Here is a 132,598-nt window from a genome sequence, read left to right as displayed (position 1 = left end):
GTGAGTTCAATCCTCCAGTCTGGTTATACTCCTGCCTTGCTGTTGGTGATTCCAGCCAACCAGTTCAGCCTTGCCATTGCCTTGCCGCTGTGCAAGCCAGTTGCAGTCCAGCTGTTTCAACCATCCTGCCACTGGTGACTCAGTCTCTCAGTCCGGCCTAGCTCCCTGTCCGGTCTCAAACAACGCCAGTCCTTGACTCCAGCCACACTGACTGAATTCCTGCTCACACACTTCAGCCATTGCAGTTGCGCATTAATTTGTGATAAATAAAACCCGTTAATACCTCTTCCATATTCAGTCTAGTTGGTCAGAACAGCGGCTTGGAAAGTGATGAAGTCCCCACCTCCTGGCTGGCTCTTACCAGTCGAACGCGAAATGCTGTTTGCGATCTTCTGGCTGCAAGCAGCCATCCGGAGGACAAATGGGGTGATTCCAGGTATTCCCCTTGATCCAGAGAACGTTTCTGGGCTTCAGGAGAACCTGCCTGAACCTGAAAAAGTTACCGTGTTGTCAGCTCCGCCCACTGAACCCACGGACACAGCTGTTCAGTCTGCCATTCCCACTGGAAGCCCCCCTACCAGTATACCAACTAGTTTGTCCTCAGTATATTTTTAGAACAAAGTAGATGTAGTTGTAGTAGTAGATGAAATAGTGTAGTTAAAAGATAATATTGCCAAGTTTTTCAGTCAAAAAGGACAGCATTCTTAGTTAGAAACTCCAAACTAATTGCATCATTCCTGTATTGTTAGTTTCCCTAATTAGTGTGGAAGTGAATTCTACAGAAAAAGAACTAAGTGGTAACTATGGGGTTCTTCCTCATGGCTGAATTAAAGTCCCATCCACCAGTGGTTGAGCTGGTACAAAACTATATTGATATAAAATTTGCTATCACTGCTTGTGATCCTGCCAAGGACATGATGCTAAAAGACAGTGCTGTTCTTTATGGTGGGCAGAGCATGTTAAGGACAAGGATTGGAGGGTTCCCTGACATTCCTTCCCTCTGTTCCCACCTAACATCACCAGCTGGCAGAAAAACATGCACCAGTCACACTAATGTTGGATGATGATGGGGAGGAGGTGAGTTTTGACAGATGGCAAGATAAACAAGTTTGGTTTTGCATAAGTGTTTCATGTGCGTCAGCTCAAACAACAGTTATCTGATGCAGGGAGAGTTGCCTCATGAAAGCAGACAAACAGCTGTCTGTCTCCCACTTTACTATGCAGCCCCTCTCACTCCCACTCCTAGTCAGCTGTTGTTCTTGCTGATTGAGGTCTTCAAGCCAGGAGTTGCACCATAAACTTGGCAGGTATGAGGGGAGAACTCACTGCCTGAAGCAGAATGGGCCTGGTAGACAGTTTCTGGGGATTGGGAGAGAAATGGGCATCCCTGCCAGTGGCCATTAGGCACTGGACTGAACACAACTGCCAGGAGTGTTCTGATCATGTCAGCAACAGAAGAGTTGATGAAGCATGCCAGGTTACACCTACATTATATCTGGATAAGAGATATTTAAAGCTTCTTTAAAACTGGAACAATAAGAATGACTTAAATTTATCTCTGGAATGGGCTGGGAACCAGAATGTCCTCATGAAAACCTAGAACAAAAAAGAGGTCGCAGGGGCATGTTTGTGCTAGGCTTAAGTGCAAGTGAGAATAGCTGGAAGTGCTATTGATTGACTCAATTTTGATTGAGTCACTAACTACAAAGCAGATGTAGAATTACAAGGCACTCATCACAAACTAGTCCTGGAGGGGAAAGAGTTGGTAAGCAACTTCATAACAGGAACCATATTTGCTTCATTTCTCTGTTGCAGTGAGAGGGAGCTTCTTACATTAATGGCTGCTGAATGAACCAAAATGTGCGAAACTGATTTTTCTTCTATCATTTGTTGGGAGAGGAGGAAGTGAATGCACCCACTGAGGTTTTGCCTGTACAGCATTTGTTGAGTAAAAAGATGCTAATACTGCTGTTTCCGGCATTTGTCCAGCCCCATTCCCAGAAAGGCAGCATGATGTCGTGCAGCCAGGCAAAGCGAGAAACACTAGGTAGATACTGTACCTTTTTTTGCTGGAAGGTAGAACAAACTATGTCACTAACACCATGCTCCTTAACCACAGATTTGTTCAGTTAAGATTGTCTCTAGCCTGAAATGGTTGAAAGTTGTTCCAGGTTTTGCATTAATTCTTTAGCGCTAAAGAGCCACTAAATCTTCCGGCTCCTGACTCTGCTGTTTTCCCCTGCAAAATTCCTGCTGGGCATGGAGAAAGAATAGATTTATGGGGGGGGGGGGGGGGGTTTCTGCCTCTCTAGCTGCAGACAACAACACATTAATCCTCTCCTGTGGATAAACAACAGTCAGAGAAAAGCAATCACTTTGGTGTTTTAAAATTTGAATTTTAAAATATCTTAAAAATATTGATATTTTGCCAGAGAGTGTGCACTGGGATGACACAAAATCCTCTGTCCTGAGTCTCCCACATTCTCTCCATGAAACAGAAGAATCTTGATAACGCTCCCATTCACCTTGAAGAATAGGGAGGTTCATGAAGAGCTGATACAGGTACTGGCTTGAGGCAATAGAGCTGTGATGCCTGGAATCTGCCCATAGCTTATGGGATCCATGGCCATGGGATCCAAAAGCAAGCAAGCAAACAAGTTCTCCATTTTAATGGTCTGGGGAAAAGTGTCTTGAGGCCCACTGCATTTTCTGTGCAGACTTGCGCATATCCTTGACCCTTACTTAAATTGTTAGGGTCATGTCTTATTTCCTACACAACTCCTATCGTTTGAGCAGTTTGAAGAACCCAGTTGCAAATATTGGCTACAATTGGAAGAAAGCAAGTAGCGTAGGCCCTCATTATCACCACTAGGGGTCTCTCTTACACCAAAGAGAATGGATAGATTAGGCATCTTGAGAGGTTGAAAAAAACTGTAGGTTGAGGCTGTGGGTGTATGTTTACAAGTCAGCTGGTTCCCTCCAACTTCAGTGGCATCCCAAATCAAGTGGCTGAAACAGGATCTTCACTTTGCTCCTCAGTCATGCTGGAGCCATGAGGTATCACAGTCAGCTGGAACTGAGGCCTTTTTTGCACAGTAAACTGGGGCTTAACTTTTATTTATATAAATGTTCCCTATACTCCTGGTGGAAATATGAATCTTGCCAGGGCTTCGTTTGACTGAAAACTACAGATATTGAACTTCTGTTTGGGAGGTCTTCAAAGAACTAAAAAATCAGGGAGGGGACAGAATTAATTGGTGAGTCAGTGTTGCTTTGTGATAATTAACACATACTTTGCATCAAACTCCAACCCTTAAGTCTCCCAAGCTGTACCTTGTAGCTCTCAGCCCTTGCCCTCTGTACCTGCTAAGTTTATTCAGGAGATCTAATGCTTTTTGCCAGGAGTGTGGTCTTGGGTGAACTGAAGTGCGTGGGGTGTGAAATTACGTTGCTAGTCCTACTTTCTCCTTTCCATGGACATTCTGATGGAGAATAGAATGTTCCCAAGCATGCAATTAAAATGGAAATAGAGAAAGGGGTATGGTGTTCTAACCCTTAAAAACATACTCCAATTGTGCATCTACTAAAGTTGGTTTAAAATAACTAAGTTGTAAGTAACAACTAATCTGCTAACTGTATGCTTTCAGTCCCTTTTTATGTCTGGTATTTTGTTCAGATATAATATTCCCTGAATAGGTCTCCTTTTCCTTAATCCTTTGAGCCATCCAGCACTTTTATTTATAAGAAGGGAAATAAATCACAGGCCTCTTTCCTGAAAATAGACTTTTATGGCTTTTGATGGGTTGGGTTTATGCTGTCCGTAGATGGTGAGGAGTGATGACATTAACCTTGCTTGCAGAATTGAGAGAGGGACCAAGCTAAGGAGGGTCCTTTGGGGCCAGAAACACCAGCCCCCAGCAGCATTTCCCTTTCTTTGGAAATCGGTATGGCAAGCATCCCAGGTTGGAGGCATGTGAAGGAATGCCGCTTTTGAGTATCTTGTCTGATTTATGTTTTCTTTTCTTTAGATTTGAAACATTAAGTGGTCTGAGTTTGGTTTTCTTTGCAGATGCTTTTTTTAAATGCTTCTTAAGACCTCATTTTTTCTTTTATCTTTCTTGGAGCAGTTAGGAATGGAAAGCAAGAAAATCACTGCTTTCATGCAGCTTTTTTCTGTCCTTAAAGAAAAAAGCTGTTGCTTATGAACATATAAGTTGCCACAGGACTATTTTTCTACTTTTACTACAATTGCATATTATGGCTATCTGGAAAAAATGTATTTCCATGTAGGCATTTCTTCCTCTGTTGGAGACAGTGCTGCCATTTGTTGTACATTATAGCAGAGAAATGGGAGTGTAGCTTGATTGAGATGCTGGAGATGGTGTGGAGGATTCAGCCATTCCAGCTCAGTTTCCACTTTAGTCATAAACCCACAAGTGTACTTGAGAAGTTGCCCCAAGACACTATCATTTAGGCCTTTATCTTCCATCTGTAAAATAGGTATCCTGACATTCAGTCTCCTGGGATTTAACATAAGCTGTGTTTACTTCTGTTACAGAAGGGGACAACCATCTTCCACAGATCTGGATGCCACTTAGAATTCCTGCAAGGTTTTGACAATATGATTGCAAAAAACAAAACAAACCCAAATTCCTACCTTTTTGAGAGTGGAAACACTAAAACTAGTGTAAGCTCTAACATACATATGCACATACATACTTACATTTTAAAACAGTTTTAAAAAAACCCAAAGAAAAACTCTATCTCCTTCTTCCCCCCCTCCAAAAAAAGAAAGGCAAAAAATGTAAACTCCTGGCCAATCTTGACTACTTATAGTCATCTACTTTATTGTTGTGTCTGCTGTGATCCATACACCCATACTGCTCCAGCATCAAAAGGTTGCCTAGTCCTGTTCTTCAGCATGTACTGACAGCCCCCTCTTTAAGTCTATCATTTTTCTGTTCTCCCTTAAACCTGGAGCTCCCCACTTTGGAGTCCTCCAAATATGGAGTAAAAGTCTTGTGATTTATTTATTTATTTATTATTACATTTATATAGCCACCCATCTCTGTACAAGACTCTAGGCAGCTCAGAAACAATTAAAACCAGTATAAAAACAGCACAATGTGATGATGGCAGCTGTAACCCAGCACCTCTTCAGGGTGCCCGATTTGGGAAGGCTGATAGATATAGGCAAAAGGAAAGATTCCTTCAAGTCTGTCTGTTCGTTTGTTTATTTATCATATTTCTTTGCTGCCCATCTCGTATTGCAACGACTCTGGACAGTCATTAAGCTAAGTTTGACTCCTCCTGAGGACTACATGGACACATCTATATTTTCTTGCCATTGCCGCCTTCCAGAATGTTTTTTATTATACTTTTCACTTTATTCTATAACTCTGGACCTTCCCGGATCCCGTAGTAACTGGATGCAAGCTAGCTAAGCCTTTTTGGAATCAGCCATACTCAGCTAGGTGCTGCTGGCTCTGATTTAGCCCAAACCAGCAGAATCTATGCACCTGAGGGAGTGGCTAGCACACCTGGAACAATGAGGTTTCCCGTTCAATCCCACCCCACTCTACAATGGGAAAACCAAACAATTCAAGGTGTGACATGCCTCCTGGACTGTGAATCCTGACTTACGGGGGAAGAAATGGAATGGAGTATTCTGCAAAAAGGCAGGGCTGTCTTGGGAAGAACGAGCAGGGTTTTGTTGCTGCACAAGAGGGAGCATCGTTCAGTAGCAGAATATTTGCTTTGCATGCTGAAGGTCCTGGGTTCAACATCCTCATCTTAAAAAGAACAGGCAGCAATTGACAGAAAAGGCCTCAGCAAGAGCTGATGGAGTGCTGGTATCTGGCTGAGTAGGAAAGACTGGGTCAGATGGACCTCCGAGTAGTTTGTCTTTAGTGCACCAAGCTAAAGAGGAGGAAACTCTGCAATTCAACACTGCAGCATCAGGCCAGAATATAAGACTAGCATAATGCTGGAGCCAAGCTTTCAGATCCTTCAGCATCCTGCCATCAAGTTGGCCACAAATATTCTAAAGCTGGGCATTTCAAGTAATTTAACATTCTCAGCACCAACAGGGTCTTAGCAAACATCAGGTTAAGGCTAGTTCCTGGAATTTATGCCAGAATTAGGCTTTGGCTCTCTTTAACAGTAGTATTGAAGGAAGAATTTCAGCAAATACAACTTCTTCTGCCGGCAGCTTCGGGGTTGGGAGAAAGTCCATTCCATCCATTCTGTTCCTTCTGTACTAAAATTGATAACCAGCAGATAATGAGTTGTAAATGTCTGCAGTCTGCTAAAGGCTGTAAAGAAGAAATGTCTTATCCCTCCATTTCCTCAAATCTGGTTGAAGTTCTCCAGCTGTTTGGAAAAATCAGAGTGCATTGGCTGGGGAAGTTCAGGGGTTGTGTGTGTCCATGCATTAGAGAAAAAAACCACACCAATATGAGAGCAGTCCTGTCTAGCTGGTGGCACCAGGTTATAAGAATAAGAGCTCAGGCCTAACATGGTGGAACACCCTTATCAGTGTGAAATGCAGCTGAAAAGGCAGGCAAGAAGTACTGCTTTCTCAGCCAACTGCTATGCTTGCCAGAAGGAACGATGCCCAAAGAAGGGAAGTTCTGACTACAGATCTTTACTCTCTGGAATACTCCTGAGATTCTGCCCTGCATACCAGCATCCATCATGAGCCAATCTGAAGAAGTACACAACCAGCCAAGGAATCCCAGGAGATAAAAACCTTAAACTTATCCTGTCTTTCCAAAGTCCAACAGCTGTACCTCACACCTTAAATTAGTCTGTAGTGCCTGTCTGATTGAGTAGAACTACAGTTCCCAAACTGCCAGCCAACATGATGGGATAATGAGAATTGGAATCCAGCACATCTGGAATTACCAAGTTGAGGGAAAGGGCTTTAAATAAGATTGCATTTAATTCCACTGCTGTTAATAGAATTTGGTTACCTAATTAACTAGGGCTGGATAAAATGATATACCTTATGCAAATTGCTTTATTATTTTCCACCCATTTACTTATGTCTCTTTTACAGGGTTTCCTTTGATATCTCCTCTTACTTACTATGTGGAGATCTCTGCATGTGGTGCATACTATGGGCCAGTTCTTCAGAATCTGTTTCTAGGGCCAGAGCCCCTAGAAAACCTGAAATTGTCATTGAATAGGCCAGGTTATCTGTGGGACTGCCTCTCCCTAAGAGTATCTGCCCATCCCACCAGATTGGATAAAGTGGGCATGCTCCATGTCCCTTCCCTCAAATGGTGCCATCTAGTGAGACCTAAGAGAGCCAGTTTGGTGTAGTGGTTAAGGCATCAGTCTAGCAATTGGGAGACCTTGCATCGTAGTCCTGCCATAGGCACAAAGCCAGCTGGGTGACCTTGGGCCAGTCACTCTCTCCAGCCCTAGGAAGGAGTCTGGCAAACCACTTCTGAAAAAAAAAAACTTGCCGAGAAAACTGCAAGGACTTGTCCAGGCAGTCTCTGAGAATCAGACATGATTGAATGGATTAAAAAAAAAACATGTGAGGCCTAAGAAATGTGCCTTTTCTGTAGTGACTCCTGCCCTATGGAACACCCTCCCCCTTGAGATCTGGCACATGCCCCCCACCCCCCTTAGCTTCCCAGAAAGCTGTTAAGAGCTGGCAATGGAGTTAGAACAGGAGCCATGCCCCAAAGGCCATACTAACACTGCTGGTGCTAATCTGGCCAGCCAGGGCCTATTTGTACATTCTGGGCAGTGGGCAGCAGAGGGCTTGGAAAACACTGTCTCCAGCCGATTCTCCCCCATTTTTTTTTCAGTGCCAAAAACAGACTTTCCCCTGTTTTATCCACTCTGTGATGGCTTTTTACTTCCTCTGTGTGCCTGAGAGTCTGACAGCTTGTTCCCTGCCAACTGGGTGGAACCCGTTTGCCACACACATCCTGGTCCATGTCACATTGCTTGAGGCTTTGAAGGTGTGTGTGTGGGTGTGCATGTTTGTTCCTAACAATTTCCCTGTTGTCTTATCACAGTGGCTAATCATATGGTATTCACAAATGAAAGTTGGCAATGCTCACATTTGGCTAGAAGCCACACTGACCATCCTGAATCACCACCAGTGATTCTCCCCAGTGTGAATCCAATACCTTAACCACTATACCATGCTGGCTCTCAACTCATTGTTTATGAACAGTAAAACTATCAATGGTTACTTATGATAGTTGTATGTTACCATCCAACTAGCAACTCTGCCTTCTGGATGAGGTGACCATTTACTTTTTGCCTCTTCCGAATGTAAATCAATGCTTTACCTTAGATTTCAAAGCTGAGATTCTGTGAGCCCCACTAGTAGACCAGACGAGGAAATCAATCAACTCCACAGGAAGGCTAATACTACTGTACTTTTATTGAGATTGGCTATAATGACAGAATCTTGCAAGTCTGATTGTGTTGTCCCTCCTCCTCCTCCTTATACTTCAGTGAATCAGACACTGGTCTGCCTGAGCCATTTCCTAAATGTTATCTCATGGCTCTAGATTTTCAAAATGCTTTGGCCTGTTTTGCCTAGGTAATGGTTCCAGCACATCTCTATCATCTTCCTTATTCTCTACAGATTCTTCTTATTGCCTTGGGCAAAGAGTTTATGAGAAAGGGATGAGCTTTCAGCATGCAGCAATTTAGCTCAAATGGTTATGTATAGTTAAATGATAATCTTGCCTCTCTTCTCATCAAAGCAGTCCCTGCCATTTGGGGGCCTGAAGTCTAATGTAAAAACGATCACCCCACATCTAATTTACACTCTCATTTAAAAGGATCCCATGAACTGCACAAGCATGTTGATAGAATGCTCTTATTCATTTAGATCAGCCTATGTCAACCTTTTGACCCTGGAGGAACACTTGAAATATTTTTCAGGCCTAGGGGAACCCCTGCACATTCAGGCTCAAATATAGGCCAAAGTTACAAAATTATTATATTCGTTTCATGGGTAGGCCTGTATATAGGCATTAACAGCGTTCTAAAACTAAAAATAAAGAATGAAACTTACCTCTTTAATGTGAAGTTGCCCAAATTTAAAATAATTTTTTAAATAAATCATGATCTCTTAGGCAACCCTGGTTCTGCCGCCTTGCCTGGGATGGGAGGGGCAACAGCTCTTCCTAGGAGTGACTGGTGATGTAGAGTTCTCCCAACCAAATGGAAATTTCCCACTTGGATTCCATATTTATATTTATTTATTATTTTAGTATTGTAGGTGTTGATTCGGTGATTTTATGATGTTGAGGTTTTAAGGAGAATTTTATTGTAAACCGCCCAGAGTCCCCCTTTTGGGAGATGGGCGGTAATAGAAATGTGAATAATAAATAAATAAAAATAAACCCCTAGTGACCTCTCGTGGAACCCTAGAGTTCCAAGGAATGGAATTCGGTTCCTACAAATCCAATATGGCACCCAATTTTGCACCATTTCTCTCCTACCCACCCTGGTCACATGCAGCATTTTAACCGAATCTGTAGAGAATAAGGAAGATGATAGAGATGTGCTGGAACCATTACCTAGGCAAAACAGGCCAAAGCATTTTGAATGCTGGTTGAGAAATCCTGGTTTAGATGGTGTGTGGCTACCATTTGGGGTTTGGCAAAATGCGAAGCCTGGTTAAAATGCTGCATGTGACCAGGGTGGGTAGGAGAGAGATGGTGCAAAATTGGGTGCCATATTGGATTTGTAGGAACCGAATTTTGTTACTTGAGCTAATTGTTAGTGGAAGGAACCACCCAAATTAATCTTCAGAAGCAAAACCTGTTTCATAGCCAGGTTGGAATGACTGACAAACGTCCTGGATTTTACAATGTCAGCACCTGCTCATTCGAGCATTCACACACACACAGCCAAGAAACTGGATTTCTTTGAACTGTTTTAATGAAGCGTAATGAACGGTACAGAAGGCAAGCTGCGAATAAAGACTTCCCGCCAAAACCTAATTTAAACTACATTCCCTTAGCTAGTCCCCTTTCCCATGAAGCGTGTCCCTCCCCCTCCCATCCAGATGGCATTCCTGTCGTGTCTCAACCTCGCGTCCTTGATGTGCTCCATAGCCAAAACAACCCACTCCAACTTCACACCCCGCTCCCATCCGGCAACCTTAGAGAATGACATGATGGGAGATGCCCTGATGAGGGTTTCTGTGAAACCTTTGATCGCGGAATCCGACATACTCTTTATGTCCTGGTTGCTCCCTAACTGCAAATAAATGCACGTAAGTGCAACTGGGAGAAATTCATAGTTCCAATTTCTAAAGCAGCAACCTGCACCAGATCTATAAAATATATTTGTAGTAAATAGAGACTCTCCATGAATCTTGTAGCTTGAATTCACCTGCATGCACAGAAAAGTTGTCCAGTGTGTGAAGAATGGAAACCAGCTAGGTACACACTGGAGTGGTGTGAAGAATGGAAACCTTTTGAGGTTTTTCTGCCAAGTGAAGGCCTCCTTACTTTTGGCACACAGGACTGCTAGCCTCAAGGAATCATGGGTAGCCACAGTTCAGCATCTCCTTGGCCACCTAATTAGCCAAGTTAGGAGGAGGTAAGTGATCTCACATCATCCTGCTTCTCTCACTGCACCATACTTAGGCAGCATCAAAAAATTCTGCATCCCAAAGCATAGCTTGTCTTTGGACATTGGCTGGAACACCTGAGGATTGGATGTTTGTTCCAAAAGTCCTTCCACTCTATCTGCACATTTGTATGGACAGCAACAGTAACAGATTTCTTGTACACTTTGCAGAGCTACTTCAGAACTTGGAGAAATATACAATGGGGTGGATAAGTAAGCTTGCCATTTAGACAGGCCTGATAGCTGCCCTGAAGTCACAACTTCCAAATAGCTTAGATATGTTGACATCTTACCTTGTGGGATGTTGCTCATTTGATGTCGCTGGGTAAGCACTGAGCCCCATCCACTTACTTTGGGAAAATGAAATTTAGCCTGAAGCTCTCGAGAGTTCAGGAGTTTGGCTACACCCTTTCTAGCACTACTTTTTGCAGCCATAAGTGCTCTAAAACTTGCTTTTCTAAAGATGGACATGGTCTTAAGAAACTGCATTCTCTGTCAAGTACTACATTCCGGACATTTTAGACTCCTCCACAGAATTGCAGTCTATCCACATAACCTTACAGAGGCTCCTGCAGCCAGTTAATTGGTGCAGCTCTACCTGGGGGCCTGTTTTTTTTTTTTTTTTTTAAAGGGTTGTTTTTCAGAGAGGATTGCCTCATCTAATTGCAACCCTAACTCTAGCAAACTTTCTCATGTAAGGACCCAAGGAATGCCAAATACATTTTCCAGAGGAAATACTAGGAACAATGGACAATTAGCCACGTTTGTCCAAGCAAGCGTCCTTGTCCATTCATACTGTAGAGTTTAGGAAGCTCTCTGTCGTCCCTGTAGACATCAGTTCTCAGGCCCACTAGGCAGCAAGAAAAAAAAGAGGAGGAGGGGGGAGAACAGTCACTGCTTGCCAAGAACTAAGAGGGGCATCCCATCTTTACTGTATAAAGGGTACAAATACAATAGGACACCACTGTGTGTGTTGCCTGGACAACAAAGTTAAAGGTAAATCATTTTCTTCCGGGATAGGTGGGGTTAAGTTTACACATGATTCTGCATTTAACCATTACCACCTCTAGTAGGGTCAAATATCCTCTAGTTGTTTTTCTGCTATTTTGTAGGTCCAAATGAATGGGGAAAAAAACAAGCCAACGTGTTTTGTATTGTCTTCTTTTGTCTGCTAGGCAGAGTTTATTTTTTAGATTTATATCCCTCCTTTTTTGTTCAGAAGCTCAAGAAGGCATACATAGTTCTTCCTCCTCCCATTTTTTTTTCTGTTCAATCACCCTGTGAGGTGGGTTGAGCTGGTCCAAAGTCATCCAGTCAGCTTCTGTGCCTGAGCAGGGACTAGAATCTTGGTCTGCCCGGTGTGAATCCAACACCTTAACCACTATACCATGCTGGCTCTCAACTCATTGTTTATGAAGAGTAAAACTATCAATGGCTACTTATCATGGTTGTATATTGCCTCTGGTATCATAGGCTCATTGCCTGTGAAAGCCAGTTGCTAGGAAACAAAAGCAGAGATTGCTGTGCATTTGTGTCCTGAATATGGACTTCCCACTGGCATCTGGTTAATTGCTCTGGGAAATAAATCCTGCATTTGTTAGGTTCTTTGTCTGATCCAGTGTGGTTTTTCTTACCTTAATAGCCAGCTCTTTAGACTTAATACATTCCAGACATCTTCCCAGAACAAAGCCCAAGACAACTTGGGGCTTCCCATATTCGACAAACTTCTACTACAACATTTTCTTTGTAAGGTCAATTAAAGGTGTCTCACCTGGTAGATGTTTTAATGGGCAAATGTGATTGAAGGAATTCAACTCATTCTGACAGAACAATCCTAAGAATTTGAGAGTTGAGCCAGTTCCTACTGTTTGCTCAAGGTAAGCAACTCTCAATTTTCAGCTTATATGATTGTATTTGCTTCAGAATGAAGCAATTATGATTCCTAGTAATCTCTGAGCTTGGTCAGAACAGTAATGGCTGAGGAAGTTTCTCTGATATAGTCTGTCCACCAGCTTTCCCCTGTAGCAGTGGAGCTACTGAGGGATGGTGGATGGTTACAAAATTCAGCTGAACTGAACAAGAAGGAATAGCAGTTTCCATGAACTAAGTGGGACATCACTGGACATAACCCAGAATCCCAACAAACAATGGCTAAATAGGGCACCGAATACTAAAAGGGGAAAAACCAGACAAAGACCACCAACAGGCATTTGAAGCAGAACTTTTATTCCCTTCCCTTGACAAAGAAAGGGACTGGCAGTTGTGCACAACGATGACTTAAGTCTTGGAAGGACTAAACAAGGCTATAAACTGGCAAAGCGAGGAGCAGCTCCTGCCACTGGTTATTGATTACCCACAGAGCTTCCATCTCAAGCCATAAAAGGGAAAGGACAAAGAGACGGAAGAAACAGGCCGTCTGCACTTCCAGGGAGGGCAGTGGGTTTCTCAAGCAGTGGATGGCAACGATACGCACCAGCAGTATCCGTGTGCTGTATTTTGTTGATGGGGGAGAGGGCCTCTCTGGCGAACCCGGGGGGGAGGGCACAGGTTCAGTTCATGGGCATGAAGCTGGCATGCTGGTGAGAAAATCAATCAATCAATCTAGCCTCCCACCCAGGAAGGAAAGCCACAGACAAAACTGGTTGGAAATAATTACTGCTGCATGTAAACAGATCCACAGGAGTCTCTTCCTTCCGAGGGCAACCCACCCACCCTCATCCCTCCCACCCCATCAGCCAGCCTCTGTGGCACCACCCCTGCCAACTAGTAGGTAAGAGGCCGTAGCATTACAAAGGGGGCTCAGGAGAGCAGTGTTGCACTCAGGCAGGGGAGGAGCATTAAGGCACGGAGATGTGGAAGGGGCTGCCAGGGATGTGCTCATCTCCCCATTTCACCACCAGGATGTAGTCTCCTCTGTCCTTCAACAGGTAGGTGACGTTGTACAGCCGGTTGCCCAAGTGCTTCACCACAATCTCCTCACAGGGCGTCTTGGGGCCATGTACGCCCACCAGCAGCATGTTGTTCCCTGGAGAGAGAGGAGGAGAGAGTGAGCAGTCATCAGCACAGGTCACTAGCAATGGCTGGGCCGAATGGATTACCCACTTAAATTAGAACAAGCTGAAAACAATTGGCCTTGTGGATCTCCCTGGCTGGATTCACACGCTATGAATAAACTATGTCCCACATAGACCATGGTCTACAAGTCACAGTAACTAGGTTCACACAAACCACTAAGCCAAAACCAAACCAATCACATAATGGCCTAGTGTAATGATCAAGCCCACTGACCTCATTCCTTCCATCTCTTCCTCACTGTATGTCAGCTAGAAAAACCCTTCCCCATGTCAAACAACTCCCTTTCCTGCTCCCAAGAACTCTCCTTTCAAATCTCCCAGCTGCGATACACCTGGGAGCTATTTTTTCCACTGCCATTATCTCGCCTCCTTCTGCTCCATCAATAGCTGCAACATAATCTCACTTGGATTGTCAATGTCTGACCCTCACTTTTTAGCACATCAAAATGCATCCTACATGGGGTTTACCCAGAGACAGGTGCCTCTGTTCACAGTTAAATGCATATGGTGAAATAGCCCTGCTAGCTTTGTTTGATGGCTGCACCCTGGGGTCTCATACTGCTTTCCCAACCATCCAGTTAAATCACCTGATTGGCTTTTCCAATCATAAAGTAGGGAAACCAATAATCAGCCTTAATATGGGGAACACTATATCCTTGCAAGCAGTGAGAGGCCAGGTTTTCATATTCTCCTGTATTCCAACTCCTGCAAGTAGAAATGAAGAAACTGCTCCCCTGTCTAGATGCTGAAATGATAAATATACCCTCTTGGGCTCATTCTGCTGCCATATTCAGACCATGTCTATCTAGTTGGTGAAGCTGGGAATTGATGAGAAGAGATTATGTGAACTAGTTAAGTTCAGACAGCAGCATCAGGACACAGGTGAGAGAAAAGAACTAGGAAATAGTTTAGCAGATGAGTTTGAGAGGCAATAGGAGAGAAGCTGAGCCCTGCGGGATTAGATCCAACATCTAACTAGTTCAATAGTTAACCTTTGCCACAAGTACTGTCTTACTATCCCCACACTGGTTTCCCCCATTAAAATGCTCAATTTAAATATAGCTTTAGTTTTGATTAGTGTTTCTACAGAAGGTTCCTTGACAAGAGACCGTGCTTCATCTTTTGCTGTTAAGAAGCAGCATGTTAATTTGGGGCATAACAAATGAAGAATTGAGGATGGACACAAGTTTTTCCAATCCTTCCCTCCCTTCAAGATCCTGAATCCCAAAGCCCATTTTGGAGTGATGGCAAGTGTTCTTGTGTCTGTATTTGGGCTGGGTCTGGTAGCTAGAATCATTCTTGCTATTTGATCCTACAAAGGCGGAATCATCAAGCATGTTATATAGATTTTCATCCATCGTTACTCTGACTGAAGGTCTGAGGGAGGATGTTGCCAGCCATGCATTTAGATCAGTGTTTCTCAACCTTAGCAACTTTAAGATGGGTGGACTTCAACTCCCAAAGTTCCCCAGCCCACATGCTGGCTGGGGAATTCTGGGAATTGAAGTCCACCCATCTTTAAAGCTGCCAAGGTTGAGAAACCCTGATTTAGGTACTTCAGATTAATTGGCACCCTTGAACAGATCAATCCAAATAGCCACTTGTTCTTCTCATCCTAGTCACTGCTCAACTGGGCTCTCAAAAGCTAATCATACAGAGTACTAAAACTTTGGGTGTGGATTTCTAAACCAAACAAGGCATTAAGTAACAGTGTATCTCACTGGAGCTATGGGATTTTCTATCCAGCCTCTGCACTCTACAGAGTCATTTATACCCACCTGCTTTGCTGCAATCGACTGTGAAAGAATTCTTTTGCCCTAGAAAACCCTTGTTGAGGCCCAGTCCCTTGGCAACCACTTTGCTGGCATCTGAGGCAAACTTGGGTGCTGCTCCATCAGGTTTGGCTACTCCATCCATGAAGACTGAGGAAGTCTCATGGAGGCTGTGGCTGGGAACAAGGCGGGCCCCTGCCAGAATGAAGAGAAAAAGTTAACCTTGGTGTTTAGAGCATATGCAGTTGTATCAAGGCAATATGCCATTTGTTTTCCATCACCACTTAGATGAAAGCTCCAGTCTTTAGACAAATGCAAGGACATGCTACTACCATTGTATTTCTAGAAAAGATCTACAGCTTCCCCAACCTGTGCCCCTCCAGATGGTTTGGGCTTCCTCTAGAGATTATGGGAATTCAATTCAACTGAAGAGGGGAAAAGTCACAAAATATTGACCTAGGATTAGTATTAAAAAGAATCTCTAAGCAGACCACAATCTCATAGCCAGACCAAGCAACCTCTCTCTCTCATTGTGTGCTTACCTGTTATTTTAGCTTTGAAAGGGCTGCCAGCAATGTGATATGGGCCACCATACTTGATGGAGATGAGGTAGCTGCCAGGTGCCATGGGTGTGTAGATGACTTTGTAGCCCTCTGAGCACTCTTGGCAGTCCATCTTCACCTTTGAGGGACCATCAATGGTGACAGACAGTGCCCCAGGCCCAGCATTTGTAGTGTTGACTATGAATTCAGCAGGGCTTCCTGCAGATGAGAAAGAGAGAGAGAAAACATATGAAGCCAGATATGCAGCTTTTTCCAAAATCTCACAATAATCTTTGACTTTAGTCCAGGATCCTTGTTACCTGTCACACCACCTTCCAAGCCAGGGCCATAGGCAGATACCATTCCTGGATCTCCAGTTTGGCCTATCTCCCCAACACGAATCTTGAAGGGACTGCCAGGAATGTGGCTTCCATTGAACTTGACATCAACTGAGTAAATGCCATTCTCACGGGGAATGAACCGCACTGCATACTTATCTGCGGCAAGACAAGGTGGAGAAACGGGCATCTTTAAGAGACAGGAATCTTAACATGAATACCATACACAGGTAAAAGAAAGGACAGATATCTAAATGTCTGCCTTTTCTTTTATATATCTGATGTTACACTGCTCTCCATGTGAAGATTTACAATATACTCAATATATTAAATCAAACTTGTGCAGCATTTAAACAGTATAAAGGAAGATATGCATGTGTGTGTAAAACTCCTTAAAATGCTAATTTAAGAGCAAGACATAAAAATGTTGGGAACAGGCTCAGGCTTACACAAATATATTTACAAACTAGATGTGAATAATCAATTAGAAGCAAGAGGGGCTTAGACTGGCCGTTTATAATTCCTTTCCGGATAAGGAGAAGGCTTGAGATCACCCATAAGTGCTCCAGACAGTTGTTCCTCGCGAGGAGACCACAAGACAGTGGTCTCTGGGAGACCAGGGAAAGCCATCTTTGCTCAAACTGTGGTTAGCACCTGTATGGACACTGAGTTCACATACTTACTTCCTTAATCACCTTCAGAAATTGCCTATTAACTGCTTTTCAGCTATTAGGAACCTTTGGATCAACAAGTTTTACAGCACCAGGTAAGTTTCCTTCAATCCTTAGTGAAAGAAGTTTTAAATACAAGTTTAAGAATTTATTTTTTTTGGAATAAACAGCAAAAGGGTGATTAGAATGTTGATTTTAGAAAATTACAAATGGACTAAGGGTCCAGATGGATGTGAAATAAGACTTTGGAATTAATTGTAAGAATCCTTCCCATGGGAAAAGGATGGGACTTTGAAGGTTGGACAGTAGAGGGAACCAGAAGGAACTAAAGATTACAGTTAAAGGAGAACATTTAAATTTGACTTATTAATACAGAATGGAGCAAAATACTTGAACTTTGGACGTACTGAAGGATATTTGTGAATAATATCCAGAAGTTAATTTTAAGAGTGTCTACCATTATAAATAGATGGTGTTTAAAAGATGTTGTGGAAGAAGAACAAATTATACTGGACAGTACTGAGACTGATCTGAAATTGGATTTAAAAATGACAGGCTATAAGAATGATATGGAAAAAGATGCTACACTGGATATACAAATGGAACCAGCTGATGTCTTAATAATTAAAAGGGATATACAAATAACAAACCAAAAGAGTGACCTGGATAACTTTCCTATATTAGATTGACAAAAGAGAATTGTTAAAGCTTTGAAGGATTTTATGAGAAGGGACAAAAAAACAAAGAAAAAAGAAATTGAATTCTGGGACATTATTTGAAGGGATTAAAGATCAAGTTTGTTAAAAGTAAAAAGGAATATAAGTTGGTTTATTTGATCAAGGTTAAAATAGATACGTTGTTATCTCTGGTAACCCTTAATGGCCTTTTGCTGATCAGGACCGAATGACAAGGCTTTAAGGTTTTGTTTAAAGAGGTGAGACGTGGGATGAAGATATCATTTGCTGTATTTTAAGAGAAGGTGACAAGTTACTAAAACTGTTTATATTTGTGATGAAGGGGGAAGTCATTTCTCTATATATTTCTTTCCTTTTTCTTTACTATATTATTTTTTCTTTTCTATTTTTCTATTTTTTCTTTTCTGCACTTTCCATTTTTCTTTTCTTTTTCTTTTAGTTTGTATTAGTTTTTATCTTTTTAATTGTAATGTTTAATAAAATTACTATTAAAAAAATAGAAGAGGGGCTTGCAGGCAAATAATTTTACCCCATTCACCATGTCTTTGCAGGTCCCCAACCTGTGTTCTTCACAAAAAGATTACTTGCTTAATATGCAAATGGAACTGATATAAACGGATGCCTTTCTGACCCCAGAATTGTAAGAACAGTAGCTCTAGCATTTCTGAAGGGCACCAGATTGATCCAACTCGTTCTCATCAACTGCCTCCTCAGAGGTGCCACATACGGTGGGGTGGAGGTTCATTTAATGCAAATGTGGGCTGGATCAGAGGCGAAGGCTCTCCTGTCATGGCCTTGAAAGTAATGTGCAGAGAAGGCAGGGACTTCACACAAAGGCCATTTTAGCACTGTTCTGTAATGGTAGTTGTGTCTCCAAATGCAGTCATAATATTCAACAATAGATTCTCAGCCACACTGCAGTTTGCAAGTTGGATGGCAGGAAATTCTGTACTGGAGAAGAGAGCAAGTCCTACTTCTCCCCACACTAAAATGTGGGTAGATTCAACAGCATGTGACACAAGAATCTACAAAACTGCAGGGGAGCTGGGATTTCTGGGGACCATAACGGAAACAAACTTCAGAGGAGAATCAGTAGGCCACAATCCGTCCTTCATAAGCTTCTGTGGCCAAAACGGTCATCTACAGCTTACACAGTCTTCTCAAGGCAAGATAAGGTAATGACTCCATGGAGTGGAGCTTGCCTCCTGGTGACTACAGATGTACAGTTTTCTTAAAGGCAGTGCTGGATATGATGAACTTAAGTTCAGTATCTGCACCTCTGCCGGCAAGGAATCTAAGAACAAAGCTTTGCTTTGGGGGTTGTTTTGGGTTATACAAGCCAGAGTTCAGCATTGGCTAAATCAGGGGTCAGGCAGCTAACATCACTGCATGACTTTTTTGTATCATGGCCACCGGAGAGAGCAAGAGAGAGTTAGTGTGAGTAGAAATTGATGATACACAGATGGTATTAACTTTTAGCACTCACATGGTCAGGTGTGTGTGTGTGTCCACGCAAGCATCAAAATAAAGTAATGGCTGAAATCTTATAAAATCCCCTTACAAAGTTCTTACAAGATTTCAGCCATTTATTTTTAAATTTGGGGGATTGGCAGGTGTTAGCTAGTTGTGTTGTGGGTGCTTATTTTACACTGCCACAAGTGAGCTGAACTATGTTGGCTTAGAACTTGTAGGTGGAGTCAGTGGTTGTGAGCAGATGTGTTTGCTGCTTAAGCCATTAAGTCTTAGGAATCGTACTTGGGGAATGCTGACCAGATGGGAATTTGTGACAGGCGGAGTTTGACAGCACCGCCTACCCTGTAACTGGAGATGGGGCAGAAGCATTGTTTCTCATCCTGGACGGTTCAGGCCCCAGAATGGAGATCTGTCTGCTAAAGTCCTTAAGCAAGCAGGAAGTGGCAGGGAGCCAAGAATCTGCCTTTGCTTTGGCTCTGGGTCTGTTTCTGCCTCTCCTGTTTCTGTTCTTGCCTCCTGAAGCAGCAAATGTGAACTGGAGAACTTAACAGTGTGAGAGTCTTTTTGTGACTTGCCTGTGCTGTGCCCACCCCAAGGGAACCTCAGTAAAGTAGCTTGAAAATACAGGTATTGCCAGTAGCTTTGTCTGTCTCTGGAGGGCTGGGTCAGCCCAACGCTACCACCACTCTCCTGCTCCAGCATCAGCGGCCAAATCAGTACTGTTAGAGACCGGAGGAAGGTGAACAAATGCCTTTTCTCCGGATTTAGTTTGTTTCACTTTGACTTGGAGAATGTACTTATGGTCTTGGGTTCAGGTTGCAACAGTGGGCAGGAGTCCTTTTTGTCAGAGCAAATTTTAAAGGGGCACTGCTGTTTTCTAACTGGGATTTATCCATTAACATCTCAAGTGTGGCAACTCAACTGATTAGTGCAATGTGTTTTAGACAGAGCACACCATAAGGACTGTTTGGTGACTCCAGAACACCAGTGTAACTTAGCTGGATGAAGGATTATATTACAGCAATTGTCATTCATTTACAAGGCTCTCCATCTGCTTCCACGCCTTATTCAAGATGCTATCTCCTCTGACAGTCTGTATGGCGTGGGCCAGGCAATATACAGTACAACTGAGCACAATTATTCAGTGGTGCTGCTACAGTACACCACAATACAACACGTGATTGTTTTCACCAGGATGCAGTTTACTTTTTTCCAAGTATGTATTACTTTCAGTATTGACCACAAAGGCAATTTAAGTTTTAAAATGCTTCTCCATTAACATCGTAGCGCACGGGTAAATCATTCTCCAAGTAACCTCATCAGCTGTTCAGACAAAGAAGAGAGGCCTGGGATCTAGGTCACAAAATGGTCTGATCCCACAGGCATTTCTAGACTCCATTTTCCTGAGCTGGAGAAAGAGACTCCCTTGGTAGCCTTATCCTCTGTTCTAGAGCTGGAGGTGAGATAGAGGGGCCGACCAGCCCTTTGTTGCCGCAAGCCTAGCTGGCCGTTCTGCCCAAACGTAGGACACCAGAGCTCTTACCTTCATCAATTTCAGTGACATGGCACTCCTCCAAAGCCCCGGAGGGGCTGTGCACCTTGGCATCAATCACACCCTTGGCCCCGTTCAAGCTGACAGCAAATGAGGCTGGCTGGTTCACTTTTAACCCTGACTCCTGGAAGCACAGAGCACATGAGACAGCAGAAAGGGCCAAGGAGGCCGCGACATCAAGCTCCAGAGCCCTGCAGCCCCATCCCACCGACCCCCCAGACAAACACAAGACAGGCTTCCACTTACCTGAGCCAGGTGGCTTAGAGAGGGAGAGCTCCCCTGGAGGCTGGGCAGCAGCAGGAGCAGCAAACAGGCAAGCAAAATTGAGTGATTTGGACTAGAGGGAGGCTGGGAAGCCTTTGCAGCATGGCGGCAAGGTCAGCAGAGGCAGCATGCCCAGGGGAGCTCTCCATCTTTAAACCTTGGCACGGAGTGCAGGACTGTTAGCAGCCTTTAAACGAGACACGAGAAAAACCCCAGAGCAGATCCCTGTGTGGCCAGCAAGTTGGCACTGTGACTACCCTGAGTGAGGCTGACTTGAGGCACCTCCTTCCTCCTGCAGCTGACAAGACACTCGGGCAGCCCACCTCTCCACTCCTGCCACCTGAGAGACCCCTGGGCACTCTCTTCTCAGCCTGGGCCCCACGCTCAGGATTGACCCTCTCTTCTTTCTCTCTGGTGAAGGAAAGCCAGCTCAGGAGAGCGACAGTGCCAACTCTACCCAACCAGCAGGGGATCAAGTGGGCGGTTTCTCCCAGTGCCTCACCTGAAGACTAGAAACAGTGAGTCGGCGGGCATCGTCAGAGGTGGAGGTGGCTGGCACTATAAAGGGGCTGTCTGGGATGTGTTCGTCGTTGAACTTCACCGAAACCTCATAGTCACCTGCCAGGAAAGGGGAACACAGAAAAAACACTGTTGGGCACTAATTCAGGCTCGAGGGTGCAAGCTCCTGAAGATGACTTAAAGGTGATATCTAGTTTAGCCAGTAAGAAGGTGGAGATAGCTTGTACCCCAAGGGCTGCTGCATGGAAACCTGTTTGGGGAAACTTTTAAATTTAACATTTTAGAGATGCTGCATTTTAACTCTAACCCGTCCTGCTTTTTAACTCAACAGCAGTTAAAAAAAAAACTTAGACTAAAACAGAACACAGTAAATGCTTCAGAGGGAACAGTGCTTGAGTTTTTGGAATTGAGATTTGCTCCCTGTATCCATTTGGAGGAACTGTCACATATTTATTATTTGGCAGCACTGGTGCACAACTTGCAGCAGCATTTGGCAGCTAATCGTTTGGTTGAGATGACGCAGTTTGACCGCTGCCAGAAAAACGTGAATGCAGGCTCTCCAGCAAGTTAGATTTCTCTATTTAAAAGGCATTTTTGAAGCTGTAGCCTACGGCAGATCAAAACCGCGGGATCTTCTTCAATGCTACATTGACAAGATTTATGGTGGGATTAGAATAATGCCGCTTCCAGATACTGGCTTTTGCTTTAAGGCAAGCTCTTTGGGGTTCCACCATCTTTGAGCTTCTTCCCCTTAGCAGGTTAGCCAGCTTGTGTTCCAGATGGTCACTGCACTAAACAGCTGCCAGCCTCCCTACCAAACAGAAAGCTCTTTACAACTTTGGATGAAATGCCACCCTATTGGAGTGCAGAATCTGGCTGCTCTGCAGTTCACCGAGTGGCTCGCCAGAGCCTATTCCAAGAGAAGGTGCTAGGAAGGAGCTCCCACATCTTCCCTGGAAGTTTCTCCAGCCCCCACCTTAAAATATGCTGCATCACAAGTTACTGTCTGCCTAGAGCTAAAGACATCGCTTCCTCCTGGGAACTCTGGAACATCCAGGTTTTGATGTCCTACTTGAGACATCTTGTGAGAAGCGGTCATGCCATGGCAGGGGTGACAGTCTGTGGCCCCAGGGTTGGGTGTGGCCCCTTTTCAGGTCTCAGGGCCTTCTGGACATTATTTCGGAACACAATTTTCTGCCATTCTGAAATAGAAGCACTTGAAGAAGTGTCATGTAAACCCTAAAATTAAAAAGCAAGATTTAAGACCCTCAGAGCCCCTCTGACAAGTGTGCTATGACACTAGTGCCGTCAGCCTTAAAAAAAATGTTAAGGGCAGCCATCCCTGTCCTACAGTGAGGATTCATAGTGATTTCTTTTGGGGACCCCTGCTCCAGTGACCTTCTCTTTCTCTTCAACTATATTTTTCTAGTGCCTGTCCCATCCCAAAGTCCTCAGTCTCCCTACTTTCAGGTCTGTGACCATCTTCTTCCTCGTTCTCAGTTCTTACCCTTTCTGCTGCCTTGACTTGGCATCTGGCCCCATCCCTAGCTGGTTCTTCTCTCACAATTCTTTGGATTATTCAGAATAATAATACTGATTACTCTGAAGCAGAGGAGGGAAGTCTATGTATCTTCAAATGTTGGAACCCAAGCATTGGACTCCAAAAGAATCTTATATAAAGAGCACAATCAATATTCAGAATGGACAGCAACACTTGAAGGCCATGATTTTCCTATCCTGCTTCTACAGGTTCACAATCTTTTTTTCCCATCTTCTTGGCCAGGATTTAGGCAATGAACATGCCAGAAACCATTATTATAATCTCTCAGAAAATCCTTAACTCTTCACCTCCTCTGCTTAGGTGCACAGATCTGACCCTTCTGACATCCAAGTCGCAGCTAGCTTTCTCTTTAATCTATAGTTAAAACGTTTAGCTCTATTGCAATCATTTCTAGTTCAAAACATGACTATTCACTTCTCCCTTAATCACTTACCAGGTTCTTGCACAATATACGAAACTCCACATGAACCATCTTTCCGGTCCTCAAAAGCAATCTCTGCCTTACTAGGGCCCTCCACAGCGATGGAGAGACCACCAGCCCCTGCCTCCCTTGTCCAGATGCTGAAGTCAGCTGGGGAACAAGGCAAACAGTTTTTCTTAGAAAACAATCATAGATATGTAAATCCATGAAGGAGATAAATTCAAAATACATAGTCTTTGCAAAGGGCAATTCAAAAGTGTGTAAAACACTGAGTTCTCTGGAACCTCTTCATCACATATGAAGTTCCCATCTTTTTGTTGACATCTTGCCAGATGATGAATTCCAGAGACCTTGAACAAAACTCTTTTGTGTTATTCTGGATGGTCCTAGTAAAGATGCCAGCCACCTATGGATTTTAGGTATTATGCTAGGAGTCTATTCCTTCTTTTGCTAAGGCAATCCCACCGTCTGGCAAAGTTTCCCCTTCCAAGCTTTCTATAAAGGGATATGAGAATAACCTTGAGGAAAAGGAGGAAGAGCCACAACCAAGACAAGGGTGAAATAAAAGAAATCTGAATCCAAAGCAGGAATGTCTCAGGCTTGACCCTCCCTAGTTCTCTTTAGAATAAAGGCGGGGAGGGGGGAGGCACATTTAGACTGGCAAGATTCTATTATTGTAACCCTATAATAAAAATAATACTAGCATTCATAATTTTGACTTCCTCCTCTGGTCTACCTCAAATGGCCAACACTTCCTCACTGGAGTGGAAAATTAGTCCTGGTAGCTGTTGTACATCCTACGTAACTTTGCATCTGTTTGAAGCCTGACCCTTTATCTGTGAGTTTGGGGATACAGTCAGAGGAACCATGCTAGAGGTAACAGTTCTAGAAAATTCTCAGCTGTTTCAATACCAGCATGATTGAAGTGCCACCTATGGACATGGACTTTCATACAATATACATAGGTTTTACCAACCGTTGAGACAAGCAGAAAACAGCAATTTCTGCTGATCTAGAAACTACCCAGAGATCCTCCACTAGCTCCTTAACCCACCATCCATCTCCACCTGCCATCATGACACAATGCATTAGCTACCATTACATTACATTATACTGCCTTCCTACTTCCAAGGTCTCCACTCTCAATTTAAGCCCTTCCCCCAGTTGACAACCATACCTGGCACACCAGCTTCAGCTCTCTCCAAGCCTGGGCCACCTGCCCGGACTTTGTGTGCACCACCTTCACCAAGAGGGCCCACAGTGAACTGGAAGGGGCTTCCAGGCACATGCTGTCCTTTGTACTTGACACTGACTGAGTGGATGCCTGTCTCAGTGGGCACAAAGCGGATGCAGTAGGTGTTGTTTTCTGCCTCCAAGATCTCTGCATCATGGGATTTGCCTGACGGGCTGGTCACCTGGGCAGTCATATCCCTGATGTTGATTTCTGGGGACCAAAGCACAAGAATTACATGGGTACAGAACTGCATGGCTACCATTTTGCCACGTTCGCTGTTCACGATGAAATAGAGGTTTCAGCTGGCAGGGCTACTTGTCACTATAATCTCGTATGCTGGACAAGATAAGCTAAGCCACAGTTTATCAAATAAACCACAACTGGGTAGGTAATGCTTAGCCATAAACCTGGGTTTAGAAACCAGAACTGCTGAGTTCATACCACATGCCCAGTCCCTTGCTACTAAGACCTAGACACTCGTCTGAAACTGTCCAGGACTGAGCACTTAGTTCCATGCCAAACTTAGCATTTGCTCAAGCAAGCAGGGGCAGGTGGGGCTGTTACAAGGCTTCCTTTGTCCTCAGGGAAGGTCTCACAGAAGGTCTGGTGCTTGAGCAATAGCTTTCCATTATCGCTGGCTTAGTCTGATGCATAAACAGCAGCTCATCCCTCTGCTTAGCTCCCTTCTCCCCTCCGACTTGCTTACCTGGGATTTTCAAACTCAGGTCACACTGGCTACCAATATTGGAGACGGATGGGGCTTTGCGGCAGCGTGTGATCATCTGCTTCATTCTTCCCTCTCCTGTCACCTTCACGGAAAATGGGCTCCCTGCATCAGATCAAAAGAGGAAGCAAAACCTAGCTGCTGATGGGTAGTTTTAAACAGCCCCAAACTCATTACAGCCCAGTCAGATCTTATTTTTCATTTCAGGGGAGAAACTGATAATAAGACTCCTAAGGTTTGGGCAGAAGCAGGGTGGTATCAGGGTTATACTCCATGGAAGCATTGACTGCCTACAACAACTTTTGAGATGTTGGTTAATATCCTGCTCTCCAGTGTAGCAACAGCTGTTCTTTCAGCACTCAGCTTCACTAAGTTGAACGATGGTGTGCAAATTGTCATGTTTATTAGGCCACTGGTCCAAACTGCAAGTGGAGAACTGAATACTTGGACAGTCTCCATAAAAAACCTTGCGGCAGAAAAGAATGTCTTTAAGGAAGCTAGGTATGCTACTTTTCACAATGTGGCATCTCAACTATTTCCCTACCCACACTAGAGCAGCCTTCTCAATCTGGTGCCCTCCAAAGGCTTTGGTCTGCAACTACCTGATGGGGCCAATGGTCAGGGAAGATGGAAGTTAATTTGGCCTAAATCTAAAAGGCAGCAGATTAGGAAAGAGGACCTAGAATCGTACAAACTGACAAAGCCTGAGGTATACAGTTCCACTGTTCATGCAGCTTTTGGATGCAGATATGCAAGACCAGGTATGTTTTGTGGGTGATGATGTCTCTCCCCAATCCTTTTGGATTCATAATTCCCTACTTAATCCAAAAGCAAGCACTAGAAAATAATGTCCACTTTAACTTTCAGCTCCTGTTACTACCCTTATAGCAGGAGTACTGGAATGTATTGGCATTGTCTAAATGAGCTACACTACAACCCCCATAATTCAGCTAGGTTGAAATGCTGATTTAAGGAAAGTATCTGGCAGACAAGCGGAGGATGGATACTGGCAGCTATAAGGCTCTTTGGCAGCTGCATAAAACTGAAAGTGATTCTTTTCCAAGTAACATTCTTGCAGAGTTCTCTTTAGCAAGATTTATTGAGAAGACTAGGATGGAGTTACAGGAAGTCCAACAACTGAAGCATTTTTCATATAGAATCTATGTATCCCCAAGTACATTATGATGGGGAGTTTCTCATTTTCTTTCTAGAGCCTTCCTATAATCCAGTGCAGAGACAGGTCTCTTCCTTGACAATGGGAAACCAGTTGACTGTTTCACATAACAGTTTATCGGTCTGGGAACCAACTCTTACAACAACTTGTTCAACAATCCAGATTTTAAAGACATTTCTGTCTGATCCCCCACCTGGAGCCATCTTCCAGGGCACCATTAACTTTTTTTGGACCCACTTTTGCTTTCCTGGTCCCATGTGACTCAACAGAGATGAAGGCACTCACCTGGGACATGCTGATCTGCAAACTTAATGTTGATGATGTAGTTGCCAGGCTCAGTTGGACAATAGGTGACTTTGCAAGTACCATCTTCCAGGTCTTCTGTATTGATATCAACCTTACTGGGGCCTTCAATGGACAGGCTCAGCCCACCATAGCCTAAAGAAAGGTCCATTTATGATCAGAAGCTTCTGGATACATTTGAGCACATCATTATCATGGTATAAACATGCAGGTATAAGAACAACACAGCAACTTGTATGTACAATTTATGCTAATGCTACATAATTTCACTTCAACTACTCATAAAAGAGAAACTTTCAGGATACTTCAACCTTGTCTGCATAAAACTTTCTTTCCTGCATACACTTCACTGAGATAATCCTTATTTTCTACCTGGCAAACATTAGCACTTAACTTTGCTGGCAGCAGAATGCTAGGCTAGAGTTGTTCTTGGTTCAGTCTAAGCCTTCTTTTATACCAGATGGTTGAAATGCCATGTAAGACCTTCTTAACCATTCCAAGTTGGCCAGTTTTCTTCTCATAAGAGCTAATGGCAGGAAAATGGCACATTAGCTTCCCAGATCCTTCTGTCTTAGCTCAGAAGCCTTGAAAAGGAGATCTGCCCTGGGTGCCTCAGGAACTTCATCATATTCCCTTTAACTCTGTAAGCTGTTTCTCAGACTAGCCTACCCTGACTTGGCACCCTTCAGATGTGTTGGACTACCACCCCCATCATTCCCAGCCAGCACAGCCACAATGAGAGTTGTGAATATCAGACAGTGTAACTGAAGACATTTCAAAGGCTATATTAAAACTTCAGCATTTGTATACCTGCATCCCTGGTGTCAATGATGAACTCTGAAGGTTCAAAGGTCCGGCCCTCACTGAGTCCTGGGCCAGAGACCCTGACACGGCTGGCATCTCCAATTTCTGACTGGCTGATCATCACTGTGATAGGGCTGTTGGGGATGTGCAGCCCATTTTTCTTGATGTTCACAATGTGCTCTCCAATCTCTTTGGGGACAAATGAAATTCCTACAGAGAGATTTATAAGAGAGGGAGGAAGGGGAGAATTTGTTAAGCCTCACCTACTATCTTTTTCTACCCATGAATTCTACCAATTGGCTCAAAGGAATGCTAGAAAGGGGAGGCTCTGGGCACTCACCAACATGCCCATTGCGTAGGCGCTTGAGCAGACAAGGCTCCTCACGACCAGAAGGTGGGATCACTGTGGCAGTCAGCTGGCTCAAGTCTGTCTCAGTGATGTTCAAGGGAATGTCAGCTGATGAGCCCACTTTGAGATGGGACATGCGCATTGTATCATCACCTGTAGAAGCAGAGGCAAACAAGGGGTCTTCAGTGTGAGCCAGCTGGCTGCCTAGCCCACCTCACATCAGAGCAGCCTCAGATCTCACCGGTAATCTTGGCAGTGAAAGGACTTCCTGGGATGTGCTTGTCATTGTATTTCACCAGGATGTTGTAGTCTCCAGGCAGAACTGGGAGATAGGACACTGTACAGGTGCCATCCTGGTTATCAGTGCATCCAATCTCTGCCTTAGAGGGACCTTCAATGGCCAAGGAGAGGCCACCTGCAAACATTGGAAGGTTAAATACTGAAGACATTGGCCCTGACAAGCTCAATAACCAAACTGTCTGAAGGAATCCCAGTAACTGATTTGTACAGTTCACACAAGTATTTGTTACATTAAGTCCTCCAAAGGGAAAGATACAAACAGAACTAGGAGTAGTTCTGATGGGAAGACCATATGTTCAGCTTACCTTCCCCAGCATCTTTTGTGTTGACTGTGAAGACAGCTGGTTTGTTGACCACACCATGGGTGAGTCCAGGACCGTAAGCTGTCACATGGCCACTGTTAACATAATCCACATAGAACTGAAGGGGGCTACCTATTGAAACAGAAAGTGGTTGTGACATCATTTAGATATCACTCAGAATTCATACACCAGTCCTCCAGGATAACTGGGAACACCACAGGCAGCAGAAGTTACCTGGGATGTGCATATTGTCATAACGGATGTCCATCTCATGCAAGCCAGCCTCGGTGGGGGCATAGCGCACTGTCACTGTGCCATCCTTATTGTCAGTAATGTCTGGCTTTGCCACCTTACCAGAGGGCATGCGTACCTCTCCTTTGGAAGGGCGATAGGGAGAGAAACACAAACAGCTTAGTGGATTCTGTTAGTCTTAGGAAGCCATAGAGCCAGCATACTATTCCATTGAACAAAACCCGACTTCTGTTGTCCAATGCAGCAGCTCACAGAATGTGAACTAGGGCATTCGTCTGCACTAGGCTAGAATCCCTTAAGAATTTTGCAAGGACATTTTGGGCAGTGACAGTTAGAGAAGCCTAAAGTCAAAAGCAGCCTTCCATAGCCTGGGGATTTACAGACCTGTTGGACTGCAACTTCCATCATATCAGCTGGGAATGATGGGGGTTGCATTCCAATATATCTGGAAGACACAGGAAAAGCTGTGCTATCTGAGCTTGAAGTGTTATCCTTAGCATATCCCTGGGAGACCCCACAGCTCCCAAGAGATGGTAAGTTGCTAAGCTTGTTAGCGGGTACCAATGACATGGATGTTCTGGCCAAGGATGGGGACTTAGTTTTGGTGTCAAATCCAGGTAAGAGATGACACTTAACAAGACTTGCAATAAGCAGATCACCTTCTACAAAGTGATGGAAGAAAAGCCACGTGTACTGTGATCAGGTAATTCACATTCTGCATCAAGAACTCCTGCAATCCTCATAAAATAAAAGCTAACATTTTTTTCTGCATCTCCTAGTTATGAGGAGTGGGGAAAAGAAAGGCAGATATAAAACCCTCAACCCACCCATCTCCATAAATCTTCAACTATCCCACAAATTCCAGCTCACTACCTTCATAGCTGTAAAAGACAGCTATTTAAAATAAAAAATAAAAATAGGGATCAGGAAACTGAATTCTGCCTCATTTCACATTCCCAGGCTGTTAATGCAGAGAACTGCCTTTAAGCCACACCCCCACCTCATTACCTGTTATCTCTCCCTTTTTGATAGTGAAAGGAATAACCAAGTCAAAAGGTCGCAGTCCAGCATCCAGCCCATTGATAGGACGATCTGTTGCCTGGAAAACAGAGGTGACCCACCAACCCAACAAGAAGCGTGAGAAACGTGGAGGGCAGTTTGAAAGAGAAAGTGCACTTCAAGATGGCAAGGAGGGATGAGAAGAAAAGGCAAGAATCCATAAAAAAGCAATGGAACACAGCTGACAAAGACAAACTCTGAAAAGTCCCTGGTTCCTCCTAAAAGTTCCTAAATGCTAGAATGAATGAGTGGCTGCACGTGCTGCAGGCAAATAGGCAGCTAGCAAACCAGGTGCACTGTTGAATACAAGTGAACTGGACAATTTCCCTTTTCTTTAACGTTCAGGGTTACAAGTCTGGATTTTGGGAGAATAGGACCTTCATGGCTTTTGAATGCAGGCTTTGAACCAAGGACATAAGTAGGTTTTGCTGTAAAGCTGAATGTTCTCTCTCCATAGTTTTCTGTACCAATCGCCGGAACAGGTAATTGGCAACTGCAATACTCAAGAGCTTCCCAAGCTGGCAAGAACTAGAACTCTAAAGTCAAAACTGGACTTAGGGTTTGTCCGCAAAGCCAGAAAGAGTTCCAGGCAGCTGTACCACTTATTCCCCCTTTTGTTTCAAGAAGCAAACAAACTGGGGCAAACAGGAATTGGTGCAGCTACAGTATCTTGGCCACAGCTGTTTCAAGAAGCACTCTGGCAATAGTGTCCCTCAGGAGCATTGCTATTCCTGCCCAGCTTCCTTCGTCTATCCCTAAGCTCTGGTTTTCCTGCTCTTGAGGAAGTTACAGACCTCTTAGTTTCCAAAGAAGGAAGGTCAAAATCCCAACTGCCAGATTAAATACACCTCTGAAGGATTTATCAGCCAGCTAGAATTGCTGCTTAGCTATGCTATACTCCTGTACTTCTCTGCTATCTTGCCCTGGTTGGCTGGCATGTTTGCCTACTTCTGGCTTATATTCTGTTGGAATGCTAAGTGTTGGGATCCCACCAATGGGTGACCAGACAGCTATGCCCATCAGCAAGCTTCCTCCAAAAGACGAGGATCAAGCCAAGGAGGGGTCTACTTATAGCTAGCCAAGCCCCCAACACACTCCCTGAAGAAAGAAGCGAACCACATTCCTTCATAATCCTGGAATGAGGACAATATGCAGTACAGTCTGGTTGGGATAGGGCTTGAAAGCCCTCCCCAGCAGAGGCCTTGACAAGGACGACACACAAAGCATGGATGGCACCCAGAGATGGAGGGATGTGACCTCAGACAAAGACACCCTGGGAAAAGCACCAAACCTGCCACATTCTGGAAGGTCTCCTCCCCTCCCTGGAATTCAAGCAGAGCAGATATAAAGCAAAGGGGAGTGTGTTTGAGGGTAGGGGGGGATGGTGCAAAGAAAAGTGTCCTCAAGAGCCACAGAGCCCATGGTTGAGTTTCTTGCAAGCCATCTGAGAAAGCCCCACTGCAAGAACACCATGCCCACAGCAGTGCCCTCTGCATAAGCTCATGAAGGAGTTTATGGTAGCCAAGCACCTTCGTTTCAAATCTATTTCTCATCATACCTTGCAGAATTAATTGCCAGCCAGCAACGCATATACTCTGAAGAATGCTACATGTGTGCAGAGACTGCCAAGGGAGATTAGCCAAGCCAGCAAAGAAGCAGCAGCTACCTTAGAGGAGGTGCTCCTAAATTCAACAGTTACCCAGCTGAAAATTTAAGGGCTCTCTAAAAACAGTCCCATTTCTGCAAGCTGATTTAAGCTTGGAAGAGGGGAAAAATAACGAAAGTTCAGCAGTTCACATTAGTTTGACTATCAGTGTGATCCCACTGGTAAGAGTCACCAACTGTTTTTAAGGCTAAAAAACAGGTGCAAGAGGGAAGAATTAGCATAGGGTCCCTGATTGAGAAGGAGGTAATGTGTGTGAAAGAAAAAAAAAAGCCCTGATTTATGCAATTGGCAATTATGACCATATCTAGTTTGATTCTGAGCTTACAGGTTGCCACTTGTGCCACAGAGGGAGACCATAATTCAGGGAAGGAGCACTTGCTTTGTGTGGGGAAGGTCCCAGATTCAGCCCCACCAGCTCCAGTAAAGGGCCAGGGAGCTACTGATGGGAAAGCCCAATCAACAGTGGCTCTCCAAGTTCTCTCTATCCCTGCAAGTGGACAATTTCACACATCTCCGCTTGAATAACATGCTGAGCCAAATATATCCTGCATTTCTAATTTTGGATTGTCTGTTTATAGCTTCCAATGGGGTGAGGGGGGGGATTATTAAAAAAGATAATCTGGCCTTGACGCCTGTATCTTCCCTATGTCATAAGGGGAAGTTGCTGAATTCTTACCCATCGCTTCTGCAGCTTGGTGGCGTTTCACGGGACATTTGCTAAGCCATCTCTAGATAGCATCGCCCCACCCTTCCCACAACAGGACCATAAGCTTTTTTCCTGAATAACTCAGTTGTTTCGGTCTCGGGGAAAAGGCTGGTTCAAGCAGCACCATCAGCCCCAAGCAGTGCCAAGGCAAGCCGAGCAGCCGTCTGAATTCCATGGGGCAGTTTCCCCACCCCCAGAATGCGCTGGGCTGGCTTTTCCTCTATGAGACTGAACTGTTACTGCTGGTCCCCAGGGCCGCTGTGCACCAGGTGGGTACGCGTAGGGCGGGGCACGCATCGGCTGGGCCATCTGCTGGGGGGTCGTGCGCTCACCATCCAGGGCCTGCGGCAGGAATGGGGCAAGACGGTTAGAATGGGTCGACGGACAGGCCGGCTCAAAGCCAAGATATCATTACAGCACTTCCGTTTCAGAGCTCAAACCCAAAAAACAGAGCAACAGCTCTTCTTTGGAAGCCGGAGAGCCACCCCAGTGAAGGCATCTTAGCCCCCCACTGTCCAGGAGAGCTTTTTTGCAAAGGCTAAAGCAATTCAGCACCTGCTATTCAATCCCACGGTGCGGACCTCTCTCAATTGATGCTGATCTTTGAGATTCCATTCTACCCATAGCAACAGCCCCAGGGCCAAAATATAATGCTGCTCTTCAAAAGAAGAGAACTCATCGCAAAGGACTCAGATTTGACCTGGATCTTGCCACTGCCAAAGCGAGAGCTAGAAACTTGTTTTTCAAAGAACTACTGCTTTCTCAACAGCAATGGCATAACAGAATGAGGGCAACCAAGAAACACTAGAGAAGACACAAGAGAGCAGCTGTCACTCTGCCCCTGCCCCCAGGAGCCACAGACTGCAATTATTTTTATTTAAAGAGCTGTAAAACCAAAAATGTCTAAAGTTCGTGGCAGCACCTGGCTGACCTTAGCGGATCTCTGAACCCTAAGCAGGGTCAAGCTTGGTTAGTATTTGGATGGGTGGCCACTAGGAAATTCCAATGCTGTAAGTTAGACTGGAAATTGGAAAAAGGTATTGTTGCAAAAAAAAAAAAAAAACTACTGGGACATATCCACGAAGTCACCAGGAGTCCAGTTTGATTTAAGGGAGGTTTTACTTTTCTAAAACCAGCATTGCACAGGAAAAACTTTGCTGTGTGCCAATCCAAAATAATGATCTCACTACAACATGTGTTATATCAAGGTACCAGTTTATATTTGGAGAAGAGGCTGCCTAGAATTACAAAGCATAAGCTCAGCAGAAGTGTTTCTCCATTTGCTCATGCACTGAGAGATATTAAATTAGAAAAAGTAGGGTTTGTTTTTTTTAAAGGTTTTCAGTACTGCACTTGAATTTTGGGGGTTGGCAAGAAATGTGGGTGTACGCTTTGGGTGCAGATGGATTTATTATATAGACTTGTTTTTCTGGGAGGACTTAAAAATCCAAAATACATAGCTGTAGACAGACATGAAAAGAGGAGGTCTGGAGGGACAGTGGGGGAACAGAGTACCAACCAAGTCACACTATAGTTGGGATAAGGAACCTGCTGGCTGTCGTCAGAGTGAAGAGCTGCCTTGGCCACTGGGAGTCAGTGGCCAAGCAGAAAACATGCAGAGATCGCTGTGTGGCCTCAGGTGAGCTTCTCCCCACCTGCTGCCGGCCAGATGCCTTCGATTACAACTCCCATCACCCCTTCCATGGGTTGTGCTGGCTGGGAATGACCGGAGTTGCTGGCCAGCACATCTGTGACCATCAGCTTGGGAGAAGGCCATCTCGGGTCAGCTTGCCTCATTGTGGCACCACAAGTTGCCAGTCAGATGCAGATCATGGACCAGCAGGGAGCAGCCGAGCGTTATCACAAGACACTGAAAGTCTGTGTTGGAGGAAGCATGCCAAGGGCGGTGTTGCAACAGCAACACCAAAGGGAAAAATAATCATTTAAGTTCCCAAGTTTCAGGATCTGCAGAATTAAAAATCTGTGCTCCAAAGGGGAGCCTTCAGCTTGCTGGGCAGGGTTGGGAAGGAAGAGGAAAACAGCTTATTGCTTTCCACTGAATCCAAACTTCCCCGATTCAGGGACTCTTGCTCGTTTGTTTCTAAACACGCACGACAAAGGACAGGAGGAGGAGGAGAAGACGATGACGACAGGCCCTGCCTGCTTCAACACCCCTCCCTTCCCCCTCCTTTTACTCAGATGAGCCAGGAGCCTCCTTTTGTGCTGGAACCTGGAAAGTATGACAAACATTTGAACAGGAAGATTCAGTGTCCAAACACCAAACAATGAGTCACATGTCAAAGGAGGATAAGTTGCTCCTCACGGTTTTGAGTTGCTAGCTTGCTTTAAACCATCAGATGCCCCTGTAAGGTGGGGGCCGCTGAAGGAATGCTCTCCTCCTCACGCATACCCCTTCATAACTTTTGTGCTACTTGATTCCACACAGGTGACCTCCATGAGAAAGCTTTCTGAAATGCAATTGCTAAACCAAACTTTAAATTCTAAACACACTTTAAATTCCGTTTTGATGGGAGCTGGTGATGTTTGTAATCCTTGACAAGGGGAATACTTGTAATAATTTCTACTGGATTCCAGGCAAACACGGGGCATTCAAGCCACGGATGTCTTGATACTTAAAAAAACAAGTTTCTAGCCCTCAGATACATGGTGTGGCAAAATTGGATGAGTTGAAATAAGCTTTCTGGAAAGCAGCTGCAGAGGATATACAGAGACTGCATAGCTTCTAGCTCCTCCCTTTTTAATTAAGTAGAACCACGTCTCAAAACGGGGTTTGGTAGGAAGCACTGTCGCCGTTGCTCTGGAAAGCAGGCAACCGGGCAATCATTACTCCAGCAGACATTCCGCTTTCCTCTGCACAGAAAATACATTCCCTTCGGACCTCATGAACACAGGAGAAAGAAAGGGAGCCATGAGGTTCAGCAGCTGCACTGCAGCGAGAGGGCAGTCTTCATGGAAGGGAAAACACCCTCCCTCCCCCCCTCCCCCCCCCCGCGAGAGGGCAGTCTTCATGGAAGGGAAAACACCCTCCCTCCCCCCCTCCCCCCCCCAACAGGACAAACAGCAAGAAAACAGGTTTAACAGCCAGATGTCCATCCAGCTCAAGGGCAGCCCGGGACTCAGATCTGAGCTCAGAGCTGGGAAAGGGGAGCCATTTATCCAAGACTAAGAAGCCAAGTTTAACAGAGAAACACCTGATCTTCTTCACAGCATGAACAAGTGGCTTTGTGTCTATCATACGGCCCTCTTTCCTAATAGCCATCCAACAATTTGATTGATTGCATTGCATTTTTAGACTATCCAGAAACAAGTTTTGTGCCAGTTTTACTTGTTAACCAATTAGCTTTACACACTCCCCACCTCCCACTCGGGGTTTTAAAATCCAGGCACCACCTGTTTCCTCCCTTTTATTTATCTGGGGTGAAGAGGAAGAGATTGGGGCAGCAATTTCATCAGAGCTTTTGGACAGATTTGCACGCAACATGCTTCTTTGTCTGCACAGGAGGCAGTGTATTCGCCACAACAACTACACAGTAGATTCTATGGAGGCCGCTCAGCAGATGAAGATTTCTCCCACATCAGGGTAAAACTCACCGTAACCTGGAATGGGCTGTTGGGAATATGCTCTCCTCCAAAGCGTACGCAGATGACGTATTTGCCCGGCTGGGGCGCCGTGTAGAAGATATCAAAGGTACCATCCTCATTTTCTACCACATCAACATCTACTTCTGTGCCATCTGGTGTGCACACCGTGCAGGTCACCTTGCCTTTTCCAGCAGCCTTCGCATCCACAGTGATCACAGTCTCTTCACCAATCTGGATGGTGGGACCAATGCCAGCTCCTAGCAAAAGAAAGTACCATGGGAAATGGAGAACTTGATCCCAACCCACACCCAACCTTTTCTCTCCTCATCCACTCTGAATCTACTAAACTCCAAGCCCCGTCAATAATCCAGGCTTCTTCAAACTGGGGCCCTCCAGATGTGCTGGGAGGTCAACTCTGGAAGCTCTTATCGCAATCTATCTGAAAGATATCAGGCTGAGAAATATACACCTGTAATGCCAATTTTCCCTACGCATTTAGTCAGGGGAGGTGGAATCAAAGGGCTCACCAACAAACAAAAGAATCATGACTTAATTATCAGATTGGGATAACTCAGTGCAGGTCAGAGGGGAGCACCTTCAACAGAGTGCTCCCTAATATTCACAACAGAATACTTTCAGTATAAGCAAAACCAGAGCTAGTTCCTTCACCTCTGTGGCTGTTACAACCATGGCCATTTCAGCAAACGCTTCTAATTATACATCAGTAAACTCTTTTAGAAAATCACCATGTTTAGAAGGGAACAAGGGCCAGATGGCTGAAACTGGGCCCAACCTCAACTCAGTTCCATATAAGCCAAGGTGTAGGCCAAATGGCTTGCTTCCCATTCCTTGCTACCAGAAGCTTTGGCCCAGTCCTCTCCTTATGCATCTCAGCAGCTTGCTCCCAGTTGCCCATGCACTTCATGCAAGGAGGTGGCTGTTGAGGTGCAAGAGAAGAGCAACTATAGAGCCTCAGTTGGTATTTGCACAGGGGTGGAGAGAGAATAGGGGTTAAGGACCCTGCCAAGTGCACACAAGAGGCTGGGAGCTAGATCAGAAGCAACACCTGATACTTCATATCAGCCCTAAGGACCAAATCAGACAACTTCACATTAAGAATTAGAGCAAGTAATTACTTAAGAGTTATTACAGCAACCAAAGCTATGGTCAGTCACTACAGCAGCAGATTCATGAAGCAAGGGAACAGTTTTGCATGACTGGGATCTGCCAATGCCAAAGGTTTTTCGAAGAGCTTGTTTCCGCTGGGAAAAAAGCCCAAACTTAACACAGGAAGCACAGTGCCAGAGATAAGGGTGCTTTACTGGATTCTGAACATAAGTTTTAAATGGTCATTAGCTTTTTACTGAGAAAACCCCAGCTGAAATTCCAATTGGCAGCATGCTCTCTATAAACTACAATTCCCAAGGTGCTTTGATACCAGTGCTTCAATTTTCAGCTACTTTGTTCTGAATCTGTTGCTTTTTGCTAGAACATTGAACTCACAAGTTAAGCCAAGTCATCAAGACTTATGCTCCTATTTTAGGAATCCAGGATTAGTATTACCAGCTGTGGAAGCATTTCTCAGTATTGGCAAGGCATGTTGGCAAGGGAGATACCTAAATTTGTGTGTTGCAATTTGGCACACACAAGCAAGCTGTGGGTGAGTGGTTTCCCTGATCAGATTACTTGGTGAACTCCATCAGTTACAGAAATGCCAGAGAGATGCGTCTCACCATCTGGCAAATTAGGTCCATGCTGAAGACCTATGCACCACTTGCAATTTATAGCTCTTCTTTGGATTTCGGAAATCAGCAACTTATTCTTATATTGAGAGGATCCAGTAAGCTATTACCCATTTAAGTTCTTAGCTTTCCACACGTCACTGAAGTGCAACTCCCAGTATCCATTGGCCAGACTGGCAAAGACTGGTGGAAATTGTAGTTCAGAAACATCTTGAACACATCTTTTCCTGCCCCCGGAGATCTGTGCACCTATGCCCAGATCTGGTGAAGAAACATCTAGTTCAACATGGTGCTTCCACAGTGTCCAACCAGTTGCCTCTGAAAAGCCACAGAGCGGACAAGAAGGGAGCAGCAGCCTCTGGTTCAAGTTCTCCAGTACTGACTACCTTTAGTAGCAAAGGTACTATATGGCTGTCAATATTAGCAGCTATGACAGCCTTATCTTTTAGAAATTACCATAATGCTTTTTCTGAGCCACTAAAGTTAGAGGTTGTCACTACATATTATGCAAACTAATTCCATAATTTTAAGTATGTGCTCTGTGAAGGGCTACTGTAGTTCCTTTTAACTATCTTGGATCTTCCCTTTATTTAGCTTCATTTCATGAGCTTAGGTTCTTGTATTTGCAGAAAAAGAGAAAAAAAACTTCCCTGGTCTGAAAATAATCTCCAGCAGTTCTTCAATTAACATGGGAAATTTTATTAGCCAGCTCTATAAATGCAGTCTGTTCCCTGCTTCAAGATTTCTGCACTTTGACAACAGGATTCTTGCAGGTCAAGTTGGTCGCTCAAGCCACCCCAAGGCTTGCAACATGCCTGTCTACAGAGAGGAAACCTTCCCCCAAAAGGTTAGGAAACATGCATGGTCCCAATCCATTTATTTCCAATTACAAAGCACACCCTTCACGGTGCAAGCAGGAGGGGTGACTTCAAGAGCACTGCCGGGGCAGCGGGGAGAGGGGAGGGCTACCTGAGGATAGGGAAGGGGGAGTTCCAGGATAGCCATGCTGCAATCTTACCCTGGCATTTAGATCCACCTGCTTGTTTCTCAGCAATTCACTGAGTTGGATACAGTCCAAGATGTCCAAGAAAAGGTATGGTTTGCCAATCAGGCAGAGTTGTTTGCCAAAGTGATAAGTAACCCTTAGCTGAACTATTGGAGGAAAACATCTGTCATCGCTGCTCAACCCCCATGACATATCCAAGCTATGTGAAAAGAACGAAATAATCTGTTCCGACCAGAGGGAGGACTGATAGCTCAGCTGCTCATGCAAAGCAGGATCCCTGGGCTCAGTCCCTAGTGTTTGAACAGAGAGATGAACCCTGCATCGGGACATGAAGGTTCTCTGCTCTGCTCAAAGCTCGAGACCTGCGACTGGTTGCAAAATAAAACACTGGATTAGACTGCTCAGGTGTCCAATTTACAATCTGGCATTTTTATAGTAAAACAATTTATTTTCCCATCACTCTGCCAGAGCTAAATCTGCAGAAATTACCCTGATAATCAGTTTTTAAAATGACAATCTTAAATTCTGACTGACTGATCAGCAGGGCTGCAAATTCTTTTTTAATTTCCAAGTCATTTCATCCTAATGCTTTACTTAAGATGTCCCTGTACATGGCAAGTGAAACAGTAAATGGCAGCTCTGTATTATTTCTGGCACAATGACATCAGTGACTGATTGGACAGGCCTAGTTCTAGCACACATGTACTTTAAAACAGCCTCTTCCGCTTCAAACTGTCCCGCTGCCCAATCTCAAGCAGAGGTGGAGTCTAATGCAGGTGGGGGACCATGCAAGGGGAAAATTGCAGGGGGAGCAAGCAGACATAGGGGGAGGGGGGAGCCATCAGCAAGCTGCTTACCTAGCCCATGACCTCCAATCGACACTGAGGTGAAAGGGCAAAAAGCAAGGGTAATCAGAGTGAGACAAAAATCACACAAAACAGTGCACAATTAAAAAACACACAGGAAACATACATCCCCTTCCCCACAGTGATGAGCAGTGGAGCCGGAGGTGCCCGGCAAAAAGCAGTCTGTGTGGGGCGTGGCATTGGTTCAGCGTGGCTCGCCCACCCCCCAGCATCTTCCCCCTCCCCAAGACCCCTTGCCCGGAAGAGCTCTCACCTGTCACCGTACACTTGCTGGCATCACCGGTCGGTAAAGCACGGATTCGGTAGGGAGAGTAGGGAATCTCGTCCCCACCATATTTGATGAGAATGGTGTAGCGGCCAGTCATGTCAGGAACATACGACACTGTGTAGGTGCCATCTTGGTTGTCCCGGATGGTGGCTTTTTTGGGTTTGCCTTCAGGATCCTGCGCAAGAAGGAAGGCGAGCAAGCGGGTTGATGTACAGCCAGCAGAAGGCACCCTGGGTCTAGGTCAGGGTTCCCCAAAGTGGTCAATATTGGCCCCCAAGGCTCAGTGGGACTATCCAAGAGGTCAATGTTATTATTTGTAGTACTATTGGTTAAAGTAGTATTCATTACATTATTTTCATATAATAAATGTTTGGGGGATCAATGAACAATCTGAAACTTCAAGAAGGGGTTGATAAGCTGAAGAGTTTGGGGACCCTGTTCTAGGTTGTTACCCCAAGGTTGCTGTTCTTTTCAAAGAGACAAGCAAAACTCATTCACTTATTTAAGATAAAGGAAATATCAGATTCTAAGGTATGAATAAATCAGGATGACTATGGAGGAGCTGTGGTCATCACTAACTGAATCATACAACAGAGACCAACAAAGGCTTTGCAGAGCTTCAGATGCTTCACTTTGTAGTTTATGGCCCTTAGTTCAGGACTTTGACTAAAAAAGGGGAAAAGGCTCTCAGTCTCGTAAGTGTCATCTGATATAGGAAGCTGAACAAGGAAGCTTTAAGACTTTAGATTCTCAAAAAAAAAAAACCCTCACTTAGTGCAGAATGCAGCTGTCTGTCTACTGGTGGGTAAGAACTGCTGTAACCATATGATGCCAGAGTTGTAGGCACGGTTTGGCTACTGGTAGGTTTCCATGTACAATTCAAAGTCTGGTTTCAACCTCTTAAGCCCTTAAGTCTTGGCTTTTAGGTATCTTCAGGACTGCCTACCCAGGAGGTTAAGGAAGCAAGCCCTCACAGACAATGTGGCTTTATTATGGTGGCCCTTGTGCTATGGACTATTTTACCCATGCAGGCCAGGTTAGTGGCCACCCTAATGGCCTTCTGGACGTTAGTGAAAATGGAGGATGCTTAGGGGATGATGGGTGGGCGCCATCAGAATTATTGTATGACTATTGGGGGGAGGGCTGCAACTAGGGGGGGCAAGCAGGGCATGTGCCCCATGCACCGTGCTGGGGGGGGCAAAATGAGCGCTGGAGGGGGCACCAAAATGGGCACAGAATCCATGTTTGCCCAGGTGACGCAGACCCTAGTTGCGGGCCTGGTTGTGTGTGTGTGGGGGGGGTTATGTTGTTTTTATTGTTTTACTGTTGTAAACTGCCATCATCCCTTAGAATGTGGCAGTATATCAAACAAACACTTCCAGCAATTCATTCAGGGAGATAAGAGACTGCCCATCTCCAGCACATGAAAATCTTTAAATGGCCCACAATCCTCCTCTTCCCATGTATTGTTTTGCTGGAGATTTACTTGAGAATTATCTATTGATTCTGAAGGATACAGTTATGCACATCTAGCAACAGCAGTACCCCCCCCACCAAGAACTTTGTTTTTCACTTGGTCTCCCCACAATCCCACCTCTGCAGCCTATTTCCACTTACTGTGATCTGTACAGCCAACAAGCCTTCTCCAGCATCCTTAGCGTCAATTGTAAACTCCACTGGCAGACTGGCTGGTACACCTGTAGTGTTTAGCCCTGGACCACTAGCCTTCACCTTGCTGGCATCATGAGTAGGTAGAACCTTAACCTTGAATGGGCTGGAGAAATACAAGGAAGAAGAAATGATAGGGTTAGGTTTATCAAAATGTCTAAGGACTCCTTATGCATTTCTAAAGTGCACAGATGCTCCTCAGTATCAGCCATTACTCTTATTGTCTTCTTTCAGATTATAAGGTAGTCTTCCCAAACTGATACCCATCTGAGAAGTTGGAATGGCACCCTCAGAATTCCTTTCAGCCATGCCGGGTTGAATTTTGAGAAGTTCACTCTCAACATATTGAGAAAGCATCAGGTCGAAAAGAACCGGAACTGGGACTAAGGGCTGCCCATTTTCAATCTAGCTGCAAGAGCAGATTCAACGAGAGAGCTTTTGGTGCAGCTTCGGCAGAAGCACTGTACCTAAGCAGGGAAGGCAATCCCCTGAGCATCTTCTGCCCTTAAAAAAGATGTGTGATGCAAGCTTTTTGGGGGTTTTTTTTACATTACAAACCACAATAATGAGGAATATTAAGAGTTAGCTCAAGCAACCATCCTAGTAACCCCCAACATTTGCTTACTGGGCAATTTCTATTTTTTGCAAGTGCTGTTGCTATGGAATAAAGTCCAATTGGCATTTTTTTTTACAGCAGGGTCTGCCCTTTCTTCATACTTCTGTGATTCCAAAAAACATAGAAAAGGCTGTCCACAAACTGCCCACCACTGTCCCTAAGTATGAATCAGAAAACTGCCATGAAAAGCATCCCAAATGCTACTAGAAGCTCTGCTCAGTCCCTTTGAGCTTCCACTTTTCAGATATGGTTCTTCTTTGGGAGAAGAGATATCTGTTAATCGTAAGGACCAGAAGTTTGCTAATCAATGCTCTGTTTTTGCATTTCTGCCTCTGTTCTTTGGCCTCCAAATCCACTCCTACCTGTGAGGCACCTCGTCATCTCCATAGTGCACAGCAATGCTGTACGGGCCTTCACGACTTGGTACATAACTTGCAGTCTGAGTCCCATCGGCATTATCCACAACATCTACAGGTTCAACCACTCCTGTAGGACAAGGGCAACAGGTGAGGGATGAGCCAAGCTCAGAGAAGATACTATTTGCCCAGTCAAGGACAGATTTACTTACCCTTTGGACCTTGGACTTTAACCTGGAGGGGTGCCACACCTGCCTTGCTGGTGTCCACCGTAAAGGACTGGGGAACATTAGCTCTGACGACACCAGGAGTCAGGCCAGGGCCTGCACATTTTACCTTGGATGAATCCACCACATCATGCACAGGCACTTTGAATGGGCTTCCTATAGAGGAGAGAGAAGATGAACCTGAGCCAAGGAGCCGCACCATGGACTAAGCATATGCTTCCTGTATTTTTTTAAAAAGGTTTTTTGAGTTCTCTTCATCCGTTGTTTACTGTGAAAGAGACACATTTGTAATCCTTATTTTGAAAGCCTCTCTGCTATCCTTCCTGCCTACCTCTTTGGCCTTTAAGGAGACTTGAGAAGTGTACGTTTTAGCAAGTGATCAACCAGTCTGGTGACTCTGAACATGTTCTAGCCACGGGGTGACAATACCTGTGCTACTAGTGACCAGCACCAGGATATTACAACATGCTTGGACAGGCAGCTTGCATTCAGCCCAGGATACCACACTGTACCCTCTCAATCCTATGCCAGTAGTTAGAACTTCCTGCTCCACCCCTCCTGGTTTGGTAATTATTGCTTAGATAAGAGCAGCTGAAGTGCTCCAAGAACTTAAACACAGCTTATGGACTCTTTTTTGCAGAAGCAATCAAACTGAAGACATCCATGTTGTTAACCTTTTGTTCAAGAGTAGCCACTCTACAATAGTGGGTTATGCCTATAGAAAGGATGGGAAATCAGTGGTGCAGTGTAGAGATTAAGATGTAGGATCTGAACTGAGGAAGTCCAGGGCCAAGTCCCCACTCAGCCACAAAGCTCGCTGGCTGACTTTGGGCCGACCACTGTTCCTCAACACATTGCACCTCACAGGACTGTTCCTGTACAAATAAAATTAGGGAGATTATGAGTGCTGCCTTGAGCTCCCAGAGAAGGAGCAGGATATAAATGCAATAAACAATTAGGCAATACTCTGGGGCAAAGGCTGGAAATGGCCCACAAGGCTTCTTCATCCAGACTGAGATTTGGGTGGAATCTATGTGCCCAGAATGGAGGAAGAGAAAGCCTGGCTGCTTCTTCCATCATCAAACTCATCACTACCTCTCTGCCCAGATTGCAAAGAAAGTGACTGCCCCTTTCTCTATGCTGGAGTCATCCAGCTGCACTCAAAGGGACGAGGTCTCCTCCTCCATTGCCAGGCCTAGCCCAAGAAAGACAAGGAATCAATCGAACCAAACTTCAGTTCTTTATTTGCTCACACCGTAGACAGAATCTTGCTAGACTAAACCTACTCTGCTCTAACTTAAAGGGAAATAACCTGGGAGACTCTAAGGCGTGGCTTCTCTGAACCTCTTAGTCTTCCCACTTTCCAGCTCCGGACTGTGTTTTCTCTTATCTTGCTCCCCTCCTTGGAATGTGCACCCTCCTTCCTGAGAACCAGCTGCATTACTGATGTCCATCACATCACCTCCCCCTTCATAGACACATTCCATCACATCCATAGAGAGACTACCACCCTCTAAGTGTGTAGGGCTTCAGGAGAGGAAGGCTGTTACCCAAGTAATATTATCATAGCATCCTGAAAAGGCAACCCTGTCTTCTGTCTTGGAATTGTTTCCCCAACCTAGCTCTGATCATAGCCTAGAAAACTGCCAAGCTAGTGAGAATGAAAAGCCATCGATACCATTTAAGTTATGTTTCCCTTTTATGCTCAAGGCCCAGATAGGTTCCACGTTGAAGTCCTGAGGGACTGCCACCACCAAGCCAGCTCCACTACCAAATTCTAACTTGCAATCAGCAATGCCATCACCTGCCTATTATCACTACTTCTAGCTCAAGGCATACCTGGCACTTGGTGGCCACCATATGTGACATTAAGGTTGTAGGTACCAGGCTCATAGGGGATGTACTCCACAGAGCAGCTGCCATCTTTGTTGTCAGTGCATGACATTTTTGCTTCAGAGGGACCTTCAACTGCTAGGCCCAGGCCACCAGTTCCAGCACCCCTGCAGTAGAAAGAAAGAACAATGGGGTCATGTATTCAAAACAGGCCCCAGATCTTTGAATCCAGCCTGTGTAATGGGGAATTGCAGCTGCTATGAGCAAAAGAGAGAGGGAGAGAGAGGGGAGGAGGAATCTTAAGACTACATCATTCTGGAGCAGTGTTTCTCAACCTTGGCAACTTGAAGATGTGTGGACTTCAACACCCAGAATTCCCCAGCCAGCTTTATATGTTCCAATTTGGAGCCAATGTATTTGTAAAGCTTGCAGAGCCAGAAATTGCCCTGGACCTCTGAAGGTTGCAGCTGTATCTTAATTAGATTCCATACACACAGCCTTGCACCTCTGTTTAGAGCTTTAACACCTACTAAGGGTTATCTCTTTCTCCTACCAAATGCTTATGGCTTTATTACTTGTCTTCTCGGCAATGGTATGTGCTTCAGAGTCTTCCAAAACACCCACCACAAGCTTGCATTTTAGTCCAGCTTGCTTTGCAATAAGCTCAGGGGGAAGCATCAAAGTAGGTGGTTTACTTCAAGAATGTATAATCTGAGTTCCAGCATCATATATAGTGCCCCTGACTCTTAGGTATGGCTCCCAGGGCATGTCCAAAAATTGATGCCAAACTAATTTTTAGTGTGATTACAGGGGAAAATTGCAATTGCACAATACAGGAGGGAGTGATCGTGCTATCTGTACTTGATTAATTTGATTCACTCGGTGCCTGCTTCTCCTCCACCCCCTCCCTTCAGCAACATTCCACTGAAAGGCTAAATAAATATAGCCATATTCCCGATCTGCTTAAATATATGCCTTTTTTGAAAAAGCAGGTAAAAGTAGGCAGCCCAAACTAAGAGCTACCCTTGTTCATTCCTCCTTTTCAAATACTGCTGCATACGCTTTTCCTAGCTCTTACCTCGTCTCCACGGTGAACTTATTGGGCTTGTTGGTAGTCCCACTCTGGATGCCAGGCCCATGCACTCTCACCCTCGCGGGGTTACACCCTTCGGTTACTGGTACACGGAATGGGCTACTTGGTACGGGGCTGCCGTCGTAGGTCACATCAACCGAGTGGACACCTAAAGGGAGACAGGAAAGGGTGTAAGGAGGGTCTATGCTCCTAAGCACTTGGGGAGGTTAAAAAACTGGCTGCGCTTCTTCATCTAACACAAACACACCCCGTGTCGGCCCTTTGAGGTAGTCCAGACAGGAAGCACCAGCCATGAGTGCTAACACTACCTTTACTGTAACAGAATCTTGCAAGTCTGAAAGTAGCTCTCCCCTCCCTTATTTTTACTCTCCCAAAAACCAAGGAGAGTCCCTTCTGAGATGTTTTCTCCACCTCCACCCCTCCTTCGGACTCAGATTCCATTTATCAGACCGTTATCTAGGCTGTGGCTCTTCCTCCTGTCTCCCAAGGTCATTCCCACATGCCATTACATCCTCTCATCTTCTAAAAAAAAAACAGCAGGCCTGCAGGGCCAGTGGACCAAAGAAGCCCTACTTCCTTCTGCCCCACCCTTGTCAACCAGGATCCCTTCACTACTTTCATATGTCCCTTTCTCCGAACTCACCATCTTCATAGGGTGTGTACTCCACACTGTAGGTGCCATCGCCATTGTCACGCACATAGCTCTCTGTCAGGTTTCCTGAGGGATTGGATACTCTGGTTTTGATGTGGGGGCCCCCGGCCTTAGTCAGGGCTCGGGCATCCACACTGAAGTCTGTTGTGGCTTCACGGAATACACCTGGCAAGAGCATCAGCAGCACCAATAAGGCCGGCCTTGGGAAACACTCTCTGCCCTGCCTGCCCAAACCTCCACCTCACTTGCATCCTGACTTATGAACACCTTGGAGCCCCTGAAACATCCACTACCACCAGGCGAGGCATTTAAGTTAGTACCCATGGACCCAAACTGAAACCCAGAATGTCATCCTCAGTCTCTTCTGTTTATCATTATGGTATCCTGCAGCTGAGAGCCAGTTTTGTGTAGTGGTTAAGGCCCCAGGCTAGAAACCAGGACACACAGTTCTAGTCCCACTTTAGGCACGAAGCCAGCTGGGTGGCCTTGGGCCAGTCACTCTCCCTCAGCCCTAGGAAGGAGGCAAGGGCAAACCACTCCCAAAAATCTTGCCAAGAAAACAGCAGGGACTAGTCCAGGCAGTTGCCAGGAGTCAACACTGACTCAAAGGCATAATAATGATGATGATGAAAAATAATCCTGCACCCAGGAGAAGCCAAGGATAGAGGACTCCCACACAGACAGCTTTCATCCTCATGTGCCCACTTCCCAGCACACTCTCAAGTCCTCTTATAAAGCCCCAGGCTTATGTAAAATGATTTGCCAACACACTACATAACTAGCAACAAGCATCATGTATTTTAGTTCCTGATCTATATGGCTTTGAATATGTGTTAGGAAAACAGCTAAATGTCTCTGGTATCCTTCTCTGTGACTACAAGAAACAGAATTAGTCCCAAAACAGAGAATGGCAGGAAACCCAAGTAGTGCTCAAGTATTTGCTTTTACAGGTGGTCCACATTTAACAGCTACTCATTCAGCTACTGTTCGAACTTACGACGGTGCTGAACGAGCGGTACTTACGACCAGCCCTTGAAGTTCCAGCCGTCACAGTGTCCCCACAGTCATGTAATCATGATCCAGGTGCTCAGTGACTGGCTTGCAGTTATGATGTCACAGCATCCCATGGTCACATGACTGTCATTTGCAACATTCACTGCCAGCTTCCAACAAGCAAAGTTAATGGGGAAGCCAGCAGGAAGTTGCAAATGGTGTCCACATGATGTCGCGCTTAACGACGGCATGGGATTTGCTTAACAATGGCAGCCAGAAGTGCTGCTGCTAAGCAGTGCGGTCACATAATGTTGCACTTTACAACTGTGTCGCTTAGGGATGGCAATTCCGGTCCTAACTTCTGTCATTAACCAAGGACTACCTGTATTCTGTAGCCACAGAAAGTCAGGGGACAAATCATGAGAACACGCCTCTACCCTGGCCTTAACCTACTGCCAACTGCTCAGTATCTGAGTCCCAGTGCTTTGGATCATCTCCCACCATCCTTACCTTTGCCTTCTACTCCAGGTCCATAGACTTTAATGCCAGATGTATCCACTGCTGGTTCCACATTGAGCTTACTGGGGAAGTTTGGTACAGGCTGGCCACCATATTTAATGGTGATGGTGTAGATACCAGGGCAGAGTGGGATGTAAGTGATGGTGTAGGTGCCATCCCCATTGTCCCGCACGTGGACCTCTGCCTGCGTGCCACTTTCCGAGATGATCTCAATGGTGAGCTCAGCGCTCCCAGCACTAGAGCAGTCCACACTGAACTCTCCTGCCTGCCCGGCTGTGGCATGCTCCAGCCCTGGCCCTGAGCACTTCACTTTGGATGGATCGAAGCCAGGCACCACTTGGGCTTTGAAAGGAGAGCCTGGCACGTGGGTGTCCGCAAAGAGGATATTGATGTTGTACTCCCCTGGCTCTGTGGGCAGGTAGGAGACCGAACAAGTGCCATCCCCGTTGTCCAGGCATTCTATTTTGGCCTCGCAGGGGCCTTCCACGGTCAGGCCAAGGCCTCCGTTTCCAGCCCCCTTGGTATCAATGGTAAAGGGGGCAGGAGAGCCAGCCAAGCCGCCCTTCAGGCCTGGTCCATAGGCCCTCACCTGGAGAGCAGGATTGGGGAGAAGAGAAGTGACTTAATTCACAAGCAAGATCTCCTTAAAAACCCCCACAAAACATTCCAAATACAATCCTTTGCTGCTATACCCAGATGGAGGCAACTGCCTTATTACTTATAATGAATGTGTATCTATAAAGCCAAGCTGTGGCATTTGGGATGTTGTTGCCCATCAGCTCCAGTATTTTATTTATTTAAAACATTTGTATAGCCACCCATTGTGTACCAAACTCTGGGCAGTATCCCTCCCCCCTTGCCATGCTGGCTAGGGTTGCCATGAACTGTAATTAAGCGGCATATGGAGGGACCCAAGTTCCTCACAGCTGAAGGAGGGCATTGTAGGGAGCAGAGGAAAATTCAGTGTACTGAACTTTCTAAGTCACCACCCACTTTCCAGGCTACATTTTGGGTCCCCATTTATTAGACAAGTCATAGGGAAGTTCTGAAGACAAGATTGTTCTTATCTAGAAATTAAGCCTGTAGAACTCCATGAGGCCAGTCTGTGGAACCAACCCAGCATTTCCCCTCACATACAGTAAGATTCAAGCACTGGCTGAACCTCCAAAGAATCATTTATCACATCACAGCTGCCTCTCCATGATGTGTGACATATTCATACACAGTATATACACAAGTTCACTCCTCTGAACATCCTGCCTCACCTAGGGTGCGATCCTTTGAAGCTGAGGACATTCCTTAACTAGAATTCTATTGGCTGAATTAGGGCAAGCCTGTATAATTTAATTTAGCAGAACAGAAGGCCTTTAAATTAGAAGAGAATGGACAACATTTTCCAAGGCACCCCCCAAGAACTGGGACTCTTACCTTGGATGGATTGGTGGGAGGTACTGCCTCCACAGGGAAGGGGCTGCCTGGGACAGGCACTCCATCATAGGTGACATCCACTTCATAGGGTCCTTCCTCTCGGGGAATGAACTTCACCACACTGTTGTCTGAGCTCAAGCCTGGCTCTACCTTACAGGGCACAGGCTTACTGGAAGGGCCTGTGATTTTGGCAGCCACCTTGCCTTGGCCTCCAGCCCCCTTGGATTTAACTGTGAACTCCTGGTCTTTGCCCACTTCCACTTCTGCAAGAACCAAGTGCACATTTACAAAGGTCAAATCTTGAACTGATATGACATCTTTTGACCTAACCTGCCCCATTTCCCCCAGAATGAAGGGAGGATTCCACCCACAAATCTCCTATCCTTTGGAAATCCTTTGCCAAGACATCTGAGGTGACCCTTCTTTTCCTAGGTAGCCATTTAGAGTTATGCCACTATATCTCAAGGCTTGGAGAAGGTGATCATACTTTGCAGCTGGAGTGAAGCTGAGGGGAGAGAATGATATTGTTGGCATGACTAATATTTCCTAAAAAAACAAGGCAGCCTTGGAGCGTTTCCAGTCATTTTGCCCTGGCAAGTCTCCAGGAAGGGAAAAGTTGTATTCAGGAGCCACTAGGGAGGTTTCTAAAGGCATGCCTTTTATTTAAGTAAGTTTTCCATCACCCCATGGAACACTGGAACTATAGCTGGGGAAGTGGGGGGCAAGCTGGAAACTTTTGTAATCAGTGTGTATGAGGATAGAGAGTTGTGTTTACAGCAGGGAGTCATCCTAATTTAAACTTTCACTGATAATGAACAGGGCCAGAAGAAGGCACCTTGTCTGGACATACAGTCAATGCTGTACATGCATGCCCTTCTGGCAACCTTAATCTGACTGGTGGAGTGGGGGGAAGGGATAATAACAGAGCATCTCAAGGTCTTGATGCTGCCCATTATCACAATTGGGTTCAGTTCACCTTACAATTCAACAGTGTATCAAATATGTTCTAAGAGACAGTTCACAGCATTGGACTGGTCAGGAGCAGGGAGCTGGATGGAAAAGATGAAAACCACCATCACAGTCCAGGGTAAATCTAATGGAGACTGACAGACGAGGGGCGTATGTACAAGAGAAACAGTTGAGCCAAACGTGTTGGTAGCATCTTTGTGTGATATAATTTGGGCTTGAGAATCTCAGCTTTCACAGAGGACAAGACCTCAAGCGTGATTGTGCACCCACAGTCTGTATTCTAGCAGAACTGCACCTTTTATTTAAGCCATGAATCTACTAGGTTCTATTTTGTAATTTGAATCCTGTCCTGTGCAAACTTCCCAAAGGCCATCTGGTCCTGACAGAAAGCTGGAACAGGCAGGCTCTTGGTCCAGCCCCAGAAGACAGCTGCTAGCAGCTGCTACACAGCTGTACACACTGGCTTTTTATTGAACTCTCAGTTCAGGCATGGTCTAAAAATGGATGTGGAATCCAAAGCCCTCCAGATGTTGTGGGCTACAATTTTCATCCATGCTGTTTATATTTTATATCAGCAACAGAATTAGACATCTTGAAAATCATTAAAAAATAAAAAATAAAAGCCCAACTTTCCAGCTTCTACAGCAGCTAAAAAAATATGCTAGCCTAATGCAGTACAATATCTCCAGAAGCTGAGAGGGGCTCAGTAAAAATCACAGCAATCAGAGACAGGTGCTTTGTGTAACTCAGCCCCCTTTCTTGTGATTAGGAAGCAAAAGCAAGCACAGAATTGAAACCACTGGGATACATACTGTCTCCAAGTCCAGAGATCTTGATCTTGCTGAGGTCCAGGGTGGGAGCTACTCCCACATTGAAAGGACTTTTGGGAATGTGGTCTCCCCCATATGTTACATTTACTCCAATGTTACCCTGAAATACAAGAAATACCCTGGAGTCACTTATCACTGTCTGTACAGGCACCCTAGCCTGCCATGCATTCTTCCCCTTCTACAAGGCCACCATCCTTCCTTCCCATCAAGACTCTCCTCAGGAGTCACTTATTTAAGGGAAGAGGGTGGTAAGACTGCCAAGTCCTACCCCTTGGCTGACTAGCGAGATTTCAATCAAAAGCCTTGCTTTCCTAAGGTGATAAATCTGTACACACCCTCTAATAGTTTGCTCTTTGACAAGCCCCCATGTTTCAGACGTGTCTCTGAAAACCATCCTCTCCTTCCCGTTACTTACCTGCTGCACGGGGGTGTACTTGACAGTATAGGTGTTATCGTGGTGATCAATTATTTCAGAGTCTCTTACGGCGTCTCCCTTGGCTGGGCCCGTGAACTGCACATCCAGCTTGGCCTTGCCAGCTGGCTTGGTATTAACTGTGAAGTGGGTTGGCTTCCCCATTTCCACACCTGAGGAAGAGGGAGAAACTCTCAGAAGGCCAGGCCACCTTTCCCAGGCTGGTAGGCAAGCTTTCTGCTTTATTTATTGATTTTTGCACCAGGAACTTCCCTTGGGGAGAATGCAGTTTATTTTTCCCAGGGGCTGTGGAAGGTTGTGTTATATTGTAAGATTATTTTAAGCTCACAATATTAAAATTCATTCTAAAACTGGCAGACACCCACCTTGATCCATTTCAGTATTGCAGTTCGGTTGGTTGCACCAATGGCTGCATGAGAACCTCAGGAAGCCCACCAACCACAGACAAGGAAATTATGCACCTTATGAAATAAGTTAAAAGCTTCTCCAGGACATTGCTATTTAATGCCAATATTTACAAAGCCTACATGACATTGTTTTCATCCACTCATTAGGATTAAGTTCTGTTCTTTTTGCAAGTTGTGTCTGGATCAGCAGTTCCAGACACAACTTCTAAGCTCTCGGCTCCTATTTGTAATGTACAGCTGCTCGCAAAGCATATCCCCAACTCACCAGTCCTGTTGAGGCCAGGTCCCTCAGCCTTGACTTTGCTGGCATCATGTGAGGGTTCCACTTTGACTCTGATGGGGCTGGTGGGGGTGGCCTAGAATTTAAGGGGAAGCAGGTTAAAACTACAGGTACCTCCAGGTGACTCTCTCCCACACCTCAGCAATTTCGCAGCGGTCCCTCTGAGAAATGATCTTACCTGGTCAGCAAAAAGCACCATGATTGTGTAGCTTCCAGCACCCCGGGGGGTATACTTGACCGTGAAGGTGTCATTATCATTCCGAATAATGTCAAAATCTATGTCAGCCTCGGCTGGGCCCACCACACCCGGGGCACACTTGATGCCAATGCTCACGTCACCTTTAAGAAGAGACAAGTCGGCAAATGTGAGAGGCATCAAAATGCATTACTAAAATCTGCTCCTGCAAGTGTGGCACAGATTCCTAATCCTGAAAGTGGGCCAATCTGTCCCCCTATAGTGCAGCCCCTGAAGTCAGTCTATCAACCCCAGCACTCTCCAGGTTTGTTGAGGAGAAGTCTTTCTCCAATGGGCAGTTCTGGTCTCTTCTGGGCAGCCATGATAGTAAAATAAAGGCAAAGATTCAGGCCATCAATCCACACATGAAGTGTGCACAAGACTCGGGATACTTCTTATAATATACCACTAAATCCTTGTAGCCTTAGAAGAAGTCAAGGATGGAGAGTAGCTAGCAAGGGTCTACGGCACGGGAAAGAAAACAAAGCAAGGCCAGAATTGCTCCCCTTGATGGCTGATTGCTAATTCCTTTCTGTAGCGTGTTCAAGGACACACTGTACAGTATGCACAGAGCAGAGCAGTTAAGGCATTATGCCAAACAGTTGGGAAGGAAGTTTAGTTGCCATTTGCCATAGCATACAGGTTACTACAACTTAGATATAGGGGCTGCTTTCTCTCTCTGTAGTCCACTGCACTTAGAAATTGGCAGAGGAAAGACCAGACAAGCATTTTCAAACCATGGGTTGCTTGCACATTTGGAAGCTTTGAAACAAATTGTCCTCCAGATGCTGTTGGACTCTAAATCCCCTAGTATCAACTGCTGGCCACAGTGGCCGGAGCTGATGGGAGCTTTATCTTGGCAACGTCTGAAGGAGCGCACTCTCTCCCCTGCCCCCCGCTTTCATCACCTCCGTCACCCGCATTGTGAGGCGTGTGACCATGCGGGGGACAGGGGAGAGAGAGAAGCTGGTTAGAGGGATTCCAAAGGCACAACCTTCTCAACACAAACTAGGCAATGAACAGCAGCGGCTGGGATACAAAAGGCTTCAGAACTGGGCATCAGAAGCGGAGAAGCCAGTCTAAATGAAAGGCCCAGAAAGATTGTACAGCCTTGTCTTTTGTTCCCTTGGCTGCCGGGGGGGGGGGGGGGGAAGGGAGGGGGAGCAGGAAACAAAAGTCAATTTTTATGTGCTGCCCTTCAGCCTTGAGTACTTCTTGGAGCAATTTGCAACACAAGCATTTGTTCTTGCTTCCCCAATTGGGGGGGAGTCTAACATGTCCCCACCCCCAAGGCTGAATCAGACCAAGGTTGGTGCACTTCAGAAGACTAGAGCAAGCTCTGAGTCTGACTTGCGCTGCGCTGGATGGTGGGGACGGGGGTGGCTCACTCCTCTGCATCCATTCCAGCAACGCCAGACATTCCAAGACAGGAAGGATGGAGAGGGCTCAACTCACCCTGCCCAGCTTCTGTGCAATCCACTGTGAAGTAGGTTGGCTCGTGAGCCTTTAAGCCCGTCTTTGCCACTCCAGGACCGTACACTTTCACTTTGTTGGGATGGCTGCCAGCTCCAACATTTACCTGCAGATACAAGAACGCCAAGTTTTGTTTTTGAACTTGGGCTGGAGAGGTGGGAGAGGAGAGGTGCTCTCCCCCAAACTGGAATACGTATGTTAGAAAAGTTCCTGGATTCATCAGAGCAAGAAGGTAGCTCCTTTACCGCTGGTGCTTGGGGATCAGCCTTAAAGGCCTGAAGAGGGTAAATGAGAGGGCAGGCCATGATGGAAAAAAGGAAGGAATTAAATCTAACAGGAGCCTACCCGTGCTGCCCCCACAACAGAATAGATTTGTTCACAAGGGGAAACTGCTCTATTCAGTGCCCAGAATCCACTGGATTGGGTGGCTATATTAAATCTGGAGAAGGAGAAGGAGAAGTGGCAGTTGTAGCAGCAGCAGCAGCAGCTGTTGTTTTGGGGAAAATCCTGCTAGGGAAGAGACCTATCTGGCTTCGGAGGTTTTTGCAGGGCTCTCTGGACAGCCTTTTGCTTCCTGGGACCAAGATTAATGAAGTCCCACTTTTCCCTAATTGCTACTGCAAGAAACACCAACCCTATAAGGACTGTTGGGAATATTGACTCCTCCCCATGACACCATCGCTGTGTGCTTCACTGGCTTCTTGGGCAGGTAGGAACAGTTATAGGTGCCGTTGCCATTATCCTTCACTGAGACATCTACAGGTGATCCTTCAGAGTCCTGAGATGGAGAAATAAAAAATCACCTTTCTGCAAACCAATGTCTTTCAACACAACAGCGTCACCCTTCCCATCACTGAGAAAGCACTTCACCAATTCCTTTAGAGCAACCTTCCAACCCTCCAGGCGCATTGGGATGAACACTGCCAGAACTTCCAATCAGTTCTCAATTCCTTATACTTCCCACTGAAGTCTGAGAAAGTCCCAACTCAGATGGAGGACACCAGGTTGGGGAAGGCATCTCTTAGCAATGGAGAATCCTGTGCCCATTGCTAATGTAAACTATCTCACCTGTACTTGCACCTTGAGAGGTGCTTTGCCGCCACTCCTTGCATCTACTGTGAACTCTGCAGGCTTGTTGACCGCAACACCAGTCTTCTCTAGGCCCGGGCCATGGGCTTTTACCTTGAAAGGAGTTGGAAGAGAATTGGCAACTACAATTTGCTGACCATCACAAGACAAAACAAAAGAGCCAGCTGACCATGATCCAAAGTAGTTAGATCGCAAGTGAAAATGAGCATCCTTCCACTGTGAGGAAGCATTTGGAAGGAAGTCAGTATTCAAGTCTTTTCTGGAGTTTTTGCTGAGACATTTTAGAGGGCAGGAGCAGCCAGGGAGCTGGAATTAAAGTTGGATAATGAAAAGGGGTGGGACATTTCACCACAAAAGCCCCTTATTGTTGCTTTCATCTGGAAGACCTGCTCAAAATTCTCTTCGCAGTTTTCCCCAACCACAATGGTGAGAAACCTTGACTTACTGAATATCACTTTCCCAAGGAAACAGTTGCTTTAAACCTCACATGTGGACACAGCCTTAGAAAGACATTCCTAAAGCCAAGATTTGCAACCCCCTCTCCAGCCAGCCATGGGTGCCAAAATGACTGGCTATTAATTCTTCTCCTACCACAGAAGGATCTACACACACAGCTAAAGCCAAGATGCACAGAGGGAAAGCCTCAGTGAGCACACCTCTCCAGCAAAGAAATATTTACCTTCTCAGGGTGGAAGTCCTTAGGAGCAGCCTTGATTTCTGCCATGAAGGGACTGAGTTTGATGTCTTCATTGTTGCAGAGCACATGGACTGCATATTCCCCTGGCTCCTGGGGCCAGTAGCGCACATCACAGGAGCCATCGCCCTTGTCATCACACTCAATCTTTGCCTGTGAGGGACCCTCCACTGAGAAGCCTGCAAGGGATGGAGAGAGAATGAATGAGGAGCATATATAGACCAGAAGATGAGGATTATTACAGTTTATGAGATACACTGCCTCTAAACAGCAAGCAAAGTTTTGAAGATAACGTATTTCTTGTTATATTCTGAAAGTAATCCAGCCTTCCCTCTGATGCCTTCCAGGTGTTTAGGCTAAGATTTCCCTAATTGCACAGCCAGCACTGAAGTCCAACTCGCCTAGAGACCATGAGGTTGGGACAAGCTGAGTCATACAAACAAAGATTCTCAAAATCATCTATAACCCAAAAAATTATGGGTTACAAGCCCCCTGTCCTTAGGAGGGCATGTGATGAAATTAAATGCTTTGTGTTAAAGAAAATAAAGGGTTAACTGGACACTTCCATATAAAGAAGGCAGGACAGAGAGCTAAGTGAGAAGTGGGAGGAGAGGAAAGAGGCAAGGGATGAAGTAAAATGGGAAAGGAAAGAGAAAGGATGGTTCTCTGGAAAAGAAAGAGAGATGTTGGTGGTCCTTACTGAAATATAAATATTCTGTGGATAAGCACAAAGTTCTCTACCTCTGAAGCAACTTTTATCCATATTATTTCTTCATACAAAATGGTTTTATAAACAAAACCGTTTTGTATGAACCTCTAAATAAAGGAGAGACAGAATGTAATAACCCTTTCCCCCCATGGCTAAAGAGCCACCAGTTAAAGAGATGATCACGTCAGTATAAAAGTTCCAAATGTATTTATTCTGGACTAGCAGCAGTGACATATTACACTGTTTATTGATCCCAAAATAAACTAAGAAATGGTGTCACTTTTGACCAAACAAACCCAGGTAGTCCCAAGAGCTAGATGGTTTTGAAGGCTTCCCTCAGGATTGGATGGAGGAGGGAAAAAAGCACCCTCAGATGTGATAGCTGTGATATGAGTTAAACATGCATCTCAACAGAGGCTTCAGACCTTCAACAGGATGGCCTGGTCAAGGAAGAGACCCCCAAGTTAGCAACACTGCAAAGATGCTCTTTTTGGTAGCCACTGCTCTCCTCCAAAGGATATAATACCCAGAAGGACCTTGGGTTATCTCAGTCAGTGGGAAAGTGTAAGGGAAGAGGCAGTTCTTCAGAAAAGTCCGACCTCTGCGTAAAGGTATTTTAAAGAGATGAAATAGTATTTCCAGTCATGCCCAGACAGATACTGGAAGCCCACAGAATTCTTTACACAGCAGCTGTGATTCTCATGAAAATCAACCATCCTCAAGGCAACTCCATACGTAGAATAAATTAGAACAGTGTTTCTCAACCTTGGCAAGTTTAAGATGGGTGGACTTCAACTCCCAATTCTGGGAGTTGACATCCTCCTGTCTTAAACTTGCCAAGGTTGAGAAACACTGAGTTAGAATGACAGCCCCCTATTTTGAAATTATCCCATTGTGCCTGTTGCAGAGGGACTGAATGAGGCAAAACTATTGTGGAGGCTGTAAGAGAACAAGGAACTCTGCTACTGTGAAAATATAGGCCAGAGCAGTTCCTTTTCCCTACGAGGGAGAACAGCTCTCAACGGACATTCAGATGAATTCCCCGGATTAGGGATGCACTGTTTTTTTAAAATCCTTGTACGCTGCCCAGAGCCACTTGTGAGAGGTGGGAAGGAGGGTATAAATCATATAAATAAATTGCATGAACATGGAAATGGCAGATAGAGGAGCACTTACCTAGTGTGCCAACATCGTCCCCAATGGCCTCTACTACAAAATCAGCTGACTTGCCCACGACACCACCTTCCAGACCTGGCCCCCAGGCTCGCACCTTCTGGTTCGTGCATTCTGTGCCAACTCTCACCTCAAATGGGCTGAAAGTTAAGAGGTAAACTTTTATGTTCTACTTCAGTAATAGTTATCCTGCAAAGAGACCCTGCAGCAGTCTTTCCTAACCAGACTTCTCCTGTCTAGGAACTGAAGCCCAAGACACCTGAACACTGTATGTTCAGATTTGCTCTAGTGACAGTCTCAGTGGAAACTTATCTACCACCGTCCTCCATCAAGCTGTACAGCATGCGAATTACTGAATTCTTCTGCTTGCCTCATTTGGGTCAGTAAATTCCAAAAGTGAACACGATACTTGCACCTGATGGGCCCTCACCAAAATCATGGTTACGTTCTATATAGGCAGCCTTGCCTACCCTGCTTGGCCCAGGGGCACATCTCAGATCTTTTAGACCTTTCCTCTCCATCGTCTCAGGAACTTGAAAACACATTCCTCAATAAAAGTCCTATCTTTCTTGTTCCCATCCTGGTTTCGTTCTCCATCTCACCTGCGGGGGATGTACTGTCCTCCCCAAGTTATTGTGATGGTGTAATTTCCGGGTACGGTTGGGTAGTATTCAAAACCATATACTCCGTCACCCAGGTCCTTCTGTTTGACACGTTCTTCTAATCCTTCTGGAAGGAGAAAGAGACTGTTGCAATGATCGAGTCAAGGCAGCCCTATTATTAGTCACAATAAGGCAGCTTCCTCAGATAGCTAATTTGCAGTGGCTGGAAAAAAGCATGGGACTGTTGTGGGGGGGTTTTGGAAAGAAAGTGAGAAGCATTTCTGCACTTTTCTCCCCCAGGTCTTGTGTATATTTTAATTTCAGGGGAGGGAAAGAATTTGACAAAGCCTTGGGTCAGATCTTTGGCTATAGCAACTAGTCTCCCCTTTGCACAGGGAGAAAAAAACCCACCCAAGAAACAAATAATATTCGGTTACCAGCTACTCATATGAACCTCATGCATGTCTTCCGTGTCATGAAATACAACCCAACATCTTCTTGCCCACTGCATAGGAGCAAGCCCAATACAGTACTTGGAGATTTGGATCTGAGTGTCCATGTGGCCATGAAATTTATTTAGCTGCCCTTGACAACTGACCATGCCTGGTTCAAGTTTATCCTGAAATTAAGTCCTCCCATTTCTTTGGAAAAAGAGACCAGAGTGTAAAAGAAGGAAGCATATTATAAATTGTCATTGAGCAATGTTGTCAATCCCATCCTGGCAGGAGGAGGGCTGGTGAGAGTAGCCCCATCCTGCCCTTCAGTGCCCAAGAGGTGTTTCTTTGAATATCCTTATTGTCTTGCCATAGTAGCTGCAGTCTTCGCTCTTTCTCCAGCCCCACAAAGGGCCTAGTTCAAACAGGCCCAACCCAGCCCACCTTCAGACAACTCAAATATAGTCTATTATTTGGCAACAGCAAAATTCCAGATGTCGTTAACATTCCCCAATGTATCTTTGGGATCTCTATAGGTATGAGGGGGGAATAAACTGAAGCATCCACACTCTCAAGATTTTTATCTTCCTGGCTCAGGCTTTTTAAGATCGCCTTAGGCAGAGTTGCCCAACCCTGCTTTGAATGCTTATGGTTTGAACCTAGGGTTACAGCTGTCAAATCCAGCATATCATGCAGCTAACTCCATATTTTAGCGGCCTCTTTTCCCAGCTCAGACAAGCCCCCATTTGTAACTGCCTACCAGCAACCTGTGCTTGCCCAAAGAGCTGCCTTAAAGTCTCATTCCCCTGCTCCTAACTGCTCCACAACATGTGACTTATTAGTTTTTTATTGACCCACAAGGTCTCCTTGCAAATATCAAGGTGTGCCCTTCCTACAGGCCAATTACACTCACTTTCAGAGATATATCCTGCTAGAAGGCCCAAGAATTTAACATAGGCAAGAGACAATGAGGCTCCCTGACAGTCTAGTTATAGAAGAGTTGTATGCATTTATTGTGACTGGGTATTAATGACAAAAAAACAAGTGTACTGATACTTCAACCACTAATGTCCAGTAGCTACCTCTTACTTCATTCTCCAGAAGCTAAATTTTGCTCTCACCTGGGTTCTTTCATAAGAATTGGCCAGTCTCCATGTCTATCCTTTGCACCCACCCCATAACAGGCAATGGCCAGGCTGAGACCTGCTTAGCTATGAGTATGTTGACATTAGACATTTTCTCTTTTGTTTGCTGGCTCACCAATTTTGAAACACTTCAGGATTAGAAGCATCATGCTGGGAGGTCTGTGTGTTTCAAAGGGATACTCTACCTACAAATGATGAAGGTTTAAAGTTTTCTTCTCCTTGAGCCTTCCAGACATGCTGGGAGAGGACCATGATCCCCAGAATTAATGGCCAACGTCAGGAGGACATCAGATGGGAGATGACTGGATTAAGCTTCAGTTAGCTATTCTTTTAGGATATAAAATTTGTTCTTCTATTTTGGATACTCATTTATATCAGTCTGCCCATGTTTTTTTTAAAGAAAAGAGGACTACTAGACATAGAAACTGGAAGCCTAGATAAGACCCAGAAACTCTATATACCTATCTAACAGCATAACACAACAGATTCTCATCTAATTAATGCTTCATGGGTGACCTTGGGCCAGTCACCCTCTCTCAGCCCAACTTACCTCACAGGGTTGTTGTTGTGGGGACAAGAGGAGGAGGAAGGAGTATTAGGTATGTTCACCACCTTGAGTTATTTATAAAAATAATAAAGGCGGGATAGAAAATAAACAAACAATTCTGTAGCTTCGTTGTGGCCACATACTAGCCATTCATGGTGATTAGTACTGAACATTTGACTGTTTCCCAAAGAGGCAACAAAGTACAACTCTTTGAGCAAAAAACAACTCCAGCATGGCTTTGAACATTTGGAAAGTGCAGCAAAGAGTGGACACCAGACACAGGATGAAATCAGAACAGATTTTTAAAAATAAAATCTAACTTCATCCTTCTTCCTCCCCCCAACACAAAAAAACCCACTCTTGTAAAATGCAAACCACAATGGGGAAGACTACATCTAGTGGACTTACTTGGGCCTTTGACTGTGACCTTGAGCTCACCGCTGCCAGCGCCCTTGGTATACACCTTGAAGTCTGCGGCCTCCTTTACCCGGACCCCCTTGGGTTGCAGTCCTCGACCTACCGCTCGGCAAGCATTGGGGTTGCATGCTGCAGCAGCAGCAAAAGAAACAAGAAGAAACAAGGGTGAGCAGAATGCAATTCTCTAGAATCAGGCAATATTCCACTGTCTAAATAGGCAGGTCCTTTCCATCATTAATATGCTGGGTATCCCCCATGAAAACAGGAATGGGATTTTAAAGTGATAGGCTGCCCCCACAGACACAACTGACATGCACTTTTGCCACATTTCCTCCACCCTCATTTGCCATGTGAAATACCATTAGCCCTGGGTCCAGGCGCGCAGCAGCTGGGAGGAGATGAGGGTCAGCAGAGATCCAGGGAGATGGCTCTTCAGAGAAGAGAGGACAGAAGAGAGGAGAGCTGGCCAGCACAGGAGAAGGTAGGCAGAGAGGAGAGGACAGAGGTTAGCACAGAGTAGAGCTTTACCCTCTTCTGGCCAGAAAGAGGAACCCAAGCAGAGGCAGTGATGTTAAAGACAATAAGGCCCACTATCAAGCCCAGGAGACTCACCTTGCCCCACAGTGACTGTATATGGGCTGCGAGGGATGGGAATCCCACCAAAGGTAATGTAGATGGTGTAGGTGCCCTCCAAAGTGGGCTTGTAGGTGCAGCGATATGTGCTATTGCCTTTGTCTTCCAGTTGCTGTTCAACTGTCCCCTTCTTGCCAGTGGGATCTTGGATGATTACCTCAAGTTCTCCAACCCCAGCACCTGAGGCAGAAAGAAGAAGACCTAGATATCACAGGCACTGTATCATGCTTAATCTTCAAAGCCGCATTGCATGGTGGGAAAAATGTTCATCAGCGGCAACTTATTAGAGCAAACTGGCCTGGACAATATGAGCTATTGGACCAACTCTAAGGGCACTTTCATTGTTTCCATATGAATGATTTCTATGGAGACAGATCCTTGGAAAACCCAGCTCCTAAAAGTAGACCTCCTCGCCCCATATCCATTTGCATTTGAAATCACAGAGATCGGAAGTATACCAGGTTCCAGTCTCTACAGATCAATGCTTCATCAAGTATTGTTGCTTGAACTTTTTCAGACATTCCAAGCTTGCAGTCCTTTAAAGTATCAAGGGTATGTAAACACTTTCTCCATTAGCAATTATCACTTTAAGCAAACAGAATTTTCTTCATTAAATGCATCCTATTCCCTCAATGCAAAACTATTTGCTGTTTTAAGATAGCCTTCCTTAACCTGGTGCCCTTCAGATCTATTGGGACCACAGTGCATTGTCCAGAATTCCCAGCCAGCATGGTAGTTATATCCCCAGCTCATTTGGAAAGCACTTTGTTGCCAAGGCAATCTTAAAATCTCAACAAACCCCATCAATCTGGAGAAAAGCAAAGGCTGGAACTGCTACTGGGCAGTAACTTGACCCAAAGCATAGTTTAAATTTGAATGCTAGCAATAGCACAAACTATCAAACCTTAGGGAAGATAACTCTGCACTACAGGTTATCAGACAAACAAAACTGAATGGTGGCAAGAGGGCAGCTATGCCTGGGAAAATTTTAGCCACCTCTAAGAGGATGACTAAATGAAGTTCCCTGGGAAAATTTCTTGTAGCTTTTGACTTCTGTGTCTAGCAAAAGTCTAAAAGACATTACACAACATTTTTTTGTGTCTGTTTTATCCCAAACTATTCATGCAGGGAGAGGATCTAATTTCTTAGAGCAGAGTTCAATTTATAGTACTTATTCTGCTTCCCCTGCATGTTGTATTCTTTAGGTATATTATCTTGTAAAAATAGCATAAGGAACCCTTCTGTTCTTCAGCTCTGTGTATTTTGTTTCAAACTTTGCTCTGGGCTCACGGTTACAAACCATTTCTAAAGGCAAAGGAAAGAAATAGGAAGAGTCTCGATAAAGTAACTTTAGGAAGTAAATGCTCTAGTTTAACCCTAAGTAGCCGTCAACTGGAATTTAGCAAGAACTTCATGTGTGCTAACACAGCAAGGGATTCAAGCAAACTGCTTATGCAGCAGCTGTTAAAAGCTAATCTTCTCTAAATTTGGGGTCACTGACAGAATAAATACTTACTACTACTCTTTAACCTCTGAAGACTTAAAGATAGCTACTTGCTTCCTAATCGCATATGTACAAAAAGCAACACTGAGAGATCTCTTGTTTTGCAAAGGGCAACTAGGACAAGGAATTTTTTTTTATATACAAAGGAGAAGAACAGTTTGTTTCAGGATGGGTCACAAAGAAAAGCAGTTTCCAAGAAGTGGATACTCTTGGATTAGAGTTTCAGAATGACCGATACCATGCAAGCCCTGCATCATTGCTTGATTTTATATCATGCCAACTTCAATAAGAGCAGGCAGAGCAGCTTAAGATACTCAGTGACTTAAACGTTACAATTATTAGTTCATATACTTGAAAGGAACATGTAAAATGTGTATTTCTAATATTAGTAAAGTCTTTCTCCCTCCACCCCTTTGCAACCTTACTCAACAGTCTACAAGAAGAAAATGAGTTCTAGTTAGCCGTGGCTAATCAATGACCAGGCAGCAATTCCCTTAACCACACCCTTTCCACTGAAGCCGGTGAGCTCTTCTAGAGGCATCAAGCTTCCAAACGGGAAGCCCCAGGTTCAGATCTACAAGACAAGCTATCCGCTCGTCATATTCTAGTGGGCATTCTCTGCAATCCTTAGAGGGACACCAAAATCCTTGAACAGAGTCCTTTCAGTGTTTCACCAGTATCAACTATGACAGCTTGGAAACTAGCTTGAAATCAAGAAACATTTGCCATTCATTCTGGTGATCAAGCCTCTGATAGTACTCCTCAAGCCACATGGAGAACCGAGAGATACACAAAATCATTCATTGTCTTCTCCTAAGCTTTCAACAACTGGTACAATTTGCTATCCAGGCTGCTATCTGCCTGAGATCCACCCCCCTTCACTGACCAGCAGTGAAGATTTCAAAGTAGGTAGTCTTGTTGGCTATGTTGCCAGTGGGCTCGAGGCCAGGGCCTTGGGCAGTGACCTTGCTGGCATCACCATGGGATTTGTCCACATTCACCTCAAAAGGGCTCTTGGCAATGTGCTGCCCGGCAAACAGTACCGTCACCTGGAGCAAAAGGGAAGAAAGTCAGAGGGGGGCATTCAGAACACTTCTAAGTGTTCTTCCATTCGCTGCCACTGTATTCATGACTCTTACCTTGTGAACACCTGTCACTTTAGGCACATACCACACTGAGAATGTCCGATTCTTGTCATTGTTGGCAATGACCTTAGCCTAGGAGATAAATATGAGAAGTTGAGCAGCCATCACGTAGACCAAAATGTCTCGGCTTCCCAACTTAAACCCCATCCTTTCTCCCCAACATGCTTCTTAGAATACTTACTTCTTCACGATGGCCAGCAGGATCCTCTACATAAACCAGCACCTCTCCATGACCGGCACTGATGGTTTCTACTGTGAACTCAGCCTTCTTCTTTACCATGTTACCAGTGGGTTCAATACCTGAAATTAACAGAGACACGGAGACTCTGTTACCTGTCCTGGACTGCTGCTGTCAATACTGCTAGGGCAGCACCATGGCCAAGACAGGAAGCACCCCTGCAAAATTTCTTCCCCTGCATTTCCAAGTTATCTGTGTCAGCTGCTTCTAATTAGCTGCTTTCCAGCTACATATAACTACATTTCCCATCAACCCCAACACACAGAGGGCAGCATGAAAGAAGGCTGATCTAGATAAAATAGTATCAACTGCAATAAATGATAAATGTTCTTAAATCTAGACTTACAACTTTGCTGCTGCCCCTTTCCAAAATCTCCAACTACATCTTGCCATTATGCCAGTCTTTCCCAGTCTAGCCATGGTGGTTACACAGAATACTGTGTGAGCTCAAAGTAATAAACGGTTGCTCACAGATCACAGTGGCTGAGTTTTTATAAGCCACCAAGGGCAAAATGGAATGTGGCTTAGTGTGATGTAAACTCAACCAATTAGTCTTCCAAAACTCCTACTTGAACAGCCAATTTGCAGTCACCAAGATATGTAAGTGCACACACCCCAAGCCCTTGTCTTTGATTCGTGGACTCACCTGGCCCGTAAGCTCTGGCTTTCTTGGGGTTGAGCTTCGGTCTGAGGGGAGCTCCAGGCTTTAGCTTGGCTTTAGGGAACTGAGAGAGGTATGTCATAACTGAGTGCTCATCCACGTTGGGATCCACAATCTCTTCTGGAGTGATCACCTACAGGAAAAACAGAACTGTTGCAGCAATCCAACCCAAGTGTGTACCTCAAGGTACAGCAGTTTATTTTGGAATAAATACAAGAAATCCACACCACCAACAGCCCTATCAGCATTATCCATTGTCAAGTCTAGCTTCATGCAGAGTTCTGTAGGGCACGACTAAGTGTTCTTTGCTTACCTGTGGGATGCCCAGCCAATCATCAGCTTGCTGCATAGCTTCACGAGCATTGTTGACAGGTTTGCTAGCATCCCACGAATCCCAGTCAGGGCACAAGCCTGTTGTGAGAGAGGCCCCATGCCTTCATTAGCCATAGGTAGTAAAAATATTTTCCTATATAGAAGACCTTTAGCAGGGTGAATAGTTTTATCTGCTCCTCTATTTTAGGCCATTCCCAATTCAGAAAATTCCCACGAATAGGAGCACAAGCCCCACGATGTACTGTAGAAAAACAAGGCAGCTATGCAAAGTAGCCAGCTATCTACACATCTAACTTACTATTAAGAACAGCAATATCTGAACTATGAGAAAGGTATGGTGCATTCATCTTGCTTGGAAGTCAAGTATTACATGAATTATTCTTTTCCAAGGAAAAGGGCCTGGACTGGGGGCCTGGGAATAAAAAAGTTCTCTTGCCAGTGATTGATTCCTATTTCTCCTTGAAAAGGTGCCTCTAAATTAATTGATAGATAGATAGATCTTCCTCATCCCAGGACTCTCTAAGCTGTGCTTCACTACATCTCCCATCATCCATTGCCAAAGCAGCAATTGTAGTCCAGCACACCCAGAAGATGCCAGATGGGAAAAGCTAAACTTGTTAGTAGTTTTAAACACTGGCAGTACAGTAAATACAGTACAGACAATAACCAGAGTGAAAAATAACATCTTTGTAAACACCGTTCATTTGCATTCCCCAAGCACCAAACTAGGACACCAGACCCTTCCATACCTGGGGCACAGCTGTCAACAAGAGCTCCGAGAGCCCGGCCGCTCTGCCAATCCTTGCTGAAGTTTGTGATGGGCAGCTGGGGCAGTTTGTTTTGGATCCAGCCTAGCAGTCGCTGCTTCGGAGTTTGTTTCTTGGCCTCTTCATCATCTTCCTCATCCCACATGGGCATGGAGATGGAATAATGCAGGATCAATGTCCAAATCAAGCCCAGAATCAGCTTCAGGTTCCCATCCACAATAGCTTTACTGTCTGAGAAATTCAGAAGCACAGGTCAGCATTCTCACAGGAAGAGATTCACCAAGACTTCCACCTCTAGACGGTAGCCACAGAAGATCTTGGGCCCATCACGCCCCTGCCCCATGGCAAGGAAATCTGAGTTTTTTTCATTAAAACTGCAGCTCTTGTTTAATAACAGAGCAAGTGAGAGACTAGTCTAGCTTTCCAGACGTGGCGGGCTTCATAATTCTCCTTGGTTCCCCCCACCAAAGAATTGCTGCCTATAAACAAAGCCATAGTTTAAACTAAGCCATGGTTTAATTAAGTATGTTTGGCAGATTCACACAACTTACTAAATCATAGGTCATGTTTATAAAACACAGTGACTAGATTTTCATAACACAGTATGATATAAACCACGTGTCCTGGGCAAACAGTTGTTCAGACAACTCACATGCTCAGATGAAAGTCACTGCTCCGAGTACACATGGGCCACATTCACACACGATTACAAGCTGTAATTTTTTAGAACGCTGGCATGCTTTCGAACTCTTCCCATTTGTTTCCTTTTGCAAGTGGGAGCAACCAAACCAGCAAGAACAAAGTTCTTACTGTTATATGTAGCCTCTAACCAGAGTTGATACATTGAGCTATAGTTTGCTTAGGGGATGCTCTAAGGATTTAAGAAAGAGATAAAAATGGAAGTATAGATAAAGAAAAATGTCTATTGATAGTTGCTTGCTAAAGCTATACAAAGGAATGCAACCTTTCAAATGTACAACAAAGCAAAATGAAACATGGAGGGAAGTCTCTCCAGTCCCGTGAGGAACAAGACTGGAGAAAACACATAATTGTTTGAGGAAATAAAGAACTCATTAAAAATCTTGGTTTTTCACCACAATGATCCAAGACATAAAGCCAACCTAGGGTCCCTCAGATGTGCTACTGTTAGCTTAATCACACTGGCTAGGAATTCTGAGGGTTATAGTCCCAGACCATCCGGAAAGCACCAAAGCAGCAGCTAATTAAAATGCAAAGCAGAAATGTGTAGCACACTGTAAGTATGCTTATGGTGTATACCAGTGTTTCTTAACCTTGGCAGCTTGAAGATGTGTGGACTTCAGCTCCCAGAATTCCCCAGTCCACACATCTTCAAGCTGCCAAGGTTGAGAAACACCAGTGTATACCGCTCAGTTCAGGAATATTTAAAAGAAGAAAAAAATTCAAGCACAGCGTTCCCTCAGGCAGGGGTTGAGCAAAGAGGGCAGACTCAGTAGACTCTTGAAACACCACAGCACAGAATATTGGGAGGAGAACATTCCAGAGAGAGATTGCATGGAAGCCCACCTGTATGCAATTCCCAGTCTGCAGAACTTCCTCAGATAATGAGCAGTTATTGGCCAGGTCATTATGACTGAGGGGCTACCTGTCTTTCAAGTGACAATTTTTTTTTCTTTCCAGAAATGTTTAGAACCCCCTTCCCCAATGTGGTGCCCTGCTGACGTGTTAGGGAAAGACGTTTTAGAAGCAAAATTGCACTGCTTATTTATATGGCTGCCCACATGCAAAATAACATGCAAGATTACAGGTGTACATATCCTTTTCTCTCTCTTTTTTTCTTTTAACTATGGAAGCTGCTCAGAGTCATTTGGGAGTTGGGTGGCCTTCCAAATCTAGTAAGATAAATACACAAAATAATGAACATATGCATAAACAGGTAGTCCTCGTTTAGTGACTGTTTGTAGTTACGATGGGGATGAAAAACTATGCAACCAATCCTCGCATTTACAACCTTCGCAGGTCTGTAAAGGAAAGTTGAAGTAAGATCATAAGCACTTACTGGCCATTTCACTTAATGACCAAATTGCCGGTCCTCAGTTAGTGGCTGCTAAATGAGGATTACCTGTATACCGTGTTAATTTTATACCATATATTTTTTATGCATAAATTGCTAATTAAAGGGAGCATATCTCATATCCTGATTATGGGTACAGAAGGACAGCTATATCCCAGACGTGTTATGGAAGAAATAGTACATTAGAGACAAGGCAAGAGATTAACTCCTAAAATCATTTTGAAGGCTTGCATTATTTTAATCTGGACTCAGAGAAGCACCACAGCTGTTTTTCAGCAAGGCATGGAAATGTAAAGAGCTATCTCAGCACACCATTTTTCTTGACTGCTGTCACTCACAGCCCTGATCTGGCAATGGAACACAGGCTTGAGGCTGCTACTGACAGATCTTAAAAGAGAGAACAGCAAATGGCACAAAATCTACAGAATTAAGTCATAAATGAGTCAGAGAAATTGCTGAATAGAATGCATAAAGGGGGGACCTTCACTACCCTCAATAAACTCCTGAATTAGATACCTTTGCTGAGAGGGTCTGACTCTCTTTTAGCCAACTCCCCACCCAGTCTTGTTTTATGGTCTTTGAGGGAGTCACAAATCTCACATTCCACATGCATTCCATGAAGTACAAGGGGCCTAGACTTAGTTCAGGCATATGTATTTTTAGTTCATGTGGTAGCATTCACATGTGTATGTGGTATAGCAATAGCGTGTGGGTCCAACATGAATACCACTGTACTTCAGCCTGCTGGACCTTCAGTACCAGTCAGAATACATCACCCATCACCTTCAGCTAATAGGCCAATCATTGACCAGGAATGGTGGGAATTTGCAGTCCAACATATCTGAAGGATGCTGCATAGGGGAGGCGTCGCCCAGGGGCCATGCGAAGGCCTCCACTTAAAAGCAGTATGTCATGCCATCCTTGAAAGGACCATTCCCATCAGCACAGTGATACTCTGTTGAAGCAGTCTTGTGGCACAATAAAGTTTTAATGGATTCTGGCTTACTTCATCTGTGTTCCCACAATGCCCTGAACTAAAATCCAGTTAGCCAGTGTAAGAAAAATGTGTATTTGTCCTTAAAAGTCACACGTAGACCATCTGGTACTTTATGGCTCTTCTGGATCAGCAGAAGCTATAGAAGAATTCTATGTATAACCCTGTCATGCTATTCTTGAAAGTATGCAGTTAAGCCCCTAAACACATTTGCCAGATTGAACTCCCCCCGCAACCGCCCCAGCCCATGCGGCCTTATGTGGTGTTCACCAGGTCAGGAGTCGGAGCCTGCTCGTCCTCAGAGAACGCCCAGCACTACCAGGCTGAACAAGCATTTCACAGAAGGGCAGGAGGACAGAGGAGCTTCAGGATTCGGATGTCAGCATCCAAAGGAAAGGGCAGGTGAGACTTGCAAGCCCCAGACATCGCTTCCCCAAGTGTAAATACTCCACAGATGTAAAGCCCCAAGCATCTCATCCTGCCTAGAGAATGACTGGGATGGGAATCCCCTTCTCGGATGCACAGCACAGCTTTAGTTCTGGGTTCGGGCGGCAGCAGATTCACACACTGGGCAGGGCTAAGCAACCCATGCCTTCTTCACAAATGGTGGGGAGGGGGGCTAGATAGGAAGAAGGCAAGCAAAGGAGCTTCCCCCCCACCCAGCGCTGCACCGCCCACCCAGCCACACACAACCCTGCGCAGGCTGCGCTAGCATTTTTTAGCCTTATATGGAATGGCCAGCAGGCAGGCAGGCAGGCAGCAGCTCCTCCATCCCAACAGGATCCTCCTTCCAGGGGGAGGGGAAAGAATAACTCTTCTGCAGGCTGGATTCAGCCCCTCCCTTTCGGCTTGCTCCTCTCCCCTCCCCCCCATGCATCCTGCCTCCCAAAGAAAAGGAGGAAAGGGCTTCCTAGCCCAGCTGTAGGCATGTCCAAATCCAAGGAGGAAGAACTGGAGCAAATGAAACAGCCAGCCCATATACATTCACAGGGGAAGGATGGAGGCCGATCCCCCATGCCCCTTCACTGCTTCCTTCCTTCCTATCCGCCAGCATGCATGCACGCACCCACATGTACACCAGACCTAACCTACACTTTTCTTTTGTAGCCTGCAGACACACTTTTGCCTCCACTTCTCAGCCACTGTAAGGCTGAGTCAGTGTCTGCAGCCCAGTGATTCAGTCTGATGAAACTGCAAGGCTCAACTTCCCTGAATTCCATTCTATAACTTTTAGCAGGCCCCAGGATCAGTTAACCACAAAAATATTTCCCATTGAGTTTTCTGATATCTCCATTCTAAGTTTGGGAGAGAAGAGAGTTTGTCTTCCCCTTCCCTGTTCCAACCAAAGACCACTTTAGAGCTGCTGCCCGTGACTATCATGTTGCTGCATATGGTACCTAGCAAATCTACTACAACAGCACTCTAGGATTGTGATGTTGGGCAAACTCAAATGCAAACTCTTTCAGAGTGGTCTACCAAAGGTGTCCTACTAAGGGTGCTGTGTATATTTGCAATAGGTCTTCAAATTGCAAGTTTTACCCTCTATCATCCACAGCTGATAGTTTTATTCTATTTATTTATTTAATTTTCTATTCCACCTTTATTATTTTTATAAATAACTCAAGGCAGTGAACATACCGAATACTCCTTCCTCCTATTTTCCCCACAACAGCAACCCTGTGAGGTGAGTTGGGCTGAGAGAGGGGGACTGGCCCAAGGTCACCCAGCCAGCTTTCAGGCCTAAGGCGGGACTAGAACTCACAGACTCCTGGTTTCTAGCCTGTTGCCTTAACCACTAGACCAAACTTCAAACAGCTTTCTCCGAATGAGGAAATGCAAAATCCATGCAAGCCCAGGAATTGGCTGGTTTTGGTTTTGTTCCTCTTTATGTTATTTCTTCAGCCTCATGTGTGACAAATCAGTCTTTAAAAGCTAATCCTGTATTACCCTACTTCATATCTTTGCAAAGCTGGGTAGGCCCTTAATCAAGTAGGGACTTATCCCATCCTTGAACCATTACAAAAATGGCATCCGACAACTCAAACCTGCATTGCTTATGCTATACCCATGCACCCAATTTCACCAGGAACTTCCAAGAATCTGTGAAGGGAGCTTTAAAGAGTCACAAGCTGAGCAGACCAAATCTGGCCCAGGTTCTGTCTCCTACAGAACTAGGGTTGTGGACAGAGAACCCCTGAATAGTTTATGGCCTCTCCCCTGGGGAGCTGGGATGGGGTGCAGCGTAGAACTGAGATTGCAGCAGAAGATGGCTAATACTGCTATGCCATGCCAAGACAAGACAAGCCTTATAAAACCAAGCTCTCCTTGAGCAACATACAGGAAGCTCAAGGTTTCCCAGAAACATTGTAGAGCCTAGTCTAAACACTACACCATCCCTTGACTTAATTACCTCCAGGTATGTTCAACTATACTTCCTAACTAGTATGGACTTTGGAAAATATGAGTAGTATAGTTCCAACACATTTCAGGTTAGGCTGCTCTAGACTAGAAATGGAAAACAATGATCTTCCAAAGGTTACTGAATTTCCAGCCATTCCTAACCCATATGGTCACTGAATGGAAATGATGGATGTGTAGCCCAAGAGGCCCTGTAAGCCACAGACAACTAAATTAAGCCCCCTCCCTCGATGTCGTGTTGAAGAGGAGGCTCTATAGAACTTGCTCAGCATCAACTCTAGACAAGGGTAATATCTGTTCATAAGGAAGTGTTAGGGGCAGTTTCAGCACTACAATCCACCATAATCCTTTTCTCAGACAAGACAGTTGTAGCCAAGGAGAACACTGGAGCCAAACAAGTACAGACCTGGTTGACCATCTTGACTTAAAAAATGCTGGGTACATAGAAGAAAGCATAGCACAGAGATGACAAGCTTGTTTCTTTTGGAGAAGCAGAACATTCCAGGGTGCCTACACTAACAGGCTGTTCATTAGCAATTTGGTCCAGTCAAGCTCAGAACCTCCATTACTTCTTCCAGAGCCTGGGCTGCTCATGACATGCCTCCTCCACACTGCTCATCATGGGCACAGCCCAAAATCTAAATGACCAATGAGCCAAGTATTGCCCCTGCTTCCTTTCCTGGGGCCTCAGATCATAAAAGCCAAACATTTAGGAGCCTGGCAAAATTCAGCATCATCCAGAACATGACTCCAGTGGGAGGTAAGGGAGATACAGCCACCTCCAGGTGGCAGAGAGCACAGTTGACCCCTTTGATATCAACTTTTACATGAAGGTCATCATAAACTAGTTTGCCCATCCCATGTAATCTAGGAGCGCATGGCAAGCAGGCACCTTTGGATGCAGTTTAGCCCCCTTTCCTTCCCCACATAAAGTTTATATGAAGCTGTCAGTGGTTTTAGGTATAGCCACTCCCAGTGGCTCAAACATTTAAAAGTCCAGAGTAGTTGGGGATCTATTTTAAGCTACAGCATTTAGCTTCTTTGACAAGACAAGATAGGAAATCAGTGGCCTGCCAGATATTAGTGGGCAGGACAGTCATCATTCTTTCCCACACTAGCCAAGGCTAAAGGGAATTGCAGCCCAGCAGCATAGGATAGACCACAGGCTTCCCACCCCTGCAGTAAGGTCCAATGTCAAAGAAAAAAAAACATGCATCAAGCCAACTCATTCCTTCCCTGGAATGCAGCCATGCCAATATTACAGGCTGAGAATCTACTGTGGCTGAAAGAGAGCAGCATCAGCCTCCAATGGCTGCATCAAGCCAGACTACAGTACTGTACTGACCTGGTAGAAAGACAAAGGCATGGCAAGTCTACAGAGTCCACTAAAAGCCTTCCATCGGCTACCAGCACAGCCTCCAAACCAGCGGCTCAGGCACATCTCCCCTCCCCCCCCCGCGCCCTTTCTCTGTGGCTGCAAGTTCCTAACTTTATTTGCTGCCATCTGGCAGGAGAAGATCAAAGGGAGGGGGGGCTGGAAAAGAGAGAAGGGGGCAGCGCAAGGGGAAATCGACCGTGGTTCTGGAATCAAAAGCAGATGAAGCGTGGAACCCTCCTCCCAAACCTCATTCCTCCCGCCTCCCAAGAAGTTAACGGGCCTTTCCGTAGCAGAGCGAGCCGAGGTGTGCCAGGCCATAAGGGTTAGGGGCGGAGGGAGCAGGCGGTCGGAAAGGCCAACGCAAACTTGAGGCCGGCACGCGAAAAAACCAATTACCTCCGTGGGTAATGAGGCCGCGGGGTGGGGAGGGGGAGGAGAGGGAGAAGGGCTTTTTTTTAAAAACAGACAGAAAGGGAATCGGCCACTGCACCCTCCTCACCACGCCCAGATGCGCCGTCGTAGCGCCAGCCCCACCCCTCCAACAGGCCCCGGCCAACCGAGTCATTTCTCCAGAAAGCAGCACCCCGTTTGCAAACACGGTCTCCCTGCTTTCAAGGAAGCCCACGCCCCTGGTTGCCCCCTTGGGGCGCCCCCCGACAGCATCGCGCCAGTCTGCGGATCACACCCCCTAAGCGGGAGGGGCGGTGAAGCGCGCCCCTCCCCTCTGCACCTGGGCCTCGCCAACTGAGAACAACGCGCTGCCTTCCCCCCCCACCAGCCCCTTTCCAATCTTGACTCTCTCGCGCCACACTTCTACTGGGAAAACTTTTCCGGATCCTTTCCTGTAGCCACACTGATTCATAGCCGGCTTAGGTCCCCCTTGATACCCCCCCCCCGTCCCAAATGCTTACGACCTCCCGGGCAAAACCCCTCCACCCCGCCCACCTCAGGACTCACCGATAGAAACCAGCTTGATGTTCTCCCTCTCCAGGAACTCCAGCGCCACCGACACGTTCTCCAGCTGCATCTGCCGGAACGTGGGGCGCGTGTTGTACTTGCGCCCCATCTTCTTCTGGCTCAGCACTTCGAGCAGCGCGATGAGGCGCAGCCCGTCGCCCAAGTCCGCCTGCAAGTTGGCGATACGCTTGTTGACACATTTCAGGTGCTCGTTACACCAGCGCGTGAAGGTGTTCTGCTGGATTTTCTTCCAGGGCGCATCCTCTGCCAGGTCCTTCTCGGTGGCCGGCATCTCGGCAGCGACCTCCCCCTGGGCACCGCCGGCGCCGCCGCCACTAACTGCACCCGCTCCTGCGGCCTGATGGAGTCGCGCTTGAGACCCGCTCATTATAACTGGGCTTGAGGGTGGGTGGGACCCCGGCGCTTGGGTGGGTTGGGTCCGGGTTTAAAGGCACAGGATCCTACAGATGGAGACAGAGGAGCGGGAGATAATTAAGCCAGGCGGGGTCGGGAGCGCAAGGCGAGATTTATTGGAGGGGTGGCGTGTGCTGGAAAGGTACAACCCCCTCGGGCAAGTAACTGCCCCCTACGCAGCAAAGACAAAGAGAAACAGGCTGGAAAGTTCATAAACCTGGAGCTGCAAGGAGAAAAATGATGATTCCCATCTTGATATCAGATCGCCCAGCAGCGTAAGAAAAGCTGCGGGCGGGCGTCCCCCACAGTGATTGAGTTGGGATGCAGAGAAAGTTCAGAGCCAAAGATTTTTCAATCCTGTACACACTCACTTGGAAGTAAATTCCACGAAAATCAAGCGGGATTTACTTTTGATTAAACATTCTATCGGCCTTTTCCAAGTTGCTGCCCTTCCTTTAGCTCCTATAAATTCTAGCCAGAATGGCCACCGATCGCGCTGGCTGGGGATTTTGGAGGGTGCCCGATTGGAGCGGGCTATTAATTTCCCTTCCCTTATCAGGCGGGCTGAAAAAGGACTGAGGACAGAGCTGCTGCAAAACTTTGTCGGCTGGCTGGAAATCTTACGACAGCCAAATTGAGCTTCCATGTTCCGAGGCAGTGTACCTCTGAACAGAACAGATCGTGGCAGAGCAAACAAGGCACGAACGCCATCTCTTTGAGAACTCCCCGAAAGCTGGCCACTGGGGGAAACAGCAGCAGGAAGTTGGAAGGGATAGCTTGAGATGTTCTGGAAAGCGGAGTGGGCGGGACAGCCGGCCACAGTATAGATCTGGGAGACAGTAAAGGTTTGGGAAAAGCCGAACAGCCCCTTCTGCGACACCGGGGTCTGAAGGATGGTACACGCTGGGGGAGTCGGGGACGGAGGAAGCAGGGAAGAAGAAAAGAGCGGCGCGGGGGGGGGGGTGTTCGGGAATTCCAGCCTGAGCCAGACAAGGTGACTCACGAGCCAGACACTGATCCCGCTGCCACACCTTCACCGATTCTTCCACTCCAGCGAAGAAAGGGCAGGAGGAAGGGGGTGGGAGAGGGCAGGCTGGGGAATGAATGGTAAGTTTAGTTCTCCCCTCCCACCCCTCAAAGCAGATGATCCGGGGACTTTTGAAGGCGGAGAGACACGGGGGGAGGGGCAGAATCTAAGGGATATGGCAGAACAGCCTACAGAAAAGTTTGTTCTACTGCTCAGCTACGAACCAGAGGTTTGCGCGCCCTCACAAACACAGCCTCTGCCCCGCAATCTGCGGCTACAGTACATAGGGATACCCAAACTTGCCAGCTAGGGAGACAGGTTTGAAGCTGAGAGATTAAGCATTTAGGTGGGTTTGGGGCAGTTAATTTTCCACCCCAAACCTGGAGGGTGCTGGAGGAACCCTGTGCTAGTAGGTGCGCTTCTTCGCAATCCCTGTGCTAACTAACCAAACAGGAGCTACCCCCTTTTTTCCCCTCATTCCACACCCGCAGGGGTGGGAGAAAAAACTCGATTCCTTTCCTCATCCCCCCAGCAATGGAAACCCAGTTAAGGGCTGTGAGCTGCAGAATCTACCTGTCTCAGCCTGGCTGTGTGTCTCCTTCAGCCGGGTCGAATATATCTGAGTAAGAAGAAGTCGCTGTCTTCCTTTCTGCCTTGCCCTCCCTCTTTCCACAAGACCGCAATAGGGCCAGTCTCATCTTGTCATCACCACCCTTCCCGTGGCTTTCTCTCCCATAGCGCACAAATACATGCAGTCAGTCTGCAGGGCAGGCGGGGGGACTAGCACGGCTATGGGCAATGACTAAGGAACCTCTCGGAAGAAGAGTCTGTTTTTGTTCAAAGCCCCAGTTGTGCAACAGGGTGCCTCTGAATGCGTGGAGTCTCTTCAAGCACACACCCACACATGCACAGATCAGGACAGCCTGCACAAGCTGATCCCCTCCAGATGTGATGAATGATAATCTCCTGCATTCTCAAAAATCAGGGCCAATGGGATTCTGGTATTTGTAGTTCTAACACATTTGGAGGTACCAACTGGGTGGTGTGGGGGGGGGACTAGACTTGAATATCCAAGCTATAACAGTAACCTGATTTGCAGGCTCAGCCACTTTTGCTTGCAGAAAATCTGCAGCTCCATTGTTAATGGTTGGAGCCTGGGGCCCAGGCCTGTCACTTACTTCAATGCGGCCAGTGAAGAAAGATTTTCTGGTAGATTGTGTCCATGTTAATTTGTTGAACATAAGGAGGGGATTAGCATTTTCCGCCAAACCATGTCTGAACTTGTGACCACCAGAACTGAGCCCAGGGATATGTTCTCCTGGACTCCAAAATGTTCTTTGGAGAACAAAGAGATGCCTAGGAGATACCAGCTGCAGCCCAACATACTACTCCAATAGAATATTTCCAGGACTTTGACAGGATGATGTTTGACAGCCAGGCCAAATTGTTAGCAGGCAAGAAAGTACGAGAAATGGTTGGTGAATCAGTGAGACTTTTGAAGACAAAATAAAGTGCTGCCCAGGAATGCCCTCTGCTGGCATATATTTGGTTCATCTACTTATTCTTTATATATTCATGATTCAGCAAAGTGGCTGCAATGGGTTATAGAAATCATATGAACCACACCCAAGTTTCTGAGATCAGTTTTGAAATGTTTCATTTGGTTGCAGCTTGCTTTTCATCATTTCATCCTGGCCCTTAAGTGAAAGGACTACATTAAAGGGTGAGGGGTGGGGGCAAAGCAAATTAAACAAACTAATATGTAGGACCAGAAGTTAGAAAAATATTGCTGAAACATACTTGGACTCAAAAATAAGACCCTCTAAAATAGGAGTGAGACCTTGTGGCTTCCAATTTCTCTGGGTATTGGCCATATTAGCTGGAGTTGACAAGGTAGATTTGTTTTAGTCTAAGACAGTGTTTCTCAACCTTGGCAACTTTAAGATGGGTGGACCTCAACTCATAGAATTCCCAGCCAGTCAAGGTTGAGAAACACTGGTCTAAGACATCTAGAAAGCCACCAAGTCCCCATCTCTGCTCTAAACTTTGGACTTGTTTCCTCCTGACATTAGAGATGTTACTCAGTGGAAACAGAAGGGACACAGAAATCAGGACACACCCAATGGCATTTTTCTTTATGATAATTTTCAGATGTCTAGTTACTAGGACAAATAAACCATAACATCAGCACCCTGCTGTTGAAACAAATAGACCGTGGTAAGCTTTGCTCCCCCTTCAATCCTAGTTTGATCATTGATGATGATGATGATGATGCAGTAGCAAGCAAGGAATAGGGGCATCTGCCAGAGGCTTGCAGAAAAACCACAAAACATGCTCATTTTTGATTCTGTTGGTTCAAGTATTGTATTTCCTGTTAAAATATTAACAGAGACAAATGAGTGAGCTCTGTCACTTTCTGAGCTCAGCAATAAAGTTGCCAAGTTGCTTTAGGCAAGTAGTTCTTTCTCATCTTCTATACTGCAGGAAAGTCTAATATTAGTCAATTATACAAGGTAGTTATCAATTATACTGAAACAATATATATGGTATTTGCAATACAGTACTAGTCTATAGGCTTCTGTATGCACTTACACATTATGTTTTTCCCAATGGAAGAGAGGAAAACTGATCAACAAGGCAGAGAAAGCATGTGAAAATGCCCCCTTTTGGTATGGTTAGGAATTATTAGAGTTTGCTTACCTTTGTTTTTTATTCTCGATCTCTCTGAACACTTGATGCCTCTGTGCGTGCCTTTTTTTCAGAGGCCTGAGACTTAAAATTCACACACAGCTGGCCTCTTTGCAGACAATGACTCCAAAATCTGTTTTTACTATGAGACAGAACCAGTCTCCGGTCTTTCTCATTCAGTGTTAATTACAGTAGAACTTAGTGCTCATAGAGCATATTTTAAGTAATCAAGTATTAATGTTTTTACAGGATTGCAGCCCTATAAGGTACTATTATCCCTATCCTGCAAACATGCACGCATGCATGTGTGCGTGCATGGGATGGAAGTGGCACTAAGGTATTAGTGATTTGCTTGTTAGCCCCATGTGAAGCATCAAACAGTGCTTTATTTAACTGAACCTTCTTAGAAGTGCTCCTTCAGTGTGGCTTCCGCTTCTAGGCACTACAGTGGAGTCACTGTCCTGCATCAAAGCAACTACTTTACTGGCTTTGCATGCTCAGAAGACATTCCTATTGACACCAAGCAGCTGAAGAAGGTGAAGCAGCCTGTTTTGACACTGCGATTGGAGGCCCGGAGGCTGAGCATCTTGCTTTTCTGGGTGATGATGCCGCCTTGCTTCAGCTATTAGAGTCAAGGTGGCTCCAGAAATGGAAGTGACACAGCTTCACACAGCCATATTGCCCAATAGCAAATGCTGAATTTCTGGTTGTAAATCAAATGTATTTAAAATAAAGATAAATGTGAAGTCCTTTTCCTAGTAAGATTATTGGTGAGACATAATTAGGTACAAATAAATAACTGAATGCTTACCTCTGTTCAATCAGTTAATCATACTATATACACTTTCAAAATATACTTGTGATATGTCACAGTCGCTATTAAGTAAGATAAGACCTACTAGTTTAGCAAAGTAGCATAGACTGCAGTGCTGGGGAAGAGGAATCTTAGATTTTGGCAGATTCCTTTTAACAGACTGTAAGCCTGCTGTAAAAACAGTATGACTGCTATAGCATCTGGGCTATAAGGAGGAAGATAAAATGAATATACCTGCATCACCGCAAGAGGAGAACAAGATTGTTTTCATGTCTCCCACTGTATAGATTCAACTAATTTTCTGTCACAGGAGACTATGTGTATTTATTGTGGGATCAAATATTCTGTGCAGCATATTTTAGTAGTGTAATCCTGTAAAAACATTCGCACTTCCCACTGAGTTCATTGGGACTTACTGCTGGGTAAGCATGTATTAAAAGGCGGCCTAAGTGGCAACATAGACACATACTGCTTGCAGTTGTGAATGGCTTGGACTTGGCTACACAGTTGTTGTCCCTTCTAATCAATTAGAAGTAGTGATCAGGAACAAGGAAGATCCAGTTTCTATATTTATTGCTGGAACATCTAGCCATTTCCATAAATATATACCATTCCCAATAGAGACCACCACACAAGTAAATTGGATTACACAATTCCTCATGCATTTGTCTGAATTTGGAGTATACATACTGCATACAGAACTGTGTGTGAACTTTACCTAAATACCACATGGTCCTTTCTATGAATGTTTGAATAGCAAGATTGAAATATATGAACAAGAGAATTGCTTGGGTAACTTTGGCACAGTTGTCACTCAGACAGATGGGGAAAACAGCTCTGCCACTGGAATGAAAGCTAAATCTCTAGAACCTGAAGTATATTAAACAGAACATCACACTTATTCCCAGCTGCAATCAATTTCCTTCCCTTAATCTTTATTTTCTCCAAAGAATTAAGTGGAAGCCTTTGAGAGTCAAGCGTTTTCTATCTGCATAACACTATCCTTTCATTTGCATATCCCCATCCAATCCACTGTTCTTTATGAAGAAAATAATCAAAATGTTCTGAAAATCTGTTTTCTGAAGCAGTAGAGGAGGAACCACAAAACAACATAGTTTCCAGCCTTCCTGAAACTAGTGCCTTTGAACTACTATCATCCCCAAGCAGCAGGCTGTGGAAAGCAGTTATCACATTGCTGTATTTTAAAACAGCTCACCTATTTATTTCCGCTCACTAATCTAAAGAGAATCTATCCAGAACATGGTAGCAGCACCTTGTTCCTGTTGTCACTTAATTTATATCAGTCTGCTACAGGCATTAATCTATTGCAAGCTTTTGAGGGCTTCAGGAGAAAAAGGGCACATAGTCCCTGCAGTTTTCTTGGCAAGGTTTTTTGGAAGTGGTTTGCCATTGCCTCCTTCCTAGGGCTGAGAGAGAGTGACTGGACCAAGGTCACCCAGCTGGCTTCGTGCCTAAGGCGGGACTAGAACTCATGGTCTTCCAGTTTCTAGCCTGGTGCCTTAACCATACACCAAACTGGCTCATAGTTTAAATATATAATAAATAAAATTAGTACCACTAATGCTACAACTACCCAAGATCATATGAATAATCCCCCCATAAAGTTTTCTGCATCAGTCTCATTGGAATGAGCCGCTCACTAGAGAACTTTCTGATGGCTTTTGCTTCCCCACATCTGTAGTACCCTGTCCATAAAACCAAAATTATTCTGACAGCTGCCTTGCCATATTTTGAGGGCAAGGCCAGGGTGATGGTTACTAAGAGACTTAAAATTACTTGTGCCATCATTTAAAAAGCTGATTCTTTGCATGCCGTTTGGTGATCATCAGCAGCTCACTAAAGTTTGCAGCATCTTGAAATTAAGGGAGGCTTTTCCTGCTGCCTACTTGTTCTAATGTGGTTACATACTGAAATAAGCTGGAGCTGGAGCTCTCATTAAGCTCTAGGACAGTGTTTCTCAACCTCAGCAACTTTCAGATGTGTGGACTTCAGTTCCCAGAATTCTGCTGGCTGGGGAATTCTGCCATGCTGGAACTCTGGCTGGGGAATTCTGGAGTTGACGTTCACACACAGTTGCTGAGACTGAGAAACACTGCTCTGGGGGGAAGTGAGTTCCAGGCAACCACCTAAAATATGTGTCTTTGGTATTTACAAGGTAGCCAGACATTCTGCTGAGGACACTGGGACTCCACATTTTGGCTGTGCGCAGCTTGTGCAATATTGAGGCTTGGAGTCCAGCATCATTCCCAGTATTGCAAAAAAGTGTGAGCTGCCCTCTCAGACACAGAGTGCCTCTTTGCAACCCTTAATAAGTCTGCTAGCCGAAGTAATAGCTGAAGTTTCTTGTGCAGGTGGGGTGTTGGCACATGAGTGGATATTGTGGGTAGGGTGCACTCTGCTGAAAATAGAGGTGGCAGCAAAGCAGGGTTTTTCCACCAACAGGTGGAGGGAGGCACCTACGTCAAGCAGCAAAATTTAATTAAGGAAAGACAGCACATTTAATTAATTAGTTCTGCTTTTTCTTTTTCACTAGATTTTCTGCCTCAGGGCCCAACAATTTTTTTCCAGGCCTTGGCTATGTGGGGGAGTGGGCTGTCATTCCTGCCCTGCTCCAGGGAGCCAAATTTCTTCATTTTCATCCATGAGAAAGAAACCAGGGCCATTCCCCATATTGGGGTGGGACTTCAGTAATAACGAATGATTGTTTCCCTCTACCTGATTCCAGCAGGGAGTGCTTGTCATTCATGTTGAGTGAAGGAAAAATATGGACTTGTGCTATAGAAAATAAACATTGAGGAGCCTTCATCTCCCTCACCTCCCAGACCATTGTCTTTGGAGGCAATGGCAGCCCAACAATTTGGTTCTCTAGAAAAGGTGTGTGTGTGTGTGTGTGTATGGGAGGGATGGGGGGGGGGTGTTATAAAAGAGATGCCTGCAGTTCTGAGGTTTTATCAAGAGGTGGCAGGCTTGCCTCCTTTCCCAATGTGTTCCCCCCACCACTGCTCCTCCTTCTAGAAGAGCTCCAAGCCTAGGGACCCGTCTTCATATTTTCCCCTTATTTGGAGAGCTTCATTTCTTTGGGTTTTTAAAATAACCAGACAGACCCTCCCCAGGGGCCTGGGGGTTGGGGATGTAGCAGTGGGCAAGGAGGCAGGACTGAAGGGCGTCCACAGAGGAAGGAGGCAATCAAATGGTGTGCGTATATATACAGTATATGTGTGTGTGTGTGTTGCTAGAGCAAAGAAAGGAGAGATGCTTAGGAGCTATGATGGGGAAGGGGTGGTGTGTCTGAGAGCAAAGGAAGACCCTCACTCTTGTAACAAATGAAGGGTGAGGCAAAGATGGTGAGCTAGTCCTCCAATTTCAAGATAGAAAAACCAACTCCAAGTTCTCTAGTTAACCTAAACTGGAATAACTAACATCTTCTGAATCTGTGTTTAACACCATGTTCGGAATCTCCATTTTCCTCATAAGCATAAACTAAAATGGTGATGGAAGTGACTGTGCTGGGAATGCATTGCTTTACCTTTAATTTCCTTGCTTGTGGATATAGTAATGTAGCTTATGGGTATTAAAGGGCAGCTGATAGCCTTGAAATATAACATTCTCTGGAGAGAAATGATTAAGAATTTTTTCCTGCCGTAGATAAAGCCAAGGGACTATTTACACAAGCATTCTGAACCCATGATAGTCATGCTTTTAAGTCTCCTTAAACTGACTTTTTCTTATACTACCATGGGGTTGCTTGGTATATAACAGCTGACTGCTGCCTCACCCATTTTTGGCAGAAGTCCACTTGGTTTAGTTTTTTGAGCCGTTGTGATGGCATTTCCAAAAGCCAAAACAAGATGCAGCTTAGCTTTACCTACAGTAGCGTGGCTGAACAGTGATTAAAATTGCAGGAATGATGAGTGCTAAAGTAATTTCAGGAAAATGCCTCAAGGGACAAATTTAGGACGCCAGGGAAGATCCATTAGAGAGGTCCTACACTGTTGCATAAGTCTCTGTTCAGGTTGTACAACACAGTATCTGGGTGACTTCGGCCTATATTCATGGCAGGTGGATTACCTAGAAAGTACTGGGGCCTTGCCTCAGGCACAAAAGAAATTATGGGATATCCCCTACATGTTCTGCAATTCCCTAAGGCATACATAATGGTATAGAAGAAAGGCCCACGTTTCTTATTACATTTTAATCTAACAACCTTCAGACAGCTCAGAGCAGCACAGATGGTCTGCCTTACCGTTTTTTTCTTACAGAAGGCCTGAGAGGTAGCGATTGCTCAGAGGCATCTAATCAGCTTCCTGTCTGAATGGGGATTTGAATCTAGGTTTCACTGGCCCTAGACAAAGACTTCTTAAACCAGCTTCCTTTGAATGTTGGCTGGGGATTCCGGAAGCTTCCATTCCATAGTTCTGGAAGGCACCAAATAGGGAAAGGCTACCTTACCTCACAATGGCACTTTCTGTCCTCTTTCTCTAAGGCATATATGTAAAGGGAACAAAAGACAGAAAGGCATCCCAACTGCCAGGATGGTCACCAGAAGACTGCACCTTCTGTGCAGGTGACCCAGTTTTTGCCACCGAGTTATATTTCTCAGGCCTATTAATGTGTTCAATAAAGCTTTATCTCACCACAAATACCCAAAACTGAGGGAGGACCCACCCTGTTCCTCAAGATCTTCAGCAGGAATCTAGTATGCCCTGGATAATATAATTCAAAGTGGATTACAGAGTATCATGTTCACCAGGATTAGGGAGAATCGTCATTCAGTACATGTGGTGGGCAGGAGGGGGACTTCCTTGAAATAACTTTGAAGTAGCTAGACTGATTAGATTTCTTGAGTTTTAGGGTCTCAACCCAGCTAACTATGAAAGCCATTTCTTTCAACTTAATTGGGATGTGTGTGTGAAGGGGGGAGAATCCCTATCATCTTCCTGTATTCCATGGTATTTAGCCATGTTGCTTATGGTGTTCAAAAGACTTCAGTGCAGAATACTTTGCATTAATCAATTAACTGAGGACATTACATCCCCACTGTCCAGAGCCATAGACCTAGATTCCATCCTGTTACTTCTTTTTTATCAGGAACATGTAGGTATATGGTTTCAGAGATTTCTCCTAATATACTTCTACGCAGCCTTCTAAATGTACTCTCCAGGTACATTGGAACTACAATTTCCAGAATTCTCAGCCATCACTCACTTTAATGGAACTTACTCTGAGGTAATCATGTTTAAATTACAGTAGGATTTATTTTTGAATAAATATGCATCAGAGCGACTGATTTTCCTTGTATGGTAACTGAATATGTATTTGGAGAACTGGAAAAAGTAGGGACCACCATGTCCATAAGTACAGACTCTAAGTGATAGGCATTCATACCACATGACACACATAAAAAAAGTCTATTTTTCTTTTGTAACCCCACATGCTTTTGGTGCAGCTGTTAAGGTGCATTAGGTTTTTCACTTGGCTATTCAAAGGAAAACACTTCTCAAGTTTGCCAGAACTGTGGAGTTGATGGCTTCTTGGATTCTGAGCAGGAAGTTTATTGGCTGTCTATGAATGTCCATCTCTTAGCCTAGCTTACTCTGAAGGATTGTTATATGGGTAATAGGGATGAAGAGTCTCCCAAATGGTATGGCAAGATGTTCACAGAGAGGTAATTTGCTTTGAAATATATTTCCCACCCTTGTCTTCACCATCTCCACCCATTTGTAGCTGACAGGTGGTAAGTGATATTTTGTGACTAATACTGTGTTATTTTGTGGGTGACATTTTCTCAGAGTCTCAGAAATTTTCTCAAGGCACAACAGAGAATATATGACTGTCTTTGTATGGCCATATACTGTAGGAAAAAGCAACCAGAAATTTAGGCTTTATGTCATGCAATCAAGCAAGATGGGCACATAATTAGAATTCACTTATGACAGATTAGTTTAATATACTTTAACACTTTTTTTGTAGTCTAGAATGATTAAAAAACTATTCCAAGTATTTATTTCTCCCATCTGGAAAATATAACCTAAGGGTTCCATCGAGGACAGTGAAGATAAGAAATAGACAGTACTGACACAAGAAGACACAATCCTCTGGGGAATTTTGTGCATGCTCAAATGGACAGGAGTACACTTTCAATGGAACTTCGGGAGGGGAGTTTCTTGGTAGATGGCGACCAACTAAGGGTACAGTGATAGAGGTGGGGCAGCTATTTTCATTTTACTTGTTCAGCATCCACATCTCTTAGCTTTGTCGGGTTTCAAAGTCATGCTTATCCAGTGGGGTAGAAATTGTAACCTATTCTGCCGATTGCTAGCTTCGTCTATTGAGCTATATTCTCAGCTACTAATTCAGAGAAACAGAATAATCTTGCAACTGCCTTACAACAGTTACAGGCTCCCAAACTCGCAGCTTGTCTTCCCAGCCTGCTTTTCTAAACATCTAAACATATACACATACAGTTCCATGCTGGCCATCCAGTAAGCAGAAGAGAATCTGATTTATCAGGGCATGTACACTTAATCACCTGATCGACTATATCGTCCTGTCAAGCAGTTATGGCAATTTTGACATGCTATGGCATTCAGCAGGAGGCTCATTCATATGAGTTTAACCACAAGTCCGCACTTACGTGTGGTGTGATAATGTTGTCCCTAGCCCCTTGGCAAAATGATACAGATGGAACAGCGTGCAAGACAGTTACACTGCCATGGCCTTGAATTAACACTTGCCAATGCTTGCATTTGCCCATAGAGAGGGAAAAGAAATCTGCCAACGTGCATACACATAGAGTTCGGGATCCTGCTCTCTACTCTGGGGACCATGCAATTGAGCGCAGGGTGTTAGGAAGGGAGGCAATACAGCTCCGCTCCCTCACCTCTCGGCCCTGCTAGGGCTTGATTAAGGAACTGGAATCTATCCTTATGCCTCTTTCAGAGCTCCGGCGTCCCCTCAGCCTAGATGCCCTAGTTATTCCACTGTCTCCTCCGTACCATCTCTTCTTGGTTTTCAGACCTTCCTTCCTTCCTTCCGCGAGCTCCGTCTGGATCCCCGTCCCTTTTCTGCCCGGTCCCGCGTTCGCCTCATCCTTTCCACCGCTCCGCCATCCAGTCCCTGCCTCTCTCGCCGCTGCCCTTTCCCTTCCCATTCTGCTTCTCGCCCTCCTCCGTCCATCCCTGCTCCGCTTCCTCTTCCCGCGCCGTCTGCCTTTCTACATCCCAACCTTGCGGCGATCTCCAGCCCCCTCGTCCTTCCGCCTTTCCTCGCCCTCCGCCCTGTGGTCCCTCCTCACCTCTGTGGATCGACGGACCCTCAGGGATTGTGGCGCAGCCGTCTGCCCCGCCGCCACAGACGGATGGAGGAGCGGACGGACAGTACGTCTCGGGCCGGAGTTCGGCACGGAATGGCCGGGCGATGCGGGGCGGCTGGAGGACACCGGCCGGGCGGGCGGCTCAGCAAGCCTTAATTGGTAAAGAGCAGAGTCGGCGGGAGGAAAGAGAGAGCAGGGAGGGGGCGACGGCAACAAATGGAGGGAGTCGCGGGGAGGAGGGAGACAGACGCCGCCCCCGGGATGAGCTCAGAGCAGGACAAATCCGGGGTAGGAACCCTCTCTCCCGTAGAAGTGCCGCCCCTGATCCGAAGTAGTGCAGGGGGAAGTGACGATAATCCTTCCAGGGGGCGCCCACTCCAATTCGAGACTGGACAGGTCAGTAAATTAGCCACAGCTGTGCTCCATTCAGGGCAGCCTTTACTTGAACTGGGGATACAGGAGATGGTAGGGAATAGGCAAAGGCGAAGCAAGGTACGATGGCCACCCCCAGCCTATAGTTTTCTGAATACTCCTGAAAGTCCAGGGAGAGCAGAAAGGATCCGATCCCAGGCACATTCTTCGAGGAACTGGTCAGGCCTTGCACAGGCCAGCCGCCTTCATTTCAACCAAGCTTGCATCGGACGATTTATCTGTGGATCAGCCCCATGTTCATGAATGAGCGAGAAGAAAGAGGCCAGAGTGGATTTCCTACCTCAAGCACCCCGATGTCTTGGATGAGAAGACTCTAATCCGCAGAACTTCCTCCTCCATCTAAATGTTGGGGAAGTTTATAACCTCCCCATCATGACCCGACCCGTTGACCCTGACAAAGGCAAGAGTTACAGCTTGATTGCTCCACTTTGCCTATATGAACTCAGGGATTTTTTGACTTAATCATGATGCCCCCATCACTCTTGCCTTGGGATGAATCATCTGCACGGAAGGGCGTGGTGAGGAGACCAACAGATGAGAAATGTGGAGCCCAGAGTTGAAATTGGGAAAGAAGTAATAGGAAATGGGGTTGGGGTTGGGGTTGGGGGGCACGATAAGTTGCTGCTGAGGTAACCACAGCCGGAGCTGTTGAGTGCTGTCTTGGTTGATAAAGGCTTGGCACAGAACCTGTGCTATATTGTTTGTACCAAATAAGGCAACACTATTTATATTAAAAAAGCAGTAAGCCATTGCATGTTAAAAGTGCAAAACCATCCTGACTATACGTATATAGTTGAGCAAGCATCTACTAAAGTCTCAAACATGTTTGAGTTTATGCCATTGCCATAAAATATTATGTGTGCATGCACACTAGTTGGTATTTCTATATGGGTGTTTGTAGATTATAACTTATGTCCATGGCCTTTTATTTATTCATTAAATTTATATTCCACCTTCCCACAAAATGGTACTCAGGGCATCTGTGAAAGACTCCTGTAAGTACCATTACTAAACTAGATCAACATTTCTCAACCTTGACAACTTTAAGATGTGTGGACTTCAACTCCCAGAATTCCCCAGCCAGCATGCTGGCTGGGGAATTCTAGGAGTTGAAGTCCACACATCTTAAAGTTGCAAAGGTTGAAAAACACTGCACTAGAGAAACCAGTGGTGTGGTTCTGAATGAGGCAGCTTCCTAGCTCTGAATACGTAATAAATCCATTAACTTCCAATCAACAGTTCCCACACCAAGGGTCAGACCTGCCATCTGCCATCCAATGTCCATCTGCAACTCTAGCAATTTTGCTACCTGAGGTGAACAGTAAAACGAAGCTTCCTTATACATAAAAGGAAGCATCCACACCTGGAAGCTGGCTGACCAATACTTGACTCTTACTTTAATGTTAGTGGCAGGATAGTTATCCCATTAAGTTATCTAGTTAACTATGGCTCATCCTCACCTCCCATTAACCATGGCAAAAAGAGCTTCTCTAACCTTTTAACAGGACATATCCCTATTCCTCAGCTACTTCAGAAGCAGTTTAAATTCATGTTTAGCTGTTCCAGATTTAAAGGAGTGTTTCCTCCCATCTTCTAACACATCATGCCATATAAACGGACTGCGACAGCTCTTTAATGTTGTTGGTGACGATGCAGTCAGGGGCTGGGATTTGCCCAGCACATACTGCCATTTTAGGCTGCTGCAAGCACACTCCCTTCCCTCAGCTCTCTGGGCACTGCCCTCCTTGGTCATTTTAGCTTGGGCTGCCTGAGAGACCAGACACCCAGTTCCCAAAGATGTGTCCGTCTGCATAATGTCTCTCTCAATATTGCCCAGGTTCTTTAAATAGACAGCTTTAGACCTGTCTTTAAAAAAAAAAAGACTGATTTAAATCCGGTTGATTTAAACTAGGAAAGAGAGAGAGATTCTGCTAAGTGTTGGCTGATACTTCTGTACTTGTAATGAGTGCATTGCCAGTCTTCTACTGCTTCTTTATGGCTGTACTACCTATTGATTTTTTTAACAGGGGGTGGAGATGCCATTTTTTCTATTCCCATGCCATTTGGAGTGCTATATAGGCCACATCTGGGTGCTGCTTACCACAGGCACTTGCTGCCAGCACTGCCATTTCCTTGCAGTGCTTACAGGTAGTCCTCGCTTACCAACTGCCTCATTTAATGACCATTTGGTGTTATGACAGTGTTAAAAAAACCCAAAGCTTTGTGACCAATACTCACATTTATGACTATCACAGCATCCTGAGGTCACATGATAGCCATTTGGGTGCTCTGCAACCAGCTTCCAACAAGCAGAGTTAACAGAGAATGCGGAAGTAAAATTGCAAGTCACGGCTGCATGATATCTCACTTAATGACTGAATGGGAAGTGACATTGGACGTCCATTGCAGTCACATGATTTTCTGCTTAGTGACTGTGGTGCTTAGCAATGGAGTTGCCTGTCCAAATTGTGGTTGCTAAGTGAGGAGTACCTGTATTTATTTGGGATATATGGGAGCAGGGTTGAAACTTATAGTTCTTCTTTCCCTTTTTAGCTCAGGTGACAAGGTCACAACTGAAGCTCAGAGGCAGAGAATGAATTAGGTGCTGCTGGCCATGGCCACTCACGGCCAGCATTGCCATTCCCTTGCAGCACTTACCAATGTTCCCTCCTGGTTGTCTCCACGGGCCTGACTGACTGGTCTCACACACACACCAGGGGCCATAGGAGGAAGCAAGAGGATGTTCTCCCAATGCTCCTTGCAACACTTCTGGGATTCCTATGACAGCTATTTTATTGATATGGAATTGGCATTCTTCAGAACAGCATCACACATATGCTTAAGAGCTCTTTTAGAAGAGTGCTAGACCTATATTGATAAAACAGCTTGAATGACAAATCAGGGACCTGCCATTCAGGCAATTTGGAAGGTGTCTTTAAAGCCTCCATCCAGGTGTATACCAATTGTCCAAGCCTGTTCCATCAATATAAGGACAGGTTTTGATAACTGTGTTTCCCATTGGACCAAATTGACCAACCTGTTGGTGAAGCAATTCTCATCACTATGGTCATCCTACATTCCCAAGAAGTCACTGATGCCAAGTGAGATCTGTGAGTTTATTAGTGGCCATTTCCCTTATTATCAGAAGACATTTCCAGCCTGGCAGAATTCTTTCTGCCATAGCTTGTTGTCCAAGATTTCTTGCAAACCAGGTAACTCGAGCAAGGGAAGTCCTGGAGTCTGGACCTGAAGTCCAATCTGTTTGGCCAGAACAGTAACATATGTGCTGACTTCCAGTCCCAGAATTCAGGACTCAACTGTCATGGTTCTCAATCAACACAGTCCAAAGTTTGGAATGGGAGTTGAAATGGACCTGAAGAGAACCCAGTCGGGGAAAGTTGCTCTACTGATAATTCTCCGAGGCCACAGGTGAGATGTCCAGTGTAGGATCACATAATGAAACTATTAGTCCATCTAGGCCAGTACTGACTGCACTGGCTGGCTGGGGCTTTCCAGGGTTTCTGTCAGAAAACCTTATAACCCTCTGCATCTAATCGGTGTCTAATCTAAGACTGTCAAATAGAATGGAGAAAGTGGGCAAGTTATTGGTGACAATATGTTATTGCGTATGTCACAGACAAGGTAAATGAGCCAGAGTTACTTGCCCCAAGGCTGTCAAGAACTGCATAGTTAAACTGGGTTCCGAATCTAAGACTTCTAGCTTAATAGCTCACCAAACAGTCAGTTTAAAGGAATGTAGGCATGCAAGAGCGTAAATGGTACAAGGTGTGATTGGCAACATTCTCACCGCTACCAGCATGACCACATTTGCATATCTGGAATGAATTTCTCTGACATGAGGAATATTTTAGGGTCACACTGGCAGATTTTACTGCTAGAATGTAGTCCCACATTATTGTCTAGATAAAATCACTTTGGGATGGATCACACAAGTCCTTTAGTTTAAGCTACTGTGGCTCTTCTCTTTATCACACCCAGCCTGAGAATGGAAAAGATGGCCATCTTTTGTTCCCTCGCACTGAATAGAGGAGGAGGGGAGAGAGAGGAGGCTTCATTTGGAAAATGGACACTTAGTTCAGCTCTTTCTGCCCCATAAGTGATGTTCGACCCCCAAATTGCTTTCTCTTTGATGGCTCTCTTGGAGGAATAATTTTAAGGTGGTCACATCTTTTAGTTCTCAGTAAAAGCAGCAAAGAATTTAATGGCACTACAGTGACTGAAAAACTTCTGGCAACACATGTTTTCGCAGCACTGAGCATAAACATTACACTGTGGCTTGATCACTCATTTGGCCCTGAGATATGCTCACACATTGTTCTAGTATATATAGTGATGACAGACACAGGCTAAAGTCACTAGTAAAGGCTGCTAGCTTGAAATTTCTGAATGAGGATTTGCAGACTCCTCAGCCTCCACCTCAGTCGAGCTTGCAATCCACTGAGGATGCCAATCAAGCTGTTCTGCCTCATCACTATATGCCACAGCCTGAAGACATACATGTTTCACACTTATATACATACAGTTTCACACTTGGTATGTTTTTTTACTAAAGGTGAGGGATTGCTAAGGGCTCCATTTTGGCAGTGACAGAAAAGTAAAGAATGTTAGGTTAGCCTTCAGGACTGTGAAGGGAACCATCCCAGCCCTCCCCACCCCTTCTAATAATGTGGGGTGGGGGCGGGGAGACTGTATAGCTTGTACAATCTGTATGGGAAAGAGGCAGAAATTCAGTGTGGAGAAAGGTCTTCTTATATATCCATTTCTGTGCTATATCAAATCTATAATCATAGTGCAATTGTGTTGGCTGTCATTATTTCACATTGTGACATGGTTATAGGTGCTTTATTTGCCAGGATCAGGCCAAAGGCATAGTTTATGTACTTGACAGCTCCATGGAATGGGGTGCAATCAATGCAAAAGTCCTTGAGGGCAAGGCATGTAAGGGCATATGGATCAAATCCAGGAAACATCACTCATGTGCATAATAATAAGTCGACTTTCCTCCCATGCATAGAGTGTCAGATCTCTAACCCAAGATGCTCAGGGGGAGCCAATCAACTCTCAGGCCTCTGCAGGGATGGCCTTAACTTCCTGGGGAACTGCCAAGAGTGTTCACCCCAGCGGAGGGAACACTGCCAGCAGTTTTCGCCCCAAACCTACAGCCTTTTAAGGTGTGTGGAAGAAATTAGAAAAGAATCTCCATAGAGAGAGAATGACCTAAAATTAACTAACCAACCAAAGTGCACAGAATTGTGGCCAAGCTTTCAAGGCCTCCAGAGTCCACAATTTACACAAAGTAAGGGTGTGTGGTGGTGGGGGGGTTGTCTTAACGTTCTGCTCTGGATCTTGATCTCATCTTGCTTAATCACAATGAAATCAAAGTTAATAAAGTGGAAAGCATATGAACAATGCAAACAAATAACTACAACAAACATGCACAATTTTGTTACTGATCTGCTTGCCTAGTGAGCTGATATCACATGTGCAGTACTTTCTTCCGGATTGCCAATATATAACACAAGAGTGAATGACTATTTGGAGGCTGAGGGACATGTTCATCAGCACTTCATGTCAGCGACTGCTCTCAGGGGCAGAACCAGAGAGAAATGTTAGCAGACCAGAGAAAAGTGGATAGGTCAAGGGAAGCTAACCAATTGAGATTTATTCAACAAACCATGACTTAATAAAATATGTAAAGCCAAAAAAGCTCCTTGTTGGATTTTTTTCTAGGCAATTGCAGTACTTACCTTAGTGCCAAATCAAAGATGCTGCAGTTACTGCTTTTCATTTTTGATTTCCCATTCCTTCCTGCTGCCTTCTCCTGAGAATTTCTGCTTTTCCCCATGCCAGAACGGGTGGGTTCCAGCTACTTCTGTGAAGTAAAGTGATAGTCAGAATGATTCCACCCACTTTTTATGGTTGAATGTTAGCTGCCAAGGAAAGTATGTTGATCACATAGTCAAAGGGAAGAAACTTTAGAAACTTTTCCCAACTTCATGCTTCCAGATGTATATCAGATTTATTTCCCATCTTTCATATAAGAGATAAGGTACCTTTTGTATGAGCGTTCAACCAGATGTGTTCAGACTTCAGTGGGAACTCTAGACAGAAGGAAAAGCCAAATACTTCCCTGTGGGAGGCTGCAGATTCAGAATTATGACTGCCTGACTTGTTTGCAGCATTATAACTGCACCCATATGGTCACTCAGAAGATGGCCAGTAGTGATCAGAAATGTAATTTTGGCATCCAGCAGAAAAAGCCAATACCAACACAGGCATAGGCTTCTTCTTTCATTGAATTTGACATCAGGATTCTCCATTTCATTTCAAATGTTATTCCTTAATTCCACTTCATTTATAATTTAATATTTATTCACTTTATTGGCTATGTTTCAACTTAGATGATTTTCAAGATGGTTTACAAAAAGTTAAAAAAAATTTAAATGCTTCTTGCCTTCTCAATTTTAGACGTAGAAGTGATCCAACCATTGGATGCATTGCTTTTTTGGTATCTTAACTTAAAACATTGATTTTACTGTAGTTTTCAATAAAGTGCTGGTGAACTTTTAATACTGCTAATGCAGCAAAGCATGGGCAATCAACTAATGCTAAAAGAGCTTAACGCAGCTAGTAGTAATTTATGATGTAACCTTTGCATAATCACATTGCATGGTACCAACTGCACACTGTGGTATGATTAATGACCATCATTTTTTTCTTCTATTATTAGGTAAATTTTTAAATATGTACAAACCTAAGGCCATCCAGTTAATCTGTGTAATGTCATGTCTCCTTTCAGCTGAGTTCAGCTCCTAGTTACTAGTTACTCATAAGCACATCCATGTTTTTTTCATGGAAGTGACTTGCCTTTGCTTCTGACATTTTTTTGCTTAACCTATGACCCTGGGATTTCCAGTGGTCTCCCATCTGATTAACTCCATTCCTCTTTAGCTTGAGAACAGTCAAGGTTGACTAGGTGTTGCTGGGACTGTGGGGTAGGAGATAATCAGAAAGCACTTCACAAGTGGCTGGGTTCACTCATTGTGAGAAGCTGTCATGCGGTATGTTTGGGTTTGGCTTTGCATGTGAACACTGCCATTGGAATTTTTAACCATGGTGTGGGGTGCAAGACCACTTTAGGGTTTGTTAGCTTGGATTTTTTTTTTAATCTCAGCTTCCAGAGCTGTGGATTCATGACCAAACACATAGTATCACCAGGGACAGGACTGAAAATTTTAGCCTGTTTGGGCTGGGATTCAATATCAAGGTTAGGATCATTTTGCTTCCTTATTTTTGGCTCCCCAAATAGGGAAAATTGCATGCCCAAAAATCTGCAGTTCTGCCACAGAATTTAGGAAGAGTGGGTTTTATAAAACTAGTTGTCAATTGCCCATCCCAATGTAGCCCATTGTGTGAATCCAGCCCATTGTAATCTACTTAGCAACCCACAATAAGAAAACAATAACTTAGTGCAATGAGTATAATTAATTTTTAAAATTCCCTGCCACATTATATGGGATATATTGTGTTTTAGATCAGTTTTCCAACCTTGACAACTTCTAGGTGTGTGGACTTCATCTCCCAGAATTCTCATCCATGGTCATGCTGGCTGTGGAATTCTGGGATCGGAAGTCCACACATCTGGAAATTGCCAGAGTTGAGAAACGGGGGTTTAGATGATTGTGAAAGAGTGAATACAGCCAATTCCAGAAGAAGGCCAAGACTTCCATGGCTGTCAGTAATCTCCCTGTGAGCCTAGCCATTTTGTGATCCTTTGGGCTGGTCTCAGTCCTTGGAGGCCCTGCATACTTCCCCTTGCCGACTCTGGAGAACATCGCTAACCGCAGGGCTAGGGAGGAAGGGAAAGAGCAGTAAATTTGCGCCCCATGTCCGGACAGGATGTCAGGGCTCCTTGTTAAGAGATGTATCACACAAAGGCTGACATGCGGTTGAGACGTGGTTTCAATGTCTAGATTGAAAGGCAAAGAAATGTTCCTTGCCCTGGAGGAAGCGGATTGCAAGGGGGTGTGGGAGGCCAAAGGGGGCAGGGAGAGGTCTGGGACACACCCTGCTACATCTGGTCGAGGAAAACAGGCCTTTTTGTGTGTGTGCCCTGTTGCTCCCCACCCCCCACCCCCCACCCCATCAGCATCTGCTACTACAAATGGCTGAAGGGCCTTCTCTCTTATTTGAGGTTTGGCTTCAGCTTTCCAGGCAGGTCTCGTGCCTGGGCCTGTACGAACCAAGCACGGGCTGTAGCAAATGACTGGCTGTTCGCTGCATGGCAAGAAATCGCATTATCTGCAGACGGCTGCACTTCCAAGCGGAGTTCAGCAGGGTTGAAGGTGACTGGAAAAGGGGCTGACTCCGGCTCTACTTACGGCTGCAGTGACGCTGCGAGAGCTTAGCTCCTCAAGATGGATGAAGTAAGCTGCCTGCAATGCTTTCCGTTTTCGTCATCAGCCGTTAGCTAAGGGCTGGGAGGTAAGGGAGGCCAGTTCATCTTAGAAAAGCTGGAAAGGTACCCTCCCCAAACTTGAAAGGCGGGAGGGGCCGTCTCTTACAAGGATGAGCAGGGGCAGCCATTTTGCTGCCTGAGACAAACCACAAAACACTTCCCTTCGCCACGCCAATTCCATGCATCAAACTGGCCATGGTCTCTCATTTATACAGTACCCTGGTTACAGTTATCGTTCACCTTTTCTCCAGGAGTTTAACCCGGCATTCATGGTCTTCCTCTCCTCATCTGTATTTTAACTTCACAGCAACCCTGTGAGATTGGTCCCTGCCATTTCTCTACCAGTGCAGGATATGCACTGCCAGATGCAGCTGCTTTTTCTACCTAGTGGCAGTGCTGGCCTTAGAGAAGTAGCACTAGCCAACGCCTAAAGGCAGCAGCTAGGACACTTGAGCAAGCAGGCCCACTGAAAAAGTAAGAAGCAGCTAGACAAAACCAGTGTTTCTGGAGAATGATGACCCTGACCCTGAGTTATATGGGAGGCAGAGTGTCGGTGATTAAAAAAATATGGGTTTAGCGAGTGGTACAGCTTGGCTAGCTTGCACGAGTAATCTGGGTTGAGAATTCTGAAGATAAGGCACACTTTACTGCACCTGGGGCTTACTGGTGGCCTGTTCTCCCTTCAGTCCTTAAAACTGTGAAGGAGAGGGGATGCTCCAGACAGGCCTCCAACAGTTGGCCAAAGCAAGTTTGGCAATAGCCTTTCTTAAAAGTTATTGGAGACAGGGAGGCGGATTCCTATGAGTGAAAGGATGAAAGGAACGGGCTGGAGAACATCAACAGGCTTCCGTCTCCTCTGTATTCTGCTTCAATGCTAACGCAGAGCCTGCTAAGCAGTAGGAAGAGTTGCTGGGTCTCCCACAGGCCTTGGGCGTTGGCTTTGGCCCAGAGGAACTGAGAGCCGGATGCTCAAGACCAGGCTTGGCTTATTGCCGGATGATGATAGCAAGAACGGGGTGAGCAGGGCAGCCAGGCCCTCCCACTCCCCCGCCTCCCACCCAGAGCCATTACCTCAGCCCCTCAGGAATCTGGCCTTGCAAGGATGAAAGCTGGGGGTGGGGTGGGGTGGGGTGGGGTGGGGGGTGGGGGGGAATGAGAGATTGGGAGAGAGAGGGATGGAGATAGACTCAAGAGTCATTGAGAATTACCAGCTGGGTGGGAGATGGTGGAATGGGAGCCTTGCGAGACAGAACTTCTGGGTTCCTTCTCTAGGGCTGCTGTGGGGGAGGCATCCCAGGGGATGGTCCCCCTGAAATAAGAGTTGGGGGGTTGGCTGGATTTCAGGATTTGTTTTTCCTCATTGCAGAAGGAGCATTACATCAAAGCCAACAGAAGCAGTCCTCCTGGCTCTGAAAAGACAGGAAGGCAAGCATGGCTTCAGGGGCTGCTGTGTTATAGAGTCCAGGCTGCCAACTCCTCCTATCCCTGAATGGCTTCCTTTCTTGCCCAGAAGATTGCAGCATCAATAGCAGAGACTTCCTATTAATGGGATGGGTTGTTGCCTAAAGCTCGGGGTCAAGAAGGGTGATTGAGGAACGGGCACTGGGAAGGGAAGGGTGGGGCGGTCAGCAGTGCTCCTGCTCTAGCTTGGGGGCTGTCAGAGGATTTGGTTAAAGATCCAAGACTAATGTTAGCTGGCATGCAAAGTTGCAGCAACACTAGGAAGAAATAAATATCCATGAATCGTATGCAATTAAGGGAGTTAAATGCCCCTAAAGTTATTGGTTACACACATACACCCCCAACCCTCAATTCACAGTGGCATCACTGCCTAATTCCTAGCTGTTCAAAACAGGGGAGCTGGGCTTTTTGTCAGCTCTTAGATAGGCTCAGGCGTGTGAAGCCAGAGTGGGGGTGGGGTAGGCAAAGCACCAGATCTATGGAGGCCTGTTCCTGGCTGATAGAAGCGGTGAGGGAGGGCATTGGAATCTCTCCCCTATAAGGCAGCCACTCCACTTTAGGGCTGTGTTTACCCTGAGCCAAGGTGACTCAGCTCCAGGCCTGCATTCCTGAGCTCTGGAATGGGGTGGATGAGATGGGCAAGTCTTGAGTTGAACAGCTTAATGGGGATCAGCAGGGTGGGCTTCAAGCAGTCAGCCTCCATTGTTTTTTAGGGAGAGACAAAGAATGAAAAGGGAAGGAGAAGTATGTTCACTTGTTGACCTAGAAAAGGGTTTAGGGTACAAGGGATATTTAAACTGCATAGCGGCAATACGAAACGAATTCTCATACAGTCTCTTGGTGCCCTCTGCTGTCTCAATCAGAGAACTGGCTTCCATTGCGGCTTCTGTTGAGTGGTAACAAACCATATGTTCTTATCTAATGTGTGTCCCGATTTTCAGGGTGAAGGAAAGATTCTCTGTGTCCTGAGCATTCACACTATTGTTTCACAAATATTTTTTTAATCCAGTTCTACTGTGTTCTATATTAATGGTTATGCTGTATGTGCATGTCATTTCACCAGCTTTTTGTAACTCCATCCCTGAGGTTATGAATTGTACTTGATTACTTTACTCTATTATTTAGACTCTCATACTTTGGGCACATCATCAGGAAAGACCGATCGCTTGAAAAGGACATCCTGTTTGGTAAAGTCGAGGGCCAGCGGAAAAGAGGAAGACCTTCAGTGCGATGGAATGAAACAGTTACAGCAACAACGGATGCAAACATTGGAACAGTCAGGCATATGGCGCAAGACCAAAGAGCATTCCGTTCGGTTATACACAGGGTCGCCATGAGTCGTAAACGACTTGATGGCAACTAACAACTTTGCATTCACTCTGTCCAAAACAACATAAGACATCTGCTTATAGCAAACAATTGCATAGGTTAAAAAAAAAAAGTACACAGGAGAAAGTTTGAAATAAGCCACCATTTGAATCCTATTGTTCCTTCATGAGGCCCCAAATAAAGATAGCGTAAGTGTCTACTGCTAATCCATTCTTTCTCAATGAAACCATTCAATAGGTAAAGAGGCATACATACAAGCCAAATTGCACACACCCACACATACGTCAGACTTTTAAAGTAGGACCAAATTAGGACCACTCCTTCTCTTCCGGAGTTGGTGGAGTTATACCTTGTTTTCTGCTTGAAGAGTGCTCTGCCAAACTAGGTAATCCAGTAAATAACTAGACTGAAAAAGAAATAGGTATAAACTCCGAACAATTAGTTCGTACGTGCGTGATGTCTATCTATATAAATGTATACATATATGTATGCTGAATTTATATTCTGCAAGCATTAGTGTAATACAATATATTGCTTGCTGTAGCTAGAGGATCTTTATCTCATAAACTCTTGATGTTTTCCCCACACTGAGTACTTCTCCAAATTCCCCCCCCCCTTCATTCCTGTGACTTGCTTCCTCTGCTGGAATTTTAGCCATTAGCATGGGAGACACTTCAAGTTTAACATGTTTTGGTTATAAAAATTCATCCTTAGAATTTTCTATTTCTTAAGCCTTGGGCTACCAGCCAGCTTTCTGATCACCTGGTAATTAACATAGCCATTTAAGAGCAGAATCTGGGGACTCTAGTTGAGAACTACCACCAAGGTCCTATTTTTGGGTTTTGATCAGTAAGGGTATCTTGGGCTAAAAGTGGTGTCATAATTTAATTAGTTAAAATCTATGAAGTAACACTGCAATATCCCTGAATCCTGACCATCTGTAACTATATATCCACAGCTCCTTTAGAAACCCAAATCTAGAAGCTTGTGCTATCCATCAAAGAGGTTATGCTATGGAATACTCCTAGAATACATGTAAAAAAATAATCATGTACATCTGTTCTTAGATGGCCACCTTTAAAGGACATTATAAGCTAATTTGGGACCCTTTTTTTGTTATTACCTGTAGAAAAAACTACAGCACTCACTCCATTTCTTCTGTGTCATAATTTATCTTCAGGAGTGTCAAGTATCTACTGGAATACATTGCATTTGTCCTACTCAAAATCATTGGGGAAATGAAATACAACTCAGAGAAGGGCCAGCTCAGTCTAGGGCCTTTATTTCTTCACATAGACTCCACCCCTCCAAGTATTTTATAACTCTTACCTGAAGGACCTATGTGATCAACCTAGCAGTAGCTTAGTGTGATATGTGAACCACACCTCTATTCTGTTTCCTACAACTGATCAATTAAATCCTTTTCTCCTGATTGCAGTTTCTGGTCAGGTGAGGGACATCTTCACAACAAACCTGTGTATGCTCTTCAGTTTGCTGCTGTCTCCCCCCCCCCCCCCATCCTGAAATGTCAGAGATCAGACTTCTAAGATTCTGTTATTCACACATCACACGCAGAATATATGTACTTTTGTTGCCAGCTGTTAGCTGAAGTGATTTTTGTTGAAAGACATGTGATCAAGATTTGGCACATGAAAGTAATTCTTTGGTTGATGAGCAAGCCAGGTTGAAGGCGTGGTTAGTGCCTCAGATTAAGGTAGGAAAACTCCGGTTCAACTCCCATACAGCTATGAAGATCACCAGGCAAAATATTGGTTGGGTTCACACACATAGTGTATGTAGCCTTTTGGGGTTTGGCTTAGCATGCTGCATACAGTAAACACAGCCATCCGGGTACATAAATGATTATTTATAGTATAGGGCAATGTAGGGCAATGTCCCTCGAACAAACTTGCCTCATGGGATAATCGAATGGGATGAACCCCACCTTGTCTCCCTGCCTTCCAAGAAAGATAAGAATTACAAAATAAACTTTGACACAATTGTACAGAAAAGGATCCAAACAGGAAAATGGGGAATATATTGTTATTTATGCATATTTAAGAAAAGAGTTATTTTTGGAATAAGTCAGTTAGTTGAAAATTGTATTAACAGTTGAAGCGTGGGGGCAAGGGGAACAGAGATTCTCAATGTGTAGACATTTGACTTCAAGAATGTTATAATATTGCATCAAAAGTGGGGTTGTAAAGCTGACCTGTTTGCCCTACTTTGAAGTCACTGTATGGAAAAAGATCAATTAGTATGTTGTACTGCTGTTCAGAAGACTTTTCCCCAGAGTGAGTTTTCTACTTTGTTAAACTACAAAGTTATAGCAGTACAAATATCAATCCTCCTATATACACCCACACATAACTCATGCCTTCTGCTAGCAGAACAAATTACCCTGTTGATGAAAAAAAAATAAAAGCTCACATTATAGTGACAAGTTAATTCTAGAAAGTTTAAGGATGAATTATAATAACCAGGCAAATCCCAGCCTCATCCCATCCCCCAAGATCCAGTAAGTCATTGTTCATACAGGTACTGAATGACCAGTATTATCAATTAAGAATCCTGTCTTGAGAAGCACTCTCTAGTATTTGGAGCACTTAGAATCTTAAGTGTAAAGTCATGTGCGTATGACTCAGGTTATATCAGTAAGCTGATGACCATTAATGGCAAACAAGCGAAAGGATATTTTGGTAATATTTTATGTGAGGTATTTCACAGCGATTTTCCTTAGCAGGAAGAATACTTTTAGGCAGGAGACTGTGCAGCATCTGCCCACTCCCTGTAGCCTGTTAGTTGCAGAAACTGCATTTAAAAGTAATGTCTCCCTTAATGGAAAAAAATCATACAGGCTGATCAAGAGTTGCTATGAGATGGTATAAACAGTAGCAACATACTTTTAGGGAGGGCATGGAAGCTATGGTACGTTTTGACTGCATCTCATTATGGGGCATTCTATTTTATTTACATATTATGAAAATATAAACAGTATCTCGCCACTGAGGGAAGGCTTCTTAAAGACCAGCATCTTTTAAAAATCTTAGATCATTTTCTTCTTGCATAAAGTATTTCTTTAGAGCCAGTTTGGTCTAGTGGTTAAGGCAACGGGCTAGAAACCAGGAGACTGAGTTCTAGTCTCACCTTAGACATGAAAGGCGGCTGGGTGACTTTGGGCCAGTCACTCCCTCTCAGCCCAACTCACCTCACAGGGTGATTGTTGTGGGGAAACAGGAAAAGGAAGGAGTATTAGGGATGTTCCCCACCTTGAGTTATTTATAAAAATAATAAAGGTGGGATAAAAATTAAACAAATAAATTTCTAACCTACACCATCAATTAGTCAGCCTTCTTCCAGCTGCTCTTATAAACCAAGTTTACAACTCGAACAAACCAAGATGGATGCAACTCCAACAAAATAAATTGCTTAGAAAAATGAGCCCAGATATGCCCTATTCTTTGGATGAGCAAACTAAAGCTGATGCATCAAAACTAGAGGGATTGGATGGTTGTCCCATTAGAATCCACATTCAACATGGAGTCCAAGCTGGTGTAGATATAAGCAACGTTATGAACACACAGTCTGGTAAATTAATCAAAATTTCCAAGTGTTTCTGCAATTAACATACAGTCCTTTAATTGCTTAGAACAATACTACTGTCTGTCATTGTATTGACAGACAGTTACAGAGCAACTGTCTGTTGCCTTCTCACGCTCTCAAATGGGCTCTTATTTGATCACACTGGCCCCATGACATTCACTTCCAGTCATTTACCCAAATGCTTCATTGCTCTAAGTGCTCAGAAAACCAAGGGAGTCCCTGCTTATCCATCCAAGAGAAGGCAATTAGGAGCAATTATGTCAATTGTCCAAGTAATCTCCTTATTCTTCAGTTCAATGGGAGCTTCAACAGAATTATACTCCAGGAGCAGGGAAATCCTCCAGAGCATTTGAAATGCTTTTCAATCTATTAACTGGACTGTTTCAATCCTGCAAAGGTCCCAACAAATCAAAACATTAGGAGGTAATGATCTCTATAGAGCAGATTGACTGGTAATTGTGGAAGTTGTCCTTCATGAGATTTGGCAGAGAAGGGTCTTAAGCCATATAGGAATACCTGGTATGTAGTTTAAAGGGACACTGGTAGAAGCCTATTACACAAGATGCTAGATATATGGATGCAAATGTACAAAAAAAAGAAGTGCCTTGCTGATCCAACTGGAGTTAGAAGTGCTATTTGGAAACTAAGAATTAAAGGAGAGTTCAACAAGTTGTTTAAAGAAAAAAACAATGAAGAAAAGAGAGAGTGAGAATATTCATCCTAAGGAGACAGACTTTATTTTTTAAATTTTCAAAGAAGATTTCAGAAAATATATTTACATTTGAAAAAACTGACAATGTTTCTCAGGCTCTTATTTACATCCTAGGAAGGGACACTTTTCCTTCATCTGGAAATAGCCTACAATTTGCAGTCCATTCATCTTCAGGATCCCTGAGTGTCTTTTAGGGTGGCATGGATGGCCTTGTATTTCTGCTGCAGTTCTTCAAGCTTTGAGGCTGAAAAAGTAAGATATCAGCTCACTAGAGTGAAAAATGAAGGTGCTTGGGAGGCTTGAGCTTTCCAGGCACTGTGGAAGTGATGGCTCCACCTCCATCACATTCTGGCCAAACCCAATTCTCCTACACTTCACGTTTCCTTCTCTCCTCGCTGTCCATCGTACCTTCCCCAAATTTCACTCCCTAAAGGAAAGGACCTTCCCCTGGGGTTAAGAGGGGTCAGCTAAGAAAGCACCCCACTCATAATTCACACCTCCCCACATGCTAAGGAGCATCAGAAAGGGAGCTTCATAAGAGCAGTATAGGAAGAGGAGCTGACGTTCAGAGGAAAGAGCAGGCCACGGGAGACCCAAGACTTACGCAACGTGGCTATGGTGCTTCCATCCCAGAAGACCTTCTGCTCGTGCCGCCATCGTACCGTCTCCATAATGCATCCTGAGGTTTCTGTAACCTGGGCCAGGCCTTGCAGCTCCTGAAGACAGGAATATTCAGGAAACAAAAACAGGCAGCTTCTCTAGTGGCATCTTATCATCTCCAACTGCTCAGGATTTTGTGCTCCAGATGTCAATAGCTGTGATGAGATGGGCTAAGAAAGAGGGGAGTGAAAAACCCATTCCAGAGGATTTTTTAAAAGTTAAGAAATGGGGGGGGGGGGAATGATGTGGTAACGAAATCATGAAGCACGTTGGAAAGCTAACGTATATCGTAGTGCAGGCTTCATGGATTAGAAGACATTTCTATTTGATGGGCTGTCAGTGGGCCATTACCTACAGAGGACAGATTTATGTGGGAAGAAGTAAATTCCTTAGCAATCTAACTGCAGCCTCTTGTACTTTACAACTCATAAAACGGTATTTTACTGCACACACTGTTTCATCTTTGTATGTACACATACCTGCCCTCTTTCTTTTATTAGAGGTGGGCTCTACGTCTCAAGCATTTATGTCACGAAAGTCAAATTCACCGTAAGGGTCATGTTTAAAGAAAGCTATTCTAGACAGTCAAAACACGCATGCACAGCCAGCTACCATTATTACAATTCCATCTGGATGTGAAAAGTTTAGAGATAGGAACACTGCTACTTAGCATGAAACCAGGCTCCTACTTGTTCACAAGGCAGGGAATCACTGATTGTGTTGTACCAATCTGGCTGCTTCCAGACATGTTAGAACAGTGTTTCTCAACCTTAGCAACTTTAAGACGTGTGGACTTCAACTCCCAGAATTTCCCAGCCAGCATCGTTGGCTGGGGAATTCTGGGAGTTGGAGTCCACACGTCTTAAAAGTTGGCCAGGTCGAGAAACACTGTGTTAAGAGTATAATATCCTTGTTGTCAGGTTGTCTTTGAGGGAAAGGGAGGTGAAGGAAGCCAAAAACTGAATGAAATTGATCAATTTTTGTATCTAATAATGGCAGATACACTGAGTAGGATCAGTACAGAAAATAGCAGGACATGTGTCTGTGATCAATGAACACAAAGAGCCAATGTCCGGACTAAAGGAAGGCTGATAAATCACCCTGTCCTTGTGGAATATAATCAGTGAATAAGCAACTGACTTCTAATGGTCTTGAGACTGAAGCTATAGATACAGGTAGGTCTCAATTAGTGCGGATAACGATTCTCACAAAATGGTCGCATTATTCGAATATGCTCTATTCAAAGTGATATTTCTATGGAAGATATGATTAGTTCCAGCTTGACTGAAATTGGCAATGAAAATTTTTGAACGAAGATGTTTATATGTATATTAATGAAATATTAATACTGACTGCAGTCCTCAATCCATAAGTTAAAAGATGTTCTGTTTCTATCACTGCAAACCACATGTTTGCAAACCACAAAAAGCTGATGCAACTTTACCTTTTTCTTTTATTTCCCCTGTGTGTTTTATAATATTGTGTACCATAGATTCAGGCATTCCAACATCTTATCCTATTTTAGCATTGCTATGATCATGTTCACATTGTTCAATTACATCAAATTTGTTCTAATGTAATAATGAGCCTCTTCTTTTTGAGCTTGACAGAATCTTCCTTTTCTCCGTTTTGGACACACAGAGATTAGTAGTGTCTACAAGCTCAACCACAACTGTGCACACACTAGCCTCGCATTAACTGAATTTTCAGTCCCATTAAATGCAACCTGGTATCAATTTACAATTCACACTAAATCGAATATTGCATTATTCAAACTTGCATTACTCATGACCTAGCTGTGTATGCAAGGCTATCTTAAAAACAATTTTGAAATTATTACTGTTTTAGCACTTCAGCAAGAAAACATGGGTAAGGTTGGTAGGAAGATTTAGGAAAGGGAACTACTCCATGCAAATGGTTAAGTGGGTAGAACTAAGAGAAAGGTAGTGATTTGTGCTTTTAAAGATATTAGGCTTAAAAGAGAGCTGGTTTGGTCTAGTGGTTAAGGCATCAGGCTAGAGACCAGGAGACAGTGAGTTCTAGTCCTGCTTTAGGCGTGAAAGCCAGCTGGGTGACTTTGGGCCAGTCCCTCCCTCTCAGCCCAACTCACCTCACAGGGTTGTTGTTGTGGGGAAAATAGGAGGAGGAAGGAGTAATAGGTATGTTCGCCGCTTTGAGTTATTTATAAAAATAATAAAGGTGGAATTTTTAAAAAAAAGGTAGATGCATTTGCCTAACATCTGGAAGGATGAAAACAAGAGGCTTGCCTTTCTATAAGGTACCTTCTCCTGAAGGTTCATGTAAGGTATTCTAGTAGATGGTATTCTGGTGATAAGGAATGTATTTTATATCTCCTGGAAACAGTCTAGCTTAAGAAACCAGTAAATAAAAAACTAAGACAAAATGAAAATACATTTATAAAACAGCCTGACTGGGACCCAGTAAAATCCAGTAATATTGTTAATTTTTTATGATAATACAAAAGGAATGTCAGGTAACTAAGATGTAACCAGGGAAAAACCTTTGAAACAGGAACCAGCTTCGGTTGCAAACACTTTTGAGACATTTGGATGTCTCAGGGCTAGACTGGTGGCTCTTTGCTGCCATCTGATGACCTATAAAGATAGGTTTTTGATTTCCCTAAGGTAATCTTTCTCAACCTTTTGACCCTGGAGGAACCCTTGAAATGTTTTTCAGGCCTCGGGGAACCCCTGCACATTCAGGCTCAAATGTAGGCCAGAAGTTACAAAATTATTATATGTGTTTCATTTGTAGGCCTGTATACATGCATTAACAGTGTTCTTCAACTAAAAATAAAAAATGAAATTCACCTTTTTAATGTGAAGCTGCCCGAATTTGAAATAATTTTTTAAATAAATCATGATCTCTCAGGGAACCTCTATTAACCTCTCCCGGAACCCTAGGGCGCCACAGAATCCTGTTTGAGAAACCCTGCCCAAAGGAAATATGGCAGGGAAGCTGAAAAGCCTCAAGTATGGATTCTCTTCCTCCTCTTTGTTACCAGACTTCAACATAACAGGCACACTGTAGACCCAGAAGAGCTCCTTCTGCTGAACTGAATTGCCTCCAAAGTGACTACCTTCAACTGGCACAGGATGGCATATATTCAACCTTCTCCCTCACATGCATATTTCCTGGGATTTGGGTTGGAGCCATATCTGCAGACTGAAGTGGTACAATCACAGATTTACTGATTCAGAGAGGAAAGGAGTCAAGGACCCCGTTGGATGGTTGCTGGGAAACTCACTATGGCACACCCTAACTAACATTTCCTACTTTTACTGCCACACTTACCACTTTTCCAAACGCAAAGGCAGAAGCCGTTATTGGAAAGTTAAAGAACATTTCCCTGCCTTGCAACCCTTGCCATACAGGCTGTCAAACTCCCTGCCTGCCTGCCCATCCATTCACCCACCCCAGCCTCACCTGCATACACAACAGCAGATTGCGGTGCACAGCTTGGAAGAGGGGGCCACAAGGACTCAGCTGAGGAGCAGGACGCTCACAATGCTTCTGCAGCTCGTTCTCATATACTTGTTCAAAGGCCGTGAGCAGCTGGCTGTAGTCAGAAACTATCAGTTTGAGGGACTGAAGAGCTGTGGCACTGTTACAGAATGCATCGACACCAGCGGGGCTCCCCTGCAGGAAGGAACACTATCCCCCCCCCAAAAAACACTCCTGAATTGAAGACAAGAGGTAATCAAGTCTGTTTGAGGGTAGGATATATCCCATAAAATGCCACCCATGCATACAGGAGCAGTAGTAATAATAAACAAGTAGTTAATACCAAGAGCAATTTTCCTGCCTTTCTGGCTTCCTTCTATCTTTTCTGCTTGCCTGGAAATTCCAAGCATCACCTTGCTGACCTCTTGTGGGAAACTGAATGAAATAGCCCTTTGCTGCAATCTAGCAGGGGTCACCTCGGTTGCAATTAAAACACACACAGGCAGTACCCATTATAGCAGGCTGATGTAAATGGCTACAATACTTGCATAGTAAAAAAAAAAGGAAGACTAGAGGTGTAGCTTTTAATAACAGAAACAGAGGGATGAAATATAACAAGGATAAAGAAGAGAATGAGGAAGAGCCTCAATAAAGATGGTAGAGAAAGCAGAAGAGAGAAGGAGACATCAAGAATTAAGGGAAATGCAGATGGAGACAAAGCTCCCTGGGAAAGGCTAATTAGGGCTGGCAACTCTTCAGCGTTGTTTTCTGGACACTTTTCAATATGAAAGCCAACTAACTGATAATCACTAAGTCACAGAACTGACACAGATTATCAGTCTCATGAAATCAGATACACCTTTCTAGAAGTATTCCATGATCAGCCTATACAGCTGATAACATGAAGTATCACAGACTGCTCAGAACTGCAGTAAATGGGGCAAATGAATTGGAGGTGACTCAGGAAGCAACTTCCAAACCACCCTTCCCACTGTAAAACACAGACCCTCGTTTGATAGAGCAGGTCTGTAAATTGCTTACCTGTGCTCTCAGATTTTCCAAGGCTGTTGCTGTCTTCTCCAGCTCCTCTGATGCCTCCAAGAGAGTTTGCTCATGAGAAGTCATGAACAGGGCCCTTGTATAGACACAGACAAGGAAGTGGGTAGCAGGAGTTCATGGTTTCATCACTGATTTGATGGGGGAGGAAAACATGGGGAAAGGGAATGGACATCTTTGGAAAAGCAGACCTCATTTTTACACTAGTCCTCTCCTCTATTTGACCACTCTAGCCTTGTTCTAACTACAAGGAGCTGAGGTCAAGGACATCTTGACTCTCTCCTTTCCATAACTCAACAGCAGGCACAGGAAGCTTACCCTTTCTGCTGTCCTTCTTCACCCAAAAGGAGGGGCTTTATATCTGAGCTCCAGGGATGACACTCTGGGTTCAACACTGCCTGCAGATCAGAGCTAGAGAAAACCTGCTTCATGAACTCTTCATTCTTCCTAGCTATTTCTTGGAAAGATTCCTCTGTGCTGCAAGAGAATGCTGGGGAATTATAAAGTGCAGGCTGCAGGGCAGCCTAACCTAGGAAGGAAAATTGGGATTGGTACAAGGGAAAGAAGAGGTCTAAAAACCGAGGAAGCTGTGATCTGTCCCCATTAAAAGACAAGCATGTTTGATATAATAAAAAATGGGCCCAAAGCACTTGTTTAAGGCCAACTATCTTAATAAGCCCTCCGGCTGCAGAAAAAGGAACACAAAGGCTGGTGTATTTTTGCTACAAGTTTCAGGACACATAGGGTCTAAGGCTGGGTGCCAAAATCCATAAAATGATATGTTTAAGATTCCACCATTATCATCTAATTTCTGTGTACCTCCCCCTTTGCAATACATCCCAAATATTTACTCCAAAATCCACAATTAAAAAAAAAATGAGTGCACACACACAGACAATTTCGGACTTCAACATTTCCAGGACAAAATATCTAGGATGGAGTGCTGATTTCATCCCAAAGTCTGAATCAGCATGCCTGTGTAAGGCAGCATTTCAGACCTTCTGCCAACAGTACCAATTCAATCCTGCTTAGCAACGGTAGCAACATTCAACACATTAATTAAATCCATCTATCCATTCTAGCATAACAGCTGCAAGACCTAGGGAATGCTAATGATGGGGAGGGGTACCTTGACCTCCCCACCTCACCTGGAATAACTACCGGAGTCTGATATAGAGTTTGATAGCATGAGGTTATTTTGAGGTGGAATCACAGCCATCAGCTGTTCCAGGAAGCGGAGCTGCTTCTGAGCACAGGCCTTCCCCTGTGGGGACACAAAAAGGCATACAAACTCTTAGCATCTTGCCTTCCAGTCCCATGACATAAACAGGCCCCCCTCTCGGATGTTTGCCTCCACATTCAGCCATTGATATTTAGGGTACACTGTGTCTGAGCAGTCCCCATGTTCAAAGGGGAGAGAAGAAACTATCAAAGACAAAGGCCTAGACAGGGAATTCCATAAAGAGAAACCACAGACACTTCATTTGAATCCTTTCCTCATTGCATAACCAGAACTTTTAATTAAAATGCTACTATGGGGAAAAAGGGGAACTGCTCATCATATCTATTGCAAGTCAGTTAAGCTGCAGGAAAGATAAGAATATAAGGTGATCCATTCACAGTAAGCCAAAGGGAGCTGAAATCCACAATTAACTGTATGGAAATGGCATAACTGTATTGCATTTTAATGATTATTTATTCTGGTTTTATTGTAAACTGCCCAGAGTCGCTCTCTGAGTGAGATGGGCGGTAGCTAAATTTGAAAAAAATAATAAAATTTTATATATATATATATATATATATATATATATATATATTTATATTTATATTTATATATATATATGAGCAAGTAAGCTAGCTAGCTAGCTATACGGGTCAGAGGAATCTGCTTTTGCAAATGTTTTCCTGGTGCTTACCTTGATGAGATCCAGATTATCAGCTTGACAAAGCATCAGATCATACCCCAGCTTCGCCATTCCTGTCAGGAAAGGAGGGAGTTAAGCCACACAGGTGTCAGGGTTTTCCACAGAGTTAAATCTGCTCTGGAACACCAAGTTTCCAGTCCTCAATGCAGCTCATGAAGCACTTTGGTAAATGTTCTCAGTCTTCTCTACTTGCAAATGGAAGGAGACCTCCAAAGGTATACCTTTGACCCTTTCAACTTTCTATGGCTCTGCATTGGGTATTTTTTTTTAATTACCCAGGCAATTGACAACTTTTTAACCCTGAGTTTACTCATTCTGCTCTTACAATATAGAGAATAAAGGGGGAGAGACTGTCCTTTTAATACAATGTACACTTAGATCCTAACGTTTCAAGTCTTAACAAAGCTTTCAAAAATCTACTTTAATAGGTTTTTACATTTCTACATCTGTAGAATGACATCAGCATGGTTGGCTCCATCAGGGGCCAGGAGATGACAGAGGTCAGGCAAGAGGCCAGATTGGGGAGGGCTATGGAAGCTGAACTAAACCTTCAAAACAAGGATATCATATTTTGTTTACTTTTCCCCTAATTCCTAATGACCACTGCATAGCCAAAATCCAATGTTGGAACAGAGTAGAGGGAAGCTGTTCTCAGAAAGCAACATTTTCACAACAGATTAGTGCAAGATTTGGCTTACACAAGTAATTTTATCTTTGGCCCCGCTATCCATTTTTATAGAGTCACAGAGAAGCTTGATATCAGGGCCAGATGCCCGATTTCTTCAGTGCCCACTCAGAGGCAATTCTACACAAACTCCCAGTCTGATACTGCATGTACTATTCCTTGTATACTAAAACTCACAGTCAAATACTGAAGAGGGGCTTGGTTCAGTGGCAGGGCACCTGTTTTGCCCACAGAGTCTCCCTGGTTCATTTCCCAATCTCTCCTATTCAAGAGAGCAGATAGCCACAAATGACAGGAAAAAAACACTGCCTGAGGTCTTGGGCCCATTGGGAAAAAGACAATTCTGCTTTAGAGTAAATGCATGTTACTGTTTTGGGTCAAGACTTACACGAAAGTAGATGGCCTCAGAACAAAATACTTAGCATTACATTAAGCGCTATTAATATGACTGCTCTCTTCACCTCCCTTTTCTTTCATATTAAACATTACAATCTGGTGGCAACTTTTAGAGGATCTCTGAGAATTCCAGCAGCCACATGGACCCTCAGGATGTGCCCCTCTGATTCAAAGGGGCATGATCTGACAGGCATAAAGCACCACTGGCCAAATGTTTGCCAATAATGTTAAAGCACAGTGAGCTACAAGCCCTTATTTTGAGTTATGTAGAGCTTGTATCCCTTATTGCTTTAGACTGCACCATATTTGTTCACATCATTACTACTTCTCTTGAATGGCATTTGCTTCATTAGGCAACTTGCTTAATACAGATGCAAATAATTTGGGCAAGGGTCAGGAGAGAACGAGGCATTTAGGTAGCCAAGGCTTGTGAAGAAACACTGAGCTCAACTTTGTTCAATTATGAGAAAAGCTTTGAGGAAGCAGGAAAGGCAAGCTTTTAAAAAAAGAGCTTCAGAAACACAAAAGCAATCCATCAGCCAACCTCCACACATCTGCTGGGGGAAGAATGGGCTGTTTTCAATTGCCAAAGACAGGCATGGATTAAAATATGATTTCTAGCATGCAAGCATCAGACAAAGGAAAATATGACAACATAATAAATTAGTTGATCCATTTTTATGCAACTTCTCAAATTATGAAAATTATGCATTAATCCAAATCACACGCTACAGACCGAAAACCAAAGCTATGTTCCCTGGCAAAAAAACTACACTTTTAGTTTTAAGAAGTAATTCATACAGATGTGTTTATGTCTCTTGGCTTAGTTCTGATCCCACTGAGGACAAGACTTCAGAACAATCAGAATCTCAGTCCAAGATACCAGATTTTGCTTGGAATATTGAAAGCTTGATGGAGTGAAACATGGATTGATGGAGTGCCAACTGAGATGTGACTCATTCCCTGGAAACCAAGCAACTGCTTTGCAGTGCATCTATATGCCAACAGAAAACCCACAAGAGTTAGCTAGCAGTAGAGAAGTTGCTTTTTCTTTTAACAGTGAGGTTGCAAGTAGCCCCAGAGATTAACTTAATGATTTGAAGGGGCAGAAAGCATCCTTCTTTTGTTCTTAATATGCACCCGTTTCTTTTGTTAACATGTTTCCTAAACAACATTATTTTTAATTAGTTTGTACAGCCACCATAACTTATTTACAAGCAATGACTTCATATTATCTAGAATGGCACGCTTTAAAAGTATATAAACAAATGCATTATAGATATTCCTCAACTTACAACCATTTGTTCAGCCACTGTTGGAAGTTACGACAACGCTGAACAAAGGGACTTATGACTGGTCTCCAAAGTTTCGGCTGTTGCAGAGCCCCCATGGTCACGTGATCAAAATTTCAGGCACTTGGCACCCACCCGCACTTACGACCACAGGGGTGCTTCGACCCATCTCCCCCATCCCTACCCTTTTGGCCCCCTGCACTCTGCTGCCCCAGCTGACCTTCGCCGTCTTCTTGCTCCCACTGCTGACCAAGCATGCCCGGCCTGGCCTTTGTGAGGCAGCTGCTGGCTGCACAAGGCTTTCTTCCCAAGTTTGTGCACAGTAGTTTCCTTGCGAGACCTGGGGAAGATGGCTGGCCTTGAGCAGCCAGCAGCTGCCTCGTGAAGGGCCAGGCTGGGCATGCCTCATCAGCAGCAGGAGCAAGAGGACAGCAAAGGTCAGCTGGGGTGGCAGAGCGCAGGGCAGCAGGGGTCCTGGAGTGCAGGGTGGTGAGAGCAACTGTGGCTGGGCCAGGGTGGGTGGGGCTTCCCAGGATGTGGCAGCTTTGCGCTGCACTGCTAGGCCAGGCTGGGCTTCACACGATGCGAAGAGGCTTCCTGGCACACTGCGGCTCTGGGGCTGCAAACAGCAAAACGCCCCAGAGCGCCAGGAAGCCCATTTGTGTCACACTGCTGGGTTGGGCTGGGCTTCATGTGGCACAAAGGGGCTTCCTGGTGCACCGCAGCTCTGGGGCTGCAGAAAGCTTGCAGCCCCAAAGCCGTGACGCACCAGGAAGCCCCTGAGCCACATCGCATTCTTTCCCTAGCTTTCCTTTGCTTGTGCCACATTGCGGCACCACACTCCCCCAACTCATGCGCAGCCTACGCTTGCCCTCCCAGGACTCCCCCACCCACCTGCACACTCCCATGCTCCTTACCAGGAATCTTGCCTCTTCCTGCTTAACGACCCGTGCATCTTGGCATTACGATGGCAACTGGGACTGGCTGGGATTGCCATCACTAAGTGATGCGGTCACATGATATCGCACTTTACGACCACATTGCTTAGTGATGGAAATTCGGGTCCCAGTTGTGGTCGTAAGTCGAGGACTACCTGTAAATAAGATCATTCAATTTGTTTCTTTTGGAGACATTTACCCTTCAAGAGCTCACTATTCCATTATCATCTAGCCTCCAAATGTAACTGTTTAATTTGAAGATCAGACAGAATTTAATTCTAATTATCCATATATGAAGCCAGTTCTATATTATATTCAATCATACTAGTAAGACTAAAAACAGAAACCAGGAAATAGTTAGAGAAAGATAAAAGACAAATGCTGGCTTGGTTTTCAGTTGTTCTAATGGAATTTTATGGGATACTCTAATACAGCCTTTCTCAACCTTTTGACCCTGGAGGAACCTTTGAAATATTTTTCAGCCCTCTGGAAACCCCTGTACCTTCAGGCTCAAATATAGGCCAGAAGTTATAAAATTATTCTATTTGTTTCATGTGTAGGCCTGTATTACAGGCATTAAGAGTGTTCTTAAACTAAAAATAAAGAATGAACCTTACCTCTTTAATGTGAAGTTGCCCAACTTTGAAATAATTTTTAAAATAAATCCTGATCTCCCAGAGAACCCCTAGTGACCTCTCATGGAACCCCAGGGGTCCACAGAACCCTGGTCAAGAAACCCTGATCTAACAGTATGCGATTTTGGACATAATACTGTTTTCCATTTGTGCCTAGAGGGAACTAGGGATGGGGTATCAATTGACAAAAACAGTACAAAAACAATTGCAGTGTCCCATTGTAATGCAAGCTTCATCCCTTTTGTATACACATTGTAACACTGCATGCAGATGCAAAAGACCGTGTTTTGCACTGCACTGTCATAGTTCTGCTTTTGTCTTTTTGACAAAAGCCTTTGATCTTGCATACTTCGGATTTGAGTCTAAATGCAATCCTATTCTGCCTACCCCACCATCCCCACCCCAGGAACTCAGAGACACATCAACAGTTTTTCCAACCATGAATGATACAGATTATTTATTAATCCACTTAATATGAGCACTATATATATATACCTTTTATCTTTAAACCTGATTGTGATTCTTTATTGAGAGATGAAAACTGCTCTCGAAGAGGTGGGTACACACTGCAAGGGAATGCAAAATAAACTTTCAAAGCCTTGTTGCAGCATTATAATACTTCACCCCCCTTCATAAATGCAAGTAATTCAAATTATTCAGAGACAAAGAAAGTGAAAGGGCAAAAAAGTATGTCTGCCTTTCAGAAGAGCAATACCAAACCATATAGACATGTTTTTGAGTAACTGCTGATGTTGATCATGATGATTTCCTATAAAGATTTCAAAACAAGTTAAGGTAAAATCTGGCCCCACTCATGGATTTTCAATCTAGCAAGGGGGAAAACCCAAAATATAGAATGAAGAGAGGAGTAAGAGGAAGCAACCACAACTGTGGGATTGGCCAGAGCAAAGGAACAAAGGCAATTACTCTACTTATAAATGTCCCTAGAAGAGAAGCTCCAGAAGTATTTTTTCCAGGAACCTAGATCCCTTAGCCCTTTACTTTACCCCATGGTAAGTGCTTTTTAAAAGGAAGAACAGAGGAAAGGGGTTTCAAATAATGAAGCAGCTAGTAGTGCATTCTCAGCACGGAATTTAGTTGTGGTTGATCAGAATTCTAACTGTTTCAATTTGGATTCCATCGAACTATTATATCCCCATACAGTATCCAGGGAGAACCTACACAGATAGAAGCTATCTCAATTTCATAGATTTCTACAAGGCAAAACAGCAATCCTGTCTCTTCAATACTTTGACTTCAGTCCCGTTTAAACCTCTATGTTTGTCACATTCCTTAATTGCCATTTCTTGTTTCATTCCCAAGAGACTTTAGATGCCAACTATCTATAAAAACACATAACTGGGTTAAGAGCTAACTAAAGTACAAAATTCTAGTTCTTCTTCACTTCATCTGTACACAAATTGGGAGATAGATGTAATGATTGCCCTAGCCCAAATACTCAGACTCACAAGAGGCTGCTATATGAAATCTGATTTATTAAGGAACTAAAGGCAAATACAGAGAAAGCTGAGAATGAGCAAAAGCGCGCCAAATACAAACTTAAAACTCCTCCAGTGCACACGTATCCCGCCCCCGTTACATCAGCCCCGCCCGGTCCAGGTGCTAGCAAACGTCAGACGTGCTAGCCTGGGAAAGCAACCTTGAACATAACAGATAATAGGGAAACATTCCAAAGCGAAGCCAAGAGATAAGCAGTACCATCCTCCCATGAGAGATGAAACACGCAACCCATTAATGACATGAGAAACGTTACGATGGCTCGGAGGCATTGAAACGGCGAACATGACAATAGATTATTGGGTTTAGGACACAGGAGAAAACTAAAATTTGCCAGCAGTTTCTAAATCGAAGGGCCCACTCAAACCTAACTGCCTATGTCAGAAATGGCTACCTCATAGACTACATGGACTTCCCACTCCCAATTCCATCATATGGATTGGGGGAAAAATGTTCCTAGATTTCTGGCATTTTCAAGCCTGCTGGACAGGGTCCTACAGCCCTTGAAAAGGTTAGGAGGCCAGGTTTTGGCACCTCACAGTCCAGATATGGTAAAGCTAAAACCTTGTTCAAGTCAAGCTTGACTGATGGACACTGACATACATATAGGTTTCTTGACAATATTATGGAAGTGGTAGACACTGCCTTCTTCCCAGATGTTTTTGACTTTCCAGTCTAATGTACAGTCATCTCCCATCCAAATACCAACCAAATCTGACCCCACATAACTTTTCAAAATCAGTCAAGGTTAGCTAGATGCTGCCACCTAGCTGGACACCCAGCACAATGAAAACACTTTCTGATTAGCTGCTCTTAACTTCCACAAACTACTTCCTGCATCTTGCGATTTAATGCTATAGTGAATCTCCACACTTGTCATACCTCCTAACTGTGCTAACACGAATAATCAAAGGGCAAGTAGCTTTCAAATGTCACACTTGTCATATGAACAGAACTGGAAACAAGAATGAAGACGACACATATATGGAAATAAACCTAACACAACCCTTAAAAGTAGATCAAACTATATAATTAAATTTTAGAAACATAAAGAAAAAATCAGTAATGGTTTCAAGAGCTGTTTCTTCTCCTACTAATAAGAAACAAATCTTGCTTGCCAAGAAAAGAAAATGCTAAATTTGCAATCTTATGATCTCTTGCAGAGCATCCTAACAGCCACAGGATTTTACAGTCCCCCACCCCACCAAGACTGCAGAGAGAACTCTTACCTCAGTAAAGAAATCTGGGATCAGAAACTTTCTCCTTTACCTCCCAGCACTGGAAAGGCTAAAAACAGGCATGGCAAAGCGGGGGCTATGGATTTATTGGATGCAACACTTCTTCAACTCTGTTGTCATGCCTCTCCCAAGGGAATAATTTAATTTATTAATTATTTGGATTTACAGGCCGGCCAACTCCCAAACAACTCTGGACAGCTTACATTTTAAAAGTAAGAATAAAATGAAGAGAAAGGAAGAGAAAGAAACATGTCTGTCTAAAGAAAACAAACCAACACACCAAAAAAGAAAATTGACTGAGGCTCAATAAGACCAAATACGAAAAATCTCCAGATCCAGGGAGCCTGAACAATTACAGCCACTCATACTTGAGCCGAAGTCTGTTCCTCCCCACCCAGACCTGAACAGCCTCCAGATATGAGGACAGGACCTTAACAACATCCCCTGGATGGTTTGGGGTCAAAATGCACAACTGAATATCATTTGTATGTTAATCATACAGGACTCTGAACTGATGACCTTATTCAGTGGTTTTGTTTAGATGTTAAACACGACAGGCTATAAAGATTTCCTCTGCCTTCAGAAGGAGGTGAAGGAGAAAAAAAAATCTGTTTCTGTTTTCCCACTCTTTTGGGCTCATACTGGCAAATCTTTAAGCTTCCACTGAGTCTGCACAAGATATTCTGAAAGTACTGTTGGAATTCTCCTATCAGGGAATAAGGCTCCAATTGAAATACCCATTACCTGACACAGATCCATTCCAGTATGTCCAAACGATGGGACGAAGGGCTGAATAGTAATTTCTCTATGTCTTCGGCCTCTGTCAGGTAGACACCCTCTAGTGCAGGGCAGCCCAGTTCCTGAAGATAGCGAGAAACAAAAGCAGAAATGCCTCCTTTCCTTCTATGCATCCCTCTATACTTCTCCTTGAATTCTACTAGTATCTCCACCACCAAACATACTTAGTTTTCTCACCCTCCTTTCCCATAGACATATCCTAAGAAAGGAAATTGTTTGCATTTTCTACCGTTTAAAAAATATACAGAATCATAAATGTTAAATGCTTATGTAGTGAATGGATAGGCAAGCCCCCACTTCTGCATTTGCTTGCCATGTCTCAGCTTCAATCAAGATTCACCCTGACTGAGGCATGACTTTTAATCATGTAGGCAGGGCAATCACTCCCCAATCCCTCTCTTTCTGCTAGACAGATTTTTTTTTTTAAATGAGAACAAAAATTGGGAACAAAGGCTGAGAAGAAAGACAGAGTTCATGCCACCTCCCCAGCAGCCTCAGAATTAACTGACTGGAATATTCAGGGATCTGCACAGGAAGTTCAGGAAAAATTGACACACAGAAGGGAATCTGTTTGCTCATGTTTTTATTGTTTTAAACTTTCTATTTGCTTCCCAGAGCCGTATGCTGAATGGGTAGCCATATAAAATGAATAAATATTGTTGAAACTGTAGGTAAAAAAGGTTTAGCTAGAAAGATTGCATAAGACTGATTGTTATTTTGACTTGTGTGCTTAAGCCTAATATTTTGTCTCTGTTATTTACTTTCTCTGTTCAAGGTCAGTAATAGTGTGCTTTATGCAACTTGGAACCTCTTCACAGCAGACTTGCCTGTAAATTAAGGAGCAGAGGAGCATCATCTTGTGATCTGCCTAGAGCCTTATTATCTTCCTTTATATTTTACTGTGAGAAATCCTTTTAAGTTGTGACCTAAGATTTAAATAGCCCTATTTTTCAACTCTTTTGCTACTGAATGTTTTGGCATGTAACTATTAAAGCTAAAAAAGGATTTTTGCATACTCTTTTCTTTAAAAAAACGATTTTATTTCCTGTGAAGTCAGTCTATCTCCTAAAGGAGCAGAAAAGGGTGGGCTGATATGGCCTCCACACCAGAAGCTGGCACTATAGAATTTACTTTTTTAAAAGACCTTTTATTTAATGGTTAAGGCTGCAGGAGAGTCCTATTTCTTTCATACACTGGAGGTAAGTGAAGGACATCAGGTGAGGGCACTCCCAGAAGATGTGTCACAGCAGTGTTTCTCAACCTTAGCCATTTTAAGATGGGTGGACTTCAACTGGGGTATTCAGGGAGTTGAAGTCCACCCATCTTAAAATGGCTAAGGTTGAGAAACACCGTGTTACAGCAACTAGAGCCACCAAGTAACTAAACTAAAAAGCAGGAGGCAGGACCAAGGGATAAAGACCTCAATGGCTTCTAGGAGGGGAGATTTGAGACCTCTACCCTTCCCATCGATGAGCTCAGTGATACTAATATAGTTTCTCATGCTCCTGCGGTAATTCTTCTAACAAATTTCATAGGCTACAGAGCAGTGTTTCTCAACCTCAGCAACTTTCAGATGTGTGGACTTCAACTTCCAGAACTCCCTAGCCAGCCATGTTGCCCATGCTGGCTGGGGAGTTCTGGAAGTTGAAGTCCACAGATCTGAAAGTTGCTGAGGTTGAGAAACACTGGTATAGAGGGAGTCTTCCATGTCAGCATCAAATTTATAGATGTCAACTCACGGTGGATAAATGTGGAAGTTATTCAGCCTAAAATCTGCCAGCACTACTCCAATTCCATTAAGTTTTTTCTGGTATGAGTTTCCTCCTACAGTATTGCATTCACCCCACATCTGTTTCCCAGATTTCTTAACATAATACAGATTTTTGCTTCCTAGGTGTTCAGAAAGGACAGATGAATTGCTCTCTAGAGTTCAATTTGTATTACAACCACTGAAAACCTTTCAATATATATAGAGACAGGCTGTAAAGGTGACAACATTAGAAAACACATAAATATATAATGTTCTGAAATATGAGGGCAGCTTCTTTTATTCTATTTACACTGAGGTTAGTATACACATTTTGTATACTAACAGCTACACACAAACAAGCAAGCTACTTTTTTCTGAAGCACAAGCTTCTACTTGGAAATGCATTTAAGTAAACAAAGAATGGAACAGAATTTGGAAAGGTACCACAAACAATGCATGCAAAGTTCCAGAGATTTCTAAATAAACATTAAGCTTTAATGAAGAGCAAGAAGTGTATGCTAAATAAAAGTTCAAGAATTCTAGGAAAGGTGATGATGCCCTCCATACAACATCTATTCTCTTTTTCAAGTACAGCAGCCACACAGGGAGTTCTCTTAGCCAATTTTAATCCACAAACTCCAATGCTTTTCTATGCACATTTACTCAGAAGAAAGCCTGTTAGAATACAGTGAAACTAACATTTTACTTCTGAGTAAACATGCAGAGGATCAGCCTGTAAGTCTGTTTTTTATGGAGCAAATCTCATCACATTCAATGGAATTTAAGAGTTACTTCAGAATAAATATAGCAAGGATGGTAATATAAGTACCTTACCCTCCAAAATTAGCTCCTTTATGCAGCATAGATTAACAAAACCAACCTATCCCAAAGATGATACCTAAATTAGCACCCTGTTTTCATAATCAAGATGCCTACAACCAACGACAACAATTGCGCCTACCACTGCTCCACGTTAGCAGTATTTCGTGGAATACTGCCTCCGAACTTGGAGGTTCCATAATGCCATCGTCACAAACAAACACTTCTGAAAAAAATCAGACCTTCCTTTAAAGCAAATTTCCAGACGTACTTTTTCCTGACAATCTTTAACAAGCTAAGAACATTTATTAGTGAGCATTCTGAAAACTCATCTAGTCCACTGTACATCATGGTAAAGAACCACCAATACACAAGCGTGTCCTAGATACATTTATTGCATTGTACTATTTTGCTTTTTCCTGCAACTCGACAGTCAGAACTTCCACGCGCTGCACTGATGGCGACTCCCGCCCGGTATCCACCTCCAAAAAGCACGTAGCCTCACCATACCCCGAGATGACACGGAGCTCCATCCCTTGCCGCCCCCCTATCCACCTACGTCCACAATTAGGTCGCAGCCCCGCGATTCTCGGGCACCCACCCCCCTCCGCTCTCCAAAAACAAACCACCTTCAGCCGTTCATAGAGCGCAACAACCCGACCGGCCGCCATCTTCCCGCGCGGGGAATAGACCTCGCCCACGCCCCGCTCTTATTGGCTGGTCGACTGGCAGCCTCGAAGCTGATAGGAAAGAGTGGAATGCGAGATACATTTACCCCCCCTGCCCCTGAAGTGGGGGTGGGGTAATAATCCAGAGTTCTGTTGGAAGGGGAATGTTGCCTTTTCTTGAACTGCTATTGTTTGCTTTTGGAATCTTCCGTTCTGGAGAAGAGCAGAGCTACTGGGGATAGAAAAAGAGCGGGGCAAACCGAGGAAGGAGGCAGGGCCGAATCCTTCGGAACTGCAGGCTAATTTTGTCCATGCAGAATCTTCGTCGTTTCTATAGAATGCATTCAGACGTGCAAGAGAAACCAGTTCCTGGAAGATACAGCGCACGCAACGCCTGCGCAGAATCTGGGACAGACAGCAATGAACCATTGATGCAGTTATATTCATAAGCGTACAATTTGTCTGTATTCTGAACCGGCTGATAATTGGACAACAGAAGTAGACCCACTATGGTCCCCCGTATTGCCGAACTACAACTCCCCGTCATTCCTTACCGGGACCGTGCTGGCTAATGTTACTGGAAATTGTAGTTATGTAACGTCAGGAAAACCCCAGGTTTCTGTAGCGTGCTCTACATATATCTTCACAGACAAGGACTAAACTTTCCCTTCTCTTTGGTGCTTCATATATATCTTTAGTCCGTTCATTTTATCTGTCGTTTAATTATAAATTCCCTTTCGAAGTCCTAACATCGCTGACTTGCAATGGGATTCATTAATGCCCATTTACTAGTTGCCGGTAGAGGGCGCCTCAAGCACGCCGGTATCCAGTTTCAACATTTTTTTTCCTAAATGGCGGATTTAGAGCTGCAGTACTGGACAGGCTTTGGCTTTTATTCAGCAACAGCTAAGCCCACCAGTAAGTTGCTGTAGTCATTCCTCTTAAAAATGAAGAGCAGCCCTTAGAGGATAAAGCTGGGTGTAATCAGATTGTGAGAATGGACTATGTTTGTACAACTGAGCCATGTTTTGTGGGATTCACCGAAATAAACCACAAACTAGACAATAGTTTAGTTTAGTAAGCTGTCTAACCCAGCCAAAATATTGCTTATCTTTCTAAACGAGAACTTCAGTTCTGTTCTTTCAGATACTCCTAACAAGTGACTGGTGCTGTCATCCATATTTGACAAAGTCTATGTATGTCTTTGGTATACAGAAATTTGTATAATGTGATTGTACATGTGCTCCCTCATGTAAATACAGAAGTAGACAGAAGGAAGATAGAAGTATTGTAAGGGAAGGTTTTCCAGCAATGAAATGAGAAGGAAGACAAAAATCCACTTTCCAAATGCTCTTAAAGGAAGTTGATGCCAGGGCATATCCTTTCAAAAACTAATGTTATTTCCTTGTAGGATGTTTATAAGAGTTTCTGAGAGTAAATGGTGATGTATAAATCCGATAAATAAACAGGCTTTAAATGGCTACACACTTTATTCACATATAGCATTTATACATATATATATTTAAAATAATGCAAAAATAGAAGAATATAATCTAAAAATAGTAATTAGTATGCCTCAATGTAATTGAACTTTTAAACACTTGGAGTAGAGGCAGGACTAATGTAATACTTTAGAATTAATAGTGAATATCAAAGGTTGCTATTTTCAGTTATATATAGAAATATTAAATAACATAATATCTAGCTAGATGTCAGCACCTAGCGTGACTTGGTTTATTGCAAACGTGTATGCAGGGTCAGTGCACTGGGATGGGAGACAACCAGGAAATCCCAGGCTTTCAGTCTGGGAAGCCCAAAAAGATTATGGAAGAAGGCAGTGACAAGAAAATTGTATAACTTGCCAAGAAAATTACATGAAGATATCCATGAGGCCTCTAGGACTGTTTTTCAACCTCAGCAACTTTAAGATGTGTGGACTTCAACTTCCAGAGTTCCCCAGCCAGTATGCTAGGGAATTCTGGGAGTTGAAGTCCACACATCTTAAAGTTGCTGAGGTTGAGAAATACTGCTGTAGGAGCTGACCTTGACTGGAAGGAAACTTTTAAAGAGCATAGCAATAGAGTTAGATCAGGCAGCTCCTTCCCCTATAATTTATACGATAGTTTGACTTCTTCCTTCCCTTCTTTTTAAACAGGTTGCCAACTGGTCAGAAAAAAATAGCCTAGAGTGGTCGAGTGCCTTTTCTAAAACCTGTAACCGCAGAAATCACCACGGAACATTTCCCAGTATGATTTGCAGGAGATACAGCTACTCTCAACGGAGTGAATGGAAGTCAAACTCCTGTTAAAAGCACACCAGCTAATGAATAGCTGGTAAACATTTGACAGCCTGAGTGCTGGGATTCTTCACCTATGTACCATTTGCCTTGGGTCTTTCTATATCCCCTTTCCCATCAAACTCCCCTTTTCCATCAAACAACTTTGTTAATTTAACTGCTTTCCTCTCACATATCCTGGGCCAAGCTGTTGTTGCTGGGCAACCTGTAAAATGTGGGGCAAACCCTGTGCCTATGGAGAGGTGATAGTATAATGGGCTGGCCAGGCTGGAAGCGGGGGGCGGGGGGAGGAATTTTTTTCCCCCAGTTGCAGCAGAGAGGAAATGAAAAGCCGAATAGCTTGGGAATGACTCTCAGTCTAGACGGAGTGCTTGGCAGGGTCACCTGTGACTCAAAAGTGTCTGGAGAAATAAGAAATGGCAGAGAATATTAATGGAGGGAGGAGGGAAGAAGGGGAGCAATTCCAGGAGGGGCAAGAGCCTAAGGAATCAACAGGAATAGGGTCAGCGTAAGGAAAAAGTCAACTAGCAACAGCTCGGTTTGACCAAAGAAGGATGCATCTTTCCACAAATAACTTTCCCTAATATATATGAGTTGTACTCAGCCTCACCATCTTCTGAATCAGGGCCTGCAGGAACTTGGCTTGGACAGAGAGAGGGAAGTAAGTAGCAAAACTGCCTGCCTGGTAAGAAGGGGGGAACAAGACAAAAGGTACATAGAAAGAGGAGAAATTCCAACATAAAATACATTTAGGTGTTGGGTTGATAAATATTTGGCCTCTGCCTGTGATAGGATGAGAGTAATGGATAACATTGCTCAATTTTTAATTACCACTTCATATGTTCCATTGCTGAATTTAAGCACTGATGGCAAGGTCAGGGGCCAAGACTGAGAAGATCTGGGTCAAATCATATCTTTACCATAATTAGGTTGCACCGTTGTCTAAAACGTGTTTGTTTGAATTGCATTTTGTCAGGTTCTTGTACAATTGTAACAAATGCCTGCCTTCAGTTGTTTTAAAGAATGCACAACTGAGGTTGTCCTGCTAAAAACTGACCTAGTCAGTGGGTCGGGAAAAACAGAAATACAAATGCCTAACCTGTGGGTTGTGGATGAAGAATATATTCTTGCTACAGCAGAAAAAGTGGGTTAGTTAGCCCTCTAGTTTTTCCCAGACATGTCCTACTTTGGGTTAGGGTTAGGGTTACATATTACGGATTTGTAAAAATGTCCAGATTTCACAATTTCACATTATCTTACCTTATAAGATACTAAATATTCAAAACAACCCACTAAATATGTTAGGATCACAAAACAATACTCTTGAAAGTAAACTTGCAGTGTGTGCATTATTAACAAATTTGAAGAAGAGGACCTGCCTGTCGTGAGATCCACATGTGCAGCCTAGTATATTGTGCAGATGCGACTGACCTACAGTATTTCTGAGTTAACAGAAAGCTATATTGGCATCAAGTCTGCTGTCCCCACAGCCAATATCCATCATGCCTCTGTTCCCAGTCGCCTGATTTAGATACCTTAAGGCTGTCTTTAGCCAGTGTTGGATTAAGGGAAAAAACTACCTTAATACTGACTCAGCTAAAGACAATTTAAGGCTGTCTCACCCATGGGCTGGGGATGAGCTACATAAAAAAAAAAGAAGAAGAAATGTGCTCAGGGCATGTTTGCATCATGGTAAAGTGCAAGGGTGGGGAAAGGCCCTTAATCTGTTGCAACCCTGTCCACTTCTGCTCAGCACTGGGAGGGAGGCAACCGTTTCGGAAGACAGCTTCAGCTCAGAGATGCTCTAGTCCCAGGGAAATAAGTTTAGCTCCACTGAGATTTCCCCCTGTTCTCTTGCTCTGCAGCTAGTTTTCCCTCTCCCTTGCTAGTGAGAAAGTAGCACAGCAAGCTGGGCTTGGCCAGCTCCATTAGTCTTTGGCTCTTCGGCTTGGTGTGCCATATGGCTTGATATGGAGAGCCTCCTGTGCTGGGCTGGTGTATCTTGTTCTAGCTCCTGGTGGGGCAGAGCTCATGCCAATGCCATGGAACCTACAGTGGACAGTCAGTAATGATACACTAGTGAGGTGCTGCTGTGCGAACTGGTTGAATGACTTGAGCACAGTTGGATTAGGGTGTAATTTAATCCATACATACAAGAATACAACTGAATGGTCACCAGCCACTGATCTAATCCACAAAGCAAAATCTGCTACTTTTAGGAACTTGCAGGCAAGGAAAGATGGTTCTTTAAGGACAACTTCTGCTTTGGGTAATTTTTACCCCTTGAGTGTGTCTTTTGGTTAGTTTAAGCAAAATGGTCCCACAGTGACTAACGCTACTTCAGATCTGGTAAAGTAAAACAACAACTCTTCTTTTTTTAGGAAGTTCAAAGATAATCTAAATTAGACAATCTTGTAATTTCTTCTTCATGTATTTTTCATAAATTAATAACCCATTTTCTTGTCCTGGAACATGCAGATTTTCCAGATTAATCTCTGTAGAGACCCAGTCTGAAACACAGGGGAATATCAAATTGATTATCACAACTGTTCTTAGCAGAGAAAACTTAATCTTCCTTTGGCCCATGCAGTTTCTTATGGAGTTACATCATTAGGATGATGGTTTGTTGTGATTTATCTAAAGCCAAACCAGCTAATGGAGCATGAGTGGCTGTTTTATATGTTACAGTAGCAATGGTACTATTATAGCATGTTAGTGTGACTGGACAAGCAACTTTAGAACAGCTTTGCACTCCTTTGTTTTAGTAAATGTACACTACTATCAGGTAACAATTGTTCCTAGGGCATTATTGAGACACGCAGAAAGTTCTGTGCTCAAAACCAAGCTCTAATTTGTGTTTCATTATCGATTTTTTCTCCTGGTTTTTCCCATTTGTAAGAATAAACATTTCCTAAATAAACATCAGAATGTCCCTAGTTTTTTCTCTCTTTTTTGCTCTTCCCATAACAGGATAAGCTAAAAGCCAGGTGGGCTGAAATAAATGTGTAAACTGGCCCTTGACTCATTACTTTCAACAGAATTTACTTCCATGTAAGCAAGCGTTAGAGGCATTACACCTTATATATGTTTACAGAGAAGTCTCACAAAGTTGACTTAAATCTGAATAGAACCGCTTAGTATTAAAAAAACAACAACAGTTGTGTATATCTTGCCATGTGGCTGTTTAACAAGTAGCTCAGGGTGGCTTAGAATCTTGTGGATGCGTCCCTGGTGTGACTGGTCAAAAGACATTGTGCAGCTAGTCTCTTTTTTTCTTTGGAACAATTGTGTGTGCGTGGCTTTTTAATGGAAAGGAGAAAGGGAGGAAGTGGTAGGAAAGTATGGAAAGATTACAGAGTATGACACAGTCTGGATCACTCCTCTTCAGCCTCCACCCTATTCTGTTAAGGAGGAAGTACATTTTTCCCCATAAAAGTCCTTTCTGGAAGGACAATAGAGTCAGTATAATAAAGCCATACCAGTCATAGCATTTCCCACTATTACCACAATTCATTCTGAAGGGATAAAAACCAGATTCCTTGGGCTTGCTGGAATAAAGCAGTCTTGACTAACTTCCTGAGAAATGTAGCTAGAGAGGCCCATCATGTTTCACTGGAGAATTGCATAAGATTTACGGGCAGAACTACCTATCATGCAGTGATGCTGGGCAGCTGTGGAATTCAGTGATTAGATTCATACATTATGCTAAGCCATAATGTGGTTTACGTGGATTTGGTTTAGTCTGTGGCATGAATCCAGCCACTGAAGTTTGTAAACCATTGTTTATGGCAGTGGTGAACAACTTCTATTGTCTTGAGGGCTACACTAACCTTTGACTAACCTTTGACACACTAACACTTTACTGTACTCTGGAATCGGTGGTGTTATGAGCTTCGTCTGATAGCCCTCTGGGATATGTATGACCATATTTTTTACTCTTCTAACTTGTGGCTTAGCATGTTGTATGAATCCAACTGTGATTTAATCAACAGATCATGGTTAAGAAAACTGTGGCTTAGATCAATATACAGTCCATGCAGGACAGGAGTGGAAAACAGAAGCAGAAAGGAGAACGAAAAATGCTTCAAAAGTAGCCTTGTCCTTAATGTACTGGCAACTGCCTATTCATTCTAGCAGATGGCAGATGAAGTCCACACCGTTTCCAGAAACAGACAGCCAATCCATGCCAGCCAAGGTGACACTATATCCCCTTGGCATGCAAAACACTATAGGCTGGGCTTACATACTGATCTCAGTCATGGCTTGTTTTAATTCTAGTTTGTAGAATAAGCCACACTGGCTGGATTCAGACAGCTTGCTAGGTCTAAGTGAAATAAACTACTTCCCATGATGTGTGAAACCAGTGACATTTAACTGTGTCCCCATCCATGTCAGTCCAAGTAGCACAGGCAGTAAATCCACAACTCTGAGTGACCCAGGCAGCCTTTAGAAAGGGGCCCAGGACAGCCAAGGGTCCATTCTGCACAGACGTCCTCAGTTTCAGGACCCCATCTACCATATACATGCAGCAGCTGTTTGTTCTGCTCTGTCCCTCTAGGGCAGTGTTTCTCAACCTTGGCAATTTTAAGATGTGTGGACTTCAATTCCCAGAATTCCCCATCCAGGCTTGCTGGCTGGGGAATTCTGGGAGTTGAAGTCCATACATCTTAAAGTTGCTAAGGCTGAGAAACACTGTCCTATGGAGTATTTTCCTTTTAAGATGTAAACATGTTTGACCAGCAGGGACAGAGGCTGGAATGGGGTGCTTTGTCTTTGCCATCAAGGCTTTTTCTACGGAGTGTATAGAGATGAGTGCCTCCCCTTTGGGCTCATTCTCAGAAATTACTAGCATCAACTGGAACATTCTTTGGATCAGGATGATATTGCAATCTATGTGGAAAGAGCCATAATATTTTCAAGGAGCAAATCAGATGGATATGGAAGGTTATTGAAGTGATTCTATAATATTGTAAGTGTCCACTGTTACCCGGGTACTTAGCATTGGAAGTCATGACTCAGAGGCCACCAAGACAAGACCTTCTGAAGATGTTGTCTCTAAATAGACAGCACCTATTAGACCCATCTAATAGACGGGTTTGGGTTCCAAGCTGTATACAGTGCTTTAGTTATTAAAACCAGCACTTTGAATTGTTCTTGAAATGAACCTCTGACAAATCCAGAACAATTAAGTAGTAGTGGTATCTTCAAAGATAATCTCATATATAGTAATTATAGTATTGTATTTTGGATTATACTAGAACAGTGTTTCTCAACCTTGGCAACTTCAAGATGTGTGGACCAATTTCCAGAATTCCCAAGCCTGAGGCTGAGAAACACTACACTAGAACATAGGGTAGCCTTTCCCCACATGGACCCCCCAGTTGGATTGGGACTGCAATTCCCAGAACTCCTAGTCAATGTTTATTTATTTATCAAATTTTTCACTGCCCATCTCCTCCGAACGGAGGGACTCTGGGCGGTTTACAACATAAAACAATAACTATACAATAAAATTCCAATATAAAATATAGACTAAAATAATTTTAAAAACTACCAAATACAATAAAATCCCCATGGCTATGGTCTCATTCAATCCTTGCATAGGAGGGGCACTTCAAGGCACTAGCAAACCCCAAGTATGATTATTCTCCTCCCTGCCCCAAGCCCAATGGCAGAGCCAGGTCTTCAATTCCCACCGGAAGGCTAGGAGCTGTGGGGCTAATCTCATCTCCGGGGGCAAGATGTTCCAAAGGGTGGGTGCTACTGCAGAGAAGGCCTACCTCCTGGACCCCGCCAGATGGAATTCTCTTGCAGACGGGGTTCGCAGCATGCCCTCTCTGTATGACCGGGTGGGATGGGCTGATGAAGCGGGGAAGAGGCGGTCCCTCAGGTAACCCGGTCCCATACCATGTAGGGCCTATTAAAGGTGATAACCAACACCTTGAATTGGACCCGGAAGCAAACTGGTATCCAGTGCAGCTCGCGAAGCAAAGGTGTTATATGCGCCCTTCTAGGGGCACCAAAAATAGCCTGCACGGCCGCATTTTGGACCAACTGAAGCTTCCGGATACTCTTCAAGGGTAGCACCATGTAGAGCACATTGCAATAGTCTATATGGGAGATAACAAGGGCATGAGTGACTGTCCGAAGGGCCTCCCGATCCAGGAAAGGGCGTAACTGGTGCATAACACGCAGCTGTGCAAAGGCCCTTCTGGCCACGGCTGCCACCTGCTCTTTGAGCAGGAGCCGTGAGTCCACGAGGACCCCCAAGTTACACACTGGGTCTGTCTGGGGCAGTGCAACCCCATTCAGAACCAAAGATGACAAAGTCCCGGATATGGCAGAGCCCTTAACCCACAGCCACACCGTCTTACCAGGGTTCAGCTGAAGCCTGTTGTTCCCCATCCAGACCCCCACAGCCCCCAGACACTCAGAGAGGGTGGTCACAGCATCACTTACTTCACCCAGGATGGAGATATACAATTGAGTATCGTCAGCATACTGATGATACCTCATCCCATGGTGACGAATATGGCATTGTTCAATAGGAAGTCTGGGAGTTGCAGTCCCAACATACCTGGGGATCATTTATAGAGAAAGCTGGCATAGGAAATAGTGGCCAGGCTATCTCTATCCACAAATCAGAGAACAGATGCTCCATGCCACGAATGTCCCACAGTGATCTAAACGTAAGGCTAACTGCCAAGCTACAAACTGATATTCAGAGTAGGTTAATACTTCTAAGCGTGTCCACATCCTTAAGAAACGCCTATGTCCATGTACAAAACTGAGGTTTAAGGTAGGATGGCAGGGAAGAGGTGTGATGAGTGTTACTAGCAATGTCAGCCCTCACTCCAAGCCTATGAGTAGTGTTATGGAATATCCCCACCTTTGAAGAGTGTGTGCTTCTGTTCCAGGACTTTTGTCTAAATGGAATACCCCAATTAAAATAGGAACTAGAGACAAAACATAGAGCAATAATTAAAGGATAGCAATGCCATCTTGGTGCCCAGTGAAATTTATATAATGAATGGTGCACATTTCTCAGTAGAAGATTTTCCTACAAGTACTCCAGTCACAACCAGATTGAAATTAGTCAACTTTAAGTATTTACCCCTAAAGCAGAATGCATGTTTGCGATCAGCTGATGATCTCAGACTCAGAAGACTAAGAACTGAGCACACAGATGGTAGAATATGCTCCTACAAGCACCTTGGCTCTAACCTTAAGCAACAGTACTTGAAGCCCTTTCAAGAACTATGGCCAGATATATTCTAAGCACATACATCCTAAAAATAGGATGCCTGAGATTTTATCCCAAAGTGCTTTGCAAGTGGGTCACAGACAGCCTCTGGAATTCCTTAACAATGCTCAGCACTACCATCTGAATTTCACTAATACATAAGAGTAAAGCCACTGGAAAGCAATGCTTGCAATTTTCAGTCTAGTCAGATGGTCCAGAAGGATACCAAGGTCATTAATATCCAAGGATGCTGGATAGTTCAGGAGAGTCAAAAGGATCACACTCCTCTCCTATATACTGTATATCTACTTGTTAGAATCATTGGCCAGAAAGATCAAAGTGGATTCATTTAGAAACAGAACCTCAAGCCATCCTAGAACAATCTGTTTCATCAAACAGACCCAAAGTTGCCATGCTGCCAAATGCTAAGTCACAACAATAAATAGAAAAGCAGTGAGAGCCAGCATCTGTTTACGTCTACCTGATTATTACTGGGAGACTATCAGGAAATATGAAGGTTGTAGGCCAAATTAGGGACGCGGTGGCGCTGCGGGTTAAACCGCTGAGCTGTTGATCGGAAGGTCGGCGGTTCGAAACCGCGCGGCGGGGTGAGCTCCCGTTGCTCGTCCCAGCTCCTGCTCACCTAGCAGTTCGAAAACATGCAAATGTGAGTAGATCAATAGGTACCGCTTCGGCGGGAAGGTAACGGCGTTCCGAGTCGTCATGCTGGCCACATGACCCGGAAGTGTCTATGACAACGCCGGCTCCAAGGCTTAGAAACGGAGATGAGCACCGCCCCCTAGAGTCGGACACGACTGGACTTTACGTCGAGGGAAACCTTTACCTTTACCTTAGGCCAAATTAGCAAGTGAAATGGCAATTTTTTTATTCTTGCGAACAAAACTATCTGTGAAATCAAGTGAACTCAACTTGAAGAAGACTTTTTATAGGAAAGGTGGCAAATCTGTGGCTTCATTGGCTGTTGATTAACTCCAAGCATCTCCTGCCATTGGCTGTGCTGCTTGGAGCTTCCAGAAGCCATGCTTCTGGGGGTCCCAGGATTCTGGATTCTTGGTTTCTCCAATCACTTGGATGAACTTTGAAGCTGCAGTTCTGCTTTCAGTCATTATCTGGGGGGCATTGCAGCAAATTATCAATCCGGTTGTTCTTTCTGTTCAAAAATGGAGCAAGGAGTAAAATACTTAGGCTTCCCTCAGTGAAACAATTACATAAGAATCTTCCTGGATATTGTTTTACCATGTCACCACAATGTCCCTTTCACAAAAATGTAGACATCAGAATGATACCAATACAATGCCATAGCCAGTAGACAGTGCCCATTTCTTTCTATGTTGCAAAATGTCCAATATCATTAAGAACAACCATATTTGCAGAAACATTCAGATGTCCAGATATTTCCCAATGCTTCTCCTTTCCTTGAGGATGAGCATTCTGTGACAATGTGTCCAGTGCATTCTTATTCTATAATATTCTTTTTCCATCTTCAGAGTCTATTCAAAAGTGTTATGTCTGCTGTAGACAGGTGATCATGGAGGAGGGAGAGGAGACAAACAGCTTGCATTCCCTTTTATTCTCTTTCTTTACAAAGCGAGAAAGGTGGGGATTAGTCTCAGAACTCAGATATTCTCAGATGGAACGTGTAGTAGAAGAGAGGACAACAGTTGAGCAGCTAGGAGGACAATTGTTGATTGGTTGGTATAATCAGCAAAGAACACAGCTTATTATGAGAAAATATGGACAATGCAAAACTAATTTGAATGAATCTTATATTGTGACAGCATTGGCTTGGATGACAATATGAGCTGGCCTTCTTCAATGGCTCTGATCTAGATATCCAGCTCCTACTGAGTGGAATATGATACTAGGCACTGCAAAGAAATGAGCAGAGGAGTGATTCTAAGTTCCTCCCACTTTCTTCCTGTGCTGCCTCACCATGCAATTGTACACTGTCATATATGGTTCCCTAATTATACAGAAGTAGCATTATATAGGTATGGTTAGAAGAGACAGATGGGTTTTGATCTTTATATAGGCCCACAGTAACTTTATGAGATGTCTCCTATTTATGTCCTTAGGCTCTAGATTAATCTTGCCTGACTGGATGCAATTTACAAGTATTGCACTACAAGTCCTGTAAGATGCTGGTCTAGCACATCTGAAGGTACCAAGAGCAAGGATGTTGCTTGAGATGCTGCCTGTCTTAAGAGAACCTGGGATAGAGATTCCCAGTGCATTCATACAGTTTTGTATATTTCTCCATCTATTTACCCTTGGGCCAATGTAAGAGGTGGTTCTCAGACTGATAAGATTAAGCAACTGTTAGGTTAACCACCAGCTGCATATTCCCCTGTTATCAGTTAAGAGAACTGCCTCCCACCCCCACTACAGGGCACTGTAAGGCTGTGAGAAAAAGACTCAGAAAGGCTTCACCCTAATGTTCTATTTATCTTCTCTCTCTCTCTCTCTGGTTAAAATCTCAGCACAATAGAGGCATCTTGGTTGCTTTTCGAAATCCCAGTAGGGACTTAGCTGTGCAGACCTCAGGGGGTACACAGCTTCAAGGTGTGAGGGCCAGAGCAGAAGAGTCCTGCTGTGCAGTTCACATCTCCCTAACCTTTGATCAGTTAGAGGGCAGGCATGTACTGTATATATTGGTTCTAAATGGAAAATTAGTTCTTGTGTTGGAATTCTTGAATCACCATTCTTCCGTTTCAATAAATCTTGCTAAAGAGAACTCAGTGAATTTGTACTTGGAAAAAAATCCTTTCAGTTCAGCCAGCTGTCAAAGAACTGACACCCATGTTTACTGCCTTTGTTTACAATTTGGCTGGGTCACCCCAAGCCCAGAATGCTAGCTCCTGTTCTATCTTTGATGGAAGAGAGATTGCATTTGTCTCCTGATGCCTTATCTTGCAACACAATGTGTTGGGGGAAAAAAAAAAGGAAAGCTGAGAGTCCAGAATGTCCTAGGCTGAGCCCTGAGGCAATGCCTAATGCCATGAATTTATCTGGACAAAAATTACACTGAAGCATTTTAAAACAGCTTTTGCAAGGAGCATTGTAATGGGAACCAGCCGCCAGAGCTAAGGGAAAGATGGTTTCTATCAGAAGAACAGGGTCAGGTTGAATGAAAAACAGGA

At 44.4% G+C, this 132,598-nt stretch overlaps 2 protein-coding genes and 1 long non-coding RNA gene across 4 annotated transcripts; 1 reads left to right on the top strand and 2 right to left on the bottom strand.

Annotated features, from left to right (window-relative positions):
- Positions 1–12,825: 12,825 nt before the first annotated feature.
- Positions 12,826–86,222, bottom strand: FLNA (filamin A). 2 transcript variants are annotated; one of them, XM_063294248.1, is made up of 48 exons: positions 86,022–86,222; positions 73,764–74,224; positions 65,946–66,194; positions 65,177–65,274; positions 64,849–64,996; positions 64,146–64,264; positions 63,959–64,036; positions 63,706–63,868; positions 61,295–61,495; positions 60,674–60,811; positions 58,140–58,266; positions 57,541–57,677; positions 55,641–55,834; positions 54,941–55,054; positions 54,507–54,650; positions 53,855–53,978; positions 52,343–52,503; positions 52,150–52,240; positions 51,460–51,629; positions 51,027–51,144; positions 49,246–49,508; positions 47,809–48,406; positions 46,297–46,470; positions 45,639–45,801; positions 44,567–44,727; positions 42,713–42,883; positions 42,507–42,630; positions 41,478–41,634; positions 39,846–40,035; positions 39,584–39,607; positions 35,988–36,235; positions 32,610–32,717; positions 29,953–30,043; positions 28,927–29,067; positions 28,696–28,824; positions 28,332–28,505; positions 28,082–28,243; positions 27,748–27,951; positions 26,920–27,072; positions 25,443–25,565; positions 24,680–24,946; positions 23,515–23,652; positions 21,504–21,619; positions 20,729–20,861; positions 16,329–16,505; positions 16,009–16,227; positions 15,473–15,661; positions 12,826–13,645 (listed from the first exon to the last, which is right to left on the bottom strand). In XM_063294248.1, the coding sequence occupies exons 2-48, from the start codon at positions 74,149–74,151 to the stop codon at positions 13,458–13,460; spliced, it is 7,947 nt and encodes a 2,648-aa protein (XP_063150318.1). In that variant the 5' UTR covers positions 74,152–74,224; positions 86,022–86,222; the 3' UTR covers positions 12,826–13,457. The 2 variants fall into 2 exon arrangements, with proteins under 2 accessions (XP_063150318.1, XP_063150319.1); XM_063294249.1 differs by lacking the exons at positions 32,610–32,717; positions 39,584–39,607.
- Positions 77,810–78,641, top strand: LOC134490901 (uncharacterized). Its single transcript, XR_010067258.1, has 2 exons — positions 77,810–78,229; positions 78,346–78,641. It is a non-coding gene; the product is annotated as an uncharacterized LOC134490901 (long non-coding RNA).
- A 15,824-nt stretch (positions 86,223–102,046) lies between the features above and the next one.
- On the bottom strand, positions 102,047–119,927 carry HAUS7 (HAUS augmin like complex subunit 7). The gene is made up of 10 exons (XM_063294235.1): positions 119,860–119,927; positions 116,608–116,723; positions 113,603–113,673; positions 109,153–109,214; positions 108,385–108,500; positions 107,555–107,713; positions 107,222–107,315; positions 106,163–106,390; positions 102,660–102,771; positions 102,047–102,299 (listed from the first exon to the last, which is right to left on the bottom strand). Exons 1-10 carry the CDS (start codon positions 119,899–119,901, stop codon positions 102,226–102,228), a joined length of 1,074 nt encoding a protein of 357 aa, XP_063150305.1. The 5' UTR covers positions 119,902–119,927; the 3' UTR covers positions 102,047–102,225.
- Between the last annotated feature and the right edge of the window lie 12,671 nt (positions 119,928–132,598).

The sequence above is a fragment of the Candoia aspera genome, chromosome 2 (assembly GCF_035149785.1).
Source record: "Candoia aspera isolate rCanAsp1 chromosome 2, rCanAsp1.hap2, whole genome shotgun sequence".
Taxonomy (NCBI): domain Eukaryota; kingdom Metazoa; phylum Chordata; class Lepidosauria; order Squamata; family Boidae; genus Candoia; species Candoia aspera.
Note: the sequence above shows the minus strand (reverse complement) of the source record. Positions and strands in the feature narration are given on the sequence as shown.

Excerpts from the sequence above, each read along its gene's own strand:
- FLNA (XM_063294248.1), bottom strand. The coding sequence starts at position 74,151 with ATGAGCGGGTCTCAAGCGCGACTCCATCAGGCCGCAGGAGCGGGTGCA. Across the intron at positions 28,506-28,695 it reads CACAAAAGATGCTGGGGAAG|GTGGCCTCTCCTTGGCCATT; the intron begins GTAAGCTGAACA and ends CAATGTTTGCAG. Across the intron at positions 13,646-15,472 it reads AGTCGATTGCAGCAAAGCAG|GGAACAACATGCTGCTGGTG; the intron begins GTGGGTATAAAT and ends CTCTCTCTCCAG.
- HAUS7 (XM_063294235.1), bottom strand. The coding sequence starts at position 119,901 with ATGGCGGCCGGTCGGGTTGTTGCGCTCTATGAACGGCTGAAG. Across the intron at positions 116,724-119,859 it reads CGCTCTATGAACGGCTGAAG|GAACTGGGCTGCCCTGCACT; the intron begins GTGGTTTGTTTT and ends CGCTATCTTCAG. Across the intron at positions 102,300-102,659 it reads AAGCACCATAGCCACGTTGC|CCTCAAAGCTTGAAGAACTG; the intron begins GTAAGTCTTGGG and ends TTACTTTTTCAG.